The 144,179-nt window shown below is 39.1% G+C and overlaps 1 protein-coding gene across 1 annotated transcript; it reads right to left on the bottom strand.

Moving 5' to 3' along the window:
* Positions 1-48,121: 48,121 nt before the first annotated feature.
* Positions 48,122-49,806, bottom strand: LOC145074679 (ubiquitin-fold modifier-conjugating enzyme). The gene is made up of 3 exons (XM_079021008.1): positions 49,378-49,806; positions 48,574-48,635; positions 48,122-48,441 (listed from the first exon to the last, which is right to left on the bottom strand). The coding sequence occupies exons 1-3, from the start codon at positions 49,708-49,710 to the stop codon at positions 48,309-48,311; spliced, it is 528 nt and encodes a 175-aa protein (XP_078877134.1). The 5' UTR covers positions 49,711-49,806; the 3' UTR covers positions 48,122-48,308.
* Between the last annotated feature and the right edge of the window lie 94,373 nt (positions 49,807-144,179).

The raw sequence follows: 144,179 nt of genomic DNA on the forward strand, positions 1-144,179 counted from the left end.
ATCTTGATGAGCCTTACAATACTCCTAGAAACCTTGATTTTAGTAAATTCTTAAACATCAATGCTATCAATACTAACTCTATGAATGTTGATGTAGAAATAAGTTGAAACATGGCTAGGGAACTTCAGCAATTGAGATACATAATCTCAAGTGTACCCGAGGTAGCTCAACCCATACCAGATGCATCTCTAACAGGTCACATGATCTCAATATTTTCTCCTACGATGGTCGATACCGAACTTCCTAAGCGCTTCCAGACTCATATCATGAAGCCTTACGATGGAACCACGGATCCTGAAGAGCACGTAGCACAATATTGAGAAAGGATGGAGATCATTCCCATCCTAGTCCACTTGAAAGAAGCTTGGCTATGCAAAGGATTTGGTTCAACCCTCATGGGATCATCTCTTAAATGGATGCTAAACATTCCTCCTTATTCTGTTACTTCATTTGCACATTAAGTCAAGATTATCAATAACCAGTTTTCTTATAGCAGAACCTTTGAGAAAATCACTAGTGATCTGTATCGGGTGGTTCAAGATCCTAAGGAATGCTTAGGGATTTTGTTAATAGATTTGGCAGGAAAGCTCTAAGCATCCCCAACATTGACATGACGACTTTTGTGGAGGCCTTCAAGATGGGTCCAAGGAAGGATTCACCCTTCTAGGAAGATCTCGTGATGACTCCATGCAAGAGATTGGACAAGGTTAGGTGTCGAGCATTGAGGTTTATAAGGCCTGTAGAGGATAAAGAAGTCCAGAAAAGGAGCAACCCTTCAAGTCAATACAAGAATCTCAATAGGAAGGTCAAATCCTCGGCTCCAAGATCCTACAAATTGAAGCCCTATTCCAAACCAGATCATCACATGGTTAATGCCCTTGAAGATGAAGGAAAGGAAGAGGAACCTCCTAAGATCACTGACTATTGCTTTTCTATGGATGTTTCAGGTTTAATCAATGCTATGTAGGTACTCGGAGACAAAGCAAGGTGGCCAAAGAAGGATAACAAGTCCACTAATTGGAAAGACGAGTCCAAATGGTGTGCTTACCACGAAGATTTCAGTCACATGACGTAGGATTGCATAGCTCTAAGAAAGGAGATCAGCTACCTCCTTAGCAAAGGGAATCTTAAATAGATCCTTGGAAGAAAGAAAGAAAAGTCCAAGGAGAACAACCACGATGGTCACAAGATCCCGGAGAAACCAGGATCTCCACCCCCAAACGCCAAGATAATTAATGTTATCTCAGGCGGATATAACATTTGTGGTACTTCTTATTCTCAGGCTAAAAGACATGCCAAGGTCTCTAAAACAAAAAAGGAGGATAGAACACGGAAGAATACATCAGTTAGCAATGAAAAGGAAATCATGTTTGACAAGATGGACGGGGAAGAGATCCAGGATCTTCACCATGACGGACTCGTGATAACACTATACATTGCCAACAACTTCGTCAGAAGGGATCCTTTTTTACGGAGGATCCTTGGTCAATATCATACTCTTTGACACAATGAAGAGGATGAACATCCCGAAATTGGAGATAATCAAAAGATCCTCGGTCCTCATAGGATTTAGCGGAGAAACTAAACACACCATCACGGAGATGAAGCTACCAATATACATAGAGGGGGTAAACTTCATACAAAATTAATGTGTTATGGACACCTTATCTTCTTATAACATGATATCAGGTATACCGTGGATCCATGAGACGAATGTGGTTCCATCAACATATAATTAGTGTGTAAAGATGCCTACTTCGTGGGGAACAGTGAAGATCATTGGAGATCAACAAGAGTCAAAGGAATGTTATAAAACCTCTATGAAGCCTACGACGAAACCCAGCAAGCATGGAAATTAAGGTAGGAGGCACGACATGTTCTAGAAACGAAGGAGCAAAACATGAAAAAGTGCCCCTGAGCAGCGAGGATCCTAAAGCTAAAGTCCTCATATGATCCTCAATACCTGAGCAAATTGAGCAAGTCCTGTTAAACTTCCTTCGAACTAGAAGCAAGACATTTACATGGAAACACAAAGATATGACAGGTATAGACAAGAGTATTATCACTCACAAACTTAATATTTATCCTTCTTTTAGACCGATACACCAAAAGAGAAGGAAGTTTGCACCCGAAAGGAATCATATCATCAAAGAAGAAATGGAAAATCTTCTCAAGATAGGGATGATCAAGGAAGTGAAGTTCCCGAGATGGCTAGCTAATGTAGTTGTCGTACAGGAGAAGAAGGGTATGTGGATAATATGTGTAGACTACACTGATATTAACAAGGCTTGTCCTAAGAATCCTTTTCCTCTACCACACATTCACTCCATGATAGATGCAATGGCTGACCACAAACTCTTAACCTTCATGGATACTTCAACAAGAATTCCAAAAAATCCAGATGGAACCATCTGATCAAGAAGATACATCATTTATAACACCAACAGGTATATATTGTTACACTACAATGCCTTTTGGTCTTAAAAATGTAGGTGCAACATATCAAAGACTGGTGAACCGGATGTTTAATGACAAGCTTGGGGGGCACCATGGAGGTCTACATTGACAACATGGTGGTCAAGTCCATGAAAGATGAAGATCATCGCAGGGATCTCAAAGGAGCCTTGGACATTCTAGACGAATACAATATGAAGTTGAATCCATCTAAATGCCACTTTGGGATGATGTCGGACATGTTCCTTGGGTCTATGGTAACCAAGAGAGGAATAGAAGCAAGCCCAGAGCAAATCAAAGCAATCATCGAGCTGAAATCTACATCTTCAACAAAATACATCCAAAGGCTAATCGGAAGAGTAGCAGCAATCAACAGGTTCATTTCAAGATCCTCATAAATGTGTAAAGCCTTCTATGATATCTTGAAGAAGAACAAGAAGTTTGAATGGACCGAAGAACACGAAGAAGCTTTTCAGGAACTCAAAAGATACTTAAGTTTTGTGTCACTACTGGTGAAGCCTATAAATGGAGAACCATTTCTCATCTACCTCTCGGTATCCTCGAGTGCGTTAAGTGTTGTCCTAGCCATGGATCTTAACAGAGACCAACATCCTATCTGCTATGTAAGTAAAAGCCTTCTGGATCCTAAGACGAGGTATTCGCATCTCGAAAAAGTAATTCTTGCATTAGTAACTGCTTCAACTAAGTTACGACATTATTTTGAGACACATACTATACATGTGAAAACTAATTATCCTATTAAGAATGTGATGAGAAACCCAGAGATGTCAGGAAGGATGGCAAAATGGTTAGTGAAATTAAGCACGTTTGACATCAAATATGAGCCAAGATCTGCCATAAAGTGACAAGCATTAGCAGACTTTACGGATGACTTTAGTAATGATCTACAAAATGAAGTAGACATTGAAGCTAAACAGCTCCTAGAAGAAAAACACTGAGGAAAATGCATACTATTCACAGATTGAGCTTCAAACCAAAAAGTAACCCGGCTAGGGATCATACTAAAATCGCCACAGGGGGACATCCTACCCCAGGCAGTTAGTTGTGAATTCAACGCAACTAAAAACGAAGTGGAATATGATGCACTCATCATGGGACTACACTAGGCTAAGGATCTTCAAATCAAGGATCTCCGGGTATTTGTTGATTCTTTATTATTAACTAATAATCACTTCAATGGATCTTATCCAATGAAAGGTGAAAGATTAGCATTATACCTCAAGATCCTCAAAAAATTAGCCTCTGATTTTGAAAACTTTAGCCTAACCCAAGTTCCCAAAGAAGAAAACACAGAAGCAGAAGCATTAGCAAACGTAGGATCCTCCCTAAGGATCCCACCAAAAATGAAGATCCTTATAACCCAGATAATAACTCCAGCTATAGAAGCCTTTTTTGACAAACCCGATAATCCTGGACAACCAATAAGTGTAGCAGCCATTAGATATCTTGATCGTCAGATCCCTCCTCAAAGGGATCCTGATGAACAAGATCCTCAAAAAAGTCCACGATCATGAACCCAACCAATTATGGAGTATCTCCAAAATGGCACAACAGAAGAAAAAAGTGAAAGAGAATTCAGACCAAGAGTCTCAAGATTCGTAATAATCCAAGGTAAACTCTATATTAAGTGTATGGCAGGTCCATACCTCATATGATTGGAAGATCCTGAAGTTGTAGAAGTCTTGAAGAACATACATGAAAGAGACTGTGGCAATCACACTCGGGTCAGATCCTTATGCTACAAGGTATTAACAACATGATACTATTGTCCAACCATGAAGAGAGATTATTTTCTACATGCTCAAAAGTGTGACGCTTGCTAAAGACATAAAAACATCCTACATCAACCAGCTGAACCTCTACAGCCTATTATCTCTCCATGGCCATTCATGAAATGGGGAATGGATATATTAGGAAAATTACCAATAGCTCTAGGAGGAAAAGTCTTCATGTTGGTGATGACTGATTACTTCTCGAAGTGGATCGAAGCTGAAGCCTTCGTTCTGGTTAGAGACAAAGAGGTAGTCTCATTTATTAAATGTAATATCTTGACCACGTTCGGGATCTCTGCTGAAATCATATGCGACAATGGATCCCAATTCATAAGCAAGAGGACAAGAGAAGTTTTCATGAGTTGGGGAATCAAAATGATAATGTCCACTCATGTTCATCCCCAAGCTAATGGTCAAGCAGAATCTAGCAAAAAGATCATAGTAAAAAACTTGAAGAAAAGGCTAGATGAAAAGAAAGGAAGATGGGCAGAAGAACTTCCTTTCATCCTATAAGCAGATAGGACTACTTCCAAAGTATCCGTAGGTTAGACCCTCTACTCCTTGGTTTTTGGGACAGAAGCTATGATCCCTACCCAAGTAGTGATCCCGATAGCAAGATACTTGCTCCAAAATCAAGAAAACGATGACAAGATCCTAGCCCAAGATCTTGACACTGTTTACGAACTCAAAGATCTTGCCAAGATACTTATTGTTGCTCATCAACAACGGATCACAAAGGCCTACAACAAGAACATAAACGTCAGAAGATTCCAAATAGGAGACTTGGTATTAAGGAAAATATTCCAAAACACCAAGGATCCTAATGTAGGTAAATTAGCTCCTAAGTGGGAAGGATCATATCTCATAGAAGCTGAAGTAGGAAAATGAGCATATTTGCTACAACACTTGAAGGAGACATTTTGGCAAGATCTTGAAATTCTATACATCTCAAAGCATACTATATGTTAATAAGATCAATTGATCTTCAACAAAACCGAGGTGCAGATGTTCTTTACCTTAAACTTTTCATCATTACTTATTTTCTCCTTGAATAAATTACTAACTTAAGCATCAGAAGGGCGTTAGCAAGACTAACGCCCACCCCTAGCTAACGTTTCCTATGCAGAACAACGTATAGCTAAGGATCTCAATAAGCAATGATCCTAAAACACAACCATCCTCAAGGTTGAAGATCCTAGAATGTAAGGATCTTAACACGTGAAGATCACAGCATCTTAACACTTGGACAATTCCATTATATCAGATGTATGATCTTTAAAATATCATATGCACAAGCTAGAGACTGATCATCTCTCCTACGCTTAAGGGTACTTAATCCCCTCTAAGGTTTAAAGAGGTAATTACCTCTTTCACATGAATTATGATTTATACACCTCGCTTGAACGCACGATATCTAACTATTAGATACGAATAAGGGAATCATTTCATGATGTAGTGGCTTGGCAACCCTCTTATCTTTGAACATAAGTTAAGATCCTTAAGGTTTATAAGATTTTAATGTTATCTAAAATTGGGATCTTACCCCAGAAAGAACATAAGGTTTATAACATCTTCATGCTATCACACGTTGGGATCTTTCTCTAGAAAATACACTAGAATCATAACATTTTCATGTTATCATAAGTAGGGATCTTTCCCATGAAATATGTCGCTAGTTGGGATCCTCCTCAGTATATAACATTAACATGTTATCAATTGAACATATGGTGTTACCTAAGAATTTTGTCAAGGTTTATAACCTAAACAGGTTATCCTAAGAAGGGAATTCCCCCATATGATCTCATCATTAAGGATCCTCATTATTAAGGATCTTCATCGGTAAGGATCCTCATCAGTGAGATTCTTATCATCAGAAGTCTACAGCGATCCTAAGTTCTTTCCTAACTTGAGATTTATCCTCAGTAAATTTTAAGATTAATAAACTTATGAAGCTTAAGGAAAAACTCGAAGACAATTAGGTTCCATCTTTCCTTGTTCTTAACTTTGAAATTTTTTTAAGTATAATTAAGGATCGATCTTAAACTTTTCCGGATCCTAAACCAATTGTTGATTTATAAACTATCATCACTTCAGAGTCATTTACTATTTTAAATTGATATCTTTATGGAAGTTTTAAAGCACTTAGATTTACGAAAATTAGTTCTTAACAAATTCTTTTATACTTGTTTTATTATAAAAATTATTTGAAACTCTTAAGGATTACAAGTTATTCCTCAAAATTTTAAAGAAACTTTCAACATTATAAATTGCTTAACAAAGTTAGTTCTTATTATTTTAAGTTATTACTTTTAGTTGTTTAACTAACTCAATCCTTATCAAATCATTTTATCTATTATTTGCCAAAAGAACTTTATCTTGAAAGTTATTCACTGTTTTTAGGATCCTAACTATGCAAATATCTTAGTATCATATTATGTAGGTAAAGGAAACATAGAAAGATAAAGGACAGAGTAACAATTGTATTCAAAATAAAAGGGGGACGGCCCTATAGGAGTCAAATGGTTACATCAAAAAATACACTACCCTAACCACCTAAAGGGCCTAGACCTTAGCTTGGTCATCATCGACCTTCTTCTCCTCCTTCTCCACTTCTGGTTGCGGTGTAGGATCCTCAGCAGTGGAGAAAGGCTTGCCAGTTAGCTTGGCTAGTGCCTCGCACCATCCTACTACATTCCAGGATCCTGAATGCCCAAGATCCTCTTCCAACTTGATCTTAGCCTCCAGGATAGCCACCGAAACACTTGCCTTCGCATCAGCAATCACCTCCTCAAGCTCCGCAGAATGCTCCTTCTCCTTCTCAGCTTTCTGTTTCCTCAACAACTCCACCCTTCGGAGAAGATCCTCATTGGTGGTCCTCCAGATTTTCTCCTGCTCTTATAGAGCAGACTCAACTTTCTCAGCAAGGATCCTGAGTGAAGGGTTTTGAGCATTCTAACACTCCTATGGTGTACATGCAACCCTATAAACCTTGGATCTATGTTTTCTCTATTATACATGCAATTATTCTATATTCTAAGGTTTCACCCTAACTAGCATATAAGAAGTATATACAATACAAGTATCTAGTAGAATGGCATACCTTTTGATGAAGCTTGAAGTCTTGAACCTTTAAGAGCCTAGTGCCTCAAGTGTTGCACCTCAAATGGTTCACACAACACCAAGAACCCTTGGAATAATTTTAGAATAAGGATACTTAGGTTCACAGTCATGAAATCGATTTTTGCCCTCTTTGTGTATACACACTCTAGTGCCTAGCACTCCCCCTATATATATATATATATATATATATATATATACATATATATATATATATATATATATATATAAGAGTCCATATTTAATTAGCTCCTTTTTATCATTAAATTAATTCTAAATTAAGTCTTGATCAATACTAATTAAATAATACGATTTCATATTAATATATTAGAACTTATAATATATTAATATAAGTCACTTAGTATCCTTTTTCTCATTATGGCTATCCAATTGTTCCGATGCCATGCAACCCAAATAGACCATGCCAAATCGGTTCAAGTACATACCAATTATAGTTATGGACTTAAACACTAATCCAACAGTCTCCTACTTGGATAAGTCTAAAACTATTATTGCGTATGACTCCAAAACCCAACTAGCAATCATAGCTCTTAAAGTCGTTGTCGAACTTTGACCTAGTCAATGACTTGTCCATTACATAAGGGATCATATATTCCTCCATTCTAGATATCATATGGACTGAGACATGGATTATAATCATTCTCTCTGTCCATTTGTTGTTTCTTGATTTCCGATTTATGAATACTGACTTATGGAACAAATCAAGTCAGTCCAGGCTTGGTCAAGCACTTAGGGGTGTCATCACTAAATCATCGACGGGCCTATAAATATCGCTTTTATCCCTTTAAGGGTAAAAGAAATGGATAAACTTCGACTCATATTCTTGTTCTACTACTTGTTGAATCATACACAAAGGCATGTTTTATAACATCGAGTTACAAATGCGTTTTCGTACAATCAATGTATAACCAACTCATAGTCAACAACTCATATCTCTAGGTTTGAAGAATATAAAATATTATCGTCTCATGATCACTCGTGATAAAATCCATGAAGTGATTCAAATGAGCATGGGTTGAATCCAATACTCAAATCTCATTCCAGGAGCACTCATGAATGTTGTAGCAACTCTTGCTATGTCCAGCACCTTACACATCTACAAACCCAATTCATGACAATATTGCCTTAATACCTACTTCCAACATATTATCGACTGTGGATGGTTTCAATAACTTAGTCATCCGACAAAAATGACCTAGTTATCCTGGAAGTCAAAACATGCAAAGTGAAACACCTTTTATTTATCACCATATTGATTACACATTATTCATTGCATAAGTTTCGAATAATCAACTTAATACTTGAATTAAAACGATAGTCATGCCATGCTCTAAGCATTCACAATATGTTTATCCAAACAATAGTCATGCCATACACCAAGTATGCACACTATGTTTGTCTATGACCTTTACTTTGTGGAATAGATCAATTGAACATAATTCCAATGATTCTCATTTCACAATCCCGAATCCTTACTGCAAATGTAAGAAATTCCAAATTCTGGCCATTTACCGAAATCTGTTAGATTATAAAATTATATGCACTGAACCTCGTGTAATGATTATGCACAAAGTCAAATAGACTTGTGAACAGACATTACAGAGTATTCCAATGGAGATTGACTCCATGGAAACGAAGTTCCATATTCAAAGTACATTGCTTTGAACATCCTTCTTGCATTAAGTTTTCTAATCTTACACAGATTGAATAACTTCCACTTATGGAGACATCTCTATATTCCCATTTTGACTATCACTTCTGAATAAGAGTTGCCTCTTTTCAAAATATGTCAATATGGTCCTTCAAAAGTTAACACTATACTTCCAACTGTCCACGAGCAACCAATCTTTGCTAAACCTTAGATTGTCCTCGACAATTGCTTAATCATTTTAGCCCTATCTAATTCTAGACTTTTTTCCCTCTTAATGCCTCAGACATTTGGAAAAATTTAGAACGGATGAATATTATAGCACATGCAATCAATCCTATATCTGAAGCATATGGGACACGATTCATGATGTCTCAAATAAAGACATGATACTAGATCAAGCTTTTGCTATAATATTTCTATTTCTATTTGCCATGTTCTCATAATTCAGATTATGAAAAGGGATGCCGTAATCATAATCGATTTTTAGAACGCAAATAATGTTCCCATATATAGAATTTCCTTATGTTGAACCATTCCAACATAAAATTCATATATATAATTGACTAAATTTGATTCAAAACTCACGATCTAAGCTGTTAGATTTGAAATGAAGTATAATTTCCTCTTCCTTAATTATAGCAAAACAACTTTTTCAACCCCTGCAACTTCACGAATTGAAACTTTTGTTTTTCTATAATTAACATTGCTAACTTGCAACACTTATTATAATTATCATGCTCCCACTAACATGATGATTATTAGCATAAGACTTATGATCCCACTAGCTTTGACATGTACTCAGAAATCATATGTACATCTAGAAATCAATACTTTATAGACTTTCTTACCAAACTTCAGATTTCCGATAAGAGATGCTTTGATAAAACTTTATCAAAATCATACACTTTTCCTTAGATACCTCACATGTGTGTCTAAACAAGTTTTAGAACTATGAATATGGATGTCGTAATCATAGTCTCAATTGTTTAGACCTTTGCCATTTCTCACAAGTCCATGTTAGTGTGCTAGTTAACCACACACGCTCCACTAACGACTTTGAGAATGCAAATATGACAATTTCTATCTACTTAAGATCTACTTAGTGAAAGCGTTTTCTCACCATCATTTTCATGAATCGTAGAGAAACCTTATGACACTTAGATTTTATGGTGTATGTGTTCATATCCATGTGAATTTATCAAAACCATAATCACAAGACAAGGTTAGTGACAAATCCAAACACATATGGACCGAACTTGTGCAATCTTAACTTCTTGCCACCTGGCAGCACAAGGGTCTGCCATTGTTTCCAAGTAGTTATGCAAACAACTGAGAACTTATAGAACTCAGATGCATAGCCAACTTTAACTAGAATGAGCACATAAATAGGAAAATGTCAATGCGATAGGTTATAAACCTCAAGTCGTGCGCTAGTGATAAACTACAGGTTTTTATTCTTTATGCCAAGAACCATTCCTTGATAGAATAAATATTCAAGAAATAGTGCGGATTCTTATCAAGACAAACACTTTACACAATTGGCCTTAGTTGGTCTTTGTTTTATCCAAAAATCACAACTTACCAATTTCAAATGTAAAGGAGTAGAACACATTTTACTCTTACATTTGACATGTGTTATAAACCTTTCTTAAGATATGTCACCCAAGTTACAATCGTGGAGTATGACTCTAAGAAGTGTTTTGGAATGAAGTATGACTCATCTTCTTGATTTAACCATTTTCAACAATTCACGATGCCTCTTCCTAGACGTATGAATGCACTAAGATTTCCTTAGAGGACCAATTGTGATATGGTTTCTTAATCATTAAGATGATCACAAAAACATGATACTAAAGTACTCTCTCATCTTTTTCAGATTTGAGAAACTTTTATCTTTCTGCCTAATTTGATTCTTCTCATTCACTCTGTCATACATTGAGACTTTTCCAATGTTTTAGAATTATACTTAAACTTGTAAGTATAACCATATTTACTAAACTTTAGTAAATCATGACAAATAGTCTTATCGATCTTTGTGGTGGACTTGACCAGTGCACAAGAATGTGTACTCGATCACTTAGTCCTTCACTTGACTCACATATACATGTGAACAAGGTATTAGTCTTAATTTTCCAAAGATGAAAATTCTCATTCGTCATACAATGCAAGTTGCATGATTCCAAGTTTCTATCCCACTGAAACTTTGGTGATGAGAATCTTTCCTCATTTGGCAAATTATGACACTACTACAAACAAAAAAATCAAATCCATTTTCCAATATTGCTATCAGTGGAGTCATATAAGCAAAAAAATTTCACAAATGCCATTGTAAGTATACTTAAAATAAATAAAATCAAAACTTTTTTCCTTCATTTTAAAACTTGCGGAAAAACTTATCCTTACACTGCAAATGCATATGAAAACACTGTTTTTATCTATTCCTAAGAAATCTATCACAACTCTTAAGCAGCTGCTTAATATTCTGATCACCAAACCATGCGATTGAAATCCATCTTCGCGATCAGAATCAGCATATACTTCCTTTAAGCTTCCTCTCTTTTCTTTGATTCTTAAAACATCAACATGTGACCTAGTCACATCATGTAATAAGAATCTCCAAAGAAAAACTTAATAGAGTTAAATAGTGGACATACCTGAAGTAGAGTCAAACTTTTTTACTTGACCAACCTTATGATCTTTCAGGTAAATAGGGCAGCTTCGCAACCAATGTCCCTTCTTTTGGAAATAGAAACATATGTACCTTTTGGGAATGGTACACGAGAAATCTCGGACTTAGCCTTTTCTCTTTACCATTTGGTCAACTTTGTTGACTATGGACGATCCATTTCCATTAGGAAGAGAATGCTTTTCTGATTTCCAATGTTACCGTTGCCAATGTCCATGGAAGTTTGGGAAGTCGATCTTCCAACGAAATTTGCTTTACCAGTGTTGCAAATCATTGCTGATTTAGCAGCATCAAGCAAATAAGTAAGATCATTAAGGGTCATGTCATAGTCTGTTACATAGTAGTCCTAAAGAACTCACTATGTGACTTAGAAAGTGATTGAAGAACGTAGTCAACAACCAACTCCCTCAAGAGTTTGACACCCAACTCTCCCGGCTTGTCAATATGTGACTTCATCTCCATGATGTGAGTCCACATAGACTTTGCTTGCCAATAAGGCTTGAGTGACCTTGAACTTTTCAAGAACTTGTGGGTTAGGGAGAATAATTGGAGGAGATGGAGGAAGTGAAGTATGATTTCCATGACCCAACCACGGAACATCATCTTCATTAGGAAAACTTGTTCCAAGCGATTTGTGAAGATCATATTTGTCTGGCCCAGACATCTACAAAGGGAGAAATTCAAGTAAGTTGATTTAAGCCCTTAATATAACACCCAACATGAAATATTAAGGCTAGGACCCAACACAATATTTTATAACTTAGAAGAGGGATGCCGTAATCCAAGCTACAAAATATTTGAAGGTGGGCAAATGACGATTCACCAATTTCCACCATGAAAACCAACATGGGAATTAGGTTTTAATTGGTTTTGAAACTCCTAGATCTTCTGAGATTCATTGAACTTTTCAATGGTGTGTTTAAATCTCGATTGTGCCCTCTCAAGTTTGTGACTGGGATGCCGAGGATCACAAACAAGGTGTAAATAACCATGCAAATATACTTGGTACCCTTAATATTTATCACTTAATCGATGTGTCGGTTAACCACACGCGCTCCCCCGATCCTATGATAAACATTAAGTTACCCTTTGTCAACCTTGTTAAATCCAAGTTAGCATGTTGGTTAACCACACGCGCTCCACTAACAACTTAAGCAAATTGCAAAGTGTAATTTTATGGGTTATCACCAAATTTATATTTTCCTAAAGTAACTAAGATTGGGAATTTATAAAAAGTTTAGTTACTTTATATTTATCATTATACTTATAATGAAGGGAGAATTAGAGTCCTATCAAACCCGTTCAGCTAACGATCCTCCACTAGTCAAGGAAGCAGTGGGTGAGAGTGGACACCCTTTAAGCTGCCATTTTATAGGCAGCAATCTTATACCGGCTTCGTGAATTAGGCTTACTAACGGTAACACGGACTTTGTTCTTATACATACATTCATATATATATATATATATATATATATATATATATATTATTAACTTATATTACTATAAAGTATAAGGGTTGAATTTTAACTTTTAAAATTCTAAGGGTTTAACTTGGAATTAAAGTACTATTCATGAGGGAAACTTTACAAATTCCAAAACTTGAGGGCAAGTTTTGAAATATTCAAAAACTTTTGGATTTTCATAACTTATGAGTTTAATTAAGGTTTTAAAAACTTTAATGAAGAGACTCTTGAACATCCATAACTTGAGGACAAGTTATGGAGTTCATAAGACAAAAAAGACTCTATAGTTGTGTAACTTATGAATTTTAATGGATCTTTAAAAGAAAAGACTTATGGTAATCCATAACTTGAGGAAAAATTATGGAGTCCATTAAAAATATTTAGATCAAGAATTAACTAACAAGCAATTTGCAAATAATTCCTGTGATCTACCAAAACTCATAAGTGTATGAACAATCATATCAACAATTTTAAGAATTACATAAACACGCATAAAACTTGAAATTTTGATAACAACCTGGAAATTAGTTTACCATAATCATTACCACATCAAAAACTGGTTTTATAAGTCCGAAACAGTTTAAGGTAATGATTCTAGACCAATTCCAGCCTTAAAACTCGAAGATATGCTGTCAGGGGTCCAACTCATCGAGTGCATGAACCAAATCGACGAGTTGCATGAATTTAGGCGTGAACCTAAGTATCTAGTAGAATGACATACCTTTCATAAGTGATCTTTGCCAGGAATAGAGTCACACCTGACAAAGTGTGACAACCCGTAATTTATTCCGTCATTTTAACTCGTTCCCGTTAATAAAACCGTTTGTATTCCAATTTTTTTTTCGTTAACTTTTGGGTTAAGTTAATTAATTTGAGACCTTTATTATGATCTCATGAGTGTCCAAACCCATTTGAAACACGTTAAAACATCCCAATTTTTATTTGGAAAATTTTTAGTTTCGACCACGTCGGCATACGACAACTAAATCGGGTACAACCATAAGCCTCGTTTAACGTCAGTATCGGGTAGATTTCCACTGGGTCGCAAACTCAAACCATATATAAATTTGAGAGGATCCCATTTGAAGCTTTTCCACTCTCTCTCTCTCTCTCTCTCTCTACTCTCTCTCTCTACAATCCAAACTTTGATCCAAAACCACCCTTTTCAAGCTCCAATTTGGTAAGTGATCTATCCTAGCTTATAGTTTAGCATGTTTGGCTTTCAAATCCATGTTTAAATCATCCAAAAGGACCAAAGACTTGTGTTTACGGTCCAGGAACAATCCCAAAACCGTAAACACACTTAAAGGGGGTTTTGGAGCCCCAAAACCCTTCCAAACCACTTTTGGAGCTTAGTTATGACTTAGGGGCTTACATGAATGGACTTAGAACACCAAAAACTTAACATATGGGGAGTAAACATGAGTTTACGGCCCAAGATCATGCTTGGACCGTAAACACCCCTTCTAAGGCCGTAAACACCATTTAAGGTTGTTGGGTAGCAGATTCGTTTATGTATTGCGTCATTGGGCTCGGTTATTAGTCCAATATTTTGATCTCCGGTTTGGGCCTGTCCAACCGTGAGCTGTAGGGTTTAGTATATAATAATATGCTTGCATGCATATTAGGTTAACGATCTAGAATACGATTGATAGAATTATGATAGCTTTGCAGATTTCTTTATCGTTCCTGTAAACCCTTTAATCCTCTACAGTTGATGTTCTTTATCGACCTCTTATGAGGATTGTTTTATAATCATTCGACATTGTTCGATCCATTCTTGAGTTGTTTACTGTTTTCGTGTTCTTGCTGTTTACTCTTTATTTTACCTGTGTAAGATCTAATCGATCTTCAAGTTTAGATTTAAACTTATCAATTGGTATCAGAGCAGGAGGCTGTGTAATCGATACACTTCTTTTCTGTGAAAAAAGTTTCGATTAGGGTTATTCCGCAATTATTGATATTTATTGAGCCGTCATCTCATTATTGACGTATCTTGATATTTATTGTTTTGCCCTAATTTGATTTATTACAAGTTTGATCTTTGAACAGGTTATTCGATCATAATGGACAAGTCACAATCGAATCCCATCAATATTTCGAACAGCATTGGATCAACCACGAAGATTCCCATCCTATACACCCATGATTATGAAGTCTGGGCGCATCACTTTGAAGATTATGTTATAGGATCTGAGGATAATGGATACCTCATCTGGGAAGCAATTGTTTCTGGACCGTTTTCTCATTCTGCAACTTCAAGGATTATTAAAACTCAAAAGGAGTACAATGATCTTCTGAAAGATGTTAAAGATATTGCGCAAGATGAAAAAGATAAATTTCAGTGCAATATCAAGGCATTAAGATTGATCAGATTCGCCCTTCAGTCCGATACTTTCAGGCTGGTGAGTTTATGCACGACGGCAAAAGAGATTTGGGACAGACTACATGAATTGTACTCTATAGACGAAGACCTTGAACACTCAATTCAAACCTTACTCTTGTCCGAGTTTGGTGAATTCAAGCAAGGAGCCGAAGAAACTGTGACCCAAACGTTCGATCGCTTCAATCATCTTCTCAGCAAGATGATCAAACATGACATCGAAAGGAAGCTTATTGAGCAGAAGGTTACGTTCTTAAATGGTCTCAGATCAGAGTGGAGAGCAGTTGTGTCCACAGTTAAAGCCCACGAGCAATTTAAATCATATTCATTGGCGAAACTGGTGGGCATTCTCAAATCTCAGGAGAAGATCGTGTTGCAGGAGAAGAATGTGGTTTCAAGCCTAGGTTCGTTAGCCCTCCTGTCCAAAAGTAAAGCTGTGATGGAGGACGAAGACCTCAACTTGGAGGATTATGACCTCACGTCTGAGGATTATGCTATGATGGTGTCTAACCCCAAGAGGTTCATCAATAAGAGATTTCCCTCCAACAAAAACCGAAACTGGCAGGGGAGTTATAGTTCTGAAAAAGTTAAAGATGAACCGAAGGTTGAAGAGTCTAAGAAGGAACCGAAGGCAGAAGGTGATTCTGGAGTAAGCTGCTACTATTGTGGAGGAAAGAACCACTATGCAAAGGATTGTGTCCTCAAAAAGATGGCTGAAAAGGATGAGGAAAAGGATGAGGAAGCTTTGCTGCAGAAAAAGCTTGATGAGATCAGGAAGAAGAAATCTACCGCTAACCCTTCTATAAATGCTCTAATTGTGCAGGGTTCGGTTGCTGATGATGAGTTCGGTGGCGTGGAGGTTTGGTCAACCGACTCTAAAGATGATGAAGTTGATGGGTTTTATGCATAAGAACAATCCTATGTGCTCATACAAACCCTAATGCTTGGATCTAGGTTTCTCTATTGTACATGCTTTGAATCCAAGACTAATAAACTTAGATCTAACATATTATAAAATGAATTAGGGTTTAGGGAATTACCTTTGATTGCTATATAGCAATAACAATCAATTCCTTGCTTGAATTGGCTTCAAAAGCTTAGTGCCTCAAGTGCTGCACCTCTAATGGAGTCACAAACACCTTATGCAACTTGGATGAAGAGGAGAAGAGAGGGGAGGCACCAAAAACGGCTGGAAACCCTAGAGAATCAGTTGTCCACGTTTTTGGAGCCTAAGGGGTCCTTTATATACTTGTGTGGGCTGCTAGGGTTTCAGTCAAAACCCTAATGGACAGCTTAAACTCTAAGCAGCCCATGGAACCTTCTGGACAAGGCCATGGACGAAAATATGATGGGCTTTGATCATAATTTCATTCACCCCTTGTTCCTTTAGCATTCCTTAGCCCAATAACTCAATTATCCAATAATTGCAGTCCAGTCCCCTAAGTTTAATTAATCTCTTTTAGCCACAAAATTAATTCTTAATTAATTCTTAACTAATATTAATTAAACAATATGATTTCTCCTTTAATATATTATTCTCATAATATATTAATAAATCATATTTAAACCTTTCTCTCCTTAAATCATCCTACATATTGCTATGGTGAAGGCAACCCAAAAGGACCATGCTCATAATCGGGTCAAGTACATACCAAAATAGTTATGGACTTAGACACTAATCCAACAGAAGTGAGGAAGCCTTCTCATGGAAAGGCTTGTGTGGCTAAAGAAGAAAGTAGTAGAGGAAGGTGCTTGATGGTGTCTGACGTATCTCAGATGAGGGGATACAACACTGATGGTGGGAGTAATGAACCGAAGGAGCAACAGGATATGTGCTTTACAGCCAAACCGCTCAGCGTGCAGTTCAACGAGCTCGATGAACTGATTAAGAAGGTACAATCGGTTTTTGTCTCATTTAAAGTCCCACAATGCTCATATGAAAAAGAACTAAAAAGTGTTAATTCAAGAATCTCTCATCTAGATAGTAGTTTAACTCAAACTCGAGTCACTAATTCTAACCTAACTGATCAATTAAGCAGGGTGTCTTCGAAGAGTGAGGAACGGCGCATGTGGATTGAACTGAAGGAGTCGGAATTAATCAAAATAAAAGATGAAAACATTTATTTACAAAGAGACAATTTAAAGCTTTTGAAACAGTGAAATGTGTTTTGTCTGATTGCTAAACGTCTTTACTCTAATATTACTCAGCTTCATTTGGATTGTGAAATAGGACAAAAGATTCATCGCATGATTTTACCCTTCCTTGAGTTTAAGGAGCATGAAATTGATGCCGAAGCGTATAATTGTGAGAGTGTGATATCATCTGAGGACGTTAATCCGACCTATATGTATGGACTGGACAAAATAGAATCTTTCATTAAATCCAAGGACCATAAGGACATGCTTAAAAACCTTTTGGATGAAAATGATAGACTGAAACTGAGAACCGAAACCATACAAAAATTTGACTCCTTAAACTCCAACTTGAGCTCAGAAAACAAAATTGATGTTGAAAATGCATCTGAACTTAATGAGGATGACAATATGAGTGAAATTTCTGTAGAGGACACGGTTGACTGCTCAGAATTTGTGAAAAGCGAACCTGAAAACCACAAGAATCTAATTTCTGAAAATTCAGTGGAGTTCGCTCGATTGTCCCAACAAAAGTCCCCGATTCTTGCAGAGAAGGCCGTAGTATATCAAAAGGTTAGAACTACTCCAAATCAGGTATACAAGGTCACAGGCGTAACCGAACATCGGACTGCTGAACTCACAGCCATTGTAAACGAAGACAATGCTGATGGATGCGATGAGTTCTTCTGGTCAGCTCCAATCGATAATGCTGATGAAACAATAGGTTTGTCTGAAAGGACCTCATGGAAAAGCAAAGGCAGATACGTGCCAGAACCCTTGAACAAGCCTGATAACTTTGACGTGCCAAGCACTAGCGGTACGAAAGACATTCCTCAAGAAAAAGGAATTCCAGCAAAAGAAGTCACTTCTTCAAGTGAAACTTCCTCAGTTTAGAGTGAACCAGCTGTAGAAAAACCGAAACCGAAAGCCAACATCCATCATCAACCGAAGCAGATGAGAAATCAAAAACGTCAAAGGAATCAGAGATATAGGAAGAATCTCTCTGAAAGAAAACAGTTCTGGAAATCCCAGAATGCTTATTTCTCACATCAAGACAAGAACCTAAAGTCTGAGAAAAATCCTGTTGAATCGCAAGAGAATTGCAACAACCGAAAGCAGAGATTCGGTTCGGAGAAAAACATCAACCGAAAGCAAAGGTTCGGTTCAGTAAATAATACCAACCGAAAGCAAAGGTTCGGTTCTGAGAATGACTCCAACCGAAAGCAGAAGTTCGGTTCAGAGAACGAAACCAACCGAAAGCAAAGGTTCGGTTCTGAGAACAAAAGAGATCAAAACTCTAAGGTTGGTCCCACGAATGATCAAAAGCAAAAGGGTCACCTAGAGTCTCCAGCTAAGAAGTCATCTCAATCTAAGCCCTCTCATTCTCACTCATCTAATTCTTCTAATTCTTCCAATTCCTCTCCACCTCGTTCTAAATCCCATTCTGTTCCTTGTCAAAAATCTCATACACCAACTGAACAAAAAGGGAAACAGAAGGTTTCAGTGTCTAAACCTGAGTCAAAACCGAAAGCACCAAACCCTAATAAAATTAAAGTTTTTACCATCAAAAAGAAAGATGAAACAACACTAATAAAATGAACATATTTAGTTGACATCTCTCTTACTATTCCTGTTCCTGTGAAAGGCTCACGTGGACCCAAGAAACTTTGGGTTCCTAAATCTGCTTAATTTTTGCAGGTTATCAGTGACGAGCAGTTTGACAAAGAATGGTACATTGATAGTGGCTGCTCGCGTCACATGACAAGGAGGAAAGAAGAGCTGAGGGAATACAGGTCTCTTTCAAATGGTGGAAACGTCAAGTTTGGAAACAATTCCTTCGGCACCATAAAAGGCTATGGAATGATTACTAATGGTGATTTCACGATAAGGAAAGTGGCATATGTGGAAGGACTACAACACAACCTCATCAGTGTATCCCAGCTTGTTGGAGGTACCGGTCTCAAAGTCTCATTCGACGATGAAGGTTCTGAAATAATAGAGAAGAAGACTAAAAGAGTTATTCTCAAATCGGAGCGTAAGGGTGAAATGTTTCCTCTAAACCTCAAACCCATCAAAGGAAACCCAGCTATCTGCTTGTTATCAAAAGCACAATCTGACGAAAGTTGGCTGTGGCACCGAAGGCTCTCTCATCTTAACTTTAAGGATATCAACAAACTTGTCACTGGAGGTCATGTTCGAGGTCTTCCACTGCTCAAGTTCGATGGAGATCATTTGTGTGCTGCATGCGAAATGGGGAAGCAGAGTCGTCAAAGTCATCCATCTATAATAAACACTAAAGTTGTTGAACCACTTGAATTACTTCATATTGATTTATGTGGTCCATCATCTATCGAAAGCATCGGTGGTAGCAAGTATATTCTTGTTATTGTTGATGACTTTTCGTGTTTTACATGGGTGTTCTTTTTGAAGCTTAAATCTGAAGCGACTCAAAAGCTAAAGGTGTTCATCAAGCAGATTGAAGTACAGCTGAAGAAGGTCGTTCGCAACATCAGGAGCGACAATGGTCTGGAATTCAAAAATAAAGAATTCAAAGAATTCCTGGCAGAAAAGGGAATAAGTCACAACTTCTCAGCTCCCTACACACCTCAACAGAACGGAATTGTCGAAAGACGAAACCGATCTTTGTGTGAAGCTGCCCGAACTATGCTAAGTTTCGCTTCCTTACCTCTTTATTTTTGGGCTGATGCTATTTCTGCTGCTTGTTTTACACAGAACAGGTCATTTCTCAACAAACGATTCATGCTCACACCTTATGAGATTCTCAACAACAGGAAGCCCAATGTGAAATTTTTCCATGTGTTCGGTTCACGGTGTTTCATCTTTAATTCTAAAGAACACCGCAACAAGTTTGATGTTAAAGCCGACGAGGGAATCTTTCTGGGCTACTCTCTCACTTCCAAAGCATACAGGGTATTAAACAAGCGTTCGAGGAAAATCGAAGAGACTTATTACGTGACTTTTGATGATAGCTATGTCAAAAAGCTACAGGCCAAAGAAGACACAGCTGGGGAAATCTTTCCTCAAACTGGCCAAGTCACAGTCTCGATCGCTAATCTATTCGAGAAGTTCATGGAGCTTTTTGATGAACCTGAGAAAGCCACTCTCTCCAAAGCAGGTGCAGCAGACAATAAGGTAGATCACATGAAACAAATTGTTGAAGATGCTGCAAGGAGAATGAATGAAGGAGGATCAAGTTCTGACGAACCTCCATCAAACAATGCTTCAGTCGAGGGGGAGGATCAACCATCGTCATCTCAGCCAACCTCACATGTTGAGGGGGAACCAAGGTCTCCAACTGCTCCCGAAAGCACTTTGCCAACCGAAAGTGCCTCACCATCCGAAGGTCCATCAAAGCCTGAAAGCCCAGCACCACAAGTAACCTCTGAAGCTCAAGATTCGCAAAGCATTCCTGAAAGCTCATCTATCGAGGGGGAGCAAGCTGATATGTCTTACGACTATGAAAGCCAGTCTGAACCAGAAGAAATGATAAATGCTGAACTGGATCCAACCTTTGATCCAAACTACCCTCCTCTCACCAAATGGACCAGAGATCATCCTGTCTCTCAAGTTGTTGGTGATGTCTCTGAAAAGGTTCTGACCAGACCACAACTCAAGGCAAAACAGACCTTCTTATTTTCCAAAGTTGAATTCTGCATGTTTAACTCATTCGTATCAAAAGTTGAACCGAAGACAGTTAACACTGCTCTCGATCACTCCGATTGGGTTCAAGCCATGCAAGATGAACTGAACGAATTCGAGAGGAACAAAGTATGGCGCCTTATTCCAACTCCTCCAGATGCCTCGGTTGTTGGTCTCAAATGGGTCTTTAGGAACAAAATGGACAAGGAAGGGAGCGTTATAAGGAACAAAGCTCGTCTGGTAGTGAAAGGATATTGTCAGGAGGAAGGGATTGATTATGAAGAGACTTTCGCTCCTGTAGCTAGGCTGGAATCAGTAAGAATATTTCTAGCTTATGCTGCCCACAAAAACTTTGAAGTTTTCCAAATGGACGTCAAGTGTGCATTTCTTAATGGAGAACTCGAAGAAACAGTGTATGTGGAGCAACCTTTTGGTTTCGTGAACGAAAAGTATCCTAATCATTGCTACATTCTGGATAAAGCTGTGTATGGACCGAAACAAGCTCTGAGAGCCTGGTATGAAACGCTAACTAAATTCTTAAAGATGTCCAAATTCAAACAAGGTTCGGTTGACCCAACCTTCTTTCGTAAAAAGGAAGGTAACCACCTTATGATAGTTCAAATTTATGTCGATGATATTATCTTTGGCTCAACGAATCCTAGCCTAACAGCTGAATTCAGAAAGTTGATGGAGACTAAATTTGAAATGAGCTCAATGGGTCCTATTAACTTTTTCCTTGGTTTAAATATTAGACAGGGACCCGAAGGCATCTTTATTAATCAGGAAGCTTACACGAAGACTCTCCTAGCAAAATTTGGCATGATGGGAGATTCCAAAGTCAAAGTCCCAATGGCGTTCGGCACCAAGCTCACCCCATCCCTGGACAAACCGGTTGTTGATATCACGCTCTATCGTCAAATGATTGGCTCTCTGATGTATCTTACTGCTAGTAGGCCTGACATTATGTTTTCTGTGTGTTACTGTGCTAGATTTCAGGCAAACCCACGCGAACCTCACATGCTTGCAGTGAAGAACATTCTACGATATCTCAAGCGAACTGCCTCTTTAGGTCTATGGTATCCCTCCAACTCAGGCTTCTTCGTTCAAGCCTACTCCGATGCAGACCTTGGAGGATGTGGACTCGACAGAAAAAGCACCACTGGTGGCTGCCAATTCCTTGACGGGAAGTTGGTTAGCTGGCAATCAAAGAAACAAACATGCGTGTCTTTGTCTACTGCCGTAGCTGAATACATAGCAGCTGCATCCTGCACCTCACAAGTGATTTGGATCCAGAGTCAACTTCGAGACTATGGACTCAATATGAAAAAGATCCCACTATATTGTGATTCTGAAAGTGCAATTAGGATCTGTCATAACCCAGTGCAACACTCCAAAACCAAACACATAGCACTGAGGTATCACTTCATCAAAGATCATGTGGAAGATGGAAATGTTGAAGTACACTTTGTTAGAACCACTGATCAACTGGCCGACGTCTTTACCAAAGCTCTTCCTGAAGCGTCATTCAACAGAATTTTACAAGGGCTAGGTATGATGGAATCAGAGTCAGTACCACAAACTACCTCTCAACCTCAAACGTAAGAAGCGAATTTGACCGAACGTTAAGGTTCAGTTGAATCATCTGCACTCGCTCATCACTTCAAAGGTAGTTTTCTTGGTTGTAAATTTCATGTATAAAGTTGTTTATCTTATTGTCAAAAGTATTTCCTTTCTCAAAGTCTATATTCCTTGGTTTTCCAAAAAATTTCCAAAACCGAAACCTACCGAAGGTTCGGGTTCGGTTTTTCAAAATTTTTCAAAACCGAAACCTACCGAAGGTTCGGGTTCGGTTTTCCAAAATTTTTCAAAACCGAAACCAACCGAACGCTCGGGTTCGGTTTTCCAAAATTTTCCAAAACCGAAACCAACCGAACGCTCGGATTCGGTTTTTCAAAATTTTTCAAAACCGAAACCAACCGAACGCTCGGGTTCGGTTTTTCAAAATTTTTCAAAACCGAAACCAACCGAACGCTCGGGTTCGGTTTTTCAAAATTTTTCAAAACCGAAACCAACCGAACACTCGGGTTCGGTTTTTCAAAATTTTTCTCAACCGAAACCAACCAAACGTTCGGGTTCGGTTCCAAAATTTTCCAAAGTTTTTTTTATCTTTTTATTTTCTTTCTTAGTCTTATTTTTTTATTTTTTTTTTATATCAAAAATTCCAAAAATATTTATTTTCTTCTAATTTCAAAAACTCCAAAAATATTTCTTTTAATTTTTGTCTTTATTTTTATTTGTGTGTTCGTTCGTTTATGGGGATATAATTGTTGGATTAGTTAAGTGTCCCTAGAAGCATGCTGCTGTATGTGTCCCAAGCCTCTTAAGATTCTGAATAATAGCCTTAATGACTTGGTATAAACAAACCTTGTCTTCCGAATTAGGCTACCACATTTATTCTAATCGTGAGCTACCTAACTCTCTTCTCACATTAGATAAGAGTTTTCTGCTTGGTCCTTATTTTCACAGCATAGGTACTTTAATTTCTTACACCATCTCCATTACATTTCTCCATTACATTCGTTTCATCAACGTAACCCTTGAGACTCTCAGAAATTACCACTGAGGTTTATGGTTACTCAAACACTATGTTTATGGTCTTAGTTTCGTGCCACTACGAGCTGAGTGAAACCCAAAATTCAACACCAAATCTGAATTGACGGTGAACAATTAATTTGCTCAAGTTTTCAGCAAAGAATTGACGGATGTATCTTGATGAAATCTCAAATTTTTATTTTGTGTGATTCCTATGAAATTGTTAAACACCATAACATTTCTTCCCTTGGGATCCAGCTTTTAATTTTTTGTTGAGATTTTATATTTTCCAAGCCACTTTAAACTTAATTCCTACCTACTTGTTCAAAAGACTACATTGGTCTCACAAGTACTTTGTTCACTTTCTATCTTATTTCAAGATTAGAACTGTTGAGTCAAAGATAAAGCCACCCTAAAGAGCCTAATTAAAAGAAGCCTTTCAACACTTATTAATAAGTGTTTGATCGTTATTCAACGGGAAACCACACTAACACTTTAAAGTTCTCTTGACTTTGAAGGAAGAGATTCGTGCCCGGGATCATTTGTTTTGTGTCTTTATTGACATCACATTTTTTCCTAAAAAGATTTGCTTTATTTCTTTTTTTTTTACACTCTTAGCACGAAAATCTTTGATTTTCCAAAATTCTGGTACTAATAATTACAGGCTGTTTTACTGAATTGGTGGTTACTTAAAAGATGTGGTCAAAATTCATCCACGTGGGAGTATTATTCAAAAGATGTCGTTACAGGGATAAGATGAAGGGTTGCTGACTCAGGCGGGAGTCTAATGGATTGAATTTCAAACGGCGGTAAAAAGGGACGCATGCGAATTTGAAACGTCCATTCTTTAACTGACGTCGTGGACGCGTGTACGAAGCTGAAACGGTTCATCTCTGAAAAGCACAGAAAAGCGCGTGTGGATTTGAAACGGTTTCTCAGAAACGGCGCTTGATGGGAGGCGTGTTCCAAGGAATCTGACACTCTCTCTCATGCGTGATCATCGCAAACCTTAACTGTCACGCCTCAGTCATTCCGGAAAACCCTTGGTATTTCGATAGAAGATTTGTGCAGATTTTTCTCTCTCCTAAAACCCACTATAAAAAGAGACGTCTTCTCCCATTTACCTCTTTACTGCATCAGAATTCCCAAGAGAGCAAAAATTCCCTGAAACCCTTACTGTTCATCTTCTTCTTCCCAACTTCAACAATGGCAGATTCATCATCCGTCCATGCTACCTCGCACATCCTTCCCATTCGCCCTCAACAGTGTTTGGTGATCGATTTAACCCCTCAGTCATACGACTCCTACATGTTTCCGATCATCGAGTGCCTGAAGTATTCGCCCATCGCTCCTGCACTTTCTAGGGTGGAATCTGTGCCCATGGAGCTCTTATCGCAGATCTATGCGATTGCACATTACGATAAAGCAGTCGATAGGATCTTCTTCGAGGTTTCTGATCACAAAGCCTCGATCTCCAAGCAGCGATTTGGTTCATTACTAGGGTTTGCTGCTGACCCTTCCAGAGTTAATCTGGAGACGATTCCGATTGGGCATCTCTATAGTATCTTCTACAATATGGGGTACACGGAGGCGCTCTCCTCCGTCGCGAAGTTTAAAAAGTCATGTTTTCCGCCACAGTGGAACGGTATGTTCACTGTCCTTTTCAAGGGTTTATCAGAAAGGAGCTCAGGATCAGATGGCTCCAGTCGACTCTTCTTGTCGATCATGTATGGCGTCTACAACGGAATCAACGTCGATTATGGGTTGGTTCTCTGGCAACAACTCATCCAAAGCCTCTCTTCTTTTTCACGACATTCTGAGGTGTCGTATGCAAGGTTTTGGACTCTCATCACTAAGTGGCGATGGATAAGTTCGATGTCCCCACTGTTGCCGGTGCATCGATGTCTTCGATCGGTACTTTCCATACCACGAAGATTATCGTCTCAGATGCATCAAAATTCCCTTTTATTGGTTCTATTTCGGAGACAATGCATGCTGATGTCCCAGCAGACAGTCGAATCATCCGGACTATCAAGGAGTTCAAGCAGTCTGGACCGAGGGATCTCACGCCGGAGATGCTCAAGTCCATTCATGATGCCGATAAGCTTGTTTCAAGAGGCAAAAAGGCAGATAAAGGCAAGCAGGTGGCCAAAGGGGCTAAAGGTCCTTCTCCCAGGAAGAGGAAATCAACGAAAGCTGCACAGTCCCCGCAGCCGAAGAGGCGAAAGACTCAACCGAAGCGAAAGCTCATTATCGCTTCCTCTTTGAGTGAATCAGACGGTGAGAGTTCGGATTCGGACGGATCTCAAAGAGGCGAAACCCCTCCAAGAGGCAACACCCCACCCCGATCACCTACCCTAGACATGGAAATCCATATCTCACCAATTCCCTCTCCCACTCAAACAATTCCCACTTCCATTCCCACCATAAACCCCTCTACCACCATTCCTAAAACCTCTTTCCCTATACCACCACCCATTTTCACCGATACAACAACAACAACCACTGCAAAGGTTACAACCAACGTATCTGATACGGGGGTTCATACCGATGCAACCGAACCACCACCTGTAACCGAACCTATGAACACAACCGAAACCCAACCACCACCCGAACCTACCCATACTCAACAACCACCCGAAACTACCCCCGCTCACACTCAACCTGAACCTACTCATACCACAACACCCCCAGCTTCACCACCCCCAACATCTCCAGGTCATGCCTCTGATGGAGATAACCCTTTCCTTGGAGGGGAAAATATGACCTTTGATTCGGTCTACTTCAGTCCGTTTCAGGTCCAAAGTGACGACGATGAGGAGGCTCCAGTAACAAAGAAGCACCTTAAGGAGCTGCATGAGAAGGTTGACCTGCTTATTGCTTCATCCTCCAATTCTCAATCCTCTCTCTCTGAAGCTGCTCTTCAGAAGATTGTTGATGCCTTCTCCAGGGCTCAACATGATTCCGTCGCTTCTACCACTGCAGCCATTGACGCCTCGACGAAAGCTTGTGAGACTGCGACCGAAAAAGTTGATAAACTGTTTTCCGACGCCTCTGCCCTGTTACAATCTTTACAGGAGAGTGCTTCTGCAACCAAGACAACGCTGGAACCGATTGTTCAACAATTGGCCACGTTCGTCTCCATAGAGTTGAAGTCGTTCGCCACCCTTCATCAAACTTTGACAGACGACAACTCTGCCCTTCGGACCTCTATCGACGAGCGCCTCTCTAAACTCCAAGAGGATCTTGCCTATGATAACTCGTTGATGGATGCTCTAGCAAGGAAGACCACTACCCTCAAGGTCAAGAGTGCTCAACTTTCAAGTTCTCAACAACAACTTGACGCTCTTCGATCCGAACGGGAGGTAATAAGGACGTGTGTTTCGGATGTACACTCAGCAATATCCAACATCCTGGAAGCGCACGATCCCATTCTGAACCACTCTGTGAGGCGAACCCTTGCAGAAAAACTCGCCCCTGCCCTGGATCTACTCAGCAAAATTGAAGGGCTACCTAGTTTCGTGTCCACTCCGAAACAAGGGGGAGAAAAGGAGTCTGGATCGCAACCTCCTTCCTCAAAAGCTGCACACTACCGAACCTCCTCCAACAGGTCAAACTTCTGGTTCGGGTGTGAAGGATAAAGGAAAGAAGATAGCTGAGGAAGAAGAGGAAGATGATCAAGAAACCATTGCCGACTTGCTGAAACGCAAAAATAGTCGCAATGTTGATAATGACAACATTCGTGTGGCGCGAGAAGCTGAAGAAGCTGAACGCAAAAAGAAAGAAGCCCACGATCTCCTCGAGAGCAGGAAGACTCTTTTCCCTGCTTGGACTCGATAGAGAATGATAAAGGAGGCAATCGATACTCCGAGCATCTTATAGCTCGAACCGGTGATCTCCTTCGACTGCTACAATTCTGTCGACTCGCAGTTCGACATGCCCTTAACCCGAAAGGCGTTTATCTTCCACGCCTTCGCCAACGTTGCCGAAGTCCCTCATCCTCATCCGGAGGTTGATCGGGAATTGATCGAGTTCTATCTAAAGGCCGCTCAACCCCAGTACCAAACCTGGAGCGCTCAAAAGATCGCCAACGTTCGGGTGCTAAAGCCATACACTGAAGGGAGATTTATCAATGTTCGGTTCAGGGTGATCAGAGGGTCTGCAAAAACCGAACATCTCATATCCTTAGCAGATCTACCGAACCTCAACCCCCATGACTGGATCGTCGTGCACAACATCCTCTTGACGAATGAAGCTGAATATGGTCCGATCATAGACCATCTCAAAAGGATGTTGGTGTGCTATATCATGGAGGTCGCCTTGATGAATCAGGAGATTGCCAATGTCTTCAAGAAGAAACTGAAGATGTCTCCTGTTGGATCAGCCAGTGATCTCAACCAGATGAAGATGGGAAAGATTGACCCAAGGCAAAATTCGGTCATGTTCACTAGGGCTGAAGGACAGAAATGTCTCTTTGCCTTAGCGGATAAACATCTTTATACCACTGCTTGTCTTGAGCATGTGTTGGGTATCATCCATAGGTGTAAAGAGAATACAGCGGATGATATCAAATACTTCGATGATATGATACAGTGGTACATCCGATTCAGACAGACGATACTTGCCCTTATCTCGCGTCTGTTTAAGACTGTAAAGAAGAAGGTTCTTGCTGCTGCTGGCCCAAGCAAGAAGTAATGATCTCGCTCCAATTGATGCAAAGGGGGAGATTGTTGGGTAGCAGATTCGTTTATGTATTGCGTCATTGGGCTCGGTTATTAGTCCAATATTTTGATCTTCGGTTTGGGCCTGTCCAACCGTGAGCTGTAGGGTGTAGTATATAATAATATGCTTGCATGCATATTAGGTTAACGATCTAGAATACGATTGATAGAATTACGATAGCTTTGCAGATTTCTTTATCGTTCCTGTAAACCCTTTAATCCTCTACAGTTGATGTTCTTTATCGAGCTCTTTTGAGGATTGTTTTATAATCATTCGACATTGTTCGATCCATTCTTGAGTTGTTTACTGTTTTCGTGTTCTTGCTGTTTACTCTTTATTTTACCTGTTTAAGATCTAATCGATCTTCAAGTTTAGATTTAAACTTATCAAAGGTGTTAAAATGCCCCTTAAATACCTCTTATTCCTTGGAATAATGTCTAGAATCAACCACCTTTGTGTTAGGGACCTTAAACATGAGAGAAACCACCTCCTTAGGAGATTACGGCCATAAACCCCCCAAGGAATGGTTCCTGGGCCGTAAACTCCTATAAAGTGGTCAAATGGTGCCCTAATTTCCTTCCATGGCTTGTATTTTGGACTAGAACCACTTGTGCTTAACCTAGAACCACCAAAACACAAAAGAAAAGGGTAATTAAGACTTTACGGCCATAAACTCTATGTTTACTGCCATAAACTCCCCATAATGGTCCATTTGATGGTTTAATCCCTTCCAATGCCTTAGAATTGATCCTAGCCTAATTCCGCAAGTGTTATAAGACCATTAAACATTGAAGAACACACCACCCATGAGTTTATGGTTGTAAACTCATGGGGATATGGTCATTAGGCCATAATCTCCCTTAGGAGTTTACTCTTGAAGAGCAAACTCCATATCTAGGCCTTACACCTCCTTAGATGCAACCCGGATCACCCCTAACACTTGAAATAAAGTGTTTCCGCGTCTCGGAGTGTATTATATCACCAAATTTGTGGTTCAAAGTCTAATTAGATACAATTATGTATCTCTTCATATTACATAGGAACCTCGCGTGTGTTCAAGCCCTGAACTAACACTTAGCATCCTAACCGACGCATTTCTCGACTGGTGAGTTCATACCCCTACACTTTTTCCGTGTTTTTCAATGTTTTTAGGGGGGAATACAAGCAAAAGTATAAGGGAATCTTGTACTCAAACTTATTATTTCATTTGAAATGTTTCATTTTCCGTATGCTTTTAACACTAGAAACCGTATTGACCAACCGTTTAACTTGCAGAGTTAGCTTTCAGACTAGTTGTGAAACTCATTATAAAATATTATAATTTATGTTATATTTTATAATTTACGAAGGACTCATGCTAATCATAAATTAGGATTATTACTAATATTATACGCCTTTGGATGGCACCAGAGCTTCGAAAATACAGCTAATGTACGTCTTTGAGTGTCACCAAAGCTTCGAAAATACGTCTAAATTACGCCTCTGGATGTCACCAGAACTTCAAAAATACAGCTAATGTACGTCTTTGAGTGTCACCAGAGTTTCGGAAATACGCCTAATACGCCTTTGGATGTCACCAGAACTTCAAAAATACAGCTAATGTACGTCTTTGAGTGTCACCAGAGCTTCGAAATTTTGTCTAATATCCTCCTCTGAGTAAAACCAGAGTTTTGAAAACACATCTATTAATATACTCCTCTGAGCGAAATTAGAGCTTCAAAAAAATAAAATCCTTGTTAAGTATTGTAGATATTTGACATTCGTTTATGGATAACCGACCACCAACTTTTAGGAAAATAAGGGTTTTTCCTGGGATAACTTAACTTCTCTTAACCATGCTGTTTAACAAATGGATAACTAAACTTCTCTTATAAGAAAATATGGGATTTTCTGGGATAACAACTCTTTCATAAAAACTAAAGGAAACTTGTTCTTTTACAGAAACAAACTGCTTATGAGCTCACCAGCTTTATGCTGATATTTTTAAAACTGCTTGTATTCTCAGGGCCTCGTTAGACAGGTACCCCACGTTCTTTTGGAGAAGACGGAGCATTTAGAAGTCACGTCCTTACTTTTGTTACTAATGTATATGTAAAACATGTAATACTTCGCTTTCAAACAAATGTAAATACTTCTATGTAATGTAATGGTTGTGTTTACTATGCTTACTATGTACATTGGTTGTGATACTTTACATGACGTCCTCCGCCCTGGAACGTTTCTGTCATCGGTTTCGGGGTGTGACAGATTGGTATCAAAGCCATTGTTTATAGTGAACTAAGTATACCAAACCTTACATGGTATAAGACTATAAACACTAAGGGGCCGAAGTGCTCTAAACTAAAAGTATACTTTAAAATATAAGTATTTTTCAAAAGTATACAATAGTACCTAACTGTCAGATACTGTAACTACGAGTAGAACAAAACATAAGTAATTGGGTGTTGTACGTTGCGGTTAAACCTGGGCAGTTATGTAGTCGTGTCTATGGTCAATATAGCCTGATCAACTATATTCATTCGAGACACAGCCAACATGTGCTTGGGAGTGACTGTGGTGTGCAGCATGCCTAAAACTTACCTAATATCCAAACAATGATTCATCGATGCAGCAAAATGGGAGTATTTTAGCCAAAGCCGAATACGTTGTAGAAATTCATTCCGAGTGTTGCTACTCATTCTTTCCTTAGCGATAGTTTACCCGCTTTGATAGCTCTTTCCTGTTTTATCGCTTAAGTATAACTCTATATCTGCCATAATGAGATATATCTTGTTTCATATCTCTCGATTCCATTTAGAGGACTTAGCATCCTCTCTTTCCTGATCATTTTAGATCAAGATGCCTCCAACGAAAAGACCCAGCTCAAAGAATAACAATCCTCCTCCACTACCACCTCCCCCTCCATTTGATCCCGCCATGTTCCAAGCAGCTGTTACTGCTATTTTGGCTGCCGCTATGTCACAAATGAACCCTGGTGGTTCAGGCGGGCCAGGAGGTGGTACTCAGACCCAAAACCAGGAAGGTAACCAGGGACACCGGAAGGAGTGTTCCTACAAGGACTTTATGAATGCGAAACCCACACCCTTCAATGGCACTGGAGGTGTCATTACCCTAACTCGATGGTTTGAGAAAATCGAATCTATTTTCGAAATCTGTGCCTGCTCTGAAACTGATAAGGTGAAGTTCGCCGCCTGCACTTTCACTGATAAAGCCTTGACTTGGTGGAATGGCCGAGTCAAATCCTTAACCCTACCTGTAGCCAATGCTATGGGTTGGGAGATCATGAAGGAACTTCTACTTGCGGAGTACTGACCTCGAGGCGAAATACAGAAACTAGAGCATGAACTCTGGAACCTAAAGATGAAGGGTTCCGATATCGCCGCTTACACTTCCAGATTTGATGACTTGGCACTTCTCTGTCCGGGTATGGTTACCCCGGAAAGCAAAAAGATTGAGAGGTTCATATGGGGGTTAATCCAGCCAATCAAGGGTAATGTCTTGGCTGCAAAGCCAGACACCTGCGACAGCACCAAATGCCTAGCGCAAACTCTGATTGACCATAGTGATGACCTTCAGGAAGCAACCACCACTCCTGAACCGACAGAGATGAGTGGTGAGAAAAGAAAATTTTGGAAGAAGAAGAAGAGTCAGTCTTCGCAGGTGTCCTCGAAGAAGCAGCAAACTGTGGCAGTCCACGCTGCTACTACCCCTGCTGCTGTTTCTGTCGTCGGTTCCTCAGCTCAAGCACCTACCAGTGGATATACTGGTACCTTCTCCTGGTGCAACAGGTGCAGTTACCACCATCGTATCCCTGGCCCATGTCGTGAAAAGTTTTGTAAAAACTGTGGCTAGGAGGGTCACCTTGCGTGAAACTGCAGAACACCAACCCAATCAACCAATCAAGCTTCCGGAGCAGGTGTCGGTCAGGCCTGCTACGGTTGCAGTGAAGTCGGGCATTTCAAGCGAAACTGCCCCAAGGTAGCAACAACTGGAAACACCAGAAGAGTTCTAACTATGGGACGAGATGAGGCAGTCGCCGATCCCACCGTTGCCACAGGTATGTTCCTCCTCGACAACTCTTATGCTTGCAATCGTTTTCGATTCTGGTGCTGAAAGAAAATTTGTTAGCTATTCATTCAAACATCTTCTTAAACATAGTCCTCAACTAGTAACCAAAATGTTTACCGTCGAGATGGCTAACGGTGAGAAAGAGAACGCTAACGATATATTCATAGGTTGTACCCTTACCCTGAATGATCATTCCTTTCCCATCGACCTAATGCCAGTTTCCATAAGAGCTTTGATGTTATTATTGGCATGGATTGGTTGAGCCCCAATCATGCCGATATTCTTTGTTATGAAAAAGCCATCCATCTCAATCTCCCCTCTGGCCAGACTCTCATGATCTACAGTGATAAATTCGGTTCCAACCTTCGCATCATTTCATGCATCAAAGCCCAAAAGCTTATGCGAAAGGAGTGCCACGAATTCCTAGCTTATGTAGTCAACGAGAAACAGGAAGTTAAAGACCTCGAGAGCATCCCCGAAGTCTATAACTTTCCTAATGTCTTTCCCGAAAAGCTCCCGGGAATTCTTCCCGAACGTCAAGTCGAGTTTCACATCGACCTAATTCCTGGAGAAAATCCTGTAGTCAAATCTTCCTATCGCTTAGCTCCAGCAGAAATGTAGGAGTTATCCAGTCAGCTCAATGAGCTACTTAGTAAAGGGTTCATCAGACCAAGTTCCTCACCCTGGGAAGCCTCGGTACTATTTGTGAAGAAGAAAGATAGATCCTTTAGGATGTGTTTAGACTACCGTGAGTTGAACAAATTGACCGTCAAAAACCGATGTCCCCTTCCTCGAATAGAAGACCTTTTCGATCAACTTCAGGGAGCTAGTTATTTCTCGAAAATAGACCTTAGATCAGGGTAGCATCAGCTACGAGTTCACGAGAATTATGTTTCCAAGGCAGCATTCAGGACTCGATATGGTCACTAGGAGTTCGAAGTGATGCCCTTCGGTCTAACCAACGTACCAGCAGTGTTCATGGACCTGATGAACCGGGTGTGTCGCCCCTTTCTGGACAAGTTCGTTATCGTGTTCATTGACGACATACTTGTCTATTCCAAAAGCAAAGAAGATCACAAACAACACGTGAGGATAGTGTTGGAAACTCTTAGATCAGAGAAGCTGTACGTGAAATTCTCCAAGTGCGAATTCTGGATTCAGAAGGTAGCTTTCCTTGGTCACGTGGTAAACAAGGAGGGTATACGCGTGGACCTGTCCAAAATCAAGGCGATAGAGAATTGGTCGGCACCAAAGACACCCACAGAAATCCATCAATTCTTGGGTTTCTCTGGCTACTATCGCAGGTCATCCAAAATTTTTCCAGAATCGCCAAACGCTTAACCACTCTGACACAGAAAGGTGTACCCCTTTTTGTTGGAGATTGTGTCCTATAGAAGGTCTTACCCTGGAAAGACATGATACGCTTTGGAAAGCGCGGAAAACTTAACCCGAGGTACATAGGACCTTTCGAAATCCTCGCTAAAATCAGTTCCGTAGACTACAAACTTCGACTACCTCAAGAACTTCGTAACATTCATCCTGTCTTCCACGTTTCTAGTCTTAAAAAAAGTCTATCCGATGAAACCCTCGTGATTCCTCTTGATGAGATCGAGATCAACGAAAACCTAAACTTTGTGGAAGAACCCATCGAAATCATGGATCGAGAGATTAAACATACGAAACAAAGTCGTATCCCGATAGTGAAGGTTCGCTGGAATGCCAAGCGGGGACCCGAATTCACTTGGGAGCGCGAAGACTCGATGAAACAGAAATATCCGCATCTCTTTCTAATTCCATGATTTGTATCTTAATTCTAAATTTTGGGATGAAATTCCCTCTAACGGGGATAATGTGACAACCCACAATTTATTCCGTCATTTTAACCCGTTCCCGTTAATAAAAACCGTTTGTATTCCAATTTTTTTCCATTAACTTTTGGGTTAAGTTAATTAATTTGAGACCTTTATAATGATCTCGTGAGTGTCCAAACCCATTTGAAACATGTTAAAACATCCCAATTTTTATTTGGAAAATTGTTAGTTTCGACCACGTCGGGATACGACAACTAAATTGGGTACGACCATAAGCCTCGTTTAACGTCAGTATCGGGTAGATTTCCACTGGGTCTCAAACTCAAACCATATATAAATTTGAGAGGATCCCATTTGAAGCTTTTCCACTCCCTCTCTCTCTACTCTCTCTCTCTCTCTCTCTCTACAATCCAAACTTTGATCCAAAACCACCCTTTTCAAGCTCCAATTTGGTAAGTGATCTATCCTAGCTTATAGTTTAGCATGCTTAGCTTTCAAATTCGTGTTTAAATCATCCAAAAGGACCAAAGACTTGTGTTTACGGTCCAGGAACAATCCCAAAACCGTAAACACACTTAAAGGGGGTTTTGGTGCCCCAAAACCCTTCCAAATCACTTTTGGAGCTTAGTTATGACTTAGGGGCTTACATGAATGGACTTAGAACACCAAAAACTTAACATATGGGGATTAAACATGAGTTTACGGCCCAAGATCATGCTTGGACCGTAAACACCCCTTCTAAGGCCGTAAACACCATTTAAGGTGTTAAAATGCCCCTTAAATACCTCATATTCCTTGGAATAATGTCTAGAATCAACCACCTTTGTGTTAGGGACCTTAAACATGAGAGAAACCACCTCCTTAGGAGATTACGGCCGTAAACCCCCCAAGGAATGGTTCCTGGGCCATAAACTCCTATAAAGTGGTCAAATGGTGCCCTAATTTCCTTCCATGGCTTATATTTTGGACTAGAACCACTTGTGTTTAACCTAGGACCACCAAAACACAAAAGAAAAGGGTAAGTAAGACTTCACGGCCGTAAAATCTATGTTTACTACCGTAAACTCCCCATAATGGTCCATTTGATGGTTTAATCCCTTCCAATGCCTTAGAATTGATCCTAGCCTAATTCTACAAGTGTTATAAGACCATTAAGCATTGAAGAACACACCACCCATGAGTTTATGGTTGTAAACTCATGGGGATATGGTCATTAGGCCATAATCTCCCTTACGAGTTTACTCTTGAAGAGCAAACTCCATATCTAGGCCTTACACCTCCTTAGATATAACCCGGATCACCCCTAACACTTGAAATAAAGTGTTTCCGCGTCTCAGAGTGTATTATGTCACAAAATTTGTGGTTCAAAGTCTAATTAGATACAATTATGTATCTCTTCGTATTACATAGGAACCTCGTGTGTGTTCAAGCCCTGAACTAACACTTAGCATCCTAACCGACGCATTTCTCAACTGGTGAGTTCATACCCCTACACTTTTTCTGTGTTTTTCAATGTTTTCAGGGGGAGGGGAATACAAGCAAAAGTACAAGGAAATATTGTACTCAAACTTATTATTTCATTTGAAATGTTTCATTTTCCGTATGTTTTTAACACTAGAAACCGTATTGACCAACCGTTTAACTTGCAGAGTTAGCTTTCAGACTAGTTGTGAAACTCATTATAAAATATTATAATTTATGTTATATTTTATAATTTACGAAGGACTCATGCTAATCATAAATTAGGATTATTACTAATATTATACGCCTTTGGATGGCACCAGAGCTTCGAAAATACAGCTAATGTACGTCTTTGAGTGTCACCAAAGCTTCGAAAATACGTCTAAATTACGCCTCTGGATGTCACCAGAACTTCGAAAATACAGCTAATGTACGTCTTTGAGTGTCACTAGAGTTTCGGAAATACGCCTAATACGCCTTTGGATGTCACCAGAACTTCAAAAATACAGCTAATGTACGTCTTTGAGTGTCACCAGAGCTTCAAAATTTCGTCTAATATCCTCCTTTGAGTAAAACCAGAGTTTCGAAAACACATCTATTAATATACTCCTCTGAGCGAAATTAGAGTTTCAAAAAAATAAAATCCTTGTTAAGTATTGTAGATATTCGACATTTGTTTATGGATAACCGACCACCAACTTTTAGGAAAATAAGGGTTTTTCCTGGGATAACTTAACTTCTCTTAACCAGGTTGTTTAACAAATGGATAACTAAACTTCTCTTATAAGAAAATATGGGATTTTCTTGGATAACAACTCTTTCAGAAAAACTAAAGGAAACTTGTTCTTTTACAGAAACAAACCGCTTATGAACTCACCAGCTTTATGCTGATATTTTTAAAACTGTTTGTATTCTCAGGTCCTCGTTAGACAGTTACCCCGAATTCTTTTGGAGAAGACGGAGCGTTTAGAAGTCACGTCCTTACTTTTGTTACTAATGTATATGTAAAACATGTAATACTTCGCTTTCAAACAAATGTAAATACTTCTATGTAATGTAATGGTTGTGTTTACTATGCTTACTATGTACATTGGTTGTGATACTTTACATGACATCCTCCGCACCGGAACATTTCCGCCATCGGTTTCGGGGTGTGACACAAAGAAGTATCTCCCCTTCCAAGCCCCATCATTGTGTTTTCTTTTTAACACAAATGGAGGCTTGCCACTCTTAACCTTGAACAAGAAGCGAGAATTGCCAAAAGTTGAGAGATCATAGACATGGGACAATTCAGTTAGACCCAAGCCAAGATCATGTGTCTGATTCAGACACTCAATCCAAAACATGATCCTCAAAACCACATGCACAACTTAGATATAAGAAATTTGGGTAGTCAAAAAGAAATCACGATTGATACCAATAAAACTATAAGTTAAACCTATAGTAAATGGGTATTTGGGAAAGCAAACCCACGTCGGAGAAATAAGATTCGGTTGAATGGTGGCCCTACAAGGTCGAAAAACTCATCGGAAGAAAAAGCCCCAATGGCTTTCAATGATTCCATATCCTCATCGTCAAAGGAGAATACCTCATCATAAGATAAGATTGCTTGATTAATGAAGTCATTCTCAGGAGAAGTAACAACGCTAGCTCGAGAACTAGTAGTTTTCTTAATCATGACGAGGAAAATCGGAGGAACAGAAGAAAACAAGTAAGAGGAAAACTTACCTTCGCAATAAGACAATGACAACTGAAGAGAGTAAAGAAGAAACTATCGGAAACCCACATATATAGAAAAGAAGAGATAAGAAAGATGATTTGACTACTTCTCAGTTACCTCGAGATGGATAAAACTTATCCATTGAGGGACAATTTTTAAACTCTTCTTTATCTCCTCTTTTTAATTTATTTTTAAGTTATCCCTTTAATATTCTCAAAATTAACTCCTATATTCTCAAGAATAACTTGGGGCAATTGTTAGCACCAGGATCCTCAAAGCATTCAAGATCCTCAAACCTCATCTGATATTTAGGATCCTCAACTACCTCAGGATCTCGATTATTACCATTATTATTATTTACTAACATTTATAACAGTTATATTTCATTCTTAATTAACACATGTGCAGAAATAGTCAAGAGAATAATTATTCTCAACAGAGAGTCATCTCAACTATGCTAAAGACTCGGAATACCAAGTTAAACAATGCTCACAAAGCTGGTCATAGAGGATCCCGAAAATATCGGACATCTTGTTAGCTAGTTTAGACTATAAGTTGACACATGTATCTCGCACACGACACACTCAACTTACTCTTACATTACACTATGAACTTTTTCACTTGTTCTTACTTAAAACTCTCTATAATCATCATTTTATATTAATAAAACCATCAAGGCAGGTGATGATTATCACCTCCCATGGTTTTGTATCGGAGATCCTAGCAAGGATCAAGGGCTTGTCTTGTAAACAATTTTTTCATTCGCTTTACCATTATCTATTGCAAAATTCGAACATCACAGCCTCTCATTCAATTTGGTTGATTTATACTTGTGTAATTTTTGACCAAAACAGTCGCCTTGGCCATATCACCAAGAAGTTAATCACCAAGCTTAATCGGATGCGATCTTGGAACCATTTAACCTAGAGTTTAATGGAGATTCAAAATTTTGTCTTCTTAGAAAGATGACAAAGTCTCCTTTCACACACAACTGTGAGAGAGGAGCATCTATTGGACATCATCCATTCGGATGTATATGTTCCGTTCAAACACATCACTAGACATGGTGAAAGATATTGTCACATTTATTGACAATTACAATAGATATGAATATGTTTATTTGATTAAACATAATTCTGAAACATTTGAAGTATCTAAGAAATTCCAAAATGAAGTAGAGAACCAAATGTACAAGAAAATTAACATACTTCGTTCTGATAGGGATGGAGCGTATCTGAGTGATGACTTCTATGATCATCATAGAAGTCGTAAAATAGTCTCACAACTAGCTCCACTAAGAACACCACGACATTGTGGTGTCTTATAAAGGAGAAATTGAACCTTGCTTGACATGGTTTGTTCCATGATGCCTCATGTTACACTTCCAATTAGTTTCTAGGGTTATGCTCTAGAAATGGTTGCTTATATTCTAAACCTCGTACCAACTAAAAAGGTTGAGAAAACACCATTTAACATGTGGAAAGAGACTCGTCCTTCTCTATTACGAATTAAGGTCTGGGGTTGTGAGGCTTCCATTCATCGCGAAGTGCTTGAAAAACTTGAACCTATATCCGAAAGATGTTACTTCATTGGTTACGCCAAAGACTCTTTTGGATACTTGTTCTACAAGCTTATTGAGAACAAGGTTTTTATTACTCGTATGGAAGTATTTCATGAAAGAGAGTTGAAATCTCAAGAAACTAGTAGAAATCCAACTGATTTTGATGAGATTTAAGAGCCAACCAATAAAGACCCTAAAGTTGACACTAGAACCCAACAATAGGTTGAACAACCTGTTGACAAATCTAATGTTCTTCCATTACTACCTCGTAGATCTGATAGTGAACATCATCAACTTGAGTTCTATGGATTTCATATTACTCCAAAGGATGACAATCTGTTAGGTGATAATGAGCTGTACAACTATCAGGAATCCATGGCGAGCCTAGATGATGCTAAATGGAAAGAGGTGATGGACAGCGAGATTCAGTCCATGTAAGATAACCAAGTATGGAACATGCTTGATCCTACACCTGGTCTTAAAACCATCAGATGTAGATGAGTCTTTAAGACAAAGACTGACATGGATGGGTATGTAAAGACTTATAAAACTCCACTCGTTGCGAAGGGTTACAATCAAACTCAAGGAATTGATTATGAGGAAACCTTCTCACGAGTAGCTATGATTAAGTCAATTAGTATACTATAGTTGCATTTCATGATTATGAAATATGGAAAATGGATGTAAAAATTTCTTTCCTTAATGGGAAATTTACTAAGGATATTTACATGGCTCATCTAAAAGGATTTGTACAATCCAAGTCTCCTAGTATGGTATTTAAGCTTCAAAAGTCTATTTACGAACTTAAACAAGCACCTCATAGATGGAACATTTGTTTCGATGAGAAAGTCAAGGAGTTTGGTTTCTCACAAAATGAAGATGAACATTGTGTGTATGTTAGATCTAGTGGGAGGGTATTTGTCTTTCTTGTCTTGTAAGTCGATGACATTCTACTTAGAGGAAACGACATCCCTACACTTAATAGTGCAAAAGCATAGCTTGGGAATAGTTTCTCTATGAAAGACTTCGGAGAAGCTTCCTACATACTTGGTATCAAGATCTATAGGGATAGATCTAGTTGTCTAATAGGACTTTGCCAAAACACATTACTTAGATAAAATCTTGAAGAAATTCAAGATGGAAGAGTCTAAGAAGGGATTTGTACCTATGCAACGTGGCACTGTTTTGAGCAAAATCCAATGTCCTAGTACTGGTGAAGAACTGGAGAGAATGAGTCGAGTCCTATAGGCTTCTGACATAGGATCGATCATGTACGCCATGATATGCACAAGGACAGATGTCTCATACGCTATTAAGTTGATACTAGTGAAAGTCATTGGACTACTGTCAAGAAAACTCTGAAGTATCTTAGGAGGACTAAAGATATGTTCTTGGTTTATGTGGATGCAAGTTTCCAAAATGATAGAGATAATTCAAGATCTCAGTCTGGTTTGTGTTCACATTAAAGGGAGAAGCAGTAACTTGGAGAAATTCCAAGCAAGAAATAATTAATTATTCAACTACAGAGTCATAGTAAATTATAGCAAACGAAGCGGCTAAAGGAGTAGTGTGGCTAAAGAATTTCATCAATGATTTAGGTGTTGTTCCTAGAATAGTTGAACCGGTTGAGATCTTCTTTGATAATGAGGGTGCAGTTGCCTTAACTAAAAAATCTCGAGATCACAAGCACACAAGGCATATTAAGAGAAAATTTCGTCTTATAAGAAAGTTTGTTGATGATGGATACATTATTGTGATTCGGGTACCATCCAAAGACAATCCAACTTATCCACTCATCAAACCACTGTCATGAATTAAGCATGATCTTTCATACTAGGTTTATTGGCATTAGATTTGCTAGTGAGTTGGTTGGATAACATAATTTATAGTTTGATCTCTTTTTGGAACCTATTGAATTTTTTTATTTGGTAATTATTAATAATAAGTTACTTTGACTATTCATATTATCCTTATTCCTAATTTTGCAAGTTTAGAATCCTTTCCAAATTAATTTATTATTCAGACATTCCACAATCAATCCTATCCTTGGAAGATGGTAGTGAATTAAGATTGCAATAGTATCGGTACATTGTTCATATGGATGAACATAGCAAAGCCCTACGACCAATACTGATGAGTGCTTAAAATGGAGATTGTAAGTATTGGTGAAACGTCCCAAAAATATGATTCAAAATTTTCAATTTTTATTTAAATAGAATAGTATTCCAAGAACATTATCCATACAACCCAAATGAAAATAAGTGTATCAAACATCATATCAATCAAAGTAATATCTCAAAAGCTGAAACCATATGGCGTGTATGATGCAGTCATCTTGAGCTCCTCCCCTTGGAACTGGAAGTACCTGAAACATAAACAGAAAACCGTAAGCACAAAGCTTAGTGAGTTACCCAAGATATTGCATACCAAACATATAACCATATGGCGTGTGCGATGCAGTCATCTTGGAGATCCATAAAGTTGCAAACTTTATGAGATTTAGCCATTCCAGTATTCAAGAAAAAGAAACTAAAGTGACAAAACTCAAGATCTAACAACTTGGAATGATAAAAATCGAGTCTTGAACACTTACAAAGGCCCAAAAGAGTGTCAAACTAAAGAATGAGAGATTGCTTACTGGATCTTTGCTTCCTACCTCCAAATTCTTCCTTCTTTAGCTTCAAAAACACCAACTATTTGGGGGAATGGAGGCTGATAAAGAGACCGGCTCTTGGGACTTAAGGAGAATATATAGGGTGCAACACCCTAAAAATTAGGGTTTCTCCACCAGCCACCAAAACAACGTGTTACTACACCACCACACTGTGTTGGTCCAATAAACTCTACGGGCCAAAGGCTTATCGTCAGGCCGTGGTGAGGATTCCCCACGTCGTGGCCAATGAGAAATCATGAACAATTTCAAATTAATTTAATACCTAGAATTGAGTGTTACAATTGGAGTAACCACGCTTAAAGATTACTTCACTGATCATGTCATGAGTAAATTAAGATGACTATTTTTCATACTCTTCAAATGGAGATTCATGAGGTTTTGTTATACAATCGGTTGTATCTTATTCTCTCCGCAACGTTTTCGTAACTAGCTTCTATACATGGTTTGACTAGGTACTACATGAGGAATAGTACAAACCTATGTAGTCAAAGTTTATTTGATTTTTCTGCCACAAATGGAGAATTGGATATCTCTGGATCCCTCGTTGATTTGGTGCTGATAACAAATGATTGGCCAAGCTGAGACTAAGTTGAATAGATTCAATAATCGGTCGAAAAGGTCACCACAAGTCAGTATCGAGAAACATAATCTTGAATCATGATATTGACAGTTGATCCATGTCTCTTGTTCATAATAAGATATCATGAAGATCAAAGGAATTTGAAGTTATTAGTCTTAGGGATTTTTTATAGAATTGAACACAATCGTAAGTTAGTTGGGCTTTTTTAGAGAAAATAGTTTGTTGAGTTTTTTTTGAACAAACAAAACATGATTGGGACTTTTTGAATGGTTTGGAAACTTCGTTGGACTTTTAAGTCGTTTTCCCTTAGTAATCGTTCAAATAATGTGTTTATAGTTTCTAGAATGAAAACATAAGAGAAACATAATATTAAGATAATCACGTATATAAGAGAAACAATTCATATACTGACTTATAAAGTAGTTCTGTAGTCTTTCTGTAGCCACCACAAGTGATATTTTCACATAAAAATTAGGAACACATAGTATATCATAAACATTAAAATTAAGAGAATATATTAAAGACAAAATGGTACCCTTAATACGACATCAACCTTATAACAGTATATGTAAGGATGCAACATATTTGGCCTTATGCAACTCATCCCCAAAAGATTACAACCCAACAAATCAATTAAAATCACAAAAATTGAATTAAAATTAAAACCAATCTACATTTACAAGATTTTTTTGTTAACTCTTGTAACTTTAGCCATTCCATTCAAACCTTCCATAAAACCGACAAAACACATCAATGAAATAAAAAAGGATTCGAAAAATAAAAATTTGGTCCTATCATTATGGGCGTGTTCGGAAATGAGCGTTTAGGACTTTTTTAGAGCTTCTAGCTTCTAGCATTTGACAAAACGCTACGTTTTGAATAGACGGTCTCGTTTGGCACTACAAGCTTCTAGCGTTTGGTAGTAAACAAAACGCTCAAAATCCAAATCCTATTTCATGTAGCATTTAACAAAACACTAAAAGCTACAAGCTACCCGCTACCAGTTAGTTTTACCGAACACGCCCTATAAGAACCTAAATAAGATGGGGAAAAGAAACATGAAACTAGACTAAAAAATCCTACACTGAAAAACCAGAAATTTGAAAAATAAAGCTTGCTTTGATAACACACATTCCTTGCATGAGGTTTCTATAATGCAACAATAAGAAGAAGAAGAAGAAGAAGAAGAGCAATCGATACCTAATCCAATGCACAACGATAAACCGACACAACCATTGTTGATGAAAAGAGAAAAGAACGAGAAGTAGTGGCATAGAAGCATAACACAAGAATGGCAGGATGATGGTAGCTCTTTTAGGGTTTGTAAATAGACAACGACGCAAAATGGTGGTGATGTAATAGTGACGACAATACTAAATGGTGGTGTTGATAGTCATGGTTGTCAATTGTTAGTGAAGATATTTTATGTATATTATGCTCTAAGAGCTAATTAGAGGCAAAGTTTTAAAGGATAAACATTAAATCTTGTAAATGTATTTTATCTTTCATAATTTATGAAAAGATTTAAAGGGCTAAGAACAAACATACTCTTAAATTTAGGCTTAAGCATAATATTTATAGTAGCATTTATCTAAATGAAAAATCACCAAAAATAACAAAATCATGTATTGATAAATTGAAATCTATATTGTATTATTTTGGAAATGTTATAATCTGGAGTATATATTCTCATATTTATTTGAATGCATACATTACATATATAAACCCTTAGTCTCTCTCTCTCTCTCTCTCTCTCTCTGTATATATAGGGCTAGGTTATAATGTGGATGTCAGCTATTGTGTGGTCGTAAGGACAATTCTGAACCAATAGATGAATAGAATGAATGACAATGATTTGAGGGTCTATGATATTGCTATGGGATATTATGTACCATATAATAACAGAAATTTTAGTACAATGCTATTTTAGTCAATTACACTACATTTAAAAAAGGAAATTTCGGATTTTAAGGGGTTATTAATTCTATTAATTTTCAAAATCTGATTTCAATAGATAATAATTATTTTATTTTGGACCATTCTGATAGAATATATTTATGAGTATCAACAAAAGTAATGACATTCTTGAAGCATAAAAGAATACATGTTCTAACAGAATACATATTTTGACACAATGAACTTCTAGAATAACAAATTCTTGAACTATCAATTGAAAAATAAAAACAAAAATTACATTAATTCTTATAGAATACGTGTAACAATTGTTAAGAGTTACATTTGTTGTTAAAGAATAAAACTAAAAACACTTTCAAATTGGGAAAAAACATCAAAATCTAACAAAGACACTAATACATTCTAAAAGAATATTGCTGCTAAGAATCACTTTCAATTTTGTGGTCCGTTCTTTGAGCTTCAACTTCTGTGAAACCAAATCTAATTGTAGTTTAGATTCCAATAATGCATTAGTAAATGAAAATTAAAAAACTAAATTCCTTTGGAAAAATATGCGGACTTATGAAATGCACCAAAACCAAGAATCAATAATTATAGAAAATGCTAAATGGAAATATTCATATTCCTTTCCAACATAATTAAAACTCGTGATTCCATTCCGACAGAATTGAAAATTTAAGATTCAATTATGGCCGAGTTACCCATCATCATTATTATATATCAATGTAAAATGGAAGTTTATAATGTTAAACAAACCAAGAAAATGGAATGTAAAATGTAAGAAAGTAAAAGAAATATAAAAAATGAAAATAACATGTTTTCTAAAAAAAATGAACGCAAATGACAAATCACCAAAAAAAAATTCCTTCGTATTTGTGTTTGATCATTTAAGAGTTGTAATATTACAGTTCAAAAAGATGATAATTCCACTATCCCATTAACAATTTGCATAACTATGTTTTAAAAAATCATGGACATGACGCATGGACGTGTGATATAACAAATTTGAAAATTGAATTACCTTAATCCTCTATGAGACATGATAAATGATTGAAATCGTAAATTTGTGAATTGAATTCACACATCAAGAACCTTGAATTGGAATCCCTAAGAAATCGTCCTAGATTCAGCCTTGATTCAGACTTTCAAGATCGTCGTCGTAATATTTCTTTTCCATGGTTACCTTCTGTAGTGAACCCAATGAACATATCAAACTTAATTATTCTAAAATATGATTTAGATCACCAGCGATCAGGGTGGCATGAAATGGACCATAACACACCAAAAACATATATATCAATGAGTTTACTAAAGGAATTATCAATATTCAAAAAATAAAATAGATAAAGTCTATAAACAAAAACATTCGTAGTAGGCATCAATGTAAAAAAGTAAACAAAATGAATTAATTATATTCATCTTCATCAATAACTCTTTAATAGAAAAAATTAAAAGAAATAAAAATTAAAGATTTATGGAAAAAAAAAAAAAGAAGAAGACACGTTCCAATAACAAAAAGTGATACTTACGTGTCTCCAATTTGACATTTTTTAATTTGTGAAATGCTATCAAAAAGCGACTTCTAAGAACCATCATTTTGTGGTCGGCAATTAAAGGTTTTGCGGGTAGGGTTGAGATCGATATTTTTTGTTGCTAAGACGACGATGATGTTTGTTATAAGGTGACAGCGATACCATAAATTAAGGGATATTACTTAATTTAATATTTTTACTATAATTACTTATAATTAAGATTACCATTATACCCTTTCACTATTAACTAATAATTTAATTTTTATTAAAATTTGATTAGTACCTACATCCACACAATAAATGACTATCCACATATGAACCTCTCTCTCTCTCTCTCTCTCTCTCTCTCTCTCTCTCTATATATATATATATATATATATATATATATATATATATATATATATATATATATATATATATATATAGCATTTTTTCTTGAATCTCATGCATTTGAAACCCCATTTTTTAACTTTCTCAAACCACATTCATTTAAAACCCCTTTTTTTAACTAATGCAACTCAAAAGTTTTCTTAATTATGATTTAACACTCAAAAGTTTTATAACTTATATTATCTTTAATTAGCATTTAGTGAAAACTTTACTATAAAAAAGTCAATATTCCGTGTCTTTTATGTTATATAAAGTCGTATAAGTAAGAAGGATTTGAAGATATTGTGATTCAAAAGTTTTCGTATAGTTGAAGCATTCACGATCAAAATATCAGATTTGAAGAAATTAGTTATGTCGCATCGATGGTAATTGTAATATGATTTTTTCTTTCAACCAAAACAAATAAAGTTTTTCTATTCTTTCTTTATATTCAGTTTCTCATTTAATCTTTATATATGATTTGTGTGTATTACTCAATCTTGAATGTGACTCTCCAAATATTAATGTTTTGCTTGGAATATCTTTCTGATTCTTCTTTTCAAAAAAAATATTTTGATTGCAGGTTAGTGAAGAATTGTCATCAAGTTTCTATGGTTGAATGTTGTTAAATGAAGAAAGAAGATTCATAAAATTGATATAGGTTTTTTTGATTTAGCAAAGTTGACGAATATTAGTTTTTTCTTTTGATTTAAATGTATGTTTATGTAATATCTTTATTTATACATTCAACCACTCAATGCTCTTATTTATTTGATTGTAGTTTTCTATATATCCTCCCTAATAAATCAAAATATTTTTGTCACATGTCATCTTCTCATTCATTTGGACACATGATATTTTCTAGAATTTTTAAATTTTCTATTTTACACTTGTCATTTTATTGTAATTTTCATTTTATTAAATTAAAATTCCACATTTATTATGTAAGGTATTTCATTAGAAATGATTTATATATATAATGTATTCAATTTATTAAAGTTTCATTAATTTTAATAATTCAAAAAAAATTCTCATTTTTTTTATAAATTCAAACTTCTCAAATTGTTAAAATTTCATATATATTTTTTTAAGTAACTCATTTAATACATGGGTCTCACACCTAGTCTGTGTGTATATATATATATATATATATATATATATATATATATATATATATATATATATAATTTAAGAAAATGGAAAACATAAGAAAATAACAAGTGGAAAAAATTAATTCTAAAAATCTTAAAAAATTACATGTGTCAAATTCAATTAGAATATAACATTTGTTAAAAATGATTTTGATTTATTATAGATTTGCTGTTTAAAAAAAACACTTAAATGAATTTAAGATGAATCAATGACCAAAATAAAAAATAGAGTTTTATCATCATCCAAAACGATCACAATTTTCAAAAGACCTAACATTTATTAAATGTGTTGAATAAAAGAAATAGCAACATAGTTTCATTAATTTGTTTATAATAATAACACCGTGCTATCACTTCTCCATACATCAAAAATCTATCCAATTATAGTAATTTAACTAAACACTATACATCAATTTTCACAATTATAATCTGGTAGCTTTTTCAAAGTATAGTATCCAAAAAAAATTGAAATTACAATGCCTTGATATGAAAAAAAGTTACATAAAAAAATGAAATATTATGCACAGATGAATGAAACTACATTGCTATTTCTTGTACTTGGCCTTAAAAGAAACAATTGTCAGCGACAATCTTGCATTGCAAAATTAGAGTATAAATTAAAGTTTTTGATTCAATTGCAGGCATCGGAATCATATATTGCAGAGTTAGTCCGGGATACGGATACTTATTGTATGTGATTCAGCCAAAGCACAACTCAAGTCGAAAAGGGAAATTGTGATGTTATATAACATTGTATATTGTATTGTTAAGCGATAAGATAATAACAAGAAACTAGCATGCCTCACTGGTGGAGACGGCATCATCTTTATGCTTGATCATGCCAGAATCCACAAGAACTGGTATTTCCGCTGCAAGCCACGGTGCAAGCCCCAAACAAAGCGCATGTGCTATACCAAATCTAGGCCTGAAATATACAAACCTCACTTTATATAAAATAATAATGGATACAAATTTCTAAACTTTTATTTGTTTACATAACGAGTCCTGGTAGAGGCTTGTTCATAAATATGATGAATCTATTACATAAAATTCTTACGAGTTTTTAGCCCAGAGTGGCTTGAAATGCACCGTCAAGCAAATCTTCCCTCCTCTATACATCTGTAGCCAGCCACAACATGAACAAAAATTTAATAAAAACATAAGAATAGACTCTATCACTTCTTTACAAACAAATCCATCCATCTTAAACTAAGTTATTGTAGCTACAATGTTTTTTTTTTTTTTTTTTTTTTTTTGCAAAAAACGATTATTGTCAAGCCCTTTTTGCAGACATTACATCTCACATGATGCTTTGGCATGGGTGGTTGTGTGAGCCAGCTCAAAGGTTACTAGAAGAATAGCCCTTTTGCATAAATAGGATTCATTGATAATTTGATATGCCTCGCATTCTTTCTAACTAAATACAGTTTTTTTTCACCTGAATATGTATTACTTAATGCAAGATTCCTGAGCATGCATAAGTAGTTTGGCAGCAAGCAGAGTCCAGTAAAAGAGTCAATTCAGCTACCCAAAGATGATACTGATTTTGATTCAAAAGAAATAACCAGAAACTAAGACATCTATAGCTTTCCTAATTTCTCTATTGTGTGGGTCCTTCATCACATCTCATAACAGGAGTTGCTACGGTATCTTCAATTTTTGTATAAAAATAGTTAAGAACAAGGCGTTAAATTCACGCCAACTTAAAGTTGAAATGGATCCTATGAAATATGAATTGATAATCAAGGTTTTCCTATTGAAATATAAACAGCCAAAATCGACTAACAATCATCGATACTGTAAGATCTTAAAATTGACTTAAAATATGCAAAACTGCATAAAAATGGGTTTCTTTACGAACCTTGTGAGTCTTGCCATCGAGTTGGGGAAGCTCAAGTTCAGGAGCTGTGGCAGGGTAGGTCACCGGAATATCAAATTGGAGATCAAATTCATACTTGAGCAAATTATGCACATACCAACACTTTCCTGTCCATCGTGTTCCTTCTGGATTAGCAGCGGAGATACGAAACCAATCGTTGTCTCTGGATTTGTTCATTGAAGTATAGGCGATCAACGCTTTGTACTCCTCCTTCAGACGCTGAGTCCAAGCGGCGCCGTCGCGAGGACCGGCTTTAACTGTTAGGAGAGGAATTTGTGTCAAAGTTGACTTGGTGGTCGGATCCCATCCCTCCATTGCCGTCGTTGATTCGGAGCTCTAACCCTAGAGAAACCAAAGGACAATAATTTCTGTGCAGCGAGAACTTGAACTTGAAAGCCCTTTATTTCGCCTAAAAAAACTTAACCCTCTAATCCTCTATTTCCCAACTTAATATATTAAAAGAAAAAAATCAAATATCCTTAGCTTTTCTTCTCCTATCCTCTTCTTAGACCTACCGGTATACTCTCCACGAACCGGTTCGTGGTTGAGGTGACAACGAACAATGGTCGTGCACACAAAGAACTTGGAGAAGGTACGGAGAGGGTACGGTATCGCTGGGTAGACACAAACTCTCGATCCCAGTCTTGAGCATGCTCAAGTATCGCGACATCTAGGCCTGCTTCGAAGCAGAATACTTGAGACGGAAAAAAGCTCTCTTGGTAAACATCTAGATGATCTCCGTTACTGACTTTGTCGTCTACCTCAACGATAGATATTCATTAGCTAACATCTCCCTCTCCACCAAGGAAACATACTCCATCTCCAAGAATTGCCCCAAGTAATAGTAATCCTCTGCTCAAGAGTATAAGAATCTGTCATCAGGTTCCCAATCCTTTACGCGCAGATGAAGAAGTTTCAGGGTGTAACACCCACAGATTCGGGCTAGCCAATTTAGAGACAATAAACGTCGAAAATGACTTTCTGATACAAGATTATTTAGAATAAATAATCTTAACCAAGTTATAGTATATGTCACAAGGGTCCGTACATATAAAGAACGCCGAAATCCGAGTTATAGCGAATAAGTTATAACCTATCGAAGTTTTAAGGCAAAACCGGCACGACACCGGGAATCGTAAAAAGTGAATTTTTGATAAACTACTTGTTAGCCTTAGAGATGTAAGTGAAAGTTATATTATACGTTAAACCGAGAATGTACATAAAAAGAACGTCAAAATCTGACTTTGTATGAGGAAATTATGATTTTTCTAAGATTTCGCATAGCAGTATACAGCCCGAAATTCGAATTTCAGATCGAGCGATTTTTAGCCGACACAACCTAAATGAGAATTGAAGATTTCATTAATAGGATCTCAACAATAAAAAGACAGTTGAAAACGGAGTCCATATGTAAAAGTTATGAATTTTACACGATTGTTAACAATGTAATCTTCTCATACTGTTAAATTTAAAATCGGTTGAAAATTAGCCGACAGAGTCTAAACGAAAGTTGTAAAGTACATCTCCACCTACGTGTGGATATAAAGAACGTCAAAAATAGAGCTTGTATGCGAAAGTTACGGAATCTAGAAGTCAGAATGGTGTTGGTGCGAAAGGGGTGACGTGGCTTAATCTGGATCATTGTTTCCTCCTCAAGCCTTGCTACCAGATGGTGACATGTTACACCTAGTCGATGAGTTGGAGGCCAAAACACGACAAGTAGGATCCATTTCCAACCTATAATACCATGCAAGAGTGCCTTCATTTTTCATACCAACCCCCTTCACTTCTTTCTCTAACTTCTCTCTAAGCCTCCCAAAACCCTCCCAAAGCCCTAGTAACCTCAAGGTGCTAGAGGAAAGCCCTGGAGCGCCCGAAGGCTCCGAAAAAAAGATTTTTTCAGCTCGGAAGTTCTGCCCCGCAGAGCCTGGTTCCTCGCTAAACCCCCCCTGTAAGTTGAGTTATGCTTATCGTACTTTAAGTATAACTTATGTTTAAGTTTATTATCATTATTATGAACCTATAAACAAGATTTATCAATGATTCCAAGTCATTATACTGATTGATCTACTTACAGGGATGATGTCTAGGCTGTGATTTAGTGAGGTGTTTAAAAGTGAGATTTCCAAATCGTATACTTCGTACACCAAACGGACCCTACCTCTGATATGATCCTACCTGGTTGTTTCTTACTTGATAGAGATCATGAAAGTAGACTTTGAGTCAATGATGAATCTAGACTAATAATTATTCACACTAAATATTAGACTAAGACTTAGCGATAATAATGCCAAATTACGTCAAAGGAAAAGACAATTGCTAGAAGCGAAGCGCTGCTCGAATTTCGAGTCGTCACTTTAACAAGTGAGTTCATAGTTACTTTCATCTTGATATCTATGATGGATGAACAAAATATACATGTTTTATTCGATTTAAACTGTATACGTATTTTATACCTATAATTATAATGAGTAAAGATGGGTAGATTAAAGATGAGATGAGATGAGAGATGAAAGATGAAAGATGAAAGATGATAGATAAACCCTAACAGCTATGGACTTCGTGCCTGATAGATAAACCATGGCAACTATGGACTTAGTGCCAAATAGATAAACCCATCAGCTATGGACTTAATGTCTTATAAATGGATATTGGCAGCTATGAACTTAGTGTCTAACAGATAACATCGGCATCTATGGACTTAGTGCCTATTAGGTGAACCCCGACAGCGATGGACTTCATGCATATTCCTTTGGACAATCCTTAGGAATGAATGAGTGAATGATAGATTATTCTTAGGGTAGATCCTTAATGATAAAGAAGATAATGGGGATGGGTAATTGGGTTGATTGTTTGATGATTAAACATAATAATTATATTATTGTGGATTGAAAACCTATGTACTCACCAGGTTTCCCAACCTGGCCCACTTAATTAATTTGTATCATAGGTGTCAATATGAAGCTACATTACACTAAGAGATTAAAGGAGATGTAAATCATTAGTGCAAATGAATGTAAGGTTTGTTTATGCTTATGTTTCTGTATTGACGATGACATCCCAAAGTTTTTATATAAACAAAATGCATTTCTTCGGAAATGCTTTGATAATATCTTTATCATGTTTTCTGGGAACAAATTCCGCAATATTATTCTTTAAAATGAATACTATGATTTTCAAATAAACATAAATAAAAATTTAAAAATGGCCGTGAATTCGGGGATGTCACAGTTGGTATCAAAGCATTAGTTTAAGCGAACTAAGAATTTGTAGGAAATTTCTATACTTAAACTTAGAAATGCTAAACGATGATCGTGAGGAGTGTGTCTAATATATTTTAGGTAGTACACCTGAATAGACACGAGCACTAGCTTATTTAGGGAAGATGCCTAAATTTCTCTTATGTGCTAAATGACATATGCTTTATGATGCCATTATTTGATCGGATCTTGTCACACCCCAAAACCAAGAACGGCGGAAACGTTCTGGGGCGGAGGACGTCATGTATAATATCAACAACAATGTAAAGTAGTAAACAAGCAACAACATCATCCATTGCATTAATAATATAATTATTATACAAATGTGTTCTGTCAAATTTTGATAAACACTAAAGCATAAATCAAAATGAAAGATAAGTCTTGAACAAGCTCCATCTTCCTTTCTCCTTGCATCGGTACCTGTCTATGATGACCTGAGGATACAAGTAATTTTGAAAGCGAGTATCAGCTTGGAAGCTGGTGAGATCATAAGTATTTAGTGTCTTAATTTGTAAGTAAGTATTTATATGTAAGAATTTGTAAGTGTATATGAACTGTAAGTGTTTAAAAAACCCTAGAATCCCGATGATTCCTACTTGTATATGAAGGTGTCTCCTACCAAGGCCTAACTATTCTGAATGTAGTCTTCTACTAAGACCTAACTGTTCTCAATGTTCGTTTCTTGTAAGAGTGTGTAATTTTCCCAAGTGTAACTATTATTAAAAAAAATATAGTTTTTACATTTATAGTTTAAGTGAAAAGATCACTAAATATATGCACAGGGAAAAATTAATGTAGTACTAAAACGTAGCGTTATAAGAACTACTGTTGTACTAATTACCTTAAACCGGATTTATATTAAGGCATTATGTGATAAATTGCACCATACTATCGACTGATAACAACGACATACGAATGGTCGTAATAATGGAATGACGTTTGGCACCCGCAGACCTGCAGGTCCGGCTGTAGCTAGCAGCAAGGTGTAGGATTGTCAATCCAGTATAGATCTATACGCAAACTCACGCTCTCCCTACAAGAGACTCTGGCTACAACTCGAGTCATGACATTTAAGTCATGCTCCGATTTAAATCACAATAATTATCGTATTCTTGTATATGTACTATAATGGACTGTTCTAGCTGTAATGTACGTGCTCTCTACCTAGCAAGTATAGTAATGTAATGAACTGTTCTAGCTGTAATGTACATGCTCTCTACATAGCAAGTATAGTAATGTAATCATCCTAGTATAGTTGTATGCATAATGTACTGTAATGTTCTAGAAAGTATTGACTCATGAATGAATTGACTCATTGTATGATATCGTGTTCTAGTAATAGTTCTAGTATCTTCCTAAACTACCCATATGGTAGCTTACTAGTAATCTACTGGTACGTGTGGACAAGGATGTATACCCTTGCTACCCAAGGGCATGGGATGAACTGGAAGGGCCTTTTATGACTATATATGTACACATGATATATAACTAATATTTAAACGACTTTCGGACGAATACCCGATATCCCACCATACCACATCTCAAGCGCGAAAAGGAAATAGGGTGGATAGCCTTCCTAAAACTTTTAAACATTTCTTATATAACTATACATATAGAGGCATGCAATTTATAATATAAAAGCAAAATAATTTTTGTAAGACATTTGAAACAGAAATATTATTTTAAGAAAAGATCGACTTGATGTCAATCTATAAAACAATTTGAAGGCATAAGTTTGATAAAACAGTTTAAGTATAAGGAAACATTTGTTTGAAACACAGTTGTAAATAAGTTTGAAAGGTAATGTATAGAGTAAGATGTTCAGTGTAATAAGGAGTTTAAAACATATAAAATGTTTATAAAAATCATTTGAAGGAAACTGTTTGGTAAAACGGCTAATGAGTAGCCAAATCATTTGAATGTTGTATATTAATCACATGTGATTGATGTAATAACTAGCATAATTCTACTTATTAATCACATGTGATTGATATAATAACAAGCATGTTTCTACTTGTATCCCTCCCCCATAAAACATTTAATAATTGTAACACCGTAAATTTTCAAACAAATTTTTCATTTCAAATAAGTTATTTTCATTCAAACAAAGCATAAACATTTCAAGTGTCATATCAAAATACAAGTCATCTAAATCCCAAGATCACAAAACATCCTTCAGTGTGTACAGATCACGCCGGCGCCTTCCCACGGTCCTCGCTAATACTTGAAACACATACATACAACTGTAAGCATAAATGCTTAGTGAGTTCCCCAATATACAACTTACGCATATACGCTTTTCCAGGCCCTGACCTTCCGGTCCGCGTGTCTCAGGGGACTTCCGTCCCTGCTGGGTAAACCTTCCGGTCCTACCCACGCCGACCTTCCGGTCCACAACACAACGCCTTCCGGCCCATAACATAATCGCCTTCCGGCCCATAACATATTGCCTTCTGGCCCACATAAACATACATAGCACGCATAACAATTAACTTATCACATATAGCACGTATATCACATATCATATCCGACCTTCCGGTCACACAGTCAAACCCTTCCGGGTACAGTATAGTGAGAAGACTCACCTCGTGAATGTCGAAAGCTAACAAATCCCGAAGTCACTCGTACTCGATCCGCCGAGCTACAATCTCCCTATAACATCATACATCTCTTATTAACACTTTTATCTTCTAAGTTTGACTATCCCTAAGAGGTCAAACATAGGTCAACTCTGGTCAACGGTCAACGGTCAACTTGACCTGACTCGGCGAGTGCTAGGGCGACTCGGCGAGTCTAGACGTCCTCACCAATTCTCTAAGATCCCCTTTCTACTCGTCGAATACCCTCCTTGACTCGACGAGTTTCTCCTGGAAGAATCGCAGGGCCACCCCGACTCAACTCGCCGAGTCTGAAGAACAACTCGACGAGTCCCAGTTAATCTTCAAGCTACTCGCCGAGTCTGTTCATCGGACTCGGCGAGTCCATGCCATGCAACCGCTCAAACTGCTTCCTAAGGTCAGAACTGCTCCGACCATTCATAGGTCTGGCCTTCCTAGACTGATTCATCACGTAAGGTCCTCATTTCGGTGCTCATAATACACCCCATGACTCATAATTTACATTTTGACCTAAGGCATAAGGATTCCAATCCAAAACCTCCATTGATTCCCGAAATGCTCAGGCATGGGACATTCTGGACTTCTAAAGATCCCAATACAGGGTTCCAATCGTTTGGGGGACTAAGGTAACACTCAACCTAGCCATAAAAGGGTTCAATAAACCCTAAATCCATATACACATCAACATAGAAGGATGCAACTCGAAATATTACCTGAATAACGTGCTCTCTGTGTCCCCAATCCTCAGAACGTGGCTTCCCTTGCTGTTCCCTTAACCAAGCCTTCTCTTCCTTGCAAAACAACACTTCCAAAATCAACAATGGTCTTCAACCTTGCTCCAGATGCCCACAATCGATATAGGGTTTCTCTCAGAGGACTAGGGTGAACAATGACGGCCATAAAGTCCCTTATATACGTCCCAAATCTGAACGGTTAGGGTTTTCGCTAAACAGCACAGACTCGCCGAGTCCATATCCGGACTCGTCGAGTCCAGTCGCGAACCCGCGACCAGCTCCGCGATCCTACTTGGCGAGTCTAGGCTCCAACTCGCCGAGTCCCCTCTTAAAACACCCAAAATCGTAAATATAACAATACCTGGAATTCCGGGCTGTTACAACTCTCCCCCACTAGGACTAGACTTCGTCCTCGAAGTCTCACTCTGAAAATAGCTTCGGATGCTGCTCCCGCATCTCACGCTCCGGCTCCCAGGTCATTTCCGATCCCTTCCGGTGCTGCCACTGCACTAACACTAGAGGTATCTCCTTATTCCTCAGAATCTTGATCTTCCGATCTCTGATGGCCACTGGTCTCTCGGCATAATTCAGGCTCGCATCCACCTGAATGTCCTCTAATGGGACTACTGCCGACTCATCGGCTATACACTTTCTCAATTGCGACACATGAAAAGTGTCGTGGATCTGCCCCAACTCTGCTGGCAACTCCAAGCGATAGGCTACCCGGCCTATCCTTGCAATCACACGAAATGGCCCAATATACCGGGGTCCCAACTTGCCCCTCTTCCTGAATCGAATCACTCCTTTCCAAGGAGAGACCTTCAGGAGAACGAAGTCACCGACTTGAAACTCAAGCTCGGATCGGCGTCTGTCTGCATAACTCTTCTGTCGGCTCTGGGCGGTCAATAACCTCTGTCTAACCTGCTGAATCTGCTCTGTCGTCTGAAGCACGATCTCTGTACTGCCCATCACTTTCTGACCCACCTCTCCCCAGCAAATGGGGGTCCGACACCTCCTACCATACAACAGCTCAAAGGGTGGCATACCAATGCTCGAATGATGGCTGTTGTTGTAGGAAAACTCCGCCAAGGGTAAATACGCATCCCAACTACCCCCAAAATCTAACACACACGCTCGAAGCATGTCCTCCAGCGTCTGAATCGTTCGCTCGCTCTGACCGTCTGTCTGGGGATGGTATGCGGTACTAAAATGCAATTTAGTACCCAGCTCCTCATGAAATTTCTTCCAGAATCTGGAAGTGAAGCGCACATCACAGTCTGAAACAATCGAGATCGGCACCCCATGCCGAGATACCACTTCTCTCACATATATCTCCGCCAACTTCTCCGCTGAAGAGTTCTCACTGATGGCAAGGAAGTGAGCGCTCTTCGTCAACCTATCCACAATCACCCAAATTGCATCGACTCCTCTGACAGTTCTCGGCAATTTGGTGATGAAATCCATAGTGATCTGTTCCCACTTCCACTCGGGAACCTCCAATGGCTGCAACTTGCCATGCGGTTTCTGGTGCTCGGCCTTAACCCTACGGCAGGTCAAGCACCTCTCCACGAACCATGCGACGTCCCTCTTCATACAGGGCCACCAATACTCTTTCCTCAAATCCAAATACATCTTCGTAGCCCCCGGATGGATCGAAAACTTCGACCGATGGGCCTCTTCCATCAAGGTATTACGCGTACCGCCCACGAACGGTACCCAAATCCGACCCTGAAACGTCATAAGCCCTCGTCCATCCTGAACGAACTCTGAAACCAACCTAACGACCCGCTCTCTCTTCTGCATCTCTGGTCGCACAGCTCGGCCTGTGCCCCACGAATAGCATCCAATACTGGAGCTATCACCGTCAATCTCAAACATACATCTCGCAGTGGAGTGCTCTCCGCCCTGCGGCTCAATGCATTGGCTACCACATTAGCCTTGCCTGGGTGGTACAGGATCTCACAATCATAATCCTTGACCACATCCAACCACCTCCTCTGACGCATATTTAGGTTGGGCTGATCCATCAAATACTTCAAGCTCTTATGGTCCGTGTATATCGTACATCGAACCCCATACAAGTAGTGACGCCAAATCTTGAGAGCGAACACTACTGCCCCCAGCTCTAAATCGTGCGTGGGGTATCTCGACTCGTGAGGCTTCAGCTGCCTCGATGCATATGCTATTACATGACCCCTCTGCATCAACACTGCACCCAGCCCCGAGATCGATGCATCGCAATATACTACAAAATCCTCCATCCCTTCCGGGATAGCTAATACCGGGGCTTCGCACAACCTTTGGCGAAGTGTTTCAAAGGAGGTCTGCTGCTCGGGACCCCATGAGAATGCAACACCCTTCCGGGTCAATCTGGTGAGCGGCACTGCGATCTTGGAGAAATCCTTAATGAATCTCCGATAATACCCTGCCAATCCAAGGAAACTCCTGATCTCAGAAGGTGACTTCGGCACCTCCCAACTCATCACCGCTTCAACCTTGGCCGAATCGACCAATATCCCTTCCTGATTAACAACATGTCCTAGGAATTGGACCTCCCGCAACCAGAAGTCACACTTGGAGAACTTTGCATACAGCTTCTCCGATCTCAAAACCCCAAGGACCTCCCTCAAATGTTCTTCATGCTGCTCTCTAGATCTCGAATACACTAGAATATCGTCGATAAATACAATCACTGACCGATCCAACATCGGCCTGCATACCCTGTTCATGAGATCCATGAACACAACCGGGGCGTTGGTGAGCCCGAAAGGCATCACCACAAACTCATAGTGCCCATATCGCGTCCTAAACGCTGTCTTCTGGACGTCCTCATCCCACACTCTCACCTGATGGTACCCCGACCTCAGATCGATCTTGGAAAACCAAGATGCTCCCTGCAACTGATCGAATAAATCATCGATCCTCGGTAATGGGTAACGGTTCTTGACCGTCAACTTGTTCAACTCTCGGTAATCAATGCACATCCGGTGTGAACCATCCTTCTTCTTGACGAACAGAATAGGTGCTCCCCACGGCGAGCTGCTCGGCCGAATGAATCCCTTCCCCAGCACCTCCTGAAGCTGCAAGGACAACTCTTGCATCTCTGGAGGTGCAAGACGATAAGGCACCTTAGCGATAGGCGCGGCCCCTGGAACCAGATCGATACCAAACTCTACTTGCCTCACAGGAGGTACTCCCGGCAGCTCCTCGGGGAAAACATCTGGAAACTCACGCACCACTGGGACCTCCTCAACTGATCTCGGTCTCTCGGAAACCTCCCGCGTATCCATCACATATGCCACAAAACCCTTACAGCCCTGCTGTAAACACTGCCTCGCCCTAGCGGCCGAACAAAAAGTTGATCCCGAACGGGTACCCTCACCGTACACCGAAATAACTCCCCCACTAGGATCTCGTATAGTCACCAGCTGACGCTCACAGTCGATGACGGCGCCGAATCGGCTCAACCAGTCCATGCCCACAATGACACAGACATCACCCATCGCAATAGGAATCAGATCAATCGGAAACTCGACCCCGAAAATCTCTAACACACATCCCCGGAGAACCTCCGTGGCACAAATCACTCTCTCGTCAGCTATAGAAACTCTCAGAGGCCGACTCAACGACTCACGACTAACGCTGATATGCTGACTAAAAGCCAAAGATACAAAGGACCGACTCGCACCCGAGTCAAATAATACTAGAGCAGGCACAGAGTTCACAAGGAAAGTACCTACGCATATCCTAACATAAGCATAACATCTCGACATCAAAATAAATACATGAAATAAAGCATACCTGCCACAACATCGGACGCAACGCGGACCTCCTCCGCAGTCAGCTGAAAGGCTCTCCCACGAGCCCTCGGGGCCTCGGCCTTCACCGGTCGAGTCTCAGTAGCCCTGGCAGTAGGTGCAGATCCCTGAAGAAGCTGAGGGCACTCGGCCTTCCGATGGCCTGTCTGGTTGCAGTGAAAGCAAACCGTAAACCCCTTGGGGCACTCCCTAGCAATGTGCCCCTCCTTGCCACACTTGTAGCAAGCACCAGATCGACATGCCCCATCATGACCCTTGCCGCACTTTCCGCAAGTGCGGCCCTTCGGACCTCCCGTCCTCGAATCGGCGGACTTAGTCCGCTTGGCTGCCGGCTGAGACTGAGCCGGCCGCCGGTTCACCCGCTGAGACTCGGCCTCCTCCCTGGCCTGGGTCTCCAACTCAATCTCGCGCTTCCTGGCATTCGCCTGAAGCTCAACAAAGGTATGATAGGTGGAGTTTGACACAAACTCCCGGATATCCCTCCTCAAAACACCCAAGTACCGGCTCATCCGAGCCTGCTCTGTGGGCACCAGCTCGGGGCAGAACATCGCCCTCTCATGAAACTTCCGCGTGATCACCGCAACCGAATCAGTACCCTGCTTGAGGGTCAAGAACTCCTGAACCAATCGTTCCCTCTCCACCAGGGGAACGTACTCGTCTCTGAACATAGAGGTAAACCCCTCCCATGTCACTGCCGAAATCTCTGCCAAAGTGAAGTTCGCTGTCACGAACTTCCACCAATCCTTTGCTCCCAGACGGAGCTGGTTCAAAGCGAACCGTACCCTCAGATGCTCCGGACATGAACAAGTGTAGAAGCACCCCTCAATATCAGCGATCCACCTCATCGCAGCAATCGGATCCTGCGTCCCATCAAACTCAGGTGGCTTCGTGTTGCTGAACTCCCGAAACAGCAACGAGTCACCCCCTTGTGGCCTGGCAACGGCCACAATGGTGGTAGCTGCAGCGGCTGCAGCCTCAGTCAATGCGGCGTACCGCTCCTCAAAAGTCTCCATCAAGGTGGTCTTAATAGACCCAAACATCTCCGGGATCTCAGCCCGGATCGCTGCAGCCACCTCCTCATGAATCATCTGACGAATCTCCTCGTCACTCACACCGCTCGAACTCGCTCCGTGGCGTGGTCTAACCATGATGTCTCTGAAATACAACATAAAACTATCAGAGACTCCATCGAGTATAATCGCACTCGATAACGCAACCCTACTCAGTCTCCGATATCTAGGGATTCTTACTTGGGTCTCCCACTGACCCGGTGTCTTCGGTAGTACGGGCCCAATACTACCGACCACACCGCATCAGCATTCATCCCAAATCTTCCTCCCCAAACCCCGGATAGTGAGTACTCTACTTTTGATATGCACTATCTACCTGCACGCTATCAAGCATCTCATATCGGCAAACTTCCCTAGACTAAGGCATCACAAATCAGGCCACTCTAGTCCTATCATGAATACCTAGTCTTCTAGCATGCATACCAGTTCATATCATAACTTATCTCATAACATAACATTGTAAGGTATTTTGGGGATTTTTACCGTTCGGGCGCTGATTGATCGTACACACTGCTTCTTTCTTGTTTACCACAAAATCATTTATAAAAGTTTATGCCTTTATTTTTAAAAGTTTTCCTCAAATCCTCGGTTTGAGTTCAGTTACGCCCGAAGGTGCACCCGAATCCCTCAAACCAAGGCTCTGATACCAATTTGTAACACCGTAAATTTTCAAACAAATTTTTCATTTCAAATAAGTTATTTTCATTCAAACAAAGCATAAACATTTCAAGTGTCATATCAAAATACAAGTCATCTAAATCCCAAGATCACAAAACATCCTTCAGTGTGTACAGATCACGCCGGCGCCTTCCCACGGTCCTCGCTAATACCTGAAACACATACATACAACTGTAAGCATAAATGCTTAGTGAGTTCCCCAATATACAACTTACGCATATACGCTTTTCCAGGCCCTGACCTTCCGGTCCGCGTGTCTCAGGGGACTTCCGTCCCTGCTGGGTAAACCTTCCGGTCCTACCCACGCCGACCTTCCGGTCCACAACACAACGCCTTCCGGCCCATAACATAATCGCCTTCCGGCCCATAACATATTGCCTTCCGGCCCACATAAACATACATAGCACGCATAACAATTAACTTATCACATATAGCACGTATATCACATATCATATCCGACCTTCCGGTCACACAGTCAAACCCTTCCGGGTACAGATAGTGAGAAGACTCACCTCGTGAATGTCGAAAGCTAACAAATCCCGAAGTCACTCGTACTCGATCCGCCGAGCTACAATCTCCCTATAACATCATACATCTCTTATTAACACTTTTATCTTCTAAGTTTGACTATCCCTAAGAGGTCAAACATAGGTCAACTCTGGTCAACGGTCAACGGTCAACTTGACCTGACTCGGCGAGTGCTAGGGCGACTCGGCGAGTCTAGACGTCCTCACCAATTCTCTAAGATCCCCTTTCTACTCGTCGAGTACCCTCCTTGACTCGACGAGTTTCTCCTGGAAGAATCGCGAGGCCACCCCGACTCAACTCGCCGAGTCTGAAGAACAACTCGACGAGTCCCAGTTAATCTTCAAGCTACTCGCCGAGTCTGTTCATTGGACTCGGCGAGTCCATGCCATGCAACCGCTCAAACTGCTTCCTAAGGTCAGAACTGCTCCGACCATTGATAGGTCTGGCCTTCCTAGACTGATTCATCACGTAAGGTCCTCATTTCGGTGCTCATAATACACCCCATGACTCATAATTTACATTTTGACCTAAGGCATAAGGATTCCAATCCAAAACCTCCATTGATTCCCGAAATGCTCAGGCATGGGACATTCTGGACTTCTAAAGATCCCAATACAGGGTTCCAATCGTTTGGGGGACTAAGGTAACACTCAACCTAGCCATAAAAGGGTTCAATAAACCCTAAATCCATATACACATCAACATAGAAAGATGCAACTCGAAATATTACCTGAATAACGTGCTCTCTGTGTCCCCAATCCTCAGAACATGGCTTCCCTTGCTGTTCCCTTAACCAAGCCTTCTCTTCCTTGCAAAACAACACTTCCAAAATCAACAATGGTCTTCAACCTTGCTCCAGATGCCCACAATTGATATAGGGTTTCTCTCAGAGGACTAGGGTGAACAATGACGGCCATAAAGTCCCTTATATACGTCCCAAATCTGAACGGTTAGGGTTTTCGCTAAACAGCGCAGACTCGCCGAGTCCATATCCGGACTCGTCGAGTCCAGTCGCGAACCCGCGACCAGCTCCGCGATCCTACTCGGCGAGTCTAGGCTCCAACTCGCCGAGTCCCCTCTTAAAACACCCAAAATCGTAAATATAACAATACCTGGAATTCCGGTCTGTTACAATAATAGTTTAAAAAATTAGTTAAGGGGTATGAACTCACCTGCAGTAAGTGACTGGAATTGAACGGACTGTTATCGTACGAAAGGATCAGACAAGTGCTTGGTGTCAGGTGAAGACTTAGACACACACACAATGATCCTAATTACATATGAAAACATATGTATATAAATAATTAGTGATTAAAACACTAATTATACAAGTAATAACATTTAAGCGCGAGGAAAACACTTTTGGTCAAGTGCTAGGAGGCTAATGGGTTGCAACAAAGGAGTGCAATGCCCCTAATGGAAGTTTATGGTCTAATGACCATATGTTTTGGAGTTTACGGCTTAGGGGAGTAAACTCCTGGCCGTAAACTCTCCTTAGGGTCCCTAATTGAAGCTTAGAATTACTACAACTCTAGTGGGGAATTGTTTCAAGGCTATACAAGTGTTTGGGTGCCATATTAACTCCTTTGGGGAGTTTACAGCCCAGAGACCACATTCCCTTGGAGTTTACGGCCGTAAACTCCCTTGGGAGGGTTCTTATGGTGTTTTCAAGTCTCAAACATTTCTAGGAACTAAACTAGGCTTTGGTACTCGGCTTTAGAAGAGTTTATGGCACCATTTGGCACCATTTTATGGAGTTTACGGCCATAGAACCTTTTGGGCCGTAAACTCCCTCACTCTTGGTGTTCTAAGTGTTTTAGCTAGTCCAAAACTCATTTAGGTACATGCCCAAATTGGTCTCTTGGCTTAAGGAAGGAGTTAGGGTGTCCTTTGACCCCTTTATAGGAGTTTATGGCCCAAGAACTACTCTTGGCCGTAAACTCTTCAACACTTGTGTTTCCATGTGTTTTCTAGGTTCTAATCACTTTAGGGTACATATCTATAATAAAACCTAAGCCTTTGGGAGTGATTAGGGCTCATTTAAGCCCTTGAATTTGGTGTTTACGGTCCAAGAAACTCTTGGGCCGTAAACTCCTAAAACTATGAGTTCTTGATTGATTTCTAGTCTCAAATGATCCTACATATTATCCTAAGCTAGTTACCTAACAAGGAAATGGGACTAGATGGCCTTTATGCTTCATTTTGGAGTTTACTCCCTAAGAACGTTCTTGGGCGGTAAATTCCCGGATCTCTTATATTTGGCCTACAATCTATGTTAATAGGCATAAAACAAGCATTAAAACACAACTAGAGAAGTGTACTCACGATTTGGGATGAAAACCCGAAGATCCGTGAGAGAGAAAATGGCTTTTCTCTAGTTGGAATTTTGAATAATGAATGAATTTAGTTCAGAAATCTATTTATAGTCTTGAAATATTTTTGGCAGAAAATATTTTTATTCTTGGAACGAACTCTAATGTCCTAGAGTCTTGGAATAACAGTGTTGCACAAAACCCTAGTGCATCCACTCTCCTAATATCTCCTTAAGTGTAAAATCCTGAAAACTGCCAAACTTATACTCGAAATCTGAGTTTACATTGTAACTGTTCTACATCTATTGGATTGAAATGGTTTGTTCAGAATGGAAATTTCGGGTTGTCACAGATCTGTGGTTTGTTGCTGACCGGATCTGGAAATTTTATGTGTTTAGATTTCTAAACGTTTAACTACGATATTAGAACTGGCATGCAACTTTTCAGAGTAATAAGGATGATTACGCGTCTAAACCTTCTCTATCTTAAATTTCTCCTCTTGAACAACTATTACGGTGTATGGAACGACATGACTTGTAGCGGATTGAGCAAATGGAGGAAATGAGAAGGATTACGATAGAAAATGATACCTATCAGAAGATAACGAAATATTGGTATCTTACCTTTAGAATATGTCGGATAAAATAATAGTACGTCTAGAGGAGTACGGTATGTCCAAAGTACACCTTCGATTGGAGAGATGATAAAACAATTGGCGTAATTCCTGAAGTTGCCCCATTGTCTGGCGTTTCCACCACCAATAGATTTGAAGAAGAATTGATGATTGAAGATACGCATGGAAGGAGTCATATTAGAGTCTAGGGAAAATTTTATGATTGTTCGGACACATTTGTATGTGTTAAAATTGTTTTTGTGATAATAACTTGGAGAACTGCTAGACAATACTTGGGACGAGTATAAGTAGGTATGAATGGTAGTAAGGCCTATACTATCGGAAGCACAGGACTCACACATGTATCAGGGAAAGTAAGAAGGTTACCAAGAAGCTAGTAATTGATTTCGTTTTGTTCAAGTATGTCGCTACCATATTTTCGGTAATGACTAAGAAGATGATTGTTATTCCGACCCTGGTGCTCATATCAAATCGAGTCTGACTTAGATAAGCATGTTACATGGTTTAGAGAGCCAAGATCGATGTAACATCCGACTTAATCCAGAAGATTGAAGTGAAAGATAATTGAAGCGGTCAATAGAAGTATCACAATCATTATTAAAGTAAGAAGCTTGTAGCTAAAAGTGCTACATGCTAGAATGTGATTATATCACATTAGAACATGACGAAAGGTATATATCCATCCGGGAATTTGACTCTAAGAGACCTGAGTTTAAGCGTTGCATGTGACATCCCCAATTTCACGGCTAGAAAAGACCGATTTCTTTTATGCTTTTTTTAAAATAATTTAAGAGTAATCATTTGATTAAAAGTGTTGCGGAATTTATTCCTAGAAAAACATAATAAATATGTTATCAAATAATTTCCGAAGAAATGTATTTTATTCACTTAAACCATTGGGATGTCACTGTCAATACAAAAACATAAGCATAAACAAAACTTACATTCATTTACACTAGTGATCTACTTCTCTTTTAATCTCTCAGTGTAAAGAAACTTTGTATCGATACCTATGATACAAATAAAATGAGTGGGTCAGGCTTGGGAGCCTGGTGAGCATATAGGGTTTTCAACCCACAATCAATAATAAACTTATTAAGTTCTCAGTCAATAATAAATTTATTAATTTCATCAACCAAAAATAACCCTAATTACCCATTCCCATTATCTTCACTTTACGTCCCTAAAACAACTATCACAAGGGACCTAGCCTAATGATTTTTCACAAGGGATGACACCATTGCTTTGGGGGTTCCTCAGCAATTTATTTCAAATAAAACAAACACCGGGGTGACAACATTGCTTTCCCTCAGCAAGTTATGTCAAACAATACATCCTAACATAAAACAACCAACAAGGTAACAACATTGCTTTCCTTCAGCAATTTATGTCAAATAGGCACAAAGTCACATCGTCACCATGTACTAGTCCATAGCTCTAATTCATCGACGGTATTTCCCACGAGAGTTTTCCCCCACAATACATTGTTATGACAGAAGTATACAATCAACAATTCTAATTGAAATAAAACAAACGAAATTCAAATATATCTAGAATATAAGAATCAATATACAGAAAACATACTTGTATTAAGATTACACAGGAGATATAATCAAGAAATTGCATAGATTGAGGCCTGCTATGCAGTGTCCTAAGACAGAAATTTCCCTGGTGGGGATCTGTCAAGAGGATACAACAATCAATCCAAGAAGTGATCTTGAATATGACGAAATTCCTATGTTCCCTTCATCATCTTTCGGAAGAACGAATTTGAAAGAGAATTTTGTGGTGTGAAAATGATTTCTGTAACCCCTCGCAGATGAATGAAACAAGTATTTATAGGTATTAGTTATGATAGTTGGAAACTGTCAAAACCGAAAATAACTGTCAAAACCTGTCATTCAGTAATTACGAATTTAATAAAAATAAAGAATAAAAATTAATTTCGTAATTAAAAATTATTTAATTAATCAGGAAGACCCCAAGAGCCCCAAGGCCCAAGGCCCATCTTTTGACCATTAAATATTCTCTTGATATTAGCCCATTTTGAGTCCAATTAGGCTAATCCACCACCACAACCCAAGCCTAATATGCTTAACCCATTACTTGACCCATTTGATTAAATGAGTGGGACTAGACATATAAGGTGGGAGAAGGTTTTCTCTTCCACCAATGTGGGATAAGTCCCACATTGTAATTTTGTAGTCAAAGTTCCAACAATACCCCACATTTTCTATTCAAACTCCAAGAATACCCCACATTTGAATAGAAAATAAGTGAACTTTGATATTCAAATAAGGGAAGTAAGATATGACATGCATCTGAATAGGTGTTGTAAAACTTGAACCTTTCATAGTGAGTACTACTTGGATCTACTTTGTTGGTAGTGAACTAGAGTCTTGAACTAACCACTTTTTATAGCAGAATAAAAAACAAGAAGTATCACACATATCATGTCTAAGCATAGATCATTTCTTACCGTTGTGTTCATTTCGGTCATGAACGATCCTTTCTTCATGAGACTTTTAGAGAGCTTTAGCCATATCAGCTCCCAAAGATGCGACCTCACATCCATCTCACATAGGTAATGCTAATCTGGAACAATCCGTACTTATTCCACTATAAAAGCTATCAACATTATTAAGAATAAAGAATTCATCCCTATATCATCAATGGAAAAACACAAAATAAATATCATAGGAGTGAGCATACCTTTGTGTTAGTGCTTCTTTGAGTCTTCCCCAACTAGTTGTCTTATTGAACCTAGACCATGGGATCTCCAATATTGCTAGGTTAGGTTTCCGCCAGGTGGTGACTCATTGTGTTGGCTTTAAGCCCATTCCCCTCCATGTGAAGAGAACTTGCTCTCTACTAAGGCCTTTTGTCAAGGGATCAGCTATATTTTCCTTTGACTTTATGTAACTAATGGAAATGATTCCATTCTTCAGCAAGTCTCTTATTGTAATATGTTTGCGCCTAATGTGTCTCGACTTGCCATTGTATATCTGACTTTGTGCTCTAGTAAGAGCAGCCATACTATCACAATGTATGCCAATGGCAGTGACAGGTTGAGGCCACATAGGAATACCTTCTAGGAAGCTTTTAAAGCATTCAGCTTCTTCAGCAGCTTTGTCTAAAGCAACAAACTCTGCTTCCATTGTAGAACGAGTATTCACAGTTTGCTCAGATGATTTCCAAGAGATAGCAGCTCCACCAAAAGTGAACACATATCCACTTGTGGATTTTGCCTCTGAAGTATTGGAAATCCAATTTGCATCACAATACCCTTCAAGAACAGGAGGATATCTTGTGTAATGCAATCCATAATTCATTGTATGCTTTAAATATCTAAGCACTGTCACTAATGCATACCAATGATCTTTCCCAGGATTGTGGGAGTAGCGGCTCAATCTACTTACACTATAAGCCAAGTCCGGTCGAGTACAATTCATAATATACATTAAGCTACCAAGAACTTGAGTATATTCTAACTGAGCTACACTATCACCTTTATTCTTCTTAAGATGACTTGAAGGATCAAAAGGGGTGACTACCGGCTTGTCATCATAATGTCCAAATTTCTTAAGTACACTTTCAATTGAATGGGACTGAGTAAGAGTATAACCATCTGATATTCTTTGAACTCTTACACCAAGGATCACATCTACTACTCCCAAGTCCTTCATGGAAAAGGAGGAGTGTAGCATTTTCTTGGTTTGATTGATCACATCCAAATTAGTACCCATTATAAGCATATCATCCACATACAAGCATATGATGACACAAGCATTCTTGTATTGTTTGACATAAACACATTTATCACATTCATTAATTCTAAATCCATTAGAGAGTAATGTGTTGTCAAACTTCTCATGCCATTGCTTTGGAGCCTGTTTTAGTCCATAAAGTGATCTAACTAACGTACAGACTTTGTTTTCTTGACCTTTAACCACAAACCCTTCAGGTTGATTCATATATATCTCTTCATCTAGTTCACCATATAAGAAGGCAGTTTTCACATCCATTTGGTGTATTTCCAAATTGTGAATGGCTGCTATTGCTACTAATGTGCGAATTGATGTAATTCTTGTAACAGGTGAATAGGTGTCAAAGAAGTCTTGACCCTCTTTTTGACGATACCCTTTAGCTACTAAACGAGCTTTGTACTTTTTAATGGTACCATCATGTCTAAACTTCTTCTTGAATATCCATTTGTACCCAATTGGTTTTTGCCCAGGTGGCAAATCTACCAATTTCCAAGTGTTATTTTGCACAATGGAGTCAATCTCACTTTTGATTGCCTCTTTCCAGTAAGGAGCTTCAGAGGAGTGCATAGCTTCCTTATAAGTTTGTGGTTCTTTATTCACTACATAGGTCATGTAATCAGGTCCAAAATCTTTGGCTATTTTGCCCCATTTGCTTCTTCTAGGTTCTAAGTTCTCTTCTTGAACCTTTGAAGAATTCTCTTCATTTGATTGTAAACTTTTGTCTGGAATGGTATCATTCAGTCCATCATCTAGAGGTCTTTTCCTACAGCAGGTAACCTCTTTCCCTTTATCCTTAAACGGAAAAATATTTTCAAAGAATCCAGCCTCAGTTGATTCCATGATGGTTTGGTTATGGATCTCATCAACATGTGATTTATACACAAGAAACCTATAGGCTGCACTGGTAGGGCCAAGATAGATGTAGTCTATGGTTTTTGGTCCAAGTTTAGTCCTCTTTGGAAGAGGTACTTGTACCTTAGCCAGGCAACCCCACACTTTCATCCTTTTGTAAGAGGGTAATCTCCCTTTCCACATATGATAGGGTGATTTGTCACTCTTTTTATGAGGAATTCTATTAAGTATTGAGTTTGCTGCAAGACATGCTTCTCCCCACAAATTATAGGGTGCTCCAGAAGTTATTAACATTGAATTTATCATGTTTTTCAATGTTCTATTCTTCCTTTCAGCAAGTCCATTTTGTTGTGGAGTATATGGAGCAGTTGTTTGATGTATAATACCATTTAAAGAACAAAATTCAGAAAAGTCTTTGGATTCATATTCTCCTCCTCGATCAGACCTTATAATTTTGATCTTTTTATCAAGTTGATTTTCAACTTCAGCCTTGTAGTTCTTAAAAGAATTCAAGGCTTCATCCTTGGTATTTAACAAATAAATATAACAATACTTGTTGCAATCATCAATAAAGGAAATATAATAAATTTTCCTCCTCTTGTAGGTGTTATTCTAAGGTCACCTAAATCAGAGTGGATTAAGCCAAGTATTTCATTAGATTTTTCAACTGATTTATGAGGATGTTGTGAGAATTTTGATTCTACACAAACCTCACATTTTATGTTTTTATCTAATGAACATTTTGGTAACATGCCAAGTTTTGCCATTCTTTGAATAGAGCGAAAATTGACATGTCCCAATCGAGAATGCCACAAAAATGAAGGATCATGCATATACATAGAAGAGGGGCTAGTAGTGCCCATTATTGCATTAGCATTAACATTGGTTACATCATTGTTTGGTGTTTTAACACCATAGTACAAAGGTAATACACTGACTTTGAAGAGACCCTCACTAAGGTATCCCTTTCCAACATACACCCCACCCTTGGTGAGAACAAACTTATCAGACTCAAATACAAGTTTGAAACCTTTGTTACTAAGAATAGGACCAGAAATCAAATTCTTAGTAATTTTAGGAACATTCAAGACATCACTTAAAAGAAGTTCTTTTTCAGAAGTCAGTTGTAGCTTCACTTTTCCCTTTCCTTCAACTTTTGTAGTAGAGCCATTCCCCATAAACATTGGTTTAGAATCCGAGACTTTCTGGTATGTGGAAAACATGGTACGGGAGTTGCAAATGTGCCTTGTGGCTCCAGTATCAATCCACCAATCCACACAATTGCTAACCATGTTGGTTTGAATCACAACAACAAATTGATTTGGTGATTCAACCATGTTGGCTTGACCAGGATTTCCTCCACCAGAATTACCACCATTGTTTCCATTGTTCCCTCCATTATTTCCTCCATTGTTTCCTCCTTGACCCCTCCTGAATCTGCAATCTTTGGCCTTGTGTCTAATTTTTCCACAAACATAGCATGGACCAGAATTCTTCTTGAAATTCTTCTTGTTAGGGCCATGATTTTTGCCATCTTTGGAAGAGTTTTTGGAGCCTTGCTTCCCTTTCTTGTTGTTGTGCTTTGTCCTTGAAGTACTTGCTTCTCCAACAAATTTTGCACTTGGTTCCAAGGAATTTGCATCTGCTTTCTCATTCAATCTGTTATCTTCTTCCACACGAATTCTCAACACAAGTTGCTCAAAACTCATGTCATTAGTTAAGTGCTTAAGATATAATTTGAAATTCTTCCAAGAAGGAGGAAGTTTTTCAATGATTGAACCAACAAGAAAGTTAGAGTTTATACCCATACCTTCAACTTCAAGATCATGTGCAATGACTTGAATTTCCTCCACTTGTTTGAGGACAGATTTGGTATCCACCATCTTGAAATTCATGAACTTTCCAATCACGAATTTCTTGGAACATGCCACTTCTATTTTCTATTTCTTTTCCAGTGATTCCCATATCTCTCTTGCAGTAGTCATGGTAGAGTAGATATCATAGAGAGAATCATCCAGGGCATTCAGAATATAATTTTTGCAATTATATTCATTTGTGTTCCAAGTTTCCATAGCCCTTTGATGTTCTGCCATTTGGGCTTCACTGGGTGGTGTTGTTCCCTCTGCAGTGGTTATACCAGTAGGAGGAGAGGGAGAATCATCAGTGAGAACATTGGAAACATGAAGAGTTGTTAGATAAAACAACATCTTCTGTTGCCATCTCCAAAAATCTGAGCCTTTGAATTTCTTAGGCTTTTCCACATGTGTTTTGATGATGGATTGTTGATCCATTCTTCCACTTTTTGATTTCTGTCTTAGATTGTTATGACAGAAGTATACAATCAACAATTCTAATTGAAATAAAACAAACGAAATTTAAATATATCTAGAATATAAGAATCAATATACAGAAAACATACTTGTATTAAGATTACACAGGAGATATAATCAGGAAATTGCACAGATTGAGGCCTGCTATGTAGTGTCCTAAGACAGAAATTTCCCTGGTGGGGATCTGTCAAGAGGATACAACAATCAATCCAAGAAGTGATCTTGAATATGACGAAATTCCTATGTTCCCTTCATCATCTTTTGGAAGAACGAATTTGAAAGAGAATTTTGTGGTGTGAAAATGATTTCTATAACCCCTCGCAGATGAATGAAACAGGTATTTATAGGTATTAGTTATGACAGTTGGAAACTATCAAAACCGAAAATAGCTGTCAAAACCTGTCATTCAATAATTATGAATTTAATAAAAATAAAGAATAAAAATTAATTTCGTAATTAAAAATTATTTAATTAATCAGGAAGACCCCAAGAGCCCCAAGGCCCAATGCCCATCTTTTGACCATTAAATATTCTCTTGATATTAGCCCATTTTGAGTCCAATTAGGCTAATCCACCACCACAACCCAAGCCCAATATGCTTAATCCATTACTTGACCCATTTGATTAAATGAGTGGGACTAGACATATAAGGTGGGAGAAGGTTTTCTCTTCCACCAATTTGAGATAAGTCCCACATTGTAATTTTGTAGTCAAAGTTCCAACATACATGTCAAAGGGTTTTTCATATACTAAGTCCATAGCTCTTATTCATCGACGGTATTTCCCACGGGAGTTTTCCCTCGCAATACATGTCAATGGGTTTTCCATACAGCTGATGAACATAATTAAGGGGTTTTCCCCAGCCTTACTTGCCCTAAAGGCACTCATGAGGGGAATATAGTACATCGAATGAACATTTAAGTCCATTAACACCTACAAGTTACGAGCCTGCTAGTGTTCCACAGACCGTCAAAACAGTCCATGGTTGTCATCCATACTCTGCTGAATGACGGGGGTTTTAGAGTACAACGAATGAACACTCAAGTCCATTAACACCTACAGGTTGCGAGCCTGCTAGTCTTCCGCAGACTGTCTAGAACAGTCCATGGTTGTCATCCCTACTCTGCTGAATGATGGGGGTCAACGTTGGGTAAGGGCTTTTCTCATATTGCACCATTCACGCCAAAATTTGGGTAAAAGCATTTCCCATATTTCACCACTCACTCTGAACTCATGATCTATATCACTAACTCATGAAGCTTGTCCAATCACTTCATAAAAGAACAAAGACTCCAAAGTTCTTCCAAATAAAAGTATAGGGAAAATAATGATAAAATACTCCCGTACACTCCCGTAATCCGACACATAATAGTGTCAAAAGGAAGAACTAATGGATGAACACATAGTTCAAAAATACCTAATGAACATATAGTTCAAACATACGTACCGATTACAAGTCTACTAACGTTCCACTAGGCTATCTAAAATAGTCTGTGGCCGTTGTCTATACTCTGCTAGATGACTATATCATCTTAAACATCGATACCTCTCATCACTTTTATTTCATCACACATCATCTAATTCATCTACCCATGTTTTACCCAACATATATATATATATATATATATATATATATATATATATATATATACAGTTTAAAACTTGTATAAAACATCAATTCAACAGTTACCTCAAATAAACAATTAATATATTTACACATAGCACATATTTTAAGGTAAATACTTCATATCTATGTGTAAGGTGAAAGTGACTATACACTCACCTGATTTAATGAAAATCGGGCAGCAATTCATTTCATAAAACGATTGTTTCTAATAAAATCGGGAGTTTTATTGAGAAACCGGGCTCTGCGAAAGGTCGGGCTTCAAAACCGAAAAGATAAATTTTCTGGGCCTTCAGGCACTCCGGGACGTGTTCCGGGCGTTGGAAATGATCTCGGGGCATCGGGGGAGATCAAAATAACCAAAATATATAAAAAGGGGTAAAAATGGGCAATTTCCCAAAATTACCTGGGAAGTCTCGCAAGGCCACTATTTATAGGGGAGAGCTGCTAGGGATCGGCCGAGAAGGAGGAGTCAGCGAAGGCAAGTGGCATCCGCGGAGTGAGGACAGGTGGCGGGTGCGAGCTTCGGACATGCGAAGGGCACGCGGCGCCTTCGGATTGGGCCAGCGAGGCTCGGATGATGAGTCAGAAGCGAGGCGTCGGAAGATCAATGGACCGCACCCTCAGTCAAATCATCAAGCGACACGCGTGTTGCGCACGGGCTATGCATGCGAGGATCACGTGGTCAACACCATTCCTTGTGAATTTTCTCGAAAATTGTGCCTATTCTTGTAAAATCCATAACTTTCTCATATAGGCTCCGTTTTTTACGTTCTTTATATGCACGCGTAGGTAAAATTACGCTCTACAACTTTCATTTAGACCTCGTCGACTAATTTTGAATTTAATTTTTATATTATTATTTTTAACAGACCGGGACAGGAAATCCATTAAAAATTCATAACTTCGTCAGACTTTTTACCATTGTGCTATAAATGATAAGACCTTCGATTCTCGTTTAGGTAGTGTCGGCTAAAAATTACTCGATCTAAAATTCGAGTTTTTAGCTTTCTACTGCTAATCTGAAACTTCGAAAAATCATAACTTTCTCATACGAAGTCAGATTTGGGCGTTCTTTTTATATCTACTCTCGGTTTAACGAACACTACGAGTTTTGTTTAGATCACTAAGGCCAAAAAGTAGTTTATCAAAAACCCACTTTTTACGACATTCGGCACCGTGCCGGTTTGTCGCGAAACTTCGACAGGTCATAACTTCTTCGTTATAACTCGGATTTCGGCATTCTTTATATATCCATAATCCTTGTCACACCCACTACAAGTTTCTTAATAGATATTGGCTTTATCTAAAATTTAGTTTTTGACGCTCGTTTTTATTCTTAATTAATTAAACCCTAATAATTAAGCATAAAACACATAATTCACATGATATTCACATAATTCTTTTTCATTTCTTCTAAATGAGTTACAAAGGTTAACCTAGACCATTATGTCAATATTAATGCCTAGTCTAGAAACACGGGCGTTACATTGCATCATATGATGAGAGGTCATTAGAACATGACCCATTGGTCTGTCATGATAATCGAAGTAAAGAACTTCTCTTTAAGTTAAGCCTGTTTAAGAAGAAGTAGGAATCTCCAATAAGGATCGATTTTGTAACTCGAAGGCTACGGTTGGAAGTCCAACATATAATAAAGAGTGGGTGGAACATTGAGCACCGCCTGCATTCAAGAAGTCCAAGAGTTAGACACTCATTCGAAGGAACATAGTGTTGGGACCCGAAGTGTTGCGTCTGTGGCTCGCTCCTTAGCCCAGTTTTGTTACCAGTTTGGGCTTGTCCAACTGTGTTTATTTTGATTAGGGTTTTAGTATTTAAGGTGCATGCACGCATCCTTTGTAATTATCGCTTTCATTTATTATTCTTAGTATTGTACTACAAACCCTAGCTCGCCTCTACAGTGGAAGTTCTTCATTGAGCTCTGCTGAGGTGTGACTATTCTTGAATCATTAAGCTATATTTTGATTCTATCTTGTGTTCTTAGTGTTTGTTTGTTTGTTTTACTGATTTACCTGTTGAAGATCTAATAGATCTAAGAGTTTTCAGCTCATTAATTGGTATCAGAGCAGGAGACTGTGTAATCCATACACATGTCTTTTGTTGAAGAAAATATTAGGGTTTTTCCACTTTAATCGATATTGTTAGAGCCGTCATATGCTATTGACGTAGTTCTTTAATAGTTGATCTTACCCTAATGTTGTTTACAAGTCTGATCTTAAACAGGTTTTTGAACAAACATCATCATGTCCATGGAAGATTCTCAGACAAACCCAATCAATATCTCCAACAGTATAGGATCGATAACAAGGATTCCTATATTATACACTCATGATTATGAGGTCTGGACGCACCATTTTCAAGACTAGGTGATTGGTTCAGAAGATAATGGATAGTTGATCTGGGAGGCGATTATTGTAGGTCCATTCGCTCACTCAAGCACTTCAAGAATTGTAAAAACTCAAAAGGAGTGCAATCAACTCGTTAATGATGTGAAAGACATACCCCAAGATGAGAAGGAAAAGTTTCAGTGCAACATCAAAGCTTTAAGGATGATAAGGTTCGCCTTACAGTCAGACACGTTTTGGTTGGTAAGCTCATGCACAACGACAAAAGAATTATGGGACAGGTTGAAGGAACTGTATTCTACGGGTGAAGATCTTGAGCACTCAATCCAAACATTGTTGCTCTCAGAATTTGGTGACTTCAAGCAGAAGCATGAAGAGAAGCTTATTCAAGCCTTCGATCGCTTTAATCATCTTCTTAGTAAGATAATAAAGCATGGGACTGAAAGAAAAGTCATTGAACAGAAGGTCACATTCATGAATGGCCTTAGACCTGAATGGATGGTTGTGGTGTCTACTGTTAAGGGGTCCAATTAATGGTTTGGTCTAGGCTTTCCATGTAATAGGCTCTTTTGATCATTTGATTGCTTATAGTATTTTGCTTGGAGTTTACGGTCACTGTAATGAGTTTACGGCCGTAAGCTTGTTTACGGTTGTAAACCCAAGGCCGACCCATGATAGTATATATAGAGGTATGCTAGGTCTTTTGTGGTTGTTGATGCCTCGGTATTCTCAGCTCTTGTAAACTACAAGTTGTACCAGACGTGATTCTAATAGAAAAGCGTGTGCAAGCTTGTTTGATTCTCTATTCTACTCGTTCTTATTTGATTATTTGATTGTTATTGCTATTTGATCACTAGTAAGATCCTTTCAGGACCTTACAATTGGTATTAGAGCGAGACCAGCGTCAAAAGCACTCTACAATCGATTTTGGACCGGGTTCTCATCTGTTTGCGACTAAAAGTTGGTGATTACTACAAAAGGGTTCTCGGTTTCGTCAAAAATCTGCAAATTCTCTCAAGTTTGAGAGCTTACAGCCTTAGCTTACGACCGTAATCTCAGTTTACGGCCGCAAAATCTTCGAAGTTCTTGTACCGTAAATTGTGTTCTTGGGCCGTGAATAAAGAATATTCATAAACTGGAAACTGATTGTTCTTGGACCGTGAACTTTAGACCGTAACCACAGAGTTTACGGCCGCAAACTCTCATCTAACCGTGAACTTTGTTTACGGCCGCAAATATTGTTTTGACTGTGTTTGACCAGAAACTTAATTTAATCGTAAATAATTTAATTTCTGTTAATTAAATAATTATGGATTCTCAAAGTCAAACACACAACCACGAACTGGATTCAGTTATGGGCACAACCACCCGAATTCCTAGACTCTTATCCGCTGAAGGTTTCCCAGAATGGAAGTATAGAATTGAGCAGTACATAAAAATGAAGGACTTCAAAATCTGGAGAAGCATAATAAAAGATCCTGTTAGAATAACCACTACTATTGCAGGGCAAGTGGCTGACAAGAAGATGGAAAACTACACTGATGAAGACTTTGAGAAGGTTGAAGAGCAAGAAAAAATTTTGGCCACCTTGACCATGGCATTATCTCCAGACATTGCTCAAGGGTTCAGGGAGTACACTTCTGCTACAGCTTTGTGGGAAGCCCTAATTGAGGTCTATGAAGGCAACGAAGATATGAGGGAGAGTCGCCAAGATATGCTGCGACAACGTTTCAATATTTTCAACTACGTTCCTGGAGAAACTTTTGAAGCACAGCTGCAGCGGTTCACATCTCTTAACACTGAAATCACTATAGCCGGGATTTTCTACACAAAGTCTGAGATAAACAAGAAGCTACTTAATTCTCTCCCAAAGTCTTGGGACATGAATGTAGCTGTCATCAAGAAGTCTAAGGATCTTAGCTGGCTCTTTCTTGCTGAAGTGATGGTTGTCATCAAGGCCTGTGATATTGATGACAAGCAGCGAGAGATCAACCATATGAACTCATACTCAGCTGCGAATCTTGGAATCTCTACTAACAATGCTCTTTCATCTCTTACTTTTCCTTCTGCAGGTCAATCATTTGCTACTCAGCAAGCTCAGGTTCAGTCCTTCCCCACTACATCAGCTTCCTCTGCATCAGCCATGCCTTTCTCACAGAACCAATCGTTCGTGGCTGCTCAAGTTGCTTCCTCCTCCAATGTGGCTTCTTCTTCAAAAGGAAAGGAGGGTGATGAAAATCCCGCTCTTGCTATAGGGCTTGTCGATTGCTATAAAGCACTCGTAGCTGGAGATCTTCCACCCCAACTATCATTTGCCGATCTTGATCAGATTCACCCTGAAGACGTTGAAGAGATGGATATTACATGGCAAATTGCCATGGCAGTTTTTAGGGCGAAACAGTTTGCCAAGAAGAACGGAAAGAACAACTGGGGGATGAGTGCTGACAAGAAGGTTGGGTTCAGCAAGGGAAAGTTGCGGTGTTTCAACTGCCACGAGATAGGGCATTTTGCTCGTGATTGTCCACAACCAGACAGAAGATTAAATAATGACAGGACAATAGTTACAGTTGGGAACAGTCGAAGCAGTGCTCAGTTCAACAACGAGAAGGCTATGGTTTCACAATCGTTTGACTGGGAGGATCAGATGCAGGCCCTGAACTTATCCGGACCTGAAAATGCCCACCTGGCACAGGTTAGTGATGATGCTCCGGCAAAGATTGTTGCAGTTGAAGATCAAATGATGTAGTTGCAGTTCATGTTGATGGTATCCTCTTCTCATGAACCTAATAAAAACGAGGTAAGTCTACCCTCATGCTCTCAAGCTTGTATTGATTATGTTAAAATTCTACATGAGAAAATTAAGACATTAGGTAGCGAAGTAGAGAACCTTAAAATTATCCGTGAACTTAATGACTCACTAAAAAGGGAAGTAGATGACCTTAGATATGAAGGTTACCAACTCAGAAAAGGTCAAAAACCTCTTAAATCCCAATTAGAATCTAAAATAAAGGAATTTAGGAGACTTCAAGAAGACTATAGTAATAAATGTGAAAATTATGACTATATAATGAAACTAACACTGAACTAGTGGCTGAAATTGAATCATTAAAGGGCAAATTTGAAACTGCTAATTTTGACTTTAGAAAATTTGATGTATCGAGTGAGGTAGTTGCAAATACGATAGACCACTGCATGCAATTTAAAAGAAATTAGTCAAAGGGTCTAGGGTATAATCAAGTGCCTCCTCCTTTCAATCATACATATCAGTTTCAACCCCTGTCCAAAGAAGAGATTGCCAATGAACCATTCATGGTTTATGGCAAGCCATCTGGTTTTGTTTCGGGAGGATTTATTAATGTTGAAAGTACTTACATTTCTACTTCTCCTGCAGATCAATCCTTAAATCAGTCAAAGTACGAAGTTGAAGGATCTGTTTATGAAAATAAAACTGAGTCTGAACCTGAAGTTTTAGTTTTAAATAAAAACAATAATTTTTCTGATGTTTCAAGTGACAATGTTTTTTGTGGTGTTTCTGTTTCTTCTGATATTGTTTTGAATGGTTTTAAAGTGTCTGATACTAGTTCGAATAATTTGGTTGACAATTCTGATGATTGTGATGAAAATTTTGAAAAACCACCAGTTTCACAAGCTTCTCCATCTAATGTACCCTCACTTGTCTCACAACCTAATTCTTGTTCAAGTTCTTGTGCGAGAAGCAAGGGTGTTAGTATGGAAAACAAATCTGATCAATGCAGCACAAGTTATAACAATAACAAACAGATTTGTTTCAATTGTGGTATTGGTGGCCATATAGCTAGAAATTTTCAAAATCATATGTTTGTACATTATGAATCTCCAAGAAGAGAGAACGAATTTAGAGGAAGGTCTTTAACTAGAAAGTCCTCTAGAAATCGTTCTCGAAATGATGATTGGAAAAATGATCGGAGTAGAAAACGGGCTATTTTTCAAAAACATAAAAAGGTCTTTCATAACAAAGTCCCAAGCAGTTTGCTAAAACCGAGCATGGCCAAGCCAAGGTCGGTTTCGTCAAGAAGCAGTAGTGGGTCTTCAACTAATTTTAGTAGAAAACCAAAATGCTTCAAGAAAACTGATCAACATTTGATTTCAAAACCACCCGGGACTGTTATAAAACCTAATTATCAATGGTTGCCCAAATTAGCTTCCAATTTATCATTTGTGTCCTCTGGAAAATCCGTTAATGATAATAAATCTGAGAAGGCATCGAGACCACCTAGGAAAGTAATGACCTAGGTTCCCAAATCTAATTAAACCCGCACATCTTGCAGGGACAGTTGCGGGGGAATGTCGTCAGACCCTGGTTCATCGACCACAGCTGCTCCCAGCATATGACAAAAGATATCGCCCAACTACACAACATTCAATCCTTTAATGGGGAATACATCTCCTTTGCGGGTGGAATTACTCAAAGAGGAAGTGTCACAAATGGGGTTTTGAGTTTCGAAAATGTCAACTTTGCTCCGGAATTGAAGCATAGTTTTGTTGAGTGTGTCTGAGATATGCGACAAAGCTATTCTACACATTTCACTGAGAAGGAATGTATGATTCTCAAGCTAGGCTTTGTCATTCCAAAGAGTGGATTCCTGTAAAATCTAAAAGGGATGGGAATGCCTACATCATTGATATGTCTTCTCAAAGATTTCTAAACAAACTGCAATGTTGTGGCACAGAAGACTTGGTCATGCTAACGCCAAGAACTTGAATCGTCTTGCAAAGAATGAGATGGTTCGTGGTTTGCCTGTCAAGGAATTTATCACGTTTGAGAAGTGTGTGTCATGTGCCCAAGGAAAGCATCATAGAAAACCACACCTGCCAAAACATATCAACTCAATTAGTCAGGTGCTTCAATTGCTACATATGGATCTGTTCGGACCAGTAAATGTTCTCAGCATTAACAGAAATTCCTATTGTCTAGTCGTGATTGATGATTTCTCACGTTTTACATGGGTTTTCTTTGTATCCAATAAAGTTTGAGTTGCTGATCTGATTAAGAAATTCATTGTGTTAATTGAGAACCAAACCAACAACAGGGTGAAGGCGCTTCGTACTGACAACGGAATAGAGTTTAAGAACTATATACTCGATCATTTCTGCGCAGAAAAGGGTATTATGCGTTAATACAGCTCCGCTCACACACCCCAACAAAATGGCGTTGCTGAGAGGAGAAACAGAACTTTGAAAGACGCCGCATGGACGATGCTGTGTGACTCCAAACTGCCAGTCTTCTTTTGGGCCGAGGCAATAAACACTGCTTGCTACGTTCAGAATCGCGTGTTGATCAACAAAGCTCAAATGAAGACTCCGTACGAGATTCTATATGGTCACAAGCCTTCAGTTAGTCATTTCTGTGTATTTGGTTGCCCTTGCACCCTTCTTCACTTAGAGTCCAACCCAAAGTTCAATGCCAAAGCCGATGGCTGTTACTTCATAGGGTATGCTTCTCGCACCGCCTATCGAGTCTATAACAAGAAGACAAAGCAAGTTGTAGAATCATATGACGTGCGCTGGTTGGAAGAAAATGAGACGGATGCTCGAGTAGGTCCGGATTGGTTGTTTGATTACACATCTCTATTCAAATCTATAAATGTGCCCTTGCACCCTTTCGAAGAATGTTTCTAAAGACGAAGACGAAGAAGTTGTATACAGACCTCCAACGGTATCCTCTTCACAACCTGAGGGGGAGACTCCTGCTTCGCCTGAGGGGGAGTCATCTGTACATCCTTATAGTCCGAAATCTCCAGTTCAGAATACTACTCCTGATACTGAAACAACACCACTCACTCCTATAGAAAGAGAGTTCATGTCCAAAGACTCTTCCGCTGCTACTTCAACATTCATGGAGCTACTCTTTCCTGAAGACTTTTCAAATGAGTTTGTGGCAGAGTCGTCTGGTGCGGCTCAATCAGCAAATGACGGAGGTGTCAATATTCACAATCTTCCTATCTCGCTTAATGACATCAGCCATGAAATACCCTCAAGGATTCAACGTGATCATCCGATCGACAACATCATTAGTCAGCTGGGTGACGATGTTAAAACAAGAAGTCAGAGTGGAGATGTCAATACCTGTCTTTACTCTTGCTTTATTTCTCAAATAGAGCCTAAGAATGTTGAAATAGCTCTGAATGAGCCTAGCTAGGTAAATGCAATGCATGAAGAGTTACATCAATTTGAAAAACTTGGGGTTTGGAAGTTGGTTGAGTTGCCAAAGGGCAAAAAGTCTCTTGACACACGATGGGTCTATCGTAATAAGCAAGATGATTTAGGGGTTATAGTGCGTAACAAATCTAGATTGATGGTTCGCGGGTTTCGATAGGTCGAGGGTCTGGATTACACTGAAGTTTATGCTCCAGTAGCATGCTTGGAGGCTATTCGTCTCTTCCTAGCATATGCTTCCTACATGAACTTTACCGTTTACCAAATGGATGTCAAGACCGCCTTCTTGTATGGCAAGGTGAAGGAAGAAATATACGTTGATCAACCTCCTGGGTTCGTTGACTCAAAGTTTCCTAATCATGTCTACAAGTTGGAAAAGCATTGTATGGTTTACATCAAGCTCCTCGAGCGTGGTATGCAACTATGACAAAGCATTTGCTCGAGCATGGTTACTCTCGTGACACTATCGATCAGACTTTGTTTATCAAGCAGGTCGGTAATGATTAGATACTGGTGCAAATCTATGTTGACGACATTATCTTTGGGTCGACCAGTCCGCAGCTCTGCAGAGAATTCAAAGGTGTTATGAAAAAGAGGTTCGAAATGAGTTCGTTGGGGGAAATGACCATGTTTTTGGGGCTTCAGGTCAAACAAAATTCAACCAGAATCCTGTTACATCAAGCAAAGTATGTGGAAGATATACTTGAGAAGTTCGGGTTTCATGTCACACCCCGAAACCGATGGCGGAAACGTTCCGGGGCAGAGGATTTCATGAAGTATCGCAACCAATGTACATAGTAAGCATAGTAAACACAAAACATTACATTACATAGATTCATTACATTTGTTTGAAAGTAGAATAATACAAGTTTTGTAGTTACATAAGTTAATCAAAATATGACGAGACTTCCATACGCTCCGTCTTTTGCAAAAGAACGCGGGATACCTATCTAAGGAGAACCTGAGAATACAAACAGTTTAAAAATCAACATAAAGCTGGTGAGTTCATAAGCTGTTTGTTTATGTAAAAAGATCATGTTTCCTTTGGTTTTTTGAAAACTTGTTATCCAATAAAATCCCATATTTTCTTATAAAGACAGTTTAGTTAAAGTTCTAAATTTCCGTTTGATACAACAGTATATAGTTTAATACATAAAACTCTATATTGAAAACCACTGGGAATACCATCCAGTACAACAGTAGATATTTTTAATACATAAAAATATAGATTGAACACCATGGGAATACCATCCCGAACTAGATATAAGTTAGTTTTAATACACAAAGCTATGGATTAAAAGCCATGGGAATACCATGCCGTACTAGATATAAGGTAGTTTTAATACACAAAACTATAGATTGAAAGCCATGGGAATACCATCCCGTACTAGATATAAAAACCATGGGAATACCATCCCATACTTGGTATAAAATCTATAGATTGAAGATAGATATAAAAATCCGTGAATAAACTTATACTAATACGTATTGTGAGTCGGGTAACCATGCTAATATGACAACGAGACCTCCTTGACGTTCTTCAGGCGTCGGACAATATCCAGAATTTGTCACCCCAGGCATGCCCGCCTAACTGTAACTAGCAGTTTAGGTGTGGGATTGTCAGTCCCGAATAGATCTATTCACAAATTCCACGCTCTCCCTCCAGGAGACTCTGGTTACACTTCCGGTGAGGATTTACTGATGACCCGAAGGGTTTAATGAAGATAATCTCACAAACTAGTATTAAATTATTCATAGTGTTCTCGGACGTTATCAAACATACTAATCGTTTTGAAACATAATACAGTAAAAACATTTTAATACGATGAAATTATCTGGCATAATACTCTAAATTAAACAGAGATAAACTGAATCAGACATAGTTTATCTATTAACTTTACATAAATCTATGCTCGTAAAACAAGAACTGAAGATCCCAAATTATTCCCATAATAATTTGATTGTTTTGATTGTTTCTTACACTGTGATTGAAATTTACTTAGTTATATTCAGTAAAACATCCCTTTTGCTCAACATAATACATAAAGGGTAAAGATATCTAAAAGTTAGCCATATATTTACAAAATTACATCAGTTTTAGGTTTTGAAAACATTTATAATTTGCCTGTATTCCCCCTGAAAACATTGAAAAACATAGAAAAAGGCGTAGGGGTATGAACTCACCTGACGAGAGATGTGCCGGTTGGATGCTAATTGTCAGTTCAGAGCTTGAAACACGTGAGGTTCCTATGTAATATGAAGAGATACATAATTTGTATCTAATTAGAACTTGATCTATTTATTAAATAAGGATAAACACTTCTAGACGCGAAAACACTTCAATTCAAGTGTTTGGAGTGACCCGGGTGGCATCTAAAGGGGTGTATGGCTTAGGAATGGAGTTTACTCTTCAAGAGTAAACTCTTAGAAGAGTTTTTGGCCCTAAACACCATATACCCATGAGTTTACGGCCGTAAACTCATGGGTGGTGCTCTTGAGTGCTAAATGGCCTTATAACATTTGAGGGATGATGCTAGGTTTGGTTCTAGGGCATTAGAAAGGGAATTTAGGCATCCTAAGGACCATTTGAGGAGTTTACTGCAGTAAACTATGAGTTTACAACCGTAAACTCTTATGTGTTATGTCTTAATGTGTTTTGGTGGTCCTAGATTAATCACATGTGATTCCAACTCATTTTACAAGTCATAGGATGAATTTAAGGCACCATTTGACCAAGTTATAGGAGTTTATGGCCCAGGAACCCATTCTTGGGGGGTTTACAGACGTAAGCTCCTATGGGGGTGGTTTTCATCAAGTTTAAGGCCCTTAACTCGTTTGTGGTTGCTTCTAGACTTTAATCCAAGGCTTATGAGGTGTTTAAGGGGCATCTTAACACCCTAGAATGAGTTTACTGCCCATGAAATGGTGTTTACAGTCCAAGCATGCTCTTGCACCGTAAACTCATGTTTACTCCCTAAATGTTGAGTTCAAGGTGTTCTAAGTCCATTCCAATAAGTCCTTAAGTCGATTCGAAGCTCCAAGAGTGATTTGGGAGGGTTTTGGGGCTCAAAAACCCCTTATATGTGTGTTTATGGCCTATGGGTGTTCTAGGGCCGTAAACACATGTTTATGGTCCTAAATCATAGATTGAACACGGATTTGAAAGCTGAAAAGGTTATACTAAGAGCTAGGATAGTTACCTTAATGATTTGAGGACTTAAATTGGATGATTTTGGACCTAGATCTTGGATTGAGAGGAAAGAGAGTAGAGAGAGGTTGAAAAGCTTCAAAATGAAGTGATTTCAACTTTATATATGGTTCAAGTTTGGGACACAGTGGAATTCTACCCGATGCTAACGATAGACGAGGCTTTTGGTTGCACCCGATTAAGTTGTCGTAACCCGATATGGTCGAAACTAAAATTTTATAATTATTAAATAAGGGCGTTATCATCAATTTATAATGTGTTTAGACACCCATTAAGTCATAATAGAAGACTTAAAATTAACGACTTAATTTAAAAAGGTAAACGGAAACAATTCAAAAACGACGAATTTTATTGACAGATCGGTTACAATGACGAAACGAACTCCAGGTTGTCACATTATCCCCCTGTTAGAGGGAATTTCGTCCTGAAATTCAAAATTTAATATACAAATCATATAATCAAAAAGATGTGAATATTTGTCTTATCGAGTCTTCGTGTACCTAGGTGAAGTTGGGTTCCTGCTTGACATTCCAGCGAACCTTCACTATCAGGATACGGTTGTGTTTCGTACGTTTGGTTTCTCGATCCATGATTTCGATTGGTTCTTCCACGAAGTTCAGATTTTCATTGATCTCAATTTCATCAAAGAGATTACTAGGGTTTCATCGGGTGGGCACTTCTTAAGAATAGGGATGTGGAATACAAGATGGATGTTGCTAAATTCTGAAGGTAGTCGGAGTTTGTAGGCTACGGAATCGATCCTAACGAGAATCTCGAAAGGTCCTATGTATCTCGAATTAAGTTTTTTTTTCCGCACTTCCAAAGCGCACCATTTCTTTCCAGGGCGAGACCTTCAACAGGACACGGTTTCCAATCTAGAATTCTAAGGGTTTTCGTAGTTTATCGGCGTACACTTGTGTCTGTCTCGTGAGGCTTCTCTGTCGATCTCGGATCTGGATGATTTTCTCGACGGTTTCACGGGTGATTTTAAGTACCAGAGAAGGCACTGTCAGGGAAATGGTCTCTTGACTAGCTACGCGTCCTCTATCTCGGTCCACCACAGAAGGGATCTTGCACTTGCGACCGTTGAAGTCTTCGAACGAGGTAGTCTTAATGCAGGTCTATGATGATTCGGTCAAAGGTAAATGGGTGTCCTATGACTTCCCTAAATCGATGACTCATGATTTCAGCATGTCTTCCAGGGTTTGGATAGTTCTCTTACTCTGTCCGTCTGTCTGAGGATGGTATGCCATTCTCAAGTCCAACTTAGTTCCGAGAGATTTCTGAAGGGACTGCCAAAACTTGAGGTAAACCTGCTATCTCGTTCAGAGATAATGGATGCAGGTAGACCGTGCAGTCGGACTATCTCTTGGATGTAGGTTCGCGTGAGTCTTTCCATTCAGGTATCTCGGGCTGCTGGAGCAGACCCGAGGGTTCCTAAATTGTGCTTCTCGGATCTGTACGGACAAGTAGGAATGGATGGTCATTGACAACATCTTCGTCTTGTAACTTGAACTCTCCTTTTGGCTCAGGGCATCTGCTACCACATTGGCTTTGCCGGGATGGTAGTGGATTTCACACTCATAAACACTGAGCATCTCTATCCATCGCCGTTGTCTCATGTTTAAGTCTTTCTGTGTCAGAGTGGTTAGGGGTTTGGCGATTCTGGAAAAATTCTGGATGAACATGCGATAGTAGCCAGCGAGACCCAAGAATTGACGGATTTCTGTGGGTGTCTTCGGTGCTATCACACCCCGAAACCCAGGGCGGAAACGTTTCCGGGGCGGACTCCACGTTGAGTATCAAATCCAATGTACATAGTAAGCAAAGTAAACAACCATTACATTACATATATAGATTTACATTTGATTAAAAACCAAGAGTTACAGTTGTTATACATAAGTATATAAGAACAAAAGTAAAGACGCATCTTCTACGCATTCCGTCTTTGCCAAAAAGGATCACTGGGTACCTGTCTAATGTGGACCTGAGAATAGAAGCAGTTTGAAAATCAGCATAAAGTTGGTGAGTTCATAAGTGATTTTGTTTTCTGAAAATGTACAAGTTTCCTTTTGTTTTCTGAAAAAATTACTCACCCTAGAAAATCCCGTATTTTCTTATATGTAAAGTTTGGTCATCTATTTTGTTACACAAATCTGGTTATGAACAACTGTTATCCCAGGAAAATCCCATATTTTCCTTAAAGTTGGTTACCGAGCTGAGATGTAATGTAAAAGATGTATACTGAAAACCTGGTTATCCTCGTGAAATGTATTAGTTTTATCATGTACATAAAACTAATAAGTGTAAAGTAAACTGGTTACTAACCCATTATTACTAACAAGTAAATCTTTGTTATCCAAATTGCGAGTTCCATAACCATACGATAGACTAGATATGGCAATAAGTAGTCCACATCACCTTATGACTTTCGTCACCCTTGAACCTTTCAGTTTGGCTATAGCTAGCAGCCAGGTGTGGGGTAGTCAACCCTGTATAGATCTATACACTCAAGTCACGCTCTCCCTCCAGGAGATTCTGGTTACGGGAGCGGTCCTCCACTCGTGTATCTCTGTCGAGTGTTACCGAGGACGTGTCTCCAATTTATAGGAATAACAAATTTACTAGTAATAATACAGAAAGATACTATTAAAAACGATGGTCCTCCACTCGTGTATCTCTGTGGAGTGTTACCGAGGACAAAACAGTTTGCTAGGTTTCATGTTCAAAGTTCAAAGGTTATGCTTTTAACTGTTGTCACACCCCAAAACCAAGAACGGCGGAAACGTTCCGGAGTGGAGGATGTCATGTGAAGTATCATAACAGTGTAAAGTAGTAACAAGCAACAACATCATCCATTGCATTAACAGTAAAGTTTTAATACATGTGCGTTCTTTCACAATGTACAACAATAACATAAATAATCAAAATAAGATGAGTCTTGACTGTGCTCCGTCTTCTCAAGGCCTGGACATCATACCTGTCTAACTGGTGACCTTAGAATACAAGTTATTTTGAAAGCGAGTATCAGCCTATGGCTGGTGAATTCATAAGTATTTAAGTGTCATTGTCTTCTTTGGAAAACTATCATGAATGTCTGGAAAATCTTTAAATGTAACAATTGATATAAGTTTGAAAATCCTAGAAAATCCCTTATTTCCTACAAGTATGAAATGTAGTCTTCTACCAAGACCCGAATGTTTTACTATGAAAATGATAGTTTTTCCTTCTTTTTGACTATTACAAATAGTACTTTAGTCTAACTCATCGTTTATGTGAATGTATCACAAAATAAAGTAAATTAGGAAAAGAATATGATAGTCTTCTACCAAGACCTGAATGTTCTGTAAGTAAAATGATAGTTTTTCCTTTCTATTGACTAGTACTAAAGTACTTAGTCTAACTCCTCGTTTATGTGAAAGTATCACAAAATAAAGTAAATTAGGAAAAGAATATGATAGTCTTCTACCAAGACCTGAATGTTCTGTAAGTAAAATGATAGTTTTTCCTATCTATTGACTAGTACTAAAGTAGTTAGTCTAACTCCTCGTTTATGTGAAAGTATCAAAAAATAAAGTAAACAGGAAAAAGTACTAATGTAAGTGTTATCACTAGGTACTAGGACTAACACAACATCGCAGTAAGCGAAATGAATAACCTAATGAACATCCGAGGATTGTCCAATTGTCCTCTGTAGCAGCAGTAGGTTGGAGGAAGGGTTAGTCCCGTAACTGACTCCTAATATAAGTAGTAACCGTAGGCATCCGTAGATATTCATCACCCACTGGTGCTAACAGCTGGGTTTCGGAATGGTTAGTCCCGTCTAGACATCCCATCGAACAGGGATAGGCAGGAAAAATCTACACAGAAGGCACGAATAAATCTCCCTCGTAACTCTAGGTACAAGTATCCAGGTAAGTGAATACATGATAATGCATCTATGTAACGATACTCATGTATGGTATTCATGTAAGCGTAGTCAGATAAATGTATCTATGTAAACGTACTCATGTATCATGTAAGCCTAGGTAAATGTACTCATGTATCATGTAAGCATATGTAATCGTACTCATGTATCAGATAATGAACTGGTATAGACTCATGAATGAACTGACTCTTGTGTGATTCCTTGTAATAAGAATAATGTTTCATATCTTCTAACTATCCCTATGATAGTTAACTGAAAGGTAATTGGTTGTTCATGTAGGTTTATACACCCTTGCTACACAAGAGTGTGGGAAACCGAATGAAGGATGAAACTATAACATCATTACATATATATAAGAAACATAAGTGTATAAGTATAGTTTGGTTCCAGAAGGTAAAAATAATGGTTTTGCAAGATATCTAAGAGTTTTGAACAATAATTAAGAGTGACTTAATGTCATAAACATTTCAAAACTAATACTTCTGTTATCAAGGTATTTTAAGATAGAAAACCATTTCATGTGTCACATTTTGAAGTATGTGAAATCTACTGGGTGAAAACACAGTTATAAAATACATAAGATTGATTTAATAACATACTGTTTTCTACTTGTATTTCCCCCCATTAAAGCATTTAAAATCATTTAAAACATTGATTAAGGGGTATGAACTCACCTGTAGATGGTGGTTTGGATGTACTGAACGATGTCGGGTTGTTAGGTTTCAAGTGAGGACTTGTACACACACTATGATCCTAATGAACATATAATCACACATATATGTAACCAATTAGTCTTAAATTACTAATTGAAAATGTTAAGACATCCTAGAACACAATAAACACTTTATATAAGTGTTATAAGCCCTAAGGATTGCATCTAAGTTGTTGTGGGACAAGGCACCTGGGTTTAGGTTTCCAAAGGACCCCATAATTGAGTTTACTCTCCATATAACCCCACACAAGGAGTTTACGGCCGTAAACTCTTGATTTTACGGCCGTGAACTCCTAGGCATAAAGTCCTTTGTTGTTTTGAGGTTCTAAATGATCCCTAGAAGTATTCCAACTTGATGGTTAAATTCTTGGAAGGGTTTAGGGCACTAATAACCTCCATTGAGGAGTTTACGGCCCCAAGGCCAATTCCTTTGGAGTCTATTGCCGTAAACTCACATCGAATGGTGTTTTTGATGCTTTCAAGTCTCATACACATGTAGGATAGGTTCTAGACTTTTACCTACAGAAAATGAAGGCCTTAGGCAACTTTGGTGCTCTTCTTTCATGTTTACGGCCCAAGTGCCTTATTAGGGCCGTAATCTCTCAAAAGAGGGGTTTTTGATGTGTTAGAGTCCTTGATTTAAGTGGAAGTAATTCTATGTGATAGTCCAAGGCTTTAGGTGCATTAAAAGCACACTTTGGTCCATGTTTTTGGAGTTCACGGCCCAAGATCTTCTTGGGCCGTGAAAACCTAAACTTGGGTGTTTCTTTGTTGTTTTCTTGTCCCAATTACACCTATATACAAGCCTAAGGTAGTAACATATCACGGGGGAAAGGCTAGGCATTGTTTCGGGAGTTTACCACCCAAGAACACCTTGGGGAGTAAACTCCTAAATCTAGTTGTTTAGCTATGTAATCTAATTTATAAACACATTATAAGCTATATAACACTACTAGAGAGAGGTACTCACGATTTGGGATGAAAACCCGAAGATTCGTGAGAGAGAAAATGGCTTTTCTCTAGATGGAAATGTAACTAATGAACGAATATGGTTCAGATTTCTATTTATAGTCTTGAGATTTTTGGCAGAAAATATTTTATTCCCGGAATAAACTCAAATATCATAGAGTATTGGAATAACAGTGTTGCACAAAACCCTAGTGCATCCACTCTCTTGATATCTCCTAAAGTGTAAACCCTGAATTATTCAAACTTATACGGAAAAGTCTGAAAATTTGATGTGACTGCTATAACTTCTATTGAAGTGATATTGTTCGTTCAGAATGGAAATTTCGGGTTGTCACAACTGTTAAAATGTGGAAAACCATTTGTGAAAATATAAAATACAACATTTTATAATGTTTTTCACATATAATACGATAATGTATTCTGCAAGTTCAAACTGTTATCTGGTATGATTATCAGTGTTAAAAGCATATGTAATATGGAACACAACTCATGGAAAACAAGTTTTGAGTACAAGTATTCCCCTTGAAAACAGTGAAAAACATTGAAAAAGAGTAGAGGTATGAACTCACCGCTTAATGTAGGGTTCGAGTGTCAACGGATGCCCTGAACGCCTATGGCCCTTATTATTCATGTGATGACACATAAATGAGTTAGAACTAAGGTGTTTCATGACTAAACATGATGGGAAAACATCCTTAGGGCTTGGAATTACTAAGAATAAATGTCCTATGATCCAAACTTAATTATTTATGCAAGTTTAGGGCCAAATATGGGCATTAAAGTGGGTGTATGGTCTTGAAAATGAGTGTACGGCTGGGGAGTGTGGCCAGGAGTGTGTGTGTGAGGCAACATACAAGAGTATGCGGCCGTACAGAGGGTGTGTGCGGCCGTACACAAGAGTGTGCGGCCATACACTCCTCATTTGAGTCCATATGATGATTTTTGAAGTGTATGCTCTTCATACTTGGGAGTTTTGAATGTGTGCTGCCCCCATATGAAGGTGTGCGGCCGTACACCTTCAAGGGATGATGAATATGATGAACATGATGAGTTTTAAGCTTGGGATTCAAGTGTTTACCACTATAATCAGCTTGAACATGGAGTAGATCACGATTATGAAGCCTTCAAAGTGTTCTTGGTTGATGATTTAGAGAGAGAAAGTAGAGAGAGGGAAGAGAAACATCTAAATGAATGAATGAAGGGGCATCCATCCATATATTGAATTGGGTGTGAGGTTGAGGGTGTTTGAGGTTGGATGTGTGGCCATACACACAAGTGTGTGGCCGTACACACAGGTGTGTGGCCGCACACACAGGTGTGTGGCCGCACACACCTTATTTGGTGAGTTTGGCCCGATTTTGTGATACTAAACACTCTCTAACCCTTCCTAAGACTCATATCTAGATTATACTAAGTCTAGAGCACCCTTATGGAACCACAAGATTTAATAAAAGACAATGAACTCAAGTTTCAGTGCTGATACACGGATCAATTACATAGGTTAGAAGTTTCGGGTTGTCACATTATCCTCCCGTTAGAGGGAATTTCATCTCGAAATTCAGAATTAAGATACAAATCAAGGATTTGGAAAGAGATGCGGATACTTCTGTTTCATCGAGTCTTCGCGCTCCCAAGTGAATTCCGGTCCCCGCTTGGCATTCCAGCGAACCTTCACTATTGGGATGCGACTTTGTTTCATACGTTTGATCTCTCGATCCATGATTTCGATTGGTTCTTCCACGAAGTTCAACTTTTCGATGATCTTGATTTCATCAAGAGGGATCACAAGGGTTTCATCGGATAAACATTTCTTAAGATTAGAGACGTGGAAAACAAGATGGATGTTACTAAGCTCATGGGGTAATCGAAGTTTATAGGCTACCGGACCGATCCTGGCAAGGATCTCAAAGGGTCCAATGTACCTCAGATTAAGTTTCCCACGCTTTCCAAAGCGTACCATGCCTTTCCAGGGCGAGACCTTCAACAGGACACGGTCTCCAACCTGGAACTCCAGAGGTTTCCGGTGGTTATCAGCATAACTCTTTTGGCAATCCCGTGAAGATTTCGATCATTCGCGGATTTGGATGATCTTTTTGGTGGTTTCGCGAATGATTTCAGGACCAGTGAGAGCACTGTCGGGGAATCGACTCTTGGCTCGCTACACGTCCCCTACCTGAGCCCAACACAGAGGGGATCTGCACTTGCGACCGTAGAGGGCTTCGAATGGGGCAGCCTTGATGCTGGTGTGGTAACTGTTATTATACGAGAATTTGATCAAGGGTAGATGAGTGTCCCACGACTTTCCGAAATCAATGACACATGCTCTCAGCATGTCTTCTAGATTTTGGATAGTTGTCTCACTCTGTCCATCTGTTTGAGGATGGTAAGCCGTACTCATGTCTAGTTTAGTTCCAAGGGCCTTTTGGAGAGATTGCCAAAATCTCGATGTAAGCCCTTGATTGGAGATAATGGACGCAGGTACACCGTGCAATCGAATTACTTCCTGAATGTAGATTCGCGTAAGTCTTTCCATCTTGAATGATTCTTTGATCGGAATGAAGTGAGCGGATTTTGTCAAACGATCAACAATTACCCAAATGGTATCGTACCCACTCGGAGATTTCGGTAACTTAGTGATGAAATCCATGGTAATCATCTCCCATTTCCACTCGGGTATTTCGGGCTGCTGGAGCAGTCCCGAGGGTTTCTGGTACTCAACTTTTACCTTGGCACAAGTCAAGCACTTGCCCACAAAAGTAGCGATATCGGCTTTCATGTTTGGCCACCAATATTGTCTCTTGAGATCCAGGTACATCTTATATGAACCCGGGTGAACAGAGTATCTGGTCTTGTGTGCTTCCTCCATGATAATCTCCTTGAATCCTCCGGAATTTGGAATCCAGATTCGGTCCATGAAACAGTAGACTCCGTAACCTCTGATCTCAAGTTTCTTATCCATTCCCCTCAAGGCTTCGCTTGACACGTTCTCAGGTTTAAGGGCTTCTAACTGGGCTTCTCGGATTTGCATGGATAAATGGGAATGGATAGTCATCGTCAGGGTTTTCACTTTGCGGCTCGAACTTTCCTTTCGGCTAAGGGCATCTGCCACCACATTGGCCTTGCCGGGATGGTAGCGAATCTCACACTCATAGTCACTGAGTAGCTCTACCCATCGCCATTGTCTCATGTTTAAGTATTTTTGATCAAAGATGTGCTGCATGCTCTTATGGTCAGTGAAGATCGTACACTTGGTTCCATAAAGATAATGTCTCCAAATTTTTAGTGCAAAGACTACGACTCCTAATTCCAGGTCATGAGTGGTATAGTTGACTTCGTGTGCCTTCAGCTGTCTCGAGGCATATGCAATCACTTTTCCCCTTTGCATAAGCACACAACCTAAGCCTTGGTTAGACGCATCACAATAAACAACGAAGTCCTCTGTTCCTTCGGGCAGGGACAGGACCGGTGTGCTACACAAGGCTCTGTTTAACATTTGGAATGCATTTTCTTGCTTTTCACTCCAACAAAAGGGTACACCTTTCTGTGTCAGAGTGGTTAGAGGTTTGGCGATTCTGGAAATTTTTTGGATAAATCTCCGATAATAACCGGCGAGACCCAAGAATTGACGAGTTTCTGTGGGTGTCTGCGGTGCCGACCAATTCTCTATTGCTTTGATCTTGGATGGATCCACGTGAATACCCTCTTTGCTTACCACGTGACCGAGGAAAGTTACCTTCCGAATCCATAATTCACACTTCGAAAATTTTGTGTACAACTATTCGGATCTAAGGGTTTCCAATACTGACCTCAAGTGTTGCTTGTGATCTTCTTCACTTCTTGAGTAGACAAGTATGTCGTCAATGAACACGATGACAAATTTGTCTAAGAAGGGACGACACACCCGGTTCATCAGGTCCATGAACACAGCCGGTGCATTGGTTAGACCGAAGGGCATCACTACAAACTTGTAATGTCCATATTGAGTCCTGAAAGCTGTTTTGGAAACATCACTTTCATGAACTCATAGCTGATGGTACCCTGACCTAAGGTCTATCTTTGAGAAGTAGCTAGCTCCCTGAAGTTGGTCGAAGAGGTCATCGATTCGAGGAAGAGGATATCGGTTCTTGACAGTCAACTTATTAAGTTCGCGGTAGTCGATGCACATTCGGAAGGATCCATCTTTCTTCTTCACAAACAAAACCGGAGCTCCCTAGGGTGAGGAACTCAGTCTGATGAACCCTTTGCTGAGTAACTCATTGAGTTGGCTGGATAACTCCTGGATTTCCGCTGGGGCTAAGCGATATGGAGACTTGGCTATGGGGGTAGCTCCAGGAATTAGGTCAATGCGAAACTCAACTTGACGTTCGGGAGGAATTCCTGGAAGCTCTACGGGAAAGACATCAGGAAAGTTACAGACTTCGGGGATGCTCGCAAGGTCTTTAACTTCCTGTTTCTCGTTAATGACATGGGCTAAGAATGCTTGGCACTCCTTCCGCAGAAGCTTTTGAGCTTTGATGCAGGAAATGATACGAAGATTGGAGCTAAGCTTATCTCCATAGATCATGAGAGTCTGACCAAAGGGAAGGTTGAGACGAATGGCTTTTTGGTAACAAAGGATATCAGCATGATTGGGGCTCAACCAATCCATGCCAATGATGACATCAAAGCTCTTTATGGAAACTGGCATAAGATCAATGGAAAAAGAATGGTCGTTTAGGGTAAGGGTACAACCTATGAAGATATCGCTAGCGTTTTCTTTCTCGCCATTAACCATATCGACAGTAAATGTTTCGGTTAATGGTTGGGGATTATGTTTAAGGTTATGCTTGAACGAATGACTAACAAATCTTCTTTCGGCACCCGAATCGAAAAGAATACTAGCATAAGATTTATCAAGAAGGAACGTACTCGAAACAATGGTGGGATCCGCGACTGCCTCCTCTCGTCCCATGGCTAGGACTCTCCCGGTGTTATCAGCTGTCGCCTTCTTGGGGCAGTTTCTCTTGAAATGCCCGACTTCTCCACAATTGTAGCAGGCTTGACCAACACCTGCTCCAGAAGATTGATTGGATGGTTGGGCTGGTGCTTTGCAGGATCGGATCGTGTGCCCCTTTTTACCACAGTTGGTGCATGTAAGTTCACGGTAGAGGCCGGGGTTATGGTGGTATTTACACTTTTCACACTGGGGAAGGTTACCAACATACCTATTAGTAGGTGTTTGAGCTGTGGATCCTACAACAGAAGCAGTAGCAACAGGGGTAGTAGCAACATGGACCGCTACTTTCTGCTGTTTCTCTGAGGACCCTTGAGAAGATTGGCCCTTCTTCTTCTTCCAAAAATTCCTTTTCTCTCCACAACTCTTGGTTGGTTCAGGGGTGGCAGTTGCTTCCTCAATATCGTCATTGTGGTCAATCAAGGTCTGGGCTAAACTTTTGGCGTTGTCATAAGTATCCGGTTTCGCAGCTAAGACGTTTCCTTTTGTTGGCTGGGTCAATCCCCAGATGAATCTCTCTATCTTCTTACTCTCCGGGGTAAGCAATCCCGGACAAAGTAGCGCTAGATCATCGAATCTAGAAGTGTATGCGGCAATATCGGAACCCTTCATCTTCAGGTTCCAGAGCTCGTGCTCTAATTTCTGTATTTCGCCCCGAGGGCAGTACTCAGCTAGAAGGAGTTCTTTCATGGCTTCCCAACCCATAGCATTGGCTACAAGTAGAGTTAGGGATTTGACTCGGCCGTTCCACCAAGTCAGGGCTTTATCGATAAAGGTATAGGCTGCAAACTTCACTTTGTCAGATTCCAAATAGGCATAGATCTCGAAGATAGATTCGATTTTCTCAAACCATCGGGTGAGGGAAATGACACCTCCAGTGCCATCAAAGGACGTGGGTTTTGCGTTCATGAAATCTATATAGGAACCCTCTTTTCGGTGTCCCTGGCTATCTTCTTGGTTTTGGGGCTGGGGACCACCTCCTGAACCACTAGGGGTCATTTGAGACATGGTGGCTGCTACTGCGGCAGTAACAGCTGCCTGCAACATCACAGGGTCAAATTGAGGTGGAGGTGGTGGCGGAGGAGGATTGTTGTTCTTTGAGATGGGTCTCTTTCTTGGAGGCATCTTGATCTATAAAAATTAGGAAAGAGAGGATGGTAAGTCCTCTGAATTGAATCAAGAGATATGACATATATATATATATATATATATATATATATATATTCCGAATAAGCGATAAAGCAGGAATGAATTATCTAAGCAGATAAATTATCGCTAAAAGAATGATCGAGGAGCAACGCTTGAATGTCGATTTCTACAAAGGATTGACTCGAGAAATACTCCCATAGTATTTCATGATTCGCTACGACGACGGCTCATTGTTTGGGTATTGGGTAAGTTTTAGGTACGCCGCATACTACAGTCACTCCCAAACACATGTTGGCCGTGTCTCGAATGAATATAGTTGGCCAGGCTATATTGATCCTAGACATGACTACATAACTGCCCAAGTTTAACCGTAGCATACAACACCTATTTACTTATTGTCACACCCCAAAACTGGAACGACGGAAACGTTCGGGGGTGGAGGACGTCATGTCAAGTATCACGAGATATGTATATGGTAAGAAAGTAATGAACAACCATTTCATTTAGAAAGAAAGTGTATACAATGTATGTGTTCACAAAACATAGAAGTCATAAACAAATAACAAAACAAGACTTAAGCTATAATGCTCCATCTTCTGAATCCCCAGCACGAGCACCTATCTAATAATCTCCTAAGAATACAAGTTATTTGAAAGAGTTGATCAACAATTAAGCTGGTGAGCTCATAAGATTTTAGTGATGTGAGTAAGCTGTAAAATATTGTTGAAAATGTATATGTAAAAGTGATGTAAGCTGTAAGTTCTGTTTTGAAAAGTTCACCTGTTCCTCTAGAAAATCTTATATTTCCTACTTTAATGGAAGTTAAGTAAAATGACACTACAAGCCTTTCTATGCGTACTAAGTGGGTACAAGTTATGTATATACTTAGAGTAAACAAACAATCGATTGTGCGCATCTGCCCTAAACTCACAACCCAACGGGGAATAGTAAGTAAGGCGGATAGCACACATTCCATTGGCTGTTAGATCGTTGTCATATATAACCTTGGTGTAGTCACTTGTTACTCATGGAGTTATTTGTAATGGTTCCTTTATATCTAATGAAGAGTTATTTTAAGAAAACCTATATTTCTTATAGTAAAATAATGACTACGGTGATTACTTTTATAATAGCTTTGTTTATACTGCTATATATAATCTGATATCGGGTAGATAGTTAATTAGGGGAATCTGCCCTAAGCCCACAATCCAACGAGAACAGGACGTCGGCGGAAAACACACATTTAACTAGCTATCGGATATTAGTTCTATATATAAACATGGTGTATAAACTAAGGTATTATAAAGTTAACTCACTTAAAGTCTTTTAAAACTGTACTGCTTAATAACATGGATTAAGCCCTTTCTGGGAAATCTCTAGTTTTGTTTATCAAAAACACTGACTTTGATAAGTAAGTTATGTACTGGAAAAACTGTGTTTTGACTCTGTGTCCTATAACCTGATCCATACTTGGTACCCTTATGATGACTTAATGTATACTAAGCATAAATATATATATATATATATATATATATATATATATATATATATATATATATATTCGGATAGATAATAGATTGGGGGAACTCGGTTCAAGACCACATCAAACGAGAACAGGAAATGAAGCGAAGGCACACATCCTATTAGCTGTTGGAATCTATTGGCATATACGTAGTCTATAGTGTATACATTAAGGAATCATAAAGCTAGCATCATGGTCCTAACTTTTAAAAGTAGCCTTCTACCAAGACTCGATTGTTTGAAAGCAGTCTTATACCAAGACTCTACTGTTATGAAAGCAGTCTTCTACCAAGACTCTAGTGTTATTTAAGCAGTCTTCTACCAAGACTCTACTGTTATGAAAGAAGTCTTTTACCAAGACTCTACTGTTCCTTTGTCAACTGAAAAGTACATTATCCCTAGTTTATAACCTATCTCGATTAGAGAATAGATCAACCTTCAAGTGTTACCGACACTTTATGAAAGTAATGGGAGAAATGAGTACCCTGATGTCATTTATAATGACATACGTAGGTACTAACAACCTAAAAACATATGTGTTTTATTAAGGTCATAATGTGATAAGAAATTCCCATACTAAACATTCTCCCTACGAGAGATTCTGGGAATCAAGGTTGACTTTCGCAACGAGTTCCTAGGCCACGTTATCCACATTAAAGTTATGTGATCACGTATACCCAATATAACTACCACAATGCATTGTGATTCATTGGTATAGTTAGATCCTGAAATTGTTCCATGCTATAGCACCTTATTATGTTCTGTTCTGTTCTGTTCTATTCTGTGTGTGCTTCATTGTACTAGAAGTAATGAATGGCATTCTCTTAAACTATACCTATAATAGCTTACTAATGCTCTACTGGACTGTTACTGAAAAAGACTCATTTATCTAACATGTTATGCTTATACTTTAAAAAAGGAGTTTTGTATAACTATAAAGTAACATAACCTTTAAAAGAGTTTTGAAATGTTTTAACAACTTATAAATAACATAAGTAACATTTTGAAAGATGTTTATAACAAACATTTACACAATTATCATTGTGTTCTACTTGTATTCCCCCACCCCCCCCCCCTTAAAACAATTAAAATAGTTAAAAGATTCATTACGGGGTATGAACTCACCTGATGTGGGTGATTCAAACGGGTATGCGTGTAAGGTTGAGAAGTTCCACGAATGAAGTCCCGAGACACAATAAGTCCTAAATGACATATAAGGACATATATCGACATAAATATAGTGTTTATAACAACTATATGAAAGGAAACACCTTCCGGGACTAGGAAACACCTTAACCAAGTATTGGAATCACATGTGATTCAACATAGGAAGGTATAAAGGCACTTATATGAGTTTACTACCATGAGTTCACGGCCCAAGGGAGTTTACGACCGTAAACTCATGGTTACTCATGGGTTAGTGCAAGTATGAAAGCTAGGGAATTATTTAGGGACATTAGCTCTAGCCTAGGGTGAGAAATACCACCTTCTTTGGAGTTTTTGAGGTGTTCATGGCCCAAATGAGTTTACTACCATAAACTCATGGCCAAATATGTTTATGAGGGTCTTAAAGGTCATAAGGAAGCATTCTAAATTCATGCCTAAGCCCTTGGAAGTGTTTGTGGCATCAAAACACCTCTATCTTGAGTTTACGGCCCATGGACCATTTGGTCATGTGTTTGTGGCCGTAAACACTTATGGGAGATGATATTTTGATTGTTTTGGGTTCTAGACACATCATGGTGAAGGGCTATGCTTGTCTAGTGGCTTGTGGAAGGCATTTAGGGCATTTTGGCACCCTAAGATGGAGTTCACGGCCCAAGAACTTCCTTGGCCGTGAATTCACTTCTTGCCTTGTTTCTTAATGTTTTGGGTGTCTAAAACAAGTAATTGTAGTCTCTAGGTTTAGTCCCAAGGCTTGGAGGGACATTGGGCACACTTTGGCCCTTATAAAGGAGTTTACTCTCCAAGATGTTCTTGGGCGGTAAACACCCAAATCTTGTTGTTTTGGCTTGATTTTCATGTTATGAAGGCATATAACACACTTATATACACTCTAGGTTGAAGTACTCACAGTTGGGGGTGATCAGGTGAAGATCCTTGAGAGAGGAAATCGACTTTTCTCTAGCTAGAAATGTAACAAATGAATTCAAAATGGCTAAATTCTCTTTATATAGCCTCGAGGGTTTTTGGTCCGAATACCATTTTTGGACTATAATATTCCAAACTCTTGAAGGTTTGGGCAGTTATTGCAACATATTAAACCCTAGTGTATCCTCTCTCCTGATATCCTTTGGAGCACTAACCTTAAAACACTCAAACTTATCCCAAAAGTATGATAGTTAGTTGATACAGATTTGACTTCAATTGTAGTGGATGGTTTTACCGAATGGAAATTTTTGGGTTGTCACACTTATGTTTTGTTCTACTTGTAAATACGGATCTCGGCGGTTAGGTATACTTATATACTTTTTGAAAATACTTATATTTTAAAGTATACTTTTAGTTCAGAGCATTTAGGCCCCTTAGTGTTTATAGTCTTATACCATGTAAGGTTTGGTATACTTAGTTCACTATAAACATGGGCTCTAATACCAATCTGTCACACCCCGAAACCCAGGGCGGAAACGTTTCCAGCGCGGACTCCACGTTGAGTATCAAATCCAATGTACATAGTAAGCAAAGTAAACAACCATTACATTACATATATAGATTTACATTTGATTGAAAACCAAGAGTTACAGTTTTTATACATAAGTATATAAGAACAAAAGTAAAGACACATCTTCTACGCATTCCGTCTTCGCCAAAAAGGATCACTAGGTACCTGTCTAATGTGGACCTGAGACTACAAGCATTTTGAAAATCAGCATAAAGCTGGTGAGTTCATAAGTGATTTTGTTTTCTGAAAATTTACAAGTTTCCTTTTATTTTTTGAAAAAGTTACACACCCAAGAAAATCCCGTATTTTCTGATATGTAAAGTTTGGTAATCTGTTTTGTTACACAAATCTGGTTATGAACAACTGTTATCCCAGGAAAATCCCATATTTTCCTTAAAGTTGGTTACCGAGCTGAGATGTAATGTAAAAGATGTATACTGAAAACTTGGTTATCCTCGTGAAATGTATTAGTTTTATCATGTACATAAAACTAATAAGTGTAAAGTAAACTGGTTACTAACCCATTATTACTAACAAGTAAATCTCTGTTATCCAAATTGCGAGTTCCATAACCATATGATAGACTAGATATGGCAATAAGTAGTCCACATCACCTTATGACTTTCGTCACCCTTGAACCTTTCAGTTCGGCTATAGCTAGCAGCCAGGTATGGGGTAGTCAGCCCCGTATAGATCTATACATTCAATTCACACTCTCCCTCCAGGAGATTCTGGTTACGGGAGCGGTCCTCCACTCGTGTATCTCTGTTGAGTGTTACCGAGGACGTGTCTCCAATTTATAGGAATAAAAAATTTACTAGTAATAATACAGAAAGATACTATTAAAAACGATGGTCCTCCACTCGCGTATCTCTGTGGAGTGTTACCGAGGACAAAACAGTTTACTAGGTTTCATGTTCAAAGTTCAAAGGTTATGCTTTTAACTGTTAAAATGTGGAAAACCATTTGTGAAAATATAAAATACAACATTTTATAATGTTTTTCACAAATAATACGATAATGTATTCTGCAAGTTCAAACTGTTATCTGTTCTGATTATCAGTGTTAAAAGCATATGTAATATGGAACACAACTAATGTAAAACAAGTTTTGAGTACAAGTATTCCTTGTACTTTGCTTGTATTCCTCCTGAAAACAGTGAAAAACATTGAAAAAGAGTAGGGGTATGAACTCACCGCTTAATGTAGGGTTCGAGTGTCAACGGATGCCCTGAATGCCTATGGCCCCTATTATTCATGTGATGACACATAAATGAGTTAGAACTAAGGTGTTTCATGACTAAACATGATGGGAAAACATCCTTAGGGCTTGAAATTACTAAGAATAAGTGTCCTATGATCCAAACTTAATGATTTATGCAAGTTTAGGGCCAAATATGGGCATTAGAGTGGGTGTATGGTCTTGAAAATGAGTGTACGGCTGGGGAGTGGGGCCAGGAGTGTGTGTGAGGCAGCACACAAGAGTGTGCAGCCGTACAGAGGGTGTGTGCGGCCGTACACTCCTCATTTGGGTCCATATGATGATTTTTGAAGTGTATGCTCTTCATACTTGGGAGTTTTGAATGTGTGCTGCCCCCATATGAAGGTGTGCGGCCGTACACCTTCAAGGGATGATGAATATGATGAACATGATGAGTTTTAAGCTTGGGATTCAAGTGTTTACCACTATAATCAGCTTGAAGATGGAGTAGATCACGATTATGAAGCCTTCAAAGTGTTCTTGGTTGATGATTTAGAGAGAGAAAGTAGAGAGAGGGAAGAGAAACATCTAAATGAATGAATGAAGGGGTATCCATCCATATATTGAATTGGGTGTGAGGTTGAGGGTGTTTGAGGTTGGGTGTGTGGCCGTACACACAGGTGTGTGGCCGCACACACCTTATTTGGTGAGTTTGGCCCGATTTTGTGATACTAAACACTCTCCAACCCTTCCTAAGACTCATATCTATATTATACTAAGTCTAGAACACCCTTATGGAACCACAAGATTTAATAAAAGACAATGAACTCAAGTTTTAGTGCTGATACACGGATCAATTACATAGGTTAGAAGTTTCGGGTTGTCACAGGTGCTGACCAATTTTCTATCGCCTTGAATTTTGGACGGGTCCACGTGTATGTCTTCCTTGCTTATCACGTGTCCAAGGAAAGTGATTAGGTGAAAGGGTATCACTACGAACTCGTAGTGTCCATATCGAGTCCTGAATGTTGTCTTGGAAACATCATTCTCGTGAACTCGAAGCTGATGGTACCCTGATCTGAGGTTTATCTTCGAGAAATAACTGGCTCCCTGAAATTGGTTGAAAAGGTCGTCTATTCAAGGAAGAGGATATTGGTTTTTGATGGTCAACTTGTTCCACTCGTGGTAGTCGATACACATCCGGATGGATCCATCTTTCTTCTTTACAATAATACCGGAGCTCCCCAGGGGAAGGAACTCGGTCTGATGAATCCTTTGCTGAGTAGCTCATTAAGCTGACTGGATAACTCTTGCATTGCTGCTGGTGCTAATCGATACGGGGGCTTGGCTACGAGGGTAGCTCCAGGAATTAGGTCGATGCGAAACTCGACTTGACGTTTGGAAGGAATTCCTGGAAGCTCTTCGGGAAAGACACCAGGAATGTTACAGACTTTGTGGATGCTCTCGAGGTCTTTAACTTCCTGTTCCTCCTTGATTACATGAGCTAAGAACACATGACACTTCTTTTGCAAGAGTTTTTGAGCTTTGATGTAAGAAATAATACAAAGATTTGAACTAAGATTATTACCGTAGATCATAAGAGTCTGACCAGAGGGGAGATTAAGATGGATGGCTTTTTCGTAACAAAAGGATATCTGCATGATTGGAACTCAACCAATCTATGCCAATGATAACATCAAAGCTCTCTATGGAAACTGGAATTAGGTTGATGGGAAAGGAATGATCGTTCGGGGTAAGGGTACATCCTATGAATCTATCTTTGACGTATTCTTTCTCGCTGATAGCTATCTCGACAGTAAATGGTTTGGTTACTAGACGAGGACTATGTTTAAGAAGACGCTTAAATGAATGACTAATAAAACTTCTTTGGCACTAGATTCGAAAGGATGCGTGTATAAAAAGTTTCGAGAAGAAACGTACCCGCGACGTCGGTGGGATCGGCGGCTGCCTCCTCCTACTTTATAGCCGTAACTATCTCATCGTTGCTAGTTGTTACTGCTTTGGGGCAGTTTCACTTGTAATGCCCGACTTCGCCGCAACCATAGCAGGCCTGACTGAGGCCTGCTCCGCAAGCTTGATTGGTTGGTTGAGCCAGTGCTTTGCAGTTTCGCGCAAGGTGGCCCTTCTTGCCACAGTTGGAGCACGACAGATTACGGCATGGGCCGGGGTTATGGTGATATTTGCACTTGTTGCACCAAGGGAGGTTACCCGCATACCTAGTGGTAGGTGCTTGAGTTGTAGACGCAGCAACAGGAGTAGTGGAAGCTTGAACTGCCACAGATTCATGCCTCTTGGAGGGTCCTTGTGAGCTCTGACCCTTTCGCTTCTTTTTCCAGATAACCTTTTTACTCTCATTACGCTCAGTCTGATGCTCTTGATCATTTTCATGGTTTTGGAGGTAGATATTACTTCCTGGTCCACTGAACCTGCTAGGGTACAATAGCATCATTGTAGCCGTCACTGCGGCAATAACAACTGTCTGAAACAAGACAGGGTCGAACGGAGGAGAATATGGTGGCGGAGAGTGGTTGTTCCGAGAGTTGGGTCCTTTCTTTGGAGGCATGATGATCTAAAATGATTAGGGAAAAGAGGATGGTAAGTCCTCTAAATTGAATCAAGAGATATGAAACAGGGGATATCTCTTTATGACAGATATAAGGTTCCAAAAGCGATAAGCAGGAAAGAGTTATCAAAGCAGATAAACTATCACTAAAGAAGGAACGAGTATCAATACTCGGAATGAATTTCTACAACGTACTCGACTTTGGCTAAAATACTCCCATAGTATTTTATGTTTCGCTGTGACGACGGCTCGTTGTTTGGGTATTGGGTAAGTTTTAGGCATGCTGAACACCACAGTCACTCCCAAGCACATGTTGGCCGTGTCTCAAATGAATATAGTTGATCAGGCTATATTGACCCTAGACACGACTACATAACTGCCCAGGTTTAACCACAGTGTACAACACCGATTTACTTATGTTTTGTTCTACTCGAGGTTACGGATTCCGGCGGTTAGGTATACTTATATACTTTTGAAAATACTTATATTTTAAGTATACTTTTAGTTCAGAGCACTTAGGCCCCTTAGTGTTTATAGTCTTATACCATGTAAGCTTTGTTATACTAGTTCACTATAAACAAGGGCTCTGATACTAATCTGTCACACCCCGAAACCGATGGCGGAAACATTCCGGGGCGGAGGACGTCATGAAGTATCGTAACCAATGTACATAGTAAGCATAGTAAACACAAAACATTACATTTGTTTGAAAGTAGAATAATACAAGTTTTGTAGTTACATAAGTTAATCAAAATATGATAAGACTTCCATAAGCTCCGTCTTCTGCAAAAGAACGCGTGATACCTGTCTAAGGAGAACCTGAGAATACAAGCAATTTAAAAATCAGCATAAAGCTGGTGAGTTCATAAGCTGTTTGTTTATGTAAAAAGATCATGTTTCCTTTGGTTTTCTGAAAAGTTGTTATCCAAGAAAATCCCATATTTTCTTATAAAGACAGTTTAGTTAAAGTTCTGAATTTCCGCTTGATACAACAGTATATAGTTTAATACATAAAACTCTATATTGAAAACCACTGGGAATACCATCCAGTACAACAGTAGATATTTTTAATACATAAAAATATAGATTGAAAACCATGGGAATACCATCCCGAACTAGATATAAGGTAGTTTTAATACATAAAACTATAGATTGAAAGCCATGGGAATACCATCCCGTACTAGATATAAGGTAGTTTTAATACACAAAACTATAGATTGAAAGCCATGGGAATACCATCCTGTACTAGATATAAAAACCATGGGAATACCATCCCGTACTAGGTATAAAATCTATAGATTGAAAAGAGATATAAAAATTTGTGAATAAACTTATATTAATACGTATTGTGAGTCGGGTAACCATGCTAATATGACAACGAGACCTCCTTGACATTCTTCACGCGTCAGACGATATCCAGAATTTGTCAACCCAGGCGTGCCCGCCTAACTGTAGCTAGCAGTTTAGGTGTGGGATTGTCAGTCCCGAATAGATCTATTCACAAATTCCACGCTTTCCCTCCAGGAGACTCTGGTTACACTTCCGGGGAGGATTTACTGATGACCCGAAGGGTTTAATGAAGATTATTTCACAAACTAGTATTAAATTATTCACGGTGTTCTCGGACGTTATCAAACATACTAATCGTTTTGAAACATAATACAGTAAAAACAGTTTAATACAATGAAATTATCTGGCATAATACTCTAAATTAAACAGAGATAAACTGATTCAGACATAGTTTATCTATTAACTTTACATAAATATGTGCTCGTAAAACAAGAATTGAAGATACCAAACTACTCCCATAATAATTTGATTGTTTTGATTGTTTCTTACACTGTGATTGAAATTTACTTAGTTATATTCAGTAAAACATCCCTTTTGCTCCACATAATACATAAAGGGTAAAGATATCTAAAAGTTAGCCATATATTTATAGAATTACATCAATTTTAGGTTTTGAAAACATTTATAATTTTCTTGTATTCCCCCCTGAAAACATTGAAAAACATGGAAAAAGGCATAGGGGTATGAACTCACCAGGCGAAAGATGTGTCGGTTGGATGCTAACTGTCAGTTCAGGGCTTGAAACACGCGAGATTCCTATTTAATATGAAGAGATACATAATTTGTATATAATTAGACCTTGATCTATTTATTAAATAAGGATAAACACTTCTAGACGCGAAAACACTTCAATTCAAGTGTTTGGAGTGACCCGGGTGGCATCTAAAGGGGTGTATGACATAGGAATGGAGTTTACTATTCAAGAGTAAACTCTTAGAAGAATTTTCAGCCCTAAACACCACATCCCCATGAGTTTATGGCCGTAAACTCATGGGTGGTGCTCTTGAGTGCTAAATGGCCTTATAACATTTGAGGGATGATGCTAGGTTTGGTTCTAGGGCATTAGAAAGGGAATTTGGGCATCCTAAGGACCATTTGAGGAGTTTATGGCAGTAAAATATGATTTTACAACCATAAACTCTTATGTGTTATGTCTTAATGTGTTTTGGTGGTCCTAGATTAATCACATGTGATTCCAACTCATTTTACAAGTCATAGGATGGATTTATGGCACCATTTGACCAAGTTATAGGAGTTTACGGCCCAGGAACCCATACTTGGGGGGTTTACGGCCGTAAGCTCCTATGGGGGTGGTTTTCATCAAGTTTAGGGCCCTTAACTTGTTTGTGGTTGCTTCTAGACTTTAATCTAAGGCTTATGAGGTGTTTAAGGGGCATCTTAACACCCTAGAATGAGTTTACTGCCCATGAAATGGTGTTTACAGTCCAAGCATGCTCTTGGGCCGTAAACTCATGTTTACTCCCTAAATGTTGAGTTCAAGGTGTACTAAGTCCATTCCAATAAGTCCTTAAGTCGATTCCAAGCTCCAAGAGTGATTTGGGAGGGTTTTGGGGCTCAAAAACCCCTTATATGTGTGTTTACGGCCTATGGGTGTTCTAGGGCTGTAAACACATGTTTATGGTCCTAAATCATAGATTGAACATGGATTTAAAAGCTGAAAAGGTTATACTAAGGGCTAGGATAGTTACCTTAATGATTTGAGGACTTGAATTGGATGATTTTGGACCTAGATCTTGGATTGAGAGGAGAGAGAGTAGAGAGAGGTTGAAAAGCTTCAAAATGAAGTGATTTCAACTTTATATATGGTTCAAGTTTGGGAGACGGTGGAATTCTACCCGATACTGACGATAGACGAGGCTTGTTGCACCAGATTAAGTTGTCGTAACCCAATATGGTCGAAACTAAAATTTTCTAATTATTAAATTGGGGCGTTATCATGAGTTTCTAATGTGTTTGGACACCCACTAAGTCATAATAAAAGACTTAATTAAAAAAGGTAAACGAAAACAATTCAAAAACGACGAATTTTACTGACAGATCGGTTACAATGACGGAACGAACTCCGAGTTGTCACATTTCACGACGCCAAATCTGCATCGACGCCAATGGCTAAAAGACCTCTCCTGACTCCAGATCCTGATGGCAAATCCGTAGATCAGACGCTCTACAGATCAATGATCGGATCGCTAATGGATCTTACTGCAAGCCGACCTGACATCATGTTTGCAGTTTGTCAATGCGCACGTTATCAGGCTAATCCTAAACTTTCACATCTTATTGCTGTCAAAAGAATTTTTCAGTATATCAAAGGTAGCCCAAAATTGGGTCGTTAGTATCCGAAGAATTCTGATTTTGATTTATATGCTTTTGCTGTTAGTAATTGTGGAGGCTGTGAGCTTGATAGGAAATCTACCTCGGGAGGGTGTCAATATCTTGGTGACATATTAGTGTCGTGGCAATGCAAGAAACAACATACTATTTCAACCTCAACAACAGAGGCGGAATACGTTGCTACGTATGTTTGTTGTTCTCAAGTTATCTAGATCCAACATCAGCTGTTGGACTACGGTTTGAATTAATTAGAAACCCCCATTTACTGTGATAATGAGGCCGCAATTCAAATTACCAAAAATCCAGTCCAACACTCTAAAACCAAGCACATCGATATTAAAATTCATTTTATCAGAGACTGTTACGAACGTTCCCTAATCCGGCTGGAACAGGTTTGCACTGCTATTAATGTAGCGGTTCTGTTCACTAAGCCCTTTAACAAAGCTCGTTTCGATGTGCTTGTGGGATTTCTGAAAATGATTCGTTTTGAGGATTAAGTTTTTTTTTGTTATTTTTTTTTCTTTTCTTAATTCTTCTAAAATTTTTAAATTTTTTTTGGTTTCTGTAGGTAGGTTAATTTAAATTTGCGCATTTTATTGTTATTTTTATTCTCACTCATGCAAAAATTTAGGGGGAGAAAAATCCAAAAACAATAAAAAATCAAAAAAAACCCAAAAACAATAAAAAATCCGGAAAATCAAAAATATTGTTGTCCGTCTTGTTTGCAGGTGTTGCGATGAGAAATGAAATTAGCAAGTGATAACGGTCAATCTGAATCTGCGTAACGTACCTAAGTGGAATCGTCTACGCTCTATGCTTGATGCGCTGGTAGGCACGAAAGATTTTAAATGGACTTGATTAGGGAGAGTTGAACTTAATGAATTCAAGGACTTGACAAACACTGACCTAGTTAGATCCGTTTAGCCTGATAATACAACGCTCGGATAAGTTGAGCAGGGAGATATACACGGGAATATACTGGTCACATTAAAAGAACTCGTATCTAGAACTATAGATTAACTTTTCCTCGATGTGCGGATTCTGTCCGTAATTCCGGTTTTGATAGGATGACTGGGGAATTCCGATAAATTAGGTCTGTAGAAGGTTATTTTCTTTCTTTCTATCTGTTAGTCATATGTTGCCTCCTTTGCGTGATCGAAAGATCCGACCTGGACTGTAACATATGCAATTCTATCTCTCTGAATCTTCTCTCTATGCAATTCTTTCTATCTGTTAGGCATATACTGTCTCCTCTGCGTGACTCAAAATCCGACCTGGTACACAGTATATGCACCATTCTCTTCTCAATCCCCCTAAAAACCTCAGTTAGTCATATGTTTCATCCTTTGCATGATTGGAAGAGATCCGACCAGCATGTACAACATATGCATTCTAAATCTATCTTCTCTCTGAATAATTGTCTGCTCACCCGGTGTAAGGAGTATTCTGGAAGTCCTTGATGGCTAGAGCATATCAGGAAGTGGGAAACACATTCTAGTACAATTAAAATTGAACACATACAAATTGTCTGTAGATCTCACTGCTCAATTTAGGTGGACAACAATATTCCTAGTTGTCGTCAGATAAATGGTCCCTAAGAAACCTACTTAAGAATAAGGGCTAAAAATGTCATTTTATTGATAAATTGTCCAAAATTATGTCACAAATGTTTCGTGTTTTAGTGGACCACAATACCGGCGATCGATCAGACGAAGACGTGAAAATAAGGGTACCGACAAGTGGAATAAGGTTGTCCAACAACTTTGATCCCGGTGTCACAAATTCATTCTCAATAATTAAATTTTTAAGTTGTATATTTTAGTTGGTGTTAATTTAATTTTAATTTTAATTTAATTTTTATTTTTAATTTTTATTATGTCAACTACTAAAAACAAAAAAAAAATATTATTATTTTTAATTTTTTTTAATTTTGCAAAGTTAATTTTACTTTATTTTTAATTTTAGTTTTAATATTAATCCTCAAAATATTTATTTTTAACAATTTTTGAAAAATATTGGAATGTGTTGGAGACTGCCTTATACTGTGTGGTTATCAGGTAAGTGAATGGTGGGTATATAAGGAGGTTTACAACCGGAATCTCTATCATTTTCTTGATTCCGGCCGCAAACTCTCTCATCCTCTCTCTCCTCCGAAAAAAATTTCATCGATTTTTGCGAAATTAATCCGATAGTCTTGAAGGTATTGTATTTTTGAACAAGAATATGCATCTCATTGTGTGATTAACCGTGTTTTTGAGGCTGAAATCGACAAAAAGGGTTTTTGGAGTTTACGGTCGAAGCTTACGGCCGTTAGGTGTTTGCGGTCGTAAACTCCACAAATGGTCATTAGCATACGGTCAAGGGTTTATGGCCGTAAACCCTCGTTGACCGCAAACCCTGATGTTGACCGCAAATTCTGACTTTGACCCAATTATAATTAAAAAATTATTATTTCATTTTGGATCAAAAATTAAATCATTTAAAATTTTAATTGCTCATTTTTCTTGTGACAACCCGTAATTCCATTTTGTACTACACATCAAGTCAATAGAAGTCAGAATAGTTACTGTTAATTTTTAGACTATTTGGGATAAGTTTGAGTATTCTTTGATTAACACTTTAGGAGATGCCAGGAGAGGGGATGTCCTAGGGCTTATTGTGCAACAATAACATTTCAAACTCCAAGAAATTGGAAATATACGGCCCAAACATGGAGTTTGCGGTTCAAAACCCGAAGGGGTATATATATGGTCCTTAGCCATATTTATTCATTTGTTCCATTTCCAACTAGAGAAAAACCCGATTCTCTCTCAAGGATCTTCAGCTTATCATCCCAAATCGCAAGTTGTTGGGATTAAAACCCTAATTGTGATTTGATGAACAAGATGCGGAAAATAAGAACAAACACAATAATGAAGATTATGTCGAATGATCACTCGATTTATTGAAATGTGAGGAACAAATTACACTTAAGAAATAATAATCTAACTCTACAAGAAACCTCACAACGTGGCGGCTACATTTTGCCTCACTCTTAACCCTAATAATGAATAATACATGACAATTTATAGGGAAAAGACAAGTCTTGGGCTTTTAACCTAGAATTCATCAAAGGGGCCCATTGCCATCATCCATGGAGTGCTTTGAAACCCTACAATCTCCCCCTCAAAGTATGGAATGGATGACAATGCTTTAACTTCCAAAACAAGCATCTAGCAAATAAAAAGATCTGCAACGAGGAATATATGAAGCAATCCACGAATCTTGATTCTTCAATAGTCTTCAAACACGGGCTCTAGGATATATAAATCAAGCACTGAAGTAATGTCTTTAAACTTCATTTTCGAATGTAATCCCAAAGAATCTTCATGAAAACCAAACCCGCCATAAAACCCATCTCAGAACAAAGAAACTGAATCACTTCTTGTCTTTGAAGAGCTCCCCCTCCAAGTCACAACGATCTTCAAATAAGCTAATGATATAAGCCATCAAAAAATATCATGTAACAATCCAAACTTTAAGATTCGTAACGCCACTTGATCGAGAAAATACAAGAAGTCGGAGATATAACAATTCCTTAGCTGAGCTCGATGAAGAACTCTTGCTGTAAAGGATACTTCTCTGTAAAAACCTTAGTAGAGCTCGATGAAGAACTTCTGTAAAAAAAGCTACCTTCATAATTCTCCCACAAGCTTTATCAAAAATCTTCGACTTTGAAAAGTCACAAATCCAATTTCGAATGGCCATACCAAATTCTTCCCCGATTTATAATCAAAAACATGATTATAAAGCCTTCAAATGGTCATGAGAATGATCTTGAATGGATAAAAATTTACTATGCTCCCCCGCGACAAAAAGATATACACAAAAAAAAAATCCGGAAAAAATCGTGAAAACTTGACGTTAAAAAAAAAAACGACTTTCCGAACCGCCAAGACTTGATGGAATCTTTATTTTTCTGTTCACAAAAAAATATGAGCGTTAAAGAATCCAAAACTGTTCACCGGCCCTCAATGTAGTAACTTTTCTGAAAATTGGGCCGAAACTGTCACTTTCTGAAAGACAGGGGCTGGAATGGTAATTCAGCATCAACAAACCTTTTTTTTTTATGTAACAAATTCTGCAAATGGTCCAAAAATACCAAACTGTGAAAACAACAGGGACCAAAAGAGCCAATTCGCTGAAGTTTCAGGGACCAAAAATGAAACATTAAGTCTTCTTCCCCAATATAAAGAACACGACTGGAAGGTGATTTCAAGCGAACGGAGCCACAATCGTTTCAACCACAAGCAACCAAACCAAGGTTCGTTTCAAGATCGCCATGTAATCACGCGAACCGAACGTTCGGTTCGTTTCAAATCAAGCATTATCAGGCGAAACCCCTTTCGCTTTCGGTTCATCCGTCGATCGCTCCAACCATTAACAACCGAACCCAGTTTCAAAAGCAAAACCGAGCATCCCGATTAGAATAAGGAGCGAAATCTTAGCCAAGCCGAATCACAGGTTCGCTTTCGGTTCATCTCCTATTACAGTCCCAACATAAACACACGAACACAAGATCGAGGTTCGTTCCATGAGCTGCTAACGCGAATCTCCCCCCTTTCGTTCCAAGTGCTAGCACCCGAACCCAAGTTCGCTTTCTGTCTTCCTTTCTTTCGTTCCAAGGCAACAAACAAACCCAATCATAGATTCGCTTCAATTTCAACAATTATACCCCAATGAGAAGCACAGTAAACGAGCGTTCATAGGTGAGGATTTCACAGCGATTTTGACTTTTCGTTGTTCAGGAATTGCGAATAAGCACACAACCACCCTGATTTCATTCCGATTAAGATACCAAGCATATCCGATTTTGAAAACGAAACAGTGTCAACTGCAAAAGGTATCAAGATACGTCTTTTTGCCATCATTCAGTTCACATACGCCTTTAAACCAATTTTGACTTTATTAGTTTGACCCCAATAAACACCAAATAATTTTCTCAAATCGATTTCAAGATCAAACACCACTTCAATTGAGTTCATCATCATCGTTATCTGTACTCAAATCCCTAAATCATCGAATCTCCAAATCATCATTAACTTCTCAGATCAATACAATCAAGAAACAAACTCGATGTTGGAACATGAATAAACAGAAAGTCTCAATTAAAAAATAAAATCAATTAATAAAATCAAAATCGATTTTGATATTGGTATTGTTCATAGATATCGGCTCAAGAACAAGAACAATAATTTTGAAGGAACAACAATCATAGATTCGAGATGAGTGAATTGCAGTATGCGATTTCAAAGAAAAGAATATATGGGCCAAACCAATGAACAGTAAAAGAAAACAATGGGCTCAATGAATGGAATGAATGAACAGTAAGAAAAAAATTGGATTCGCTGAATGCATATGGATCAAAAATTCGGCTAGACGATTTGGTTTAGGGCAAAAGAACCAGATCAGATCCAAAAAAAAAACAGATTAAGAGTAAAAAGAGAACTGGATCAAAATAATACCCATATGAACAGTAGAAAACACCACAAATCTTCATGAACAGTAACTTGAACAAAATTTTGATTCCATACCGCCAAAACACCAAAAATCTTCAATAACTTGTGAAGAAAATCATCAAATCAAGAACCGATACTTCAAAAATCAACAGATTTTCAAAGACCCGCTTTGATACCACTTGTTGGGAATAAAACCCTAATTGTGATTTGATGAACAAGATGCGGAAAATAAGAACAAACACAATAATGAAGATTATGTCGAATGATCACTCGATTTATTGAAATGTGAGGAACAAATTACACTTAAGAAATAATAATCTAACTCTACAAGAAACCTCACAACGTGGCGGCTACATTTTGCCTCACTCTTAACCCTAATAATGAATAATACATGACAATTTATAGGGAAAAGACAAGTCTTGGGCTTTTAACCTAGAATTCATCAAAGGGGCCCATTGCCATCATCCATGGAGTGCTTTGAAACCCTACACAAGTTGTCACACCCCCAAACCAGAATGGCGGAAACATTCGGGGGTGGATGACTTCACGTAGTATCACAATCATTGAATATTGTAAAGAAAGCAACACAACCATCACATATATAATGAAAACGTATGTTGTTGCGTTATACATAATGGCAAAAGAATATTACAATGAGATGATAAATGTTCCATAATAAAACATCCTTAGTGTTCCTTTCTCCAAAAGCTGGTGGTTACCTGTATTACTGATTCCCTGAGAAATACAAGCGGTTTCGAAAAAGTGTCAACAATTAAGTTGGTGAGTTCATAAGCGTTTTGTATTGAAAAAGTATGTCCTTTTTGATAGTAAACCGATGAACGAGGTTTTCAGAAAATCCAATATTTTCTATAAATGATTTGAAAAGTTTCCCGTGTTGGAGTGCGTTTGTGTTTTCCATACTAGAATAATAGTGATAAAATTTGTATTAACGATAAAATGGAAAACTGAAATGCATATATGAATCTCGTAAATCTAACTTGTTTTTATACTTTTATGTGAGTTTTATAACCATGCTAACGACATTGTTGGCCTGTAACAACGTTCTTCAGGCGTTGGAACTGTTATGACATTTGTCACCCCAGGCCTGCCGGCCTAGCTGTAGCTAACAGCTTAGGTGTGGGATTGTCAATCCCGTATAGATCTATACACAAGTATCACGCTCTCCCTCCAAGAGATTATGATATATAATACAGGACTTGAAATGCATACACACGAGTACGTTGAAGTTTAAATGTATCACATTACTTAGTATAAACAGATTTACGATAGTAAAGACTTTACTTCTTTTGAAAGCATTTCATTTGTCGAGATGTTTATGTAGAATGTATGAATCACTTGAATACTACACGCATTATAGTTTCTCAAAAGTATGTTTCCATATAGTAAGAACAACTTGGTGATATATTAGCCCTTTAAACATAACGTTATTTTTGTATCAAAACCCTATAAGAACGATGTTATAATTATGTTTATGAAATGATACTTTGACTTGTAATGTACTTGTATTCCCCCCCTAAAACGTGAAAAGAATTGAAAAGTAGGGGTATGAACTCACTCGTTTCAAAGAGAGAGGCTAGGGTTGAGCAGAACTTCGTCCGCGGATGGTTGCGTCGTCGGGCTCTTCGGGGATCTCTGCAGCGTAAATCTTTCGTCGGGGCTCGAGTGCGGAAACCGAGGTGAGGGAATGGTCTCTGGTGCTTGGAAGGGTGTGAGAGTGACTGAAGAATTGAGAAAGGTGTGCAAAGACTCGAGCTCATGCCTTCTATTTATAGGGCTGGAAACCCTCGTACGCGGCGCGTACTTCCGGAGTACGCTGGGCGTACTCGGTACGCGGGGCGTTCTTGGTTACGCAGGGCGTAGAATGGCGTCATGGCTTACGACTCGGGTCTAGCTAAACGTAGCTTGGGCGGGCCGATGGGACTCGACGCTAGGTCTAGTACGCGGGGCGTACTCCCAGAGTACGCGGGGCGTAATCCATGCTTCCGACTTCTAAATTCCGTAACTTTCGCGTACGAGCTCCGTTTTTCGCGTTCTTTATATCCACGCGTAGGTGAGATTATGCTCTACAACTTTCATTTAGACTTCGTCGGCTAGTTTTGACTTTATTTTTAATGATATATTTTTAATAGGCCGGGCCACCTAAAGTTTGTTAAAAATTCATAGGTTCTTTATTCGACGTCGGTTTTCGTTTGTCTTTTTATTGTGTTATTACTACTGAGGAGATCTTCAACTTTCGTTTAGGTTGCGTTAGCTAAATAACACTCGATCTTCAATCCGAGTTTTTAGCCCTCTACTACCGTTACGAAACTTTGAAAATTCGTAACTTCTTCATACGAGGTCCAATTTGGGCGATCTTTTTATGCACGTTCACCTTTCAACGAGATCTACGACTTTTGTTTAGATACTTAAGGCTTAAAATGCATTTTATTGAGATTCTACTTTTTACGTCAAATAATGTTTTAACGTCGCGTCGTAAATATACGAGTGGTTATAATTTCTTCAATATAACCCGGTTTTGAGCGTTCTTTATGTTTTTGGAAACCTTGGCATGATATCTAATATTCGATGCATCCCAACTTAGATACTTGAACACTTTATTTCCGAGGTTAATTTCATTGTACTTAGCTTTCGAGCGTTACAATGCTTTTGGAAAAATATAGGGTTGTCACATCATCCCCCTGTTAAGGGAATTTCGTCCCGAAATTTACTCTAAGATAGCGTTTACAGCTTTGGAAAAAGATGCGGGTAATTTTGTTTCATCTGATCCTCGCGTTCCCAGGTGTATTCAGGTCCCCGCTTGGCGTTCCAGCGGACCTTTACAATGGGTATGCGGCTTTGTTTAGTCCTTTTGATTTCCCGATCCATGATCTCTACTGGTTCCTCCACAAATTGAAGGTTTTCATTTAGTGCAATTTCGTCTAGAGGGACGACAAGGGTCTCATCGGATAAGCACTTCTTCAGATTCGATATGTGAAAGGTAGGGTGTACGTTGTGGAGCTCCCGAGGTAGTCTAAGTTTGTAGGCCACTGGACCGATCCTGGCAATGATCTCGAATGGTCCGATGTATCTAGGGTTCAGTTTCCCACGTTTTCCGAAGCGTATTAAACCTTTCCAAGGTGAGACTTTGAGTAGGACACGGTCTCCAACTTGGAATTCCAAGGGTTTGCGTCTCTTATCTGCGTAACTCTTTTGTCTATCTCTTGATGCTTTTAGACGTTCTCGGATTTGAACAATCTTCTCCGTAGTTTCCCTTATGATTTCTGGTCTCGTGAGCGTGTTGTCAGTTGCTTGTCCTTTTGCTAGTTGCGTGTCCCCCACTTCGGCCCAGCACAAAGGTGACCTGCATTTGCGTCCATAGAGGGCTTCGAACGGGGCAGCCTTGATACTGGTGTGGTAGCTATTGTTGTACGAGAACTCGACCAATGGTAGATGTGTGTCCCATGCTTTGCCAAAATCGATTACGCAAGCTCTCAGCATGTCTTCTAGGGTTTGTATAGTTCTCTCGCTCTGGCCGTCGGTTTGTGGGTGATAAGCGGTACTCATGTCTAGTCTTGTCCCCAAAGCTTTTTGTAGCGACTGCCAGAACCTTGAGGTGAATCTACTATCTCGGTCCGAGATAATGGATATGGGCACACCATGCAGTCGTACAATTTCTCTGAGGTATGTCCTTGTTAACTTCTCCAATTTATCCGTCTCTTTGATCGGTAGGAAATGTGCTGACTTAGTTAACCTGTCGACAATTACCCAAATGGTGTCGAGTCCGCTTGTTGTCTTGGGTAACTTTGTTACGAAATCCATGGTTATCCGCTCCCACTTCCATTCGGGTATTTCTGGTTGTTGTAATAAACCCGAGGGCTTCTGGTATTCCACCTTGACTTTGGCACATGTCAGGCATTTGCTCACGTAGGTAGCAATTTCGGCTTTCATGTTTTGCCACCAGTACAACTTCTTGAGATCGAGATACATCTTATCGGAGCCGGGATGTATGGAGTATCGTGTTTTATGGGCTTCGTCCATAACGATTTCTCTGAATCCACCAAACTTCGGTATCCAAATTCGATCCATGAAATAACGAATTCCATTGCTCTTAGTCTCAAGGTTTTTATCCATTCCCCTTAGGGCTTCTCCTGTCACATTTTCGGATTTCAAGGCTTCTATTTGGGCTTCCTTGATTTGTGTGAACAGGTGTGATTGGATAGTCATAGTTAGGGACTTCACCTGGCGGCCTGAGTATTCCTTCTGACTGAGTGCATCAGCCACTACATTAGCCTTTCCGGGGTGATATCGAATTTCGCACTCGTAATCACTTAGTAGTTCTACCCATCGTCTCTGTCTCATGTTGAGTTCCTTCTGATTGAGGATATGTTGGAGGCTTTTATGATCGGTGAAGATGGTACATTTTGTGCCGTAGAGATAGTGTCTCCATATCTTCAGAGCGAAGACGACTGCTCCTAGCTCAAGATCGTGCGTTGTGTAGTTTACTTCGTGCGTCTTTAGTTGCCTTGAGGCGTAGGCGATGACCTTCCCTCTTTGCATTAAGACACACCCAAGTCCTTGGTTTGATGCATCACAATAGACCACGAAGTCCTCCGTTCCCTCTGGCAAGGTTAGGATGGGCGCACTACATTAGGCTCGCTTTAGTGTCTGAAATGCACTGTCTTGTTTTTCTCCCCAGTCGAAGGTCACATTCTTCTGGGTTAGGGTTGTAAGTGGCTTGGCAATCTTTGAAAAGTTCGGTATGAATCTTCGGTAATAACCGGCGAGTCCCAAAAATTGCCGGATTTCTGTAGGGGTTCTTGGAGTAGTCCAACTATCTATTGCCTTTATCTTGGAGGGGTCCACGTGTATTCCTTCTTTGCTTACAACATGTCCTAGGAAATCCACTTCCCGAATCCAAAATTCACATTTGGAAAATTTTGCGTAAAGTTTCTCTGCCCTTAATGTTTCTAGTACTTGGCGGAGGTGTTTGCTGTGTTCTTCCTGGCTTCTTGAATAGATGAGTATATCATCTATGAACACGATCACGAACTTGTCCAGGAAGGGACGACAGACTCGGTTCATCAAGTCCATGAACACTGCTGGAGCATTCGTCAATCCGAAGGGCATTACCACAAATTCGTAGTGACCATAACGTGTTCGGAAAGCCGTTTTGGGGATGTCTCCTTCCAGTACTCGCAGTTGGTGATAACCAGACCTTAGATTGATCTTTGAGAAGTAGCTTGCTCCCTGCAGTTGGTCGAATAGATCGTCTATGCGCGGTAAGGGATATCGGTTCTTGATCGTGAGTTTGCTTAGTTCCCGATAATCGATGCACATGCGAAAGGATCCGTCCTTCTTTTTCACGAACAGGACTGGCGCTCCCCATGGTGAGAAGCTCGGTCTGATGAATCCCTTGCTCAGCAGCTCGTTTAATTGACTAGATAGTTCCTGCATCTCGGCTGGGGCTAAACGGTACGGTGACTTTGCTACAGGGGTAGCTCTGGGGATTAAGTCGATTCTGAACTCAACTTGACGTTCGGGTGGGATTCCTGGAAGATCTTCTGGGAAAATATCCGGGAAGTTGCAGACTTCCGGAATATCTTTAATGTTTTTCGATTCTCGTTTCTTGTCTACTACGTGGGCTAGAAAGGCATGATATTCCTTACGAAGATATTTTTGTGCTTTAATACAGGAAATGATTTGTAAACTTGAACTAGGTTTGTTGCCATAAATGACAAGAGTTTCGCCGTTTGGCAGATTTAAGCGAACAACCCTTTCGTGGCAAAGGATATCGGCATGGTGAAGGCTCAACCAGTCCATACCGATGATGACATCGAAACTTCTTATGGAAATGGGCATAAGATCGACTTGAAACAAACGCTCGTTTAAATTTAGTGTGCACCCTATGTATAAATCGTTTGCGTGTTCTGTTTTACCGTTTGCCATTTCTACAGTGAATATTTTACTGAGTGGTTGGGGTTTTTGATTAAGTAGGTGTTTGAATTTATGACTCACAAAACTTCTCTCCGCACCGCAGTCAAAAAGTATGCATGCATAAGTGTTGTTGAGTAGGAACGTACCCGTAACCACCGTCGGGTCTGCTATTGCTTCATTCTGTCCTACTGCCAACACTCTCCCTACACCGCTAATATTCCTTTCCTTGGGACAATCCCTCCTGAAGTGTCCAGTCTCTCCGCACCCATAACACGCCCGGCTTACCCCAGTGCCAGAAACCTGAGTAATTGGTTGTGCCGGTGCTTTACAGAAACGGGCTGTGTGCCCTTTCCTGTCACAGTTCTTGCAGTGCATCTCGCGACAAATACCATGGTGATGGTAGTTGCACTTGCTGCACTTGGGCAGAATCCCTGCATATGGTTTTGTTGGTGCAGAGGTAGCAGGAGTTGTGGTGGGGGTAGTAGCAGCATGAACTGCAACCATTTGTTTCTTTGAAGGTTCTTGTGAAGTTTGCCCCTTCCTTTTGTTCCAAAATTTCTTCTTGTTGTTGTTGCTGGCATTGATTTCATTGTTGCTGTTCCCTTTGGTTGGTTCTGCCATAATCGTCGCGACTCCTTGATAGACACCATGATCAACAAGAGATTGCGCTAGTTCCTTGGCGCTGGCGAAAGTCAAGGGTCTGGAAGCTAGCACACTTCCTCGAAGTTGGGGTGATAGTCCCCAAATGTATCTCTCAACCTTTTGGCTCTCCAGGGTTAACATTCCTGGGCAAAGTGTTATTAAGTCACTGAACCTGTTGGTGTAACCAGCTATGTCCGATCCTACCATCGAGAGGTTCCACAGTTCCTGTTCAAGCTTCTGAATCTCGCCTCTTGGGCAGTATTCTCGAGGGAGCATTCTTTTCAGGTTTTCCCAACCCATGGAGTTTGCCACCACCAGGGTTAGTGTCTGGACGTGCCGTTCCACCATGTCAGGGCGCGTTCAGAGAAAGTAAAAGCGGCGAACTTTACTTTGCTTTCTTCAGGACATGCACAGATTTCGAATACAACTTCTGTTTTCTCTATCCATTGAGATAGAGCCAATACTCCCCCAGTCCCGTAAAAGGGAATAGGTTTTCCGTTGGTGAAGTCTTTGTAAGTGCATACCCCTGAACGGCTTTGACCTTGGCCATTTGTGAAACTGTTTGTTCCTCCCCCCGATCCGTTGTTGCTCATTTGAGCCATTGCTGCAGTTACAACAGCGGTTACAGCAGTCTGGAACATAACGGTGTCCATAATTGGAGGAGGTGGTGGAGGTGGTGTTGAAGTTGAGTTTCTGCGTGTTGATCTACGAGGAGGCATGTTCTGGTAGAGAAAAATAAGAATGAATACTATAAGTTTCTAATGTTTTGACAATCGTGTGTTAGTTGTAATTTGTTTTGACTTTAGTTTATGGTTTCAAGGTAGGCATAGAAATTTAAAACTCGTAATTTTTGAGAGGTATATAATAAGAAATACTTCATATTCATTCATATAGGTCACACTTGAGGTGTGTTACATATCTTGTTCGGGAAAAATTTGACCCTCCTAGAGGTCTCCGATTGCAGATACTAAAGGGAAATAAGGGAAAAACTTTTATCCGAGATCCTAATCTATAACAAAATTGTTGGGCATCGAACAAGCTCTACTTGCGGCGTTTGGAGCTAGACTCGGCATCCGACCGTTTGACTCCCATCAGTCGCCTCTCGAGATCTGCTTGTTGTTCCTTCATCCCTCTTATTTCTGCCAGAGCCACTATCATTTGGTTCTGAAGTGTTCCCGTGTAGATTTGGGTATTCTCATGTAGTCCTTCCAAACGGCGGATGTCAGCGGCGTTACCTTGGGTAGCAGCATTGATTTCACGAACTCTGGCTGCTTGTTGGTCCGCCTGGTAGTTCTGGTTAGCTATAGCATTCACGACGACAGGAAGTGCTCGATCTGTTGAGCCTCCCCCACTGACGTTGTAAAAATCCCGACACATGCCGAATGGAGGGCGTACACCTTGCTGGCGGCTCCAGTAGTAGAGGTGGCTTCCCCAGATGGGGATGGGTCCCGGTTGATCTGGTCTGATTACGGGAGGATGAGGGATGGGAGGGTCGTACACTTCTGGCTCGAAGTCTGTCCTGCTAGAAATCTCCACGATCTCTTCGTCGATTTCGAACTCCTCTCCGACTTCGACTTCGAATTCTTCCTCGACCTCTTCTTCGATTTCCTCTGGGTCTTCCTCCGGGTCTTCTTCTATCCAACCGCCGTTGCCTTGGTTTGGGTAGTAGGGATCTCCTGGTAAATGGAATCCGGCCATTTGTCTGTACTAGGATAGATGTATGAGAACGTTATAAGAAAAGAAATTTCTATTTAACGACTTATTATTTTTAACAATAATTTTTATGGTACAACTATTTTTAATAATACTTCTATACTATTTCAACTTGGCGAAACTAGAACAATTTTGTATTTGGTAAGTTTTTGGCTTGTTGTCCACTACGACCATTCCTCGACGTACGTTGGTCAAATCCAGGATAAATATAGTTGATCAGGCTATATTTATTCTCGACATGATTACATACCCCGAGGCTCAATCGTAGTGTCGTAACTTGCCGTAATACTTTTTAGTAAAACTTGTTATGATACGAGATTTATGCATGCTTGTAAAAATGTATATCTTTAAAAGAATGTATTTTGTTCATGAAAATGTTTCATCAGAGGGTTTTTGGTCCCCCTTTGTATTTATAGTTTGTATATCGTATGTGGTTCGATATACTTAGTTCACTATAAACAATGCTCTGATACCAATCTGTCACACCCCCAAACCAGAATGGCGGAAACATTCGGGGGTGGATGACTTCACGTAGTATCACAACCATTGAATATTGTAAAGAAAGTAACACAACCATCACATATATAATGAAAACGTATGTTGTTGCGTTATACATAATGGCAAAAGAATATTACAATGAGATGATAAATGTTCCATAATAAAACATCCTTAGTGTTCCTTTCTCCAAAAGCTGGTGGTTACCTGTATTACTGATTCCCTGAGAAATACAAGTGGTTTCGAAAAAGTGTCAACAATTAAGTTGGTGAGTTCATAAGCGTTTTGTATTGAAAAAGTATGTCCTTTTTGATAGTAAACCGATGAACGAGGTTTTCAGAAAATCCAATATTTTCTATAAATGATTTGAAAAGTTTCCCGTGTTGGAGTGCGTTTGTGTTTTCCATACTTGAATAATAGTGATAAAATTTGTATTAACGATAAAATGGAAAACTGAAATGCATATATGAATCTCGTAAATCTAACTTGTTTTTATACTTTTATGTGAGTTTTATAACCATGCTAACGACATTGTTGGCCTGTAACAACGTTCTTCAGGCGTTGGAACTGTTATGACATTTGTCACCCCAGGCCTGCCGGCCTAGCTGTAGCTAACAGCTTAGGTGTGGGATTGTCAATCCCGTATAGATCTATACACAAGTATCACGCTCTCCCTCCAAGAGATTATGGTATATAATACAGGACTTGAAATGCATACACACGAGTACGTTGAAGTTTAAATGTATCACATTACTTAGTATAAACAGATTTACGATAGTAAAGACTTTACTTCTTTTGAAAGCATTTCATTTGTCGAGATGTTTATGTAGAATGTATGAATCACTTGAATACTACACGCATTATAGTTTCTCAAAAGTATGTTTCCATATAGTAAGAACAACTTGGTGATATATTAGCCCTTTAAACATAACGTTATTTTTGTATCAAAACCCTATAAGAACGATGTTATAATTATGTTTATGAAATGATACTTTGACTTGTAATGTACTTGTATTCCCCCCTAAAACGTGAAAAGAATTGAAAAGTAGGGGTATGAACTCACTCGTTTCAAAGAGAGAGGCTAGGGTTGAGCAGAACTTCGTCCGCGGATGGTTGCGTCGTCGGGCTCTTCGGGGATCTCTGCAGCGTAAATCTTTCGTCGGGGCTCGAGTGCGGAAACCGAGGTGAGGGAATGGTCTCTGGTGCTTGGAAGGGTGTGAGAGTGACTGAAGAATTGAGAAAGGTGTGCAAAGACTCGAGCTCATGCCTTCTATTTATAGGGCTGGAAACCCTCGTACGCGGTGCGTACTTCCGGAGTACGCTGGGCGTACTCGGTACGCGGGGCGTTCTTGGTTACGCGGGGCATAGAATGGCGTCATGGCTTACGACTCGGGTCTAGCTAAACGTAGCTTGGGCGGGCCGATGGGACTCGACGCTGGGTCTAGTACACGGGGCGTACTCCCAGAGTACGCGGGGCGTAATCCCTGCTTCCGACTTCTAAATTCCGTAACTTTCGCGTACGAGCTCCGTTTTTCGCGTTCTTTATATCCACGCGTAGGTGAGATTATGCTCTACAACTTTCGTTTAGACTTCGTCGGCTAGTTTTGACTTTATTTTTAATGATATATTTTTAATAGGCCGGGCCACCTAAAGTTCGTTAAAAATTCATAGGTTCTTTATTCGACGTCGGTTTTCGTTTGTCTTTTTATTGTGTTATTGCTACTGAGGAGATCTTCAACTTTCGTTTAGGTTGCGTTAGCTAAATAACACTCGATCTTCAATCCGAGTTTTTAGCCCTCTACTACCGTTACGAAACTTTGAAAATTCGTAACTTCTTCATACGAGGTCCAATTTGGGCGATCTTTTTATGCACGTTCACCTTTCAACGAGATCTACGACTTTTGTTTAGATACTTAAGGCTTAAAATGCATTTTATTGAGATTCTACTTTTTACGTCAAATAATGTTTTAACGTCGCGTCGTAAATATACGAGTGGTTATAATTTCTTCAATATAACCCGGTTTTGAGCGTTCTTTATGTTTTTGGAAACCTTGGCATGATATCTAATATTCGATGCATCCCAACTTAGATACTTGAACACTTTATTTCCGAGGTTAATTTCGTTGTACTTAGCTTTCGAGCGTTACAATGCTTTTGGAAAAATATAGGGTTGTCACACAAGTCCTTATATCTAAGAGTATAATAGGGCTTGTAATGTGTCTTAACATCAAGAAATCACAAGGAAACATCAAGATCAAAGAGTTTACGGCCCAAGAACACCTTGGACCGTAAACCCTTCTTTAAGGGCCAAAAGAGTGCCCTAGTTCCTTCCCTTCCTTGTGAAACTAGCCTAGACTCATACCTTAAAGTGTATAGGACTTGAAAGCACAAAAATACCATGTCCATGAGAGATTACGGCCGCAATCCCTAAGGGAATTGGTCTTAGCGCCGTGAACTCCTCAAAGGAAGTAAAGGGTGCCCTAATCTCTTCCAAGGATTAAACCATCAAGTGGAAATACCTCTAAGGGACATGTAAGGCTTCAAAACATCAAATGACCATAAGCTTAGGAGATTACGACCGTAAACTCAAGAGTTTACGACCGTAAACTCAAGAGTTTACGACCGTAAACTCATTGTGTTATGGTCCTTGGGGAGTAAAATCAAGAAAGGGGTTCTTTGGAACCCTAAACCCAATAGCTTTGTCCTACAACAACTTAGATGCAATCCTTAGGGCTTATAACACTTATATAAGGTGTTTAGCATGTTCTACAATGTCTTGACATTGTCAATTAGTAGTTTAAAGACTAATTGGATACATATATGTGTGATTATATGTTAACTAGGATCTTTGAGTGTGTACAAGTCTTCACTTGACACTTAGCAATCCTACATCGTTTAGTTTATCCAAACCACCATCTACAGGTGAGTTCATACCCCTTAATCAATGTTTTAAATGATTTTAAATGCTTTAATGGGGGGGGGGGGAATACAAGTAGAAAACAGCATGCTATAGAATCAATCATATGTGATTCATAAATGTGTTTTCATCCAACTGATTTCACATGCTTCAAAATGTGATACATGAAATGGTTTTCTGTCTTGACATGTTTTGTTATCAAATGAATTACTTTTGAAATGGTTATACAATGACATCAAGTCATTGTTATTTATTTTTCAAAACTCTTAAATGTTTTACAAAACCTCTTTCATGTCCTTGGTCATATCTATATCTGTACACTTATGTTCATATATATATATATATATATATATATATATATATATATATGTATGTATGTATGTATGTATGTATGTATTGATATGACAACTTTCATTCTTCATTCAGTTCCCACACTCTTGAGTAGCAAGGGTGAATAAACCTTCATGGACCATAAATACATTCCAGTAAATATTATAGGGATAGTTTAGGGGGTACAAAACATTATTCCTATTACAAGGAATCACACCAGAGTCAGTTCATTCATGAGTCTATACTAAATGCTATATGAAGAGATACACTTACATGGATACTCGTACCTAGAAACTATATGATGAGTTACTATTACATACTATACATGTAGATTAGTTATGTCTATCCTAGTACAAAAGGATACTATACGGGACTAACCATTCCGGCACCACCTGTTAGCAACAAAGGTAATGAACATCTACGGATGCTTACGGTTAATACTTATACTAGGGGTACCTTTACGGGACTAACCATTCCTACGACCTGCTGTTAGCTATATAGGAAACTGAACATCTACGGAGGTTTAAGGTTAATACTTTTCGGCAGTCACGATGTCGTGTTTATCCTAATACAAAAGGATAATACTTATATATGGCTATATTTTCCCTATTACTTTTATTTTGTGATACGTTCACATAAACGATGAGGTAGACTATACATTGTTAATAGTAGTCATACAGGGGAAAAACCACCTTTGTTACAGCAAAACATTCAAGTCTTGGTAGAAGACTACTTTCAAAACATTCAAGTCTTGGTAGAAGACTACTTTCAAAACATTCGGGTCTTGGTAGAAGACTACTTTTATACTAGTAGGAAATATGGGATTTTCTAGGGTTTTCACACTTATATCAAATGTTTCAATCAAAGCTTTACGTGGCATTCATAACAGCTTTCCAAAAAAAAAGTAATGACACTTAAATACTTATGAATTCACCAACTTTATGCTAATCTACTCTTTCAAAATAACTTGTATTCTCAGGTCATCAGTAGACAGGTACGATGACCAGGTTTTGAGAAGACGGAGCACAGACAAGACTCGTCTTTTATTTTGATTACATATTTTGGTGTCTTATTACACTAAAACAACACACATGTATTAAAAGTTTACTTTTAATGCAATGGATGATGTTGTTGCCTGTTTACTACTTTACACTGTTATGATACTTCACATGACGTCCTCCACCCCTGAACGTTTCCGCCGTTCTTGGTTTTGGGGTGTGACAGATTGGTATCAGAGCATTGTTTATAGTGAATATAGTATATCAACCCATTGGGATTAAAACACTTTGTCTAAGAGTTTATACTTTTAAATACTAAAATATTTAAGTAAGTATACGTGCCTGCATTCATACTAAAATCGGTGTCACAACGACGAGAACAAAAGTATTAAGATTGTTGAATATCATAAGTAAGCCTGGGGATATATGGTCAGTCTTGGGAGTGGCATAGCCTGATCAACTATGTTGGTCCAAGGATTGATTAGCATATGCCCAAGAATGCTTGTGATGTGGCAACAAGTATAAAAAATTACCAACACAACCACAAAGAAATACCATAGGGGTATTTGGTCTTACTATAATTATCTTAGTTAGTTCGTCTATTTAGTTATTTCTTATATCCCTTTTCTCGCGTAGATATTAAATGGCTGGATTTCCCCATGGCGACCCGTACTTCCCAAACCAAGGCAATGCTGGATGGCTAGAGGAAGAACCAGAAGATTATCACCCAATCCCTTTGGATGATCACCATGCTGAGGGTTTTTCTGATAGTTCTGAATCAGAGCCTAAAGTCAACAACCTACCTCCAGCTACTCAAAACCCAAACCTGAACCCCCGTCCTGCATTTCAAGGACCCACACCTCTGTGGGCCACAAACTTGAATAGGTGGAGTCAGGAACAGGGTCAACCTATCCCCTAAAATAGAGACAAAAGCTTCTACAACCTCACTGAGGGAGGTTCTGCTGACAAGGTCCTACCCATCATGGTTCATAGGATTTCTCGGAACATGATACTGGGTCAATCAACTATCAATCGAGTCTTGGAGATTGACGCCAACTCTGGCGTTAACACGGTCCGCATTCGCCAACTAGAGTCTGCTTAGGAAAGGACTTTGGTCCTCAATGCAGCTCTAAAGAGAGAACTTACTGAAACCCAAGCTGAAGTTAGGGAACTTCGAGCTCAGCAAGTGAGAGCTGACAGGCATATAAGGGACATAGAACACCTACTGTCGGGTCCAAGAACTCATGCTAGCAGTTCTCGTCGCCAATAGAATTTCATCTACTCATCTTTTGGATATAACCTAGTTTATGTAAAAACTTTGGTCAAATTTCCTATCCTTGTAAATCATAGACCCGTTAGGTCTTGATCTAGTCATAGTTCTGTCAAAATTTTCCTATCTTGGTTGATGTAAGGCCTACTTCTAGGCACTCTTCCCAAACTTGTTACATCTGTAATTCCCATATTATTGATAGATATCTAATCATATGGAAATTATTTTCCAAATGCTATCATCTTCATTCAAACATACTATTCATTATGATGTTGGACTATGGAAAGTTAGTCCATGAGTCACCGTTATCCATTTATTCTTATCAATGTTGCCATCTTTTTAAACGTATAGTTAAAAGATGCCGCCACGTAGAAACCCAATGCGTAACCCTAATAACGAAACGTCGATACCACCACCTCAACCTCCTCAACCACCTCCTCCTTTCGATGCCACTATGTTCCAGGCAGCCTTCACAGCAGCCGTAGCAGCTACTGTGTCAGCCATCAATACTCCTGCCCCTAGTGGATCGGGAACAGGTGCGCATCCTTCCAACCACGGCGAGAGCCATGGGCATCCCAGGGAATGCACCTACAAGGACTTTACGAATGCTAAACCCCGGAACTTCAATGGAATTGGTGGGGTTATGGTCTTAAGGCAATGGATTGAAAAGACGGAAGCGGTCTTTGAAATCTGCGCCTGCCTGGAGGGCAACAAGGTCAAGTTTGCTACTTGTATCTTCTCTTACAGAGAACTAACTTGGTGGAATGGACATGTTAAGCCTCTGACTATAGGGGTGGCAAATTCCATCAGTTGGGAAAACTTGAAAGCCATGCTGATGAGAGACTACTGTCCTCGAGGGGAGATATAAAAACTCGAAGAGGAACTCTGGGGGTCTAGAAATGGTTGGTTCCGACATATCAACCTATACAAATAGATTTTGTGATCTGGCAATTCTATGCCCTGATATGGTTGCTCTCGAGGGAAAGAAAATAGAGAGATACATCTGGGGACTGTCACTCCAGATCCTGTCAAGTGTGTTAGCATCCAAGCCTGTCACTTTTGACAGCGCCAATGTAACAACCCGAAGTTGTTCATCGCTGAAAACCCATTCTACCCGTATAACTCGTCGGAGATCGAAATGTCCCGATATCGTTTTTGGGTTTAGTTAACTAAAATTATATGTTTATTATCATTCAATGAGGGTCCAAATCATTTAGGAACTCATGAATTTAGCCCAAAACATTTATTTCATAAGTTTTAGAAATATCCTCGTCGGGTGACGGAAACTCAATCGGGTGCGACCTAAAGCTTCGTTTAAGGCCGGTATCGGGTAGAATTCCACCGTGTCCAAGTTTTAGGAACTATATAAACATGTTTAACCTATCATATGAAGCTTTTTCCTTCCCTCTCTACTCTCTCTCTCTAACCTCTCTCCTAAATCCAAAGATTAAGGGTCCAAAACTCAATTTTAAGGCCTCAAATCCGTAAGGTACCTTCCTAGCCTTAATCTATAGCATATTTGGCTTCCAAATTCGACATTTAATCATGAAATGGGACAACATATATGAGTTTACGGCCCAGGAGGCTGCCTAGGCCGTAAACACCAATTTGAAGGGTTTTAAGCCCTTAAACTCCTTCCTAAACTCATTTGGACTTTAGATATGGCTAAGGGACTTCAAGATATAGACTTAGAACATTTAAAACATGAATTTTGAAGACCTTGAACGAGTTTACGGCCAAGGCACAAGCTTGGGCCGTAAACTCATATTATTAGGGTTTTCTTGACCTTAAACCCTTCCAAATCACTAGTATGGCTTAGATATGATTTTTAGAATATTGATTCTAGCATTTGGACACTTGAAACATGATTTTTAGGGGATTTAGGTGAGTTTACGGCCAAGGCATGTTCTTGGACCGTAAACTCCTCAAAACATGGCATAAATTCAATTCTAAGGTGTTAGAAAGCCATCCAACACCACCAAAAGCCTTGGAATAAATCAAAGGACCAACCAAAAATAGTTTAAGGACCTTAAACACATTATTTGAGGGATTTCTATGAGTTTACGGCCAAGACTTGTTCTTGGGCCGTAAACTCCTTGATTCATGGTGTTAGAATGCTAACTAAACACCCTAAAGCCCTTAGATGAATTTTAGAAGCCCTTCCATGCAAGTTTTAAGCCTTAAATCATATTGTATCACCCTATAGAAGAGTTTACGGCCATGAGGGGGTCTCATAGGCCGTAAACTCCATAAACCCCTCAAATGTCCCATACAAACTCATGTTAGGTCTTGAAATAATTCTCTTAATGACATGTGATTTGTTCTAGCTCCATTTGACACCATTTTCATGAGAAAATAGGAGTTTACGGCCATGAGGCCATGCTAGGCCGTAAACTCCCATAAGAGGGTCTATTTGATGTTTTGAAATCATTTCAAGTCCTTAAACCAAGTCTAGAAATTATCCCCTAAGTGTTTGAAGTCATTTAGCACCATAAACCACACCCACCATGAGTTTACGGCCGTAAACTCATGGGGAATGGGTGTTTTAGACCAAAACTCTTATATTAGTTTACTCATGGGGAGTAAACTCAAGTCCCAAGTCCCTAGTGTGATTTCACGTCCTTAAACGCCACCCGGGTCCCTCCAAACACTTGTATCGGAGTGTTTTCGCGACTTGAAGCAAGTGTCCCTAACATATAAATAAACTAAGTCCTAATTAGATACAAATGTGTATCTTTACATTATAATTAGGAACCTTGTGTATATACAAGTCCCGGATCAACTCTTAGCGTCCAAATCGACAAATTTCTCGTCCGGTGAGTTCATACCCCTACGCCTTTTTCCGTGTTTTTCAATGTTTTCATGGGGGAATACAAGCAAAATATAACTGTTTTCAAATTATAACATTGATGTATTTCGAATAATATCTGGCAAACTTATAAACTCTTTTACTCCTTATGTATTATGTTGAGCATAAGGAATGATTTATCAACTTCAACTAAATGGAATTTAGTTAAGAAAATAACCCAACTAATCAAATTATTATGGGAATAATTTGGGGTTCTATATTTCTCTTTATATCATGTACTGATATCTGTATAAAATTATTTGATAAACTATGTCTGATTCAGTTTATCTCCGTATCATTTGAATGTATTGCCAGATAGTTTCTTGTATGTAACTATTTTCACTGTATCATGTCTTAAAATCTTTGTATGCCTGGTATCGTATGAGAATCCTGTGAATAGTTTAATACTAGCTTGTGAGATAGTAACTACCCTTTATGGATGATCAAGTAAATCCTCTCCGAAAGTGTAACCAGAGTCTCCTGGAGGGAGAGCGAGGAATTTGTGAATAGATCTATTCGGGACTGATAATCCCACACCTTAACTGCTAGCTACAGTTAGGCGGGCACGCCTGGGGTGACAAATTCTGTATATCGTCCGACGTCTGACTAACGTCAAGGAGGTCTCGTTGTCGTATCAGTATGGTTACCCGACTCACAATACGTATTAATATAAAATTATTCACAGCTAGGATTTGTTTAGAATCTAAATCTTGTTCGGGATGATAATCCCATGGTCTTCTATCTATATCTCGTTCGGGATGGTAATCCCATGGTTTTATGTCTATATCTCGTTCGGGATGATAATCCCATGATCTTGTGTCTATATCTCGTTCGGGATGATAATCCCATGATCTTGTGTCTATATCTCGTTCGGGATGATAATCCCATGATCTTGTGTCTATATCTCGTTCGGGATGGTAATCCCATGGTTTTGAAACTAAATCTTATACGGGATGATAATCCCATGATTTTATCAATCTATCATATATCTAGTTTCGGGATAGTGATCCCATGGTTTTTATCAAGCTATCTTACATCTATTTTCGGGATAGTGATCCCATGGTCTTTATCGAATTATCTTATAATTGGTTCGGGATGTTAGTCCCAAGGTTTTCAAAATACTTTCTATCTACAGTTCGTCTAAATTATAGTTTTGTATATTAAACTATACTCTGTGTTATTCAATCAATCTTGCATTTAGGAAAATATGGGATTTTCCTGGGGTTAACTTATAACTTGTAACAAAACTGTAACGAAAGATAACTTAACTACTTTACATAAGAAAATATGGGATTTTCTTGGATATCAAACCTTTTCAGAAAACTAAAGGAAACCAATATATTTTGACAAAACAAAACCGCTTATGAACTCACCAACTTTATGCTGATTTTCAAACTGCTTGTATTCTCAGGTCCAAGTTAGACAGGTACCCGGTGATATCTTTTGGTGAAGACGAAGTGCATGGAAGACTCGTCTCTTTTATTCATATGATATATGTATAACTTTTGTACAATTTACTTTTGAGCCAAATGTAAATTTTCATATATATGTAATGTAATGGTTGTTTATTGTGATTACTATGTACATTGGATTTGATACTCAACGTGGAGTCAACCCCGGGAACGTTTCCGCCTTTGGTTTTCGGGGTGTGACAGATTGGTATCAGAGCCCTTGTTTATAGTGAACAGAGTATACTAAACCTTACATGGTATAAAACTATAAACATTAAGGGGCCTAAGTGCTCTGAACTAAAAGTATCCTACAAAATATAAGTATTTTCAAAAGTATTTAAGTATGCCGAGCCGTCGAAATCCGTAACTATAAGTAGAACAAAACATAAGTAAATGGGTGTTGTACACTGCGGTTAAACCTGGGCAGTTATGTAGTCGTGTCTAGGGTCAATATAGCCTGGCCAACTATATTCATTCGAGACACAACCAACATGTGCTTGGGAGTGACTGTGGTATGCGACATACCTAAAACTTACCCAATATCCCAAACAACAAATCGTCGCTGCAGCGAACCATGAAATACTATGGGAGTATTTTTCGAGCCGATCCTTTGTAGAAATTCTCGTATACGCGTTATTCCTTGATCATTCCTCTAGCGATAAAATGTTCTATCTTGATAACTCTTTTCTGCTTTATCGCTTAGTATGATGCTATATTTGCCTTGATGAGATATCTCCTGTTCCATATCTCTTGATTCAATTCAGAGGACTTATGATCCTCTCTTTCCTGATCTTTTTAGATCAAGATGCCTCCAAGAAAGAGACCCAGCTCAACGAAAATCAACAATCCTCCTCCGCCACCACCTCCTATTTAGATCGATTTGGAAACACTTCAGGCAACCATTACTGCTACTATATCAGCTCTCTTACCTCAACTGAACTCTAGGGGTTCGGGAGGTGAAACCCAAAACCCAGATGATAGCCAGGGACACCAAAAAGGGGGTTCCTATAAAGACTTCATGAACGCAAAACCGACATTCTTCGATGGCACAGGGGGTGTCATTGCTTTAACCCGATGGTTCGAGAGAATCGAATCAATCTTTGAAATATGTGGCTGTTTGGAGTCTGATAGAGTCAAGTTTGCTGCCTGCACCTTCCTAGACAAAGCCCTGACTTGGTGGAACGGCCGAGTCAAATCTTTAACTTTACCTGTAGCCAATGCTATGGGCTGGGAAGCTATGAAGGAGTTTCTTCTCGCAAAGTATTTCCCTCGGGGCGACTTTAGAAGCTAGAACACGAACTTTGGAACCTTAAGATGAAGGGTTCCGACATAGCTGCTTATACCTCAAGATTTGACAATCTGGCGTTACTTTGTCCGGGAATGGTTACCCCGGAAAGTAAAAAGATAGAGAGATTCATCTGGGGACTAACCCAGCCGACCAAAGGGAATGTCTTGGCTGCGAAGCCAGACACATATGACAGTGCTAAGTGCCTTGCGAAAATCTTGATCGATCACGAAGACAACTCCGATGAGGAAGCTACCACCCCCGAGCCAGTCACCAGTGGAGGCGGAAGCAAAAAGAAATCCTGGAACAAACGGAAGGCCCAGAGTATGCAAGGGTCTTCTAAGAAATAGCAAACGGTAGCAGTCTATGCTGCTACTGCCCCTGTTGCTGTTTCAGCTGTCGGTTCCACAGCCAAAACTCCCACCAGTGGATACAGTGGTACCCTTCCTTGGTGTAGTAAGTGCAACTACCACCACCGCATTCCCGGTCCATGTCGTGAAAGAATCTGCGACAGCTGTGGCAATAAGGGCCATCTTGCGCGAACTTGCAGAAAACCAGCCAAGCCATCTAACCAATCATCCGGAGCGGGAATCAACCCAGCCTGTTACAATTGTGGTGAAGCTGGGCACTTCAAAAGGAATTGCCCCAAGACAGCTACAACCACTGATCCCTCTGCCGCCGCAGGTATATTTCTCTTTGATAATTCTTATACTTGCAACTCTTTTCGATTTTGGTACAAAAAGGGAAACCTGTTATCTATCTATTCGAACAATTTCTAAACTCAATCCTTCACATGTAATCGAAATGTATACCGTCGAGACAACTAACTAGTGAGATAGAGAACACTAACTTCGTACCTATAGATTGAATCTTCAGTCCGGAGGACTATTCTGTTCCATTCGATTTAAAAAGGGGGAAACTTTCCATGAAAATACTTTGATGCTATGTTTAACAAGAAATGACCGAGTCTCATTAATGTTGTTATCTTTACTTTCGAAAGGGTCGCTCGTCTAGATTTTCCTCGACCCTGTTCTCGTGATCTTCGGCATCAAACTTTCATATCATTCTATGCCTTAAAACTCAAAAGTTTTCCCAATGTGAATTACCACGCATCCCTCGTTTCTATGATTATTGAGAAACGAGAAGTTAGCAGCTCTTCCCTCTAAATGTCTATCCCGAAGGATTACCGGGAGTTTCTTTCGAGCGTCTAGTTTAGTCTCACATCAGACCTTTCGAGATCTTCGTAGAGATCGATTCTGCAACCTTCAGGTTTCGGATGCCCTTAGAGCTTGGTAATATCTATCTAGACCATCACGTCTCGAATCCTTAGAAGCGCTTGCCCAACGAAACCCTAGTGATTCCTTTGAGGAAACCGAAGTCGTTCAGGGTTGGAACTTCAATGAGAAAACAGATTGATATCGTAGATTGAGAGAGAGTCAAAGTACGAAATCAAGACATGTCCCGATAATGAGAATTCGTTAGAACGCCCAACGGAGACCAGATTTCGCTTGAGAAAGTGAAGATCCGAGACAACAAATCCATTCGTATCTCATGACAATCCATGATCAATATCTTATTCTTTGAATTTCGGGAAGAAATTCCCTCTAACGGGGGGATAATGTAACAACCCGAAGTTGTTCATCGCTGAAAACCCATTCTACCCGTATAACTCGTCGGAGATCGAAATGTCCCGATATCGTTTTTGGGTTTAGTTAACTAAAATTATATGTTTATTATCATTAAATGAGGGTCGAAATCATTTAGGAACTCATGAATTTAGCCCAAAACATTTATTTCATAAGTTTTAGAAATATCCTCGTCGAGTGACGGAAACTCAATCGGATGCGACCTAAAGCTTCGTTTAAGGCCGGTATCGGGTAGAATTCCACCGTGTCCAAGTTTTAGGAACTATATAAACATGTTTAACCTATCATTTGAAGCTTTTTCCTTCTCTCTCTACTCTCTCTCTCTAACCTCTCTCCTAAATCCAAAGATTAAGGGACCAAAACTCAATTTTAAGGCCTCAAATTCCTAAGGTACCTTCCTAGCCTTAATCTATACCATATTTGGCTTCCAAATTCGACATTTAATCATGAAATGGGACAACATATATGAGTTTACGGCCCAGGAGGCTTCCTAGGGCGTAAACACCAATTTGAAGGGTTTTAAGCCCTTAAACTCCTTACTAAACTCATTTGGACTTTAGATATGGCTAAGGGACTTCAAGATATGGACTTAGAACATTTAAAACATGAATTTTGAAGACCTTGAAGGAGTTTACGGCCAAGGCACAAGCTTGGGCCGTAAACTCATATTATTAGGGTTTTCTTGACCTTAAAACCTTCCAAATCACTAGTATGGTTTAGATATGATTTTTAGAATATTGATTCTAGCATTTGGACACTTGAAACATGATTCTTGGGGGATTTAGGTGAGTTTACGGCCAAGGCATGTGCTTGGGCCGTAAACTCCTCAAAACATGGCATAAATTCAATGCTAAGGTGTTAGAAAGCCATCCAACACCACCAAAAGCCTTGGAATAAATCAAAGGACCAACCAAAAATAGTTTAAGGACCTTAAACACATTATTTGAGGGATTTCTATGAGTTTACGGCCAAGACTTGTTCTTGGGCCGTAAACTCCTTGATTCATGGTGTTAGAATGCTAACTAAACACCCCTAAAGCCCTTAGATGAATTTTAGAAGCCCTTCCATGCAAGTTTTAAGCCTTAAATCATATTGTATCACCCTATAGAAGAGTTTACGGCCATGAGGGGGTCTCATAGGCCGTAAACTCCATAAACCCCTCAAATGTCCCATACAAACTCATGTTAGGCCTTGAAATAATTCTATTAATCACATGTGATTTGTTCTAGCTCCATTTGACACCATTTTCATGAGAAAATAGGAGTTTACGGCCATGAGGCCATGCTAGGCCGTAAACTCCCATAAGAGGGTCTATTTGATGTTTTGAAATCATTTCAAGTCCTTAAACCAAGTCTAGAAATTATCCCCTAAGTGTTTGAAGTCATTTAGCACCATAAACCACACCCACCATGAATTTACGGCCTTAAACTCATGGGGAATGGGTGTTTTAGACCAAAACTCTTATATTAGTTTACTCATGGGGAGTAAACTCAAGTCCCAAGTCCCTAGTGTCATTTCACGTCCTTAAACGCCACCCGGGTCCCTCCAAACACTTGTATCGGAGTGTTTTCGCGACTTGAAGCAAGTGTCCCTAACATATAAATAAACTAAGTCCTAATTAGATACAAATGTGTATCTTTACATTATAATTAGGAACCTCGTGTATATACAAGTCCCGGATCAACTCTTAGCGTCCAAATCGACACATTTCTCGTCCGGTGAGTTCATACCCCTATGCCTTTTTCCGTGTTTTTCAATGTTTTCAGGGGGGGGAATACAAGCAAACTATAACTGTTTTCAAATTATAACATTGATGTATTTCGAATAATATCTGGCAAACTTATAAACTCTTTTACTCCTTATGTATTATGTTGAGCATAAGGAATGATTTATCAATTTCAACTAAATGGAATTTAGTTAAGAAAATAACCAAACTAATCAAATTATTATGGGAATAATTTGGGGTTCTATATTTCTCTTTATATCATGTACTGATATCTGTATAAAATTATTTGATAAACTATGTCTGATTCAGTTTATCTCCGTATCATTTGAATGTATTGCCAGATAGTTTCTTGTATGTAACTATTTTCACTGTATCATGTCTTAAAATCTTTGTATGCCTGGTATCGTATGAGAATCCTGTGAATAGTTTAATACTAGCTTGTGAGATAGTCACTACCCTTTATGGATGATCAAGTAAATCCTCTCCGGAAGTGTAACCAGAGTCTCCTGGAGGGAGAGCGAGGAATTTGTGAATAGATCTATTCGGGACTGATAATCCCACACCTTAACTGCTAGCTACAGTTAGGCGGGCACGCCTGGGGTGACAAATTCTGTATATCGTCCGACGTCTGACTAACGTCAAGGAGGTCTCGTTGTCGTATCAGTATGGTTACCCGACTCACAATACGTATTAATATAAACTTATTCACAGCTAGGATTTGTTTAGAATCTAAATCTTGTTCGGGATGATAATCCCATGGTCTTCTATCTATATCTCGTTCGGGATGGTAATCCCATGGTTTTATGTCTATATCTCGTTCGGGATGATAATCCCATGATCTTGTGTCTATATCTCGTTCGGGATGATAATCCCATGATCTTGTGTCTATATCTCGTTCGGGATGATAATCCCATGATCTTGTGTCTATATCTCGTTCGGGATGGTAATCCCATGGTTTTGAAACTAAATCTTATACGGGATGATAATCCCATGATTTTATCAATCTATCATATATCTAGTTTCGGGATAGTGATCCCATGGTTTTTATCAAGCTATCTTACATCTATTTTCGGGATAGTGATCCCATGGTCTTTATCGAATTATCTTATAATTGGTTCGGGATGTTAGTCCCAAGGTTTTCAAAATACTTTCTATCTACAGTTCGTCTAAATTATAGTTTTGTATATTAAACTATACTCTGTGTTATTCAATCAATCTTGCATTTAGGAAAATATGGGATTTTCCTGGGGTTAACTTATAACTTGTAACAGAACTGTAACGAAAGATAACTTAACTACTTTACATAAGAAAATATGGGATTTTCTTGGATATCAAACCTTTTCAGAAAACTAAAGGAAACCGATATATTTTGACAAAACAAAACCGCTTATGAACTCACCAGCTTTATGCTGATTTTCAAACTGCTTGTATTCTCAGGTCCAAGTTAGACAGGTACCCGGTGATATCTTTTGGTGAAGACGGAGTGCATGGAAGACTCGTCTCTTTTATTCATATGATATATGTATAACTTTTGTACAATTTACTTTTGAACCAAATGTAAACTTTCATATATGTAATGTAATGGTTGTTTACTGTGATTACTATGTACATTGGATTTGATACTCAACATGGAGTCAACCCCGGGAACGTTTCCGCCTTTGGTTTTCGGGGTGTGACAGATTGGTATCAGAGCCCTTGTTTATAGTGAACAGAGTATACCAAACCTTACATGGTATAAAACTATAAACATTAAGGGGCCTAAGTGCTCTGAACTAAAAGTATCCTACAAAATATAAGTATTTTCAAAAGTATTTAAGTATGCCGAGCCGTCGAAATCCGTAACTATAAGTAGAAATAAACATAAGTAAATGGGTGTTGTACACTGCGGTTAAACCTGGGCAGTTATGTAGTCGTGTCTAGGGTCAATATAGCCTGGCCAACTATATTCATTCGAGACACAACCAACATGTGCTTGGGAGTGACTGTGGTATGCGGCATACCTAAAACTTACCCAATATCCCAAACAACAAATCGTCGCTGCAGCGAACCATGAAATACTATGGGAGTATTTCTCGAGCTGATCCTTTGTAGAAATTCTCGTATATGCGTTATTCCTTGATCATTCCTCTAGCGATAAAATGTTCTATCTTGATAACTCTTTTCTGCTTTATCGCTTAGTATGATGCTATATTTGCCTTGATGAGATATCTCCTGTTCCATATCTCTTGATTCAATTCAGAGGACTTATGATCCCCTCTTTCCTGATCTTTTTAGATCAAGATGCCTCCAAGAAAGAGACCCAGCTCAACGAAAATCAAAAATCCTCCTCCGCCATCACCTCCTATTCAGATCGATTTGGAAACACTTCAGGCAACCATTACTGCTACTATATCAGCTCTCTTACCTCAACTGAACTCTAGGGGTTCGGGAGGTGAAACCCAAAACCCAGATGATAGCCAGGGACACCAAAAAGGGGGTTCATATAAAGACTTCATGAACGCAAAACCGACATTAGCCAGGGACACCAAAAAGGGGGTTCCTATAAAGACTTCATGAACGCAAAACCGACATTCTTCGATGGCACAGGGGGTGTCATTGCTTTAACCCGATGGTTCGAGGGAATCGAATCAATCTTTGAAATATGTGGCTGTTTGGAGTCTGATAGAGTCAAGTTTGCTGCCTGCACCTTCCTAGACAAAGTCCTGACTTGGTGGAACGGCCGAGTCAAATCTTTAACTTTACCTGTAGCCAATGCTATGGGTTGGGAAGCTATGAAGGAGTTTCTTCTCGCAGAGTATTTCCCTCGGGGCGAACTTCAGAAGCTAGAACACGAACTTTGGAACCTTAAGATGAAGGGTTCCGACATAGCTGCTTATACCTCAAGATTTGACAATCTGGCGTTACTTTGTCCGGGAATGGTTACCCCGGAAAGTAAAAAGATAGAGAGATTCATCTGGGGACTAACCCAGCCGACCAAAGGGAATGTCTTGGCTGCGAAGCCAGACACATATGACAGTGCTAAGTGCCTTGCGAAAATCTTGATCGATCACGAAGACAACTCCGATGAGGAAGCTACCACCCCCGAGCCAATCACCAGTGGAGGCGGAAGCAAAAAGAAATCCTGGAACAAACGGAAGGCCCAGAGTATGTAAGGGTCTTCTAAGAAACAGCAAACGGTAGCAGTCCATGCTGCTACTGCCCCTGTTGCTGTTTCAGCTGTCGGTTCCACAGCCCAAACTCCCACCAGTGGATACACTGGTACCCTTCCTTGGTGTAGTAAGTGCAACTACCACCACCGCATTCCCGGTCCATGTCGCGAAAGAATCTGCGACAACTGTGGCAATAAGGGCCATCTTGCGCGAACCTGCAGAAAACCAGCCAAGCCATCTAACCAATCATCCGGAGCGGGAATCAGCCCAGCCTGTTACAATTGTGGTGAAGCTGGGCACTTCAAAAGGAATTGCCCCAAGACAGCTACAACCACTGATCCCTCTGCCGCCGCAGGTATATTTCTCTTTGATAATTCTTATACTTGCAACTCTTTTCGATTTTGGTACAAAAAGGGAAACCTGTTATCTATCTATTCGAACAATTTCTAAACTCAATCCTTCGCATGTAATCGAAATGTATACCGTCGAGACAACTAACTAGTGAGATAGAGAACACTAACTTCGTACCTATAGATTGAATCTTCAGTCCGGAGGACTATTCTGTTCCATTCGATTTAAAAAGGGGGAAACTTTCCAAGAAAATACTTTGATGCTATGTTTAACAAGAAATGACCGAGTCTCATTAATGTTGTTATCTTTACTTTCGAAAGGGTCGCTCGTCTAGATTTTCCTCGACCCTGTTCTCGTGATCTTCGGCATCAAACTTTCGTATCATTCTATGCCTTAAAACTCAAAAGTTTTCCCAATGTGAATTACCACGCATCCCTCGTTTCTGTGATTATTGAGAAACGGGAAGTTAGCAGCTCTTCCCTCTAAATGTCTATCCCGAAGGATTACCGGGAGTTTCTTTCGAGCGTCTAGTTTAGTCTCACATCAGACCTTTCGAGATCTTCGTAGAGATCGATTCTGCAACCTTCAGGTTTCGGATGCCCTTAGAGCTTGGTAATATCTATCTAGACCATCACGTCTCGAATCCTTAGAAGCGCCTGCCCAACGAAACCCTAGTGATTCCTTTGAGGAAACCGAAGTCGTTCAGGGTTGGAACTTCAATGAGAAAACAGATTGATATCGTAGATTGAGAGAGAGTCAAAGTACGAAATCAAGACATGTCCCGATAATGAGAATTCGTTAGAACGCCCAACGGAGACCAGATTTCGCTTGAGAAAGTGAAGATCCGAGACAACAAATCCATTCGTATCTCATGACAATCCATGATCAATATCTTATTCTTTGAATTTCGGGAAGAAATTCCCTCTAACGGGGGGATAATGTAACAACCCGAAGTTGTTCATCGCTGAAAACCCATTCTACCCGTATAACTCGTCGGAGATCGAAATGTCCCGATATCGTTTTTGGGTTTAGTTAACTAAAATTATATGTTTATTATCATTAAATGAGGGTCGAAATCACTTAGGAACTCATGAATTTAGCCCAAAACATTTATTTCATAAGTTTTAGAAATATCCTCGTCGGGTGACGGAAACTCAATCGGGTGCGACCTAAAGCTTCGTTTAAGGCCGGTATCGGGTAGAATTCCACCGTGTCCAAGTTTTAGGAACTATATAAACATGTTTAACCTATCATTTGAAGCTTTTTCCTTCTCTCTCTACTCTCTCTCTCTCTCTCTAACCTCTCTCCTAAATCCAAAGATTAAGGGTCCAAAACTCAATTTTAAGGCCTCAAATTCCTAAGGTACCTTCCTAGCCTTAATCTATACCATATTTGGCTTCCAAATTCGACATTTAATCATGAAATGGGACAACATATATGAGTTTACAGCCCAGGAGGCTACCTAGGGCGTAAACACCAATTTGAAGGGTTTTAAGCCCTTAAACTCCTTCCTAAACTCATTTGGACTTTAGATATGGCTAAGGGACTTCAAGATATGGACTTAGAACATTTAAAACATGAATTTTGAAGACCTTGAAGGAGTTTACGGCCAAGGCACAAGCTTGGGCCGTAAACTCATATTATTAGGGTTTTCTTGACCTTAAACCCTTCCAAATCACTAGTATGGCTTAGATATGATTTTTAGAATATTGATTCTAGCATTTGGACACTTGAAACATGATTTTTGGGGGATTTAGGTGAGTTTACGGCCAAGGCATGTGCTTGGGCCGTAAACTCCTCAAAACATGGCATAAATTCAATTCTAAGGTGTTAGAAAGCCATCCAACACCACCAAAAGCCTTGGAATAAATCAAAGGACCAACCAAAAATAGTTTAAGGACCTTAAACACATTATTTGAGGGATTTCTATGAGTTTACGGCCAAGACTTGTTCTTGGGCCGTAAACTCCTTGATTCATGGTGTTAGAATGCTAACTAAACACCCCTAAAGCCCTTAGATGAATTTTAGAAGCCCTTCCATGCAAGTTTTAAGCCTTAAATCATATTGTATCACCCTACAGAAGAGTTTACGGCCATGTGGGGGTCTCATAGGCCGTAAACTCCATAAACCCCTCAAATGTCCCATACAAACTCATGTTAGGCCTTGAAATAATTCTATTAATCACATGTGATTTGTTCTAGCTCCATTTGACAAAATTTTCATGACAAAATAGGAGTTTACGGCCATGAGGCCATGCTAGGCCGTAAACTCCCATAAGAGGGTCTATTTGATGTTTTGAAATCATTTCAAGTCCTTAAACCAACTCTAGAAATTATCCCCTAAGTGTTTGAAGTCATTTAGCACCATAAACCACACCCACCATGAGTTTACGGCCGTAAACTCATGGGGAATGGGTGTTTTAGACCAAAACTCTTATATTAGTTTACTCATGGGGAGTAATCTCAAGTCCCAAGTCCCTAGTGTCATTTCACGTCCTTAAACGCCACCCGGGTCCCTCCAAACACTTGTATCGGAGTGTTTTCGCGACTTGAAGCAAGTGTCCCTAACATATAAATAAACTAAGTCCTAATTAGATACAAATGTGTATCTTTACATTATAATTAGGAACCTCGTGTATATACAAGTCTCGGATCAACTCTTAGCGTCCAAATCGACACATTTCTCGTCCGGTGAGTTCATACCCCTATGCCTTTTTCCGTGTTTTTCAATGTTTTCAGGGGGGAATACAAGCAAACTATAACTGTTTTCAAATTATAACATTGATGTATTTCGAATAATATCTGGCAAACTTATAAACTCTTTTACTCCTTATGTATTATGTTGAGCATAAGGAATGATTTATCAATTTCAACTAAATGGAATTTAGTTAAGAAAATAACCAAACTAATCAAATTATTATGGGAATAATTTGGGGTTCTATATTTCTCTTTATATCATGTACTGATATCTGTATAAAATTATTTGATAAACTATGTCTGATTCAGTTTATCTCCGTATCATTTGAATGTATTGCCAAATAGTTTCTTGTATGTAACTATTTTCACTGTATCATGTCTTAAAATCTTTGTATGCCTGGTATCGTATGAGAATCCTATG

The sequence above is a fragment of the Lactuca serriola genome, chromosome 9 (assembly GCF_051521515.1).
Source record: "Lactuca serriola cultivar US96UC23 chromosome 9, Lser_US96UC23_V15, whole genome shotgun sequence".
Classification (NCBI taxonomy): Eukaryota; Viridiplantae; Streptophyta; class Magnoliopsida; order Asterales; family Asteraceae; genus Lactuca; species Lactuca serriola.

Bases quoted from the DNA above. Each gene is read 5' to 3' on its own strand.
- LOC145074679 (XM_079021008.1), bottom strand. From the start codon at position 49,710: ATGGAGGGATGGGATCCGACCACCAAGTCAACTTTGACACAAATTCCT. The intron at 48,636-49,377 runs GTTCGTAAAGAA...GGCTGGCTACAG, and splicing joins TCGATGGCAAGACTCACAAG to ATGTATAGAGGAGGGAAGAT. The intron at 48,442-48,573 runs GTAAGAATTTTA...TGTATATTTCAG, and splicing joins CCACTCTGGGCTAAAAACTC to GCCTAGATTTGGTATAGCAC.